This window comes from Plutella xylostella, chromosome 27 (genome assembly GCF_932276165.1).
Source record: "Plutella xylostella chromosome 27, ilPluXylo3.1, whole genome shotgun sequence".
In the NCBI taxonomy this organism is placed as follows: domain Eukaryota; kingdom Metazoa; phylum Arthropoda; class Insecta; order Lepidoptera; family Plutellidae; genus Plutella; species Plutella xylostella.
In genome coordinates this window covers 5,374,452-5,492,148 of record NC_064007.1, presented here as the reverse complement: position 1 = coordinate 5,492,148, position 117,697 = coordinate 5,374,452, and the positions used below count along the sequence as shown (strand labels likewise).

At 39.0% G+C, this 117,697-nt stretch overlaps 9 protein-coding genes and 1 long non-coding RNA gene across 15 annotated transcripts; 6 read left to right on the top strand and 4 right to left on the bottom strand.

Moving 5' to 3' along the window:
* Positions 1-13,128: 13,128 nt before the first annotated feature.
* On the bottom strand, positions 13,129-15,124 carry LOC105382644 (U3 small nucleolar ribonucleoprotein protein MPP10). The gene has a single exon (XM_011552563.3). It carries the CDS (start codon positions 14,996-14,998, stop codon positions 13,160-13,162), a length of 1,839 nt encoding a protein of 612 aa, XP_011550865.3. The 5' UTR covers positions 14,999-15,124; the 3' UTR covers positions 13,129-13,159.
* A 326-nt stretch (positions 15,125-15,450) lies between these two features.
* On the top strand, positions 15,451-28,889 carry LOC105382666 (orphan steroid hormone receptor 2). Of its 3 annotated transcripts, XM_048630899.1 has the most exons (13): positions 15,452-15,667; positions 16,669-16,794; positions 17,104-17,253; positions 17,970-18,097; positions 19,044-19,152; positions 24,386-24,496; positions 24,799-24,894; positions 25,123-25,223; positions 25,526-25,593; positions 26,203-26,278; positions 26,707-26,823; positions 27,273-27,420; positions 27,898-28,889. In XM_048630899.1, exons 2-13 carry the CDS (start codon positions 16,671-16,673, stop codon positions 28,131-28,133), a joined length of 1,464 nt encoding a protein of 487 aa, XP_048486856.1. In that variant the 5' UTR covers positions 15,452-15,667; positions 16,669-16,670; the 3' UTR covers positions 28,134-28,889. The 3 variants fall into 3 exon arrangements, with proteins under 3 accessions (XP_048486857.1, XP_048486856.1, XP_048486855.1); XM_048630900.1 differs by lacking the exon at positions 25,526-25,593 and having other exon boundaries at positions 15,451-15,667; positions 17,973-18,097; positions 25,123-25,291; XM_048630898.1 differs by lacking the exon at positions 25,526-25,593 and having other exon boundaries at positions 25,123-25,291.
* Positions 28,890-31,182: 2,293 nt separating this feature from the next.
* LOC105382647 (carbonyl reductase [NADPH] 3) lies at positions 31,183-32,693 on the top strand. The gene is made up of 2 exons (XM_011552567.3): positions 31,183-31,888; positions 32,229-32,693. The coding sequence occupies exons 1-2, from the start codon at positions 31,255-31,257 to the stop codon at positions 32,423-32,425; spliced, it is 831 nt and encodes a 276-aa protein (XP_011550869.2). The 5' UTR covers positions 31,183-31,254; the 3' UTR covers positions 32,426-32,693.
* Positions 32,694-32,839: 146 nt separating this feature from the next.
* On the top strand, positions 32,840-41,498 carry LOC105382667. Its single transcript, XM_038110288.2, has 6 exons — positions 32,840-33,057; positions 33,225-33,413; positions 33,770-33,886; positions 34,396-34,534; positions 40,754-40,865; positions 41,326-41,498. The coding sequence occupies exons 1-6, from the start codon at positions 33,040-33,042 to the stop codon at positions 41,360-41,362; spliced, it is 612 nt and encodes a 203-aa protein (XP_037966216.2). The 5' UTR covers positions 32,840-33,039; the 3' UTR covers positions 41,363-41,498.
* Positions 41,499-41,720: 222 nt separating this feature from the next.
* LOC105382646 (lysophospholipase-like protein 1) lies at positions 41,721-47,890 on the bottom strand. Of its 2 annotated transcripts, none has more exons than XM_048630909.1 (2): positions 47,847-47,890; positions 41,721-42,491 (listed from the first exon to the last, which is right to left on the bottom strand). In XM_048630909.1, the coding sequence occupies exon 2, from the start codon at positions 42,424-42,426 to the stop codon at positions 41,734-41,736; it is 693 nt and encodes a 230-aa protein (XP_048486866.1). In that variant the 5' UTR covers positions 42,427-42,491; positions 47,847-47,890; the 3' UTR covers positions 41,721-41,733. The 2 variants fall into 2 exon arrangements, with proteins under 2 accessions (XP_048486866.1, XP_048486867.1); XM_048630910.1 differs by having other exon boundaries at positions 41,721-42,483; positions 47,839-47,860.
* LOC125490723 lies at positions 43,803-45,544 on the top strand. Its single transcript, XR_007267866.1, has 3 exons — positions 43,803-44,074; positions 44,965-45,027; positions 45,168-45,544. It is a non-coding gene; the product is annotated as an uncharacterized LOC125490723 (long non-coding RNA).
* Positions 47,891-48,411: 521 nt separating the features above from the next.
* On the top strand, positions 48,412-51,785 carry LOC105382645 (zinc finger protein 91). Its single transcript, XM_011552565.3, has 3 exons — positions 48,412-48,542; positions 48,907-49,547; positions 49,945-51,785. Exons 2-3 carry the CDS (start codon positions 48,912-48,914, stop codon positions 51,763-51,765), a joined length of 2,457 nt encoding a protein of 818 aa, XP_011550867.3. The 5' UTR covers positions 48,412-48,542; positions 48,907-48,911; the 3' UTR covers positions 51,766-51,785.
* A 2,336-nt stretch (positions 51,786-54,121) lies between these two features.
* On the bottom strand, positions 54,122-78,642 carry LOC105382649 (dynein regulatory complex protein 8). Of its 3 annotated transcripts, none has more exons than XM_011552568.3 (7): positions 78,499-78,642; positions 74,722-74,835; positions 74,182-74,305; positions 73,692-73,818; positions 72,627-72,710; positions 56,703-56,893; positions 54,122-54,272 (listed from the first exon to the last, which is right to left on the bottom strand). In XM_011552568.3, exons 1-6 carry the CDS (start codon positions 78,524-78,526, stop codon positions 56,723-56,725), a joined length of 648 nt encoding a protein of 215 aa, XP_011550870.3. In that variant the 5' UTR covers positions 78,527-78,642; the 3' UTR covers positions 54,122-54,272; positions 56,703-56,722. The 3 variants fall into 3 exon arrangements, with proteins under 3 accessions (XP_011550870.3, XP_037965958.2, XP_011550871.1); XM_038110030.2 differs by having other exon boundaries at positions 56,720-56,893; XM_011552569.3 differs by lacking the exon at positions 56,703-56,893.
* On the top strand, positions 59,074-71,952 carry LOC119691814. The gene is made up of 9 exons (XM_038110029.2): positions 59,074-59,276; positions 59,860-59,949; positions 60,360-60,392; positions 60,974-61,727; positions 62,541-62,614; positions 62,757-63,035; positions 63,461-63,601; positions 70,626-70,794; positions 71,084-71,952. Exons 1-9 carry the CDS (start codon positions 59,232-59,234, stop codon positions 71,659-71,661), a joined length of 2,163 nt encoding a protein of 720 aa, XP_037965957.2. The 5' UTR covers positions 59,074-59,231; the 3' UTR covers positions 71,662-71,952.
* A 5,645-nt stretch (positions 78,643-84,287) lies between the features above and the next one.
* Positions 84,288-96,929, bottom strand: LOC105382668 (two pore potassium channel protein sup-9). Its single transcript, XM_048630908.1, has 9 exons — positions 96,087-96,929; positions 95,098-95,713; positions 94,682-94,837; positions 93,317-93,443; positions 91,941-92,131; positions 90,295-90,482; positions 89,241-89,352; positions 88,703-88,790; positions 84,288-86,521 (listed from the first exon to the last, which is right to left on the bottom strand). Exons 2-9 carry the CDS (start codon positions 95,222-95,224, stop codon positions 85,771-85,773), a joined length of 1,740 nt encoding a protein of 579 aa, XP_048486865.1. The 5' UTR covers positions 95,225-95,713; positions 96,087-96,929; the 3' UTR covers positions 84,288-85,770.
* Positions 96,930-117,697: the final 20,768 nt, after the last annotated feature.

The window sequence follows — 117,697 nt, the reverse complement described above, 5'->3', positions numbered from 1 at the left end:
ATTAAAAAGACTAACGGGTCATATCTGTGCCCAGAGGCGCGCCGCTACCGACTGGGCTGTTTTTAATGTTTTTTTTCTGTTATTGGTGATAATTAGACTGGTATGGGCACTTGTGACAGTTTCAAAAGATGGCGGTGTAAAGTTGCTGATAAAATTCTGATATAAATTTAATAAAATACAAGAAAACAATTAGTTAGCATTAACGATTGTCATAGGCAAATAGTTATTAATGCAAAAACGGTAGGTATTACGGTATTAGGTATAGTAAGCCAAAAGAATAATCTTCTTTTGTTCTACGACTTTTGAAAATTTGCGAAAATAAAAACTGTTTCTCGTGCAGTGACTATTAAAGTTTCAACAATCAAAATATTTCGGCTTACTACCCTCTTTTAAGACTTTTAACACACGTTCTACTCTATGGGCAAAATACCACAGTGTACAAAACGGTGTGCATAAAATAATAAAAAGTATAATTTTCAAAAATAGAATAGAGAAAATGTCTGTTCGCGCGCGCCACCCGCCGCGCCCTATAAAAGCGCAAACTAACGACGCAAGCATCAAAAGATAATCTCACGTGGAGGGAAAACTTCGGAACATTTAGACATGGCAACACCTTTAAAACCGTGACCCGACATTATCTTTTAACATTTTATATTATACTTGTAAGTGTATGTAAGTACTTATATTAAAAATATAGATAAAATAAAAAGTAATTCCTAATTAAACTGCAATCGGGGGCAATGAAAAGGTTCCACTTACGAAATCTCGACACCAATTTTTTTTTAAACATTTGATTATAATATTTACGTTTCCAGTTTATAATATTCTAATGCGCTGTTAAATGAACCTGGTCTACTTCATTATTGCAGAGGGTGTCATCACAGACTAATAATTAGTCTATGGTGCCATTAAGGCTAGCCTTTTCCATTTAGTCATTTAGTTGGTAATTTGGTTCTATGTCTCAGCAACTTTTTGATTTCTCGTGAGTGTATTAATACAAGTATATTTGCCACCTCTATTCCCCCAACAGCCCTGCAGCAACCTCGAGATACCCCGTTATATAAATTCCTAGCCAATATTCACAAATTTTCGAGCACATTTTTAATGCTTGAGAGCAAATTGCAATTTTCTTACAAGACCCTCCGTCGCCGCAATGCTCGGGCGACTATTTACCAGCCGTAATGCAATATGCTGCATGGAAACTTATTTTATTACCATCCCCGCCGAGACATAGGGCTGTTATACGTTTGTGTGCCTGTCTGTGGAATCGTACGTAGCCTTGATAGAAATGTAACAGCCAGTAATCATGCACTGCATAGGCCTCACCCAAGGAGTGCCTCAACATTCTGTCCTCGGCCTTCTTCATGCAGCCACTACCGACTACCTGTTTAAGGTTGTCAGTCCCAAATTTGCCGTGACTACGGCCACTTCAGCTTGCTTCAAGAGATACCATACTCATTTCCAGTGAAATCTTTCTGTAAACCTAGAAATTACAAAGTTATTCATTACGAGCGTTTCGCGCTAATCAAGTTAAAATTTCCATCTAATCCTTGGTTAACTTAATCTTCCTTAGCCCCTAGTTCTGAGTTCTCACTAGACCATTAGCCTGTCCTCAGCACTGCGGCATAACTCATTTGTGATTCCTAATGATAATCTAGATTTACGGCCTGCCTAGGTTTTATTCCATCTTACTTCCGAGATATGAGGAGTAACTATAGATGTTATAGGAAGTTGTAGGATCTAATCTATTAAAGTAAAGGAATAGATTAATTTTAATTAAGTGCTATGCGGTGGTAGCTCAGTCGGGTAAGCGCCTGCTTTTCACGACAGGCATCTCTGTTAATTACTCTATGCCCTCTATGGGGTTTATGTACTCCTAGTTATGCTGCAACAAAATCTGTTCACCCGTCTATAATAAATTGGATCAACCATAATAAAATTATCTGTAGTGTTAACTGTATTTGGAGTATACAACTCGTATAAGCCATTGCAACTTTTCAAATTCAGAGCTACATAAATATTCTGCAATTAAAACTTTATGAACAAGTCATGGCTATTTTTTTCCGCCCTAAGGTCACAAGCCCGAAGGTCAATAGCTCCAACAGCCCCCCAACGTTAGCGCAACGTTGTTGCAACGATGTAGGATTTTTTCATCGCCCCAGCCTGTGGCGGCGCCTGATTTATACGTCGCTTATCGCGGCCTGAATTTATTTGTCTGCCTCCGCTAACTCTGCGCTGCGGATGCGGCCCTGGTACTTGGGAGGCAGGAATGGATAGAACTGGCAACCGGATATAAATATTTAGCTTCACCACAAGTTTTCCCGTAGGTATATCTAAATAAAAAGTAGTAATGTGGTGTTTCAGCTTCCCACAAACAAAATTTCATGAACATCCCTCATCATCATGCGCACAATCCTGCGAGGATTATTGTAGTATCTTTAAGCTTGTTTTTATGTATTAATTCATACCTATAATTCAATAAATAAATAAAAAAAATAATCATTTCTGTAGTTTTCCCGTGAAAGAATAATAAGCACCCAAACTTCCACGTATATAATACACTCACGAGTAATGAAAAAGTTCCACTTGCAAAATGTCGACACCAAATTAAAGTTTAGAGCTTAATCAAAATATATGTTTATAAGTTTTTAGTTGGTAATATTCCGAAACGCTTTTAATTACTTATATTGGAGACGGCGTCATTAAGCTAGTATTTTTCGTTTAGTATTAATTTGGTGCTATAGTCACTGAAACTCTTTCATTGCTCGCCAGTGCATTAGTAGTATTTACGACCCTCCGTAGCGTTCGTAGCTCTACAGCCCCAGTGTCTCCAGGCCCGCGGTGTAATTGTACAAATTATAAATTTGTGACCGACTCCCGAGCTCTATTTGCCGAATTAAATCCCGAAACGCTTCTCCACAGAGAAGGCTTTACGATAGTTATAAAGTTGATAAATCAGCCATTTACATTTAATTGGGCCACTGCAGCTAGCTGCGACGGAGATTCGGTGCATCGGAGTATTAAGAACGATGTGGGTTTGTGTAAGCTTACAAGTTTGGTTGGGTGATGTAATGAAATGAAATGAAATCGTTTATTTTTTCGACGTAGAATATTAGAATTACTTGTCAAAAGTCATAATCTACCACCATTTCACAAAGGCCCCGTCATTAAGGAGGAAAGAAATGGCGAAAGAAACTCCTCGAGCATCTTTTCAACTTATTCCTTATATCTAATATTTTTTTTTACTTATTTCTAGTTCAATTTTACTTAAGTACGTATATCTATTTCATTTTTCCAACAGCCTTAGCTGAGGTGGACAAGCCCACGCATTTTTGTCATTCAAATAATCATTTATACTATAATAAGCTTTATTACATAATGTTGCTTTTACTTTAATGTTATTCCTTTTAAATAATACATAACCCTCCTTTTTGCTGCGCAGGTAAAACGTTTCTTCATCTTTAAAAAGGTTATATAAAGATATGACCATAAAAATGCCCATGGTATAAATAAATAAAGGTATGAAAAATATAAAAATTAAAAGTTTAATTAGGTACCATATGTTTATTAATTAATAGAATATAAAGAGATGTTTGACTTATTACTTCCGATAACGTGTAGGTATAACACGTTTCAAATTGTTCTAACTTAATTTACTATGAAATTATATCTATCACTTTTGTACTTTTAGGTTTCTTCTTAAGTATATCTTGTCATTATTATCGTTATTGAACAGAGAGTACAGCAGATATTCTGTCTAGAGTACCTAAGTATATCTAGGTATTCTAAGGGTGTAATTCCCACGACACTGGCGGCGATATCAACTGCTAGCTCTAATTTTAGGTTCTCACGAAAGGTCTGTGTTTATTAAAACTGGTTTGTGTTTTTTTTTCACAGCAAATTGAAGCGACCGGCTGGAACTAAAGATACGCTTTTACTTAATTTTAGAAAATTGGAAATACTTGCTTTTTTGGTTAAAAGTATAATTTAAGTTACTTATTTGTATACTAAGACTTAGGTACATGTTTGTTAGGTTTTGGGTAGCGGGGAAATACCTAAATATCTAATCTTCTTTGCACGTAACGTACAATTATACAAAAACTTTACTTGTCTGAAACATCGATAGTGTATTTAAGTAATTTAATATTAAATTAAATCCTTCCCATGTACGGTTTTAAAGGTACTACGTATAACAATTCGACATAATAGTATACCTAAGGGGGGAACTAAATGAATCCCGTAATATAGAAAAGGCAGTAAAAACTAAAAACTTGTCTAAACGTTTCACCCTGAGTTACGTAACTCCCTCCGGCTAACTGCTATAGTCGATACATGGAACTAGGAAATTCAGAAATCACAAATTTATATAACAAGAAAAGTGTACTTATGTAATTTTGTGAAAATACTTCATTAATAGCTTCTTCGCTTTTTTCTAGGCATTTTGCATTGAAAGCTTAATAAGTAATGATTGTAATTGTAAGTAAAGTTAGAAGTACTTAACTACAGCTGAACTATAAAGTTTTGTAAATAAATGAGGGCGCTGCTGTAAATAACGGTCGGGCTACGAAACTATTTCGTAGCAAGCGCCTACGCCGCCGCGTAGCCATTGGTCATTCGTAGCACCTATCGTAGCAGCATTACAGTAATTTTACACGAAATACCATAACCTAATAAAACTGAATGAGGAAAGCCGAGGATAGGGTATTGTAGTGTTGATGCTCCTTGGGAGAGGCCTATGTCCAGTAGTGGGAGATAACTGGCTGATGATGATCCCTATCTTCTGTTTTCCTCTATCTATACAGGGTGTCCCGTAATATTAGACCAACGGATGGGGGGTGGGGTGAGACAGGAGGTCAATCTTAACAACTTCTATTCTATCCTATAGGTATATTCTATCCTGTATGTACTACTACTTACTTTAATATTAATACAGTTTAAATTGTATGTACAATAAGCGGCACTATCGCATAAAGGGATCTCTTCCATAAACCTTTGGATGATTGGATTTCTTCTGGAATACACGAGCTATTGTATTTCGTAGCTAAAATCTAATCAGCCAGATTCGTAGCTCGGTGCCGCCGCGATTCGTCTCGCGCCATATCGCGCGCTTTTTCCAGCACTAATTACAAATATGGGCCGCGGCAGTAACGGCCCGCCCGTTAGGTTGGCCGCCCTGGGCACTGCCCGACCACTCCTGGGCCTCCTGTGGAGTGCTGAATAATCCTGGATCTGCCCCAGTACTCTTGAAACGCAATGTATTGCGTCTGTCTTGCGATCTCGACATTAAAAAATCATAACTTCTCGTCAGAGGCGTTTTTCCAAAGAGAAAAATCACAAATATGATCAGCTAGGTAATGCCTATTTTGAGAACCTAAGAACAATAATATAATGCCTAAAATTTTGAAGTTACTAAGAAGAAAGACCAAAAAAGGCTTTTTCGGCCAAAATCTAAAATAAATTCTCCATTCTGGGTACTTGGTTCTTAGTGCTAGGTTCTAAAAAAAGGCGTTATCTTGATGAACATTTATATATGTTTCCTTTTGTAAAATAAATTTTGAACAGAAGTTATGTTTTTTTTTAATGTTGACAACGCAAGACAGACGCAATACATTGCCTTTCAAGAGTAGGTGGACAGAAGGAAGATATTAAATTTTTTCAATTCGCTGCAGTATCGCTGCAGCCTCGCCATCTGAGCGGAGACAAAGTTCCTCCTACGGTACGTGGTCCTCTCGAGTGGAACCTTTGTGCATGTCCCTTATTTTCAGCTCAGCCAGCCTAGCTCCCATGTAAACTGGAGCAGCAAGCTGAAATAGGCGCTGTGTTGCAAATGTAATAGCAAACATAATGTCTAGACTGTCTTATCCCTTACCTTACGTATCCTACATAGGGAGTATTCGTTGACTTGCCTATGCTAGGTAAGTACCTATATAAGAAAGAAGGAAGGTATGTATTCGTCTAAATACTGTATCTGGATCTGGAATGACAAAAAACTGATCCATATAGTAAACAAAAAGTCACATGACCAAAAAAGACTATGAAGACGCTAACAAAAGTTGTTCATAATTATGATACCTTCGGCTTAACAATTTTGCATAGAAACTATGTTGGTCACGTGACTTTTTACTATGAAGAATTGAAGAATGACTTTTTTTCGCGATTTTTGAAATTCTGATTTTATTTTCGGGCTCAGATATAGGTACTATGCTGCCCTTGTAGGTTTCGGCTTAGTATACCCTTTTTGCAACAAACCTGTATAGCTTTTTTGCAATACCCAACATAAGGTACTAGTGCTATCAACAGGAAGCCCCCGCGGAGTCGTTTGTGGGATTTCAGACGAGATGATACTGAAGGGGTGAATTCGCTGCAGTATTATTGCAGTTTCGCTGCAGCCTCGCACTTCGTACGACACTTTCCAACTTCTGTAGGTTCAACTGGGTACCGTGTAGGCACTTAGACATTTTAGCTGGTGGTAAAAAAAGATTAGCAAAAGAGTTAGCAAAATTTGTCAAAAAATATAAGTATTGTTCCCAAAACGTTTTTCATTATTCTTTGTATGGGGTACATCAGTGTTTTTCAACCTGTGGGTCGCGACCCCCTGGGGGGTCGCGAAGCTTCTGTAGGGGGGTCGCCAGCTATCAGCTGTTATAACGTACCTAAGTAAATATAAATAACAACTGACACCAACAAGCCGAATACTTGGTCACCGGATCTGAACGCCTACAGGAGAGGATGACCGCTGGGGCTGTCGCCGCTTCAGAACAACGGAACATGGAAAGGAGGATGCACAATTTAACATCGCAAGGGCGTGTCCAAGGGTTCCTCCAGGCTTTTAAAGCAGCTGCCTCAAGCCTTATAGGAAAACCACAGAGGACACCCGAGAGGCGCCAAATCTCCAGAGAACCTAAAACTGGAAAAAGGCTTGTCCAGAGGAAAATTACTCGAGCGGATATGGGCCAGGTGGTCCCACCAAAGCTGAAAACAGCTACCACCTCAAACGACCATCTAGAGAATGCCGCCATCGAATTTATGGCAATTACAACCGCCACAAAGCAGGTAAATCTCTTGTCCTGCAAAACGATCATGCAGACCTACAGGCAAGAGAACGAAAGCCGGCTAAAAGTTTTGCTCGAGGAGGCCGAAGCCTGCATATACGATAACAGTAGTTGCCAAGTCCTCAGAGGCAAAATGACTGGAGCGTATATGGCGGCTTATAGCGAGGAATGCGGATTCGTGCCCTGGGAACGCAACATCCCGAAACTCACTCTCCCACACAACAACCAAATGGTGGTCGTAGCTCAGTGTACCAGGATTATGCTAGAGGACAAAATCCTAGCAAAAGCGGAAACCATTAACGCTACCTGGAATAGCTGGACGATGCCCACCATCGCTTGGGTGAACGGGGTACCTGGATGTGGGAAGACAACCTGGGTGGTAAATAACTTCGATGTGAGCAAAGACACCATTATCACCACGACAACTGAGGCGGCCGTCGATATACGAAACAGGCTAGCGCATAGGATCGGGGACATGGTTAGAACTAGGGTACGTACGATGGCATCAGTCCTAGTAAACGGCTTTAGAGAACATGTCGGATGCCAACGCCTGATAATTGACGAGGCCCTGATGAACCATTTCGGGGCAATCGTAATTGCCGCCCGCCTGTCCCGTGCCAGTGATATTGCTCTAATCGGAGACATCAACCAGCTACCGTACATAGACAGAGAGAACCTATTCGAACTAAGGTACAGTCGCCCAACACTGGTAGCAAACATCACCCAGGAGCTGTTGTGCTCATACAGAAACCCCATGGATGTTGCATACGCCCTAAGAGAAGTATACTTAGGCATATACGCAGCCACAACGCGTATCCAATCCCTGCAGCTGAAAAGGTTTACAGACGCAGCAATTCCAAAATCCCAAACCAACACTCTATTCCTGACGCATACACAGGAAGAAAAAGAGACCCTGACCAGCCAAGGGTTTGGAGAAGGAACGGGATCACGCGTCTTAACCATACACGAAGCACAGGGATTGACGTACGAATCCGTCATTATCATAAAAACAAAAGATAAAATAAAGTTGCACGATAGCATACCTCACGCAGTAGTGGCGCTGTCGAGGCACACCTCCGCCTGCACCTACTATGCGGATGACACCGAGGAAGCTATCGGCAACCTCGCTAAAACGGCAATAACAGCACCGAAGAAACGGATCCTCGAGTACAACCTAAAGATGGCAATAAAAAATCGGGACAAAGAGGTCGTTGCCCAGCAATCAAGGCTTTTGGCAACGCAAAATGGAGCGGAATAGGAGAATTTTGATTTTAATTTTATATTGACGGCCAAACCGTATTGCATGTAAGTATTTTATAGTTTTGTTATGTATAGTATATAGCATGTATTGTATAGTTTTGATATGTAGGTATTGTATAGTATATCATGAATTAATATTATCTGTATAAGAACTAACCAATAAAATTAAGATAGTTTTAAGAACACTGTCACACATTAACACCAGGCCATGGAAGTAATAATACAACAGGAATGCGCACTCACCAAAATGATGCAAACAAAAATAGACCTAACGAATTTACCTTAAGATTTATATTTGAAGTGAAAGAGGCCGCGAGCCGATAGAGAGGGTTACCACAGAGCCCTTCCTCTCTTTCTAACAATTGCCAGGATTTAGTTGTGTAAACTTTAGTAGATTTTGTACGAAGAGAGCTAGGCAAAAAAATTATTAAATTAACTCATAGACTACTGTATATCATATCATTTTCAAAAACAAATTTATAATAAATCATTATAAACATGTAATTTTAATGAAATATTTGGTATTTGTATGAATAATAATTTCATAAAAAATATTGGTAGTTGTGACGCACCCCTTCGATCTTCGACGTCACATTAAAATCGTTTGTAGAAATCGTTTGTGAAAATCGTTTGTGAAGCTGATCGAAGAGCAAGCAGGGATTCTTCTTTCTTCCTATTGTAGGGCAGGTGCTTGAAATGAGAAGGCTTTTTTCTTCTATTTTTAGGAGGCTTCTTTGCTTCTTGGAGGCTGCGAGCGGAATGATCGAGGCGGCCCGGACCGCCTATATTTATATGCGCTCTCCGCCGCGCGGGCGGTGGGAGGCGGGGCAAGAAATGCGTCGACCAATCAGAGCGCTTTGCACCATAAGCGCCCTCATTGGTACTATCTACTATCTATTATCGCGCCTAACAAGCCTCATAGTTTATTTATTAATAAACAACTTATACTAGGTATATTTACAAACTATTACCTAACATTATACTTAACTAAAAACAATAACTATAACTTTATTAGATCTCTACCTACCTATAGACATAACCAAATAAACTTTATTAAACTTAAACAAACAAATAATTATAAACAATTAAATCAATCATCTAATCTAAACAGTCTTGAACAGTAGTTTTTCTAAATACTTTACGACAAGACCGAAGTTGTCAAGATGACGGATGACGTTTATACTGTTGTGAGAGACGTTATGGTTAGGGTGACCATTAATTCGTACTTTTGAATCACTTTCCATTAATTAGGACCTGTTTCATTCAACTTTTTGTTTTATTTTATACCTAAGTAGGTATAATTAGGTATTATTGTGGCTGTTATCTTAGTTATAAGGCTGGTAAAGAGTTATGAGCTGTTGACGTTGAGCTGTTTTTTGGTGATAGATATGAGTATTATAAGATAATTTATCAAGCTTAAAACCGGCGGAAGCACTTAGGCTGAGATATTTTTTTTGAAATCTAATGATTTTCATCAACGTTTTAGGTACATAGTTGAGTTTAATGTTAACCTGTTTTGACACTTTCTTGTCAACACCACACCTAACTTAATTATATTTACTTAAAATTATATTTTCCCAAATTTCAGCTTTCCTTCCAATGAAGAAACATAGCAAAGGTGGTTCCAAGTAATTCCCACAAATTTTCATCATTTTAAACCCGATGATAAATCCCGATTCATCGCAAGTGTTTATTATCGTTACAGTCGAACTATAAAGTCCTGACAAGAAAGTCCTGACTATAAAGAGTGCGATTTTGCTAAGACTTTTTATCATTGTCAGTTATTTACTTACCTGTACATCGAATTGTTCGAATAATTAGTGACTTTGAGACCATCGACACCTATTCGCGACATGATAGATTAGAAGTGATGTCTCATGAATTACCTAAAATTATGGTCACCAAAAATAGAAAGAGATGGAGGGCTCCGTGCTGACTATCTCTGTCGGCTCGTTTTTTTGGTGCAGTGCGCATTCCTGTTGTATTATTACTTCCATGCACCAGGCAAAACAACAGCGATGACAAAAGGAGTGTGTGGCCACTGACAGGCGTCTGTTAAGTTCTCTGAAGACAGCTGACACTGGCCCTACCCTTCAAATGTTTGTTGCCATTATAATTGTAAGTGTGACTGTGTGAAACAAAGAAAAAAAAAAAAAAAAACAAGAAATGCACAACTGGGGGTTTTTAGTCGGTTAAAGGCCGACACTACCTGGGTCCCCTTCCCAGGTGTCTGTGTAGATTTTCCTCCAGGAGTGCAAAAAAAAAAAAAAATTATTAATAATATAACTATAGGTATATATATATAAAAGATAAAATATATATATTATAAGCTTCCACATTGAGTAGTGAGTAGTTAAAAGATGAAGACAAAAAACAACCAAACTCTCACAATATATTGATCTCTCAAAAAGGCACGGACATAAAGTCTGTGGAGTGATAATAAAATCTTTAAAAAAAAAAAAAAAAAAAGTAAATATAAATAAAATTACTTATAAACAATTTTATATCATCAATTGTTAAACAGTTTTGAAATGGCAATAACTTTTTTCTCAAATAAAACATAGGAACGGTTTATACATAGGATGTATTTACAAATCATACATTACATACGTAAGTAATTATATTTTTTAAAACTGCATTAAGTATAGGTATGTGTTGTTTTTTTTAAATATTGTGCTAGGATTGCTTTTAGAGTATGTAGAGTCAAGGTTGCTTATAAAAAAATATGAATACGTACTTTTTATGACTTAGAAAACCGTGTTTTTTTTAACATACTTACACCATTATTCTACTTTCTTGGACTGTGATTAGAGATGGACCGAAATTCGGTAGACATTAGGTTCAACAAACTTCGGTATTCGGCCGAAATTCGGTTCAAATGCCAAACATCCGGCCGCCACCTTTTTCTAAAATTTTCTATGAAATATAGTGTAGAATTTTGTCAGTGACGATTTTATTGGCGGCTGAGTCTACCCGTTATGCTGAGCAACTTTTGGAACCACTCTGTTATCTCGAAAAAAAACCACTGTTTCATAGTAGAGATAAACTTAAATGTATAAGTACTAGAACAGCTGTACTTATTAGTTTTTTTAGGATTTTTTCGGCAATTTTTGAAGTTGTTCAGTACTTCCGGTACATTTCCTTGCCTTCGGGAACTTCACTGAGGAAATTTCACCTGCGTATTAAAATTACAAAAGCAACAGATTTAACCGAATATTCGGCTGAACTTCGGTTCAAACCACATTCGGCCCATCACTAACTGTGATCAATAACTAGTAGGACTATAAAGGATGATGCAACATAAAAAAACCTAACAATATGGAATTTGTACCGGCGGCAAGCCAAAAACTGAACCGAGGTGTCGATTTTCAGCTTTATAAAAGTGTCAATATCTCGCAAAATTTGGATTTTTACTAAGGTCGTATTACAATATTCTGGCCACTCTTGAGCTGGCCTATCAGCCCTTCAAGGCATGACATTGACTTTTGGGACATGCCTAGATGTTTACCTCACAACCGACTTCTTCAGTAAAATATTATGTCGACGAAAAAGCAAAGTTATTTTGATTCAAAGACGACGACCACAACTATTTTTTTTCTGTAAAGCCATGTATTTTGTCTTTTGTAGTGATGACATTTTCATTTTGCCCTTGAAGACTTTTAATTGTAAAATAATTAGTTTTTTATATCCGATAAGTATGTACTTATATCCGAATCTTAATCATGGAGACCATAAATACGTCGTATGGAATGAATATTGATAATACTATGTAACATAGACATACATGATAAAAAACCGAAGGGTCAAGGGGGTCGCGAAATAGATTTTTGTACCAGGGGGGTCGCATCCTGAAAAAGGTTGAAAAACACTGGGGTACATGGTATTTTTGCAAATACCCAATTCCAATAGTGTTATAAAGAAAGCCTTTTCGACGTACCTACCTACCACTTTTTCATAACACTGTTGTACCTGCATGGATTTACAAGTACTTAGTAGAACATCTATCTGTATAATTAGGTTTCGGTGTTCATTTATATGCTCATTCATTCCATGAATTATTAAGTATAATAATTTTATTATAACTAGGTAGGTACCACCTGCTCTTACGAAACCCACCGATCCGCCGTAAAGCTTGGGAAGACCTATCAGTTAACTAGACCATGATAACTGAAGCTTATGGCCTTATAGGTACTTACTTATCTAAGAAGCTTACTCAGTCTAGTGTGGGTTTTTCTCATCATTCGTGTGTGTCGCTTCTTCAATGTCCTTTGAGTGTGTGTATTATCACATGGCATAACCATAAGGTTGCTAATAATTTCATTACTTCTATGGGCATAACTTATAATAATTATAGCTTAAAAACCAAGGCAAAGCTTCCCTAAAGAGTCGCCACCTAGTGGCGCCACACTGCACTACCTGAGGAACAAACTTTGCGTGTTCTTTTCACTTCTCAGGCGGTGACCAAAACTATTATATTTGTCATAATGATGTCGATTCTGAAGGCAGAAATTCTAAAGTTCGAGCTGTAAAAACTTTAAATTCTTAAATTTAAATTCGACTATGAGTGTTCCCGTAAATGTAATTTTTTGCTAGCAAAATTTATCTTTCCGAATAGCTATCAATATATAATTATAATTATTATCTGAAGCAAAATGTATGCCCAGTAGTCTTTGATGTAAGTATTGGATACAGTTTGCTCTTTGCATCGATCAGGTCAGATAAATAAATAGATAAGCTTTGTATCTACATAATATATTGAATTAATAATAATCTATGTTTCACATAAACCTAAAATTTACTTATTAAAAAAAACAAGTTTTTATGTATACAGGCAATAAGCACATAATTTATTGTCCTTTATTCTTAACATTCTTACGTTTAGCATTACTAGACTTGATTAAACTAGTTGTGTCATCGTTCAGCTGTTGGAAGAACGCCTTGGATGTCTTCAACGACTTGTCCGTATTAGCTTCAACACCCTTCTTCGTATTCCTCTGTTCTGTGACCTTTTCCACTTTTCCTTTCTTCTGCTGAAACTTCTTCTTCTTACGCCGTTCCCTCTTCTTGTCTGTGTCAGTTCTCTCATCCTTGCTCATTAGTTCTCCTGCTTTCTTCCTCTTAACTTCTTCTGGAGCCAATAATGCAGCATCACTGACAGCGACCGGTGCCACCTCTTCCATTGATATAGCTGGGGTGTTACTAACGATTTTAACCTCTGGCTGAGCAGCTTTTGGGGTGTAATGGTAGTGGCAAAGTGCATCAAGTTTACTGAACAAGCTGTTCATAGCTTCTCGGACTTCCTTGTGTGCTTCTGGCTCATTTTCATTCTCTGCATCATCAGTAGAAGAATGTTTCTGTTTGAGATACTCAGCTTCGTACACTTGTGCAAGACTCTGTTTGCTCTTTGAATGGTCAAGCACTTCAGGTTTTCTGAATGCCAATACATCTTCTGTTGGCTTTTCTTTCTTCACAACATCATCCCATGCTTTATCTTTGACTCTCTGTTTGATTAAATCTTCTAAAGTAATTGTAGTCTGCTCAGTTATTACTGGAGGCGGGCGTGAGGTCATATCAAAGTCGACAACTTCTTGTAGTAATGAATTTTGGGGGCGTTTTGTAGCATCTACTTCTCCTTTCAACTGCCACGGGGCTTCTGATAGAGATTTGTTTTCTAACCGAGTAATGGTCTGCTGAAGCCTCTCTTGGCGCATCTCAAATTCTGATTTCTTCTCAATTTTTTCAGGCTTTGCAGCATTTACCATTTTGTTAGTTGTAGTTTCACTGTCTTCACTCTCTCCACCATCATCTGACATATTTTTGTCCTCATCATCATCATCTTCATTCTCTGATCCATCAGAAGCATTTTCATCTTTGTCTGCAAAAGAAACTTTCTTGCCCTTTTTCTTTACAGGTGTTTGCTCATCTTCTTCACTCATCTGTTCATCATCTTGCTCATCATTTTCTTCAAAGTCAGCTTGGCTATCTTGCTCTTGACTCTCATTATTGAAGAAGTCATTGTACATCATATCCTTGCCTTCCTCTGCCTCCTCATCTGATCCTTCACTATCAATTTCATCAAACATATCTATGGACTCTTCATCACTGTCTGCTTGTTTTGGCACCTTTCCGTCTTTTCTCTCTTCAGTAACAAGAAACTTCTCCATATCTTGAAGCTTGAAAAATTTGTCATCCACAACTGATGGTTTTGACTTGATCTTTGGTTTCGATACTTTATGTTTTTGTTGAGGTTCATCATTTTCTGGCTCGGATTGTGAGCCTCCATCACTTTCTTCCAATTCTCCATCATTTCCACTAGCTCCATCTACTTCACTGGCATCATCATGCTCACTTTGTATTTCTGGGTCCTTAATAGGGAACAGCAAGTCTTTCTTTGCGGTCATAGAGTTGGCCACTTCCCATACAAGGCCATCCCAACATTCTGTGTTCTGTAGCTCAATTTCCTGCCAAATCTGCTCTTCATCAAAGTCTTTCACTATCAAATCAGGAAGAGCGGATGCCTTTGACTTACACTTATTATCTTCCTGTGATTTGGTAAAATCATACATAGATTTGACCAGATTTTTGATATCATCGTGAGCATCTTTTTGCACAGTCAAAAACTTCACTGGTTTCTGTGTAAAGAGACTGAATTTCTCAAGTATATTTTCTAGATCGGTAGTAGACATCTTGATTTACATAAATTACACGTTTACAGTAATATTTCAGCTACTTTTCATTACAAATTAACTATTTGTTTGTAGCCATGCGAAAAGAAAAACTACACGCACGCGGTGGCCAACACATGAGTTTGACGTCTGTCAAATTGACAATAATGTCAAGTGTCAATGCCACTTTTTTATGTTGCCATAATAAATAAATCGTTATTACATTCTAAAACTTCCCAAAAAAAATATACCCGTTTCCCTCACTCTCTATAACTATAATTGAACCAGGCAATCCCTGCACGGTTATATGAAATAGTCGAATATCAAGCATCAAGTCGGTGTTGATGTCGTACATAATGTACATAGACCATAGCTTATTTCTGTAACGTATATCGTTACTAATACCGACATCACTACCAAATCATTCATTCATAATGTCATAGACAAGATAAGATAGGTTTATTTTTACATTCATTCATTTCATTCGTTCTTCATTTGCTTTTGTGTAAAATTTACGATGCGTCGAATCAAATTTATAAATTTAATCTAAACAATGAAATTCCAGTCTAAATCATTAAAATTTTGCAACAGTAGAAAGCTGATAGTGTGACTTTACAACCAAGATACATTTTACATTAACTGAAGCAGCCTAATTACATCAAATCTGACTCGTAAATTACAAGTACTCTGGTAAGTAAGCTAACTGTATTTTTTATTATTTCCTCATCTTTGCTTCTCAGTTCAATGATTAGGAGCATAATTTAATTGTGGCGCTTCCTCATAGCGTAGGTTATCGATTTGAGTGGTAAAAATGTGGAAGCGAACCATCCTTGAACTTTTGAAGTGGCTTGTAAATACCACGCTCAGTATTGTAGTGAAAGGCTGAAATGGGATCAACAAGTGAACGAATTAACCACGGCGCAACTCAAACTCATGATGGCTTATTTTGATACGGTTAGCCACTAATACCGCAATTTAGATAGCCACATACTTAATCGTTTCCAGTTTCTGATTGTCTTGTTTTACTTTCTATCATGTAGGTAAGTAGAAGAAAGAAAATTCTGTAGTGTTTTTAGCGTTCCGTAGCCAAAATGGCAAAAACGGAACCCTTATAGTTTCGTCATGTCCGTCTGTCCGTCTGTCACAGCCGATTTACTCGGAAACTATAAGTACTACAGTGATGAAATTTGATGGGAATATGTGTTGTATGAACCGCTACAAAAATATGACACTAAATAGTAAAAAAAAGAATTGGGGGTGGGGCCCCCCATACATGTAACTGAGGGATGAAATTTTTTTTTTCGATGTACATACCCGTGTGGGGTATCAATGGAAAGGTCTTTTAAAATGATATAAAGTTTTCTAAAAAACATTTTTCTTAAAGTGAACGGTTTTTGAGATATCTCAAAGTCGTAAAAAGTATGTCCCCCCCCCTCTATTTTTATAACTACGGGGTATAAAATTCTAAAAAAAATAGAGGTGATGCATGCTAATTAACTCTTTCAACGATTTTTGGTTTGATCATAGTATCTCTTATAGTTTTTGAGATAGGTTGATTTAACTGTAATTTTGGTTAAGTTATTGTGCTTACTACGGAACCCTTTGTGCGCGAGCCCGACTCGCACTTGGCCGGTTTTTTACGCTAGTGTTTGTCACAGACTCGCTAAGAATATATCAATAAATTGTTGCAGCAATGGATCAGGACCAGCCCATGGAGATGAAGTTTGGAGGCAACAATGAGGTGGGCGGCCTGGAGCTGTGTATCGTGTGCGGGGACCGCGCCTCTGGACGACACTATGGGGCCATCAGCTGTGAAGGTATGCTTCTTGTTGTCTTTTATGTAGCAGGTAGAATGTACATTTACAAGCAATGAAAAAGTTCCAGTGGCTATAGCAACAGTGCTTCAGAATACTACCTACTAAAAATGTACTATGACATTTTGTAAGTGGAACTTTTTCATTCCATGTGAGTGTAATATGATTTACTCCCATATCCCATATGCAGAAGAATCTCTTGAAGGAATCCATAGGAAGTCACTTTGAGTTAGTAACAGCAATAAATTTACTTTTCATAACACACTCCTCCCATTTGCTTACCTTCATATTAAACCTCACCTTCCTTCGCAGGCTGCAAAGGCTTCTTCAAGCGGTCCATCCGCAAGAAGCTGGGCTACCAGTGCCGCGGGACCATGAACTGCGAGGTGACCAAGCACCACCGCAACCGCTGCCAGTACTGTCGCTTACAGAAGTGCCTGGCGTGCGGCATGCGCTCCGACTGTGAGTGTTACCATGCAATATTGTATTTTTTTTCTTTTTTAATTTTGTTTGCAGCATTGCAATCTATAGCAATAGGCTATAATAAGCAATCTCCTCTATTTTGTATCTCCTTGGGTTGTTGTAGTAAAGTGAGTGTTATCCATGGAGTCACTTCCTGCATTCAAAATTTTACTCCTGAAAACTGGAGTCTGACTTAAGGATTTTATGTTAACTATGCATTCGTTCATGAATTAATGATTAATGCCGTCATTGCCGAACTGTAGCAAGGAGTCTTTCATTTGCATAACAATAAAATGCCTTTGCAAGGATACAAGAACCTTCAATATAACAGTTTGATGTGCTATGGTTATATTTTACCATAATTTTCGTGCTTGCGTGTTTGTGATCTCAACTCGAGAAACGGTCTATCTATACCTATAATTTAAAACCCCTATATCTTCCAAATTGTATCAACCAACCTATGTCTATATTCTATATCTATAATCAACCCAACTTTTTGTGAATCTGAAACTATCCATCTCCAGTCGATTGATCCATTGACTGTTGTTTCGATCAATGGACGTTTCACGCTCAAACTACGCAAAATTTGTCTTCAAAACGTTCATTGGTCATTAGTCTATAGATAAAACATCACCCTTTCACATCTTGTTACATCTGCCTTGGCCTTCTCTCCATCTACATCCAACGTTCAGTAATTCTTGCACTATTGCCCACAGCGGTCCAGCACGAACGCAAGCCCATCGTGGACAAGGTGAAGTCTGAGGCGCGGGAGGGGGGCCTGCACGAGCGACAAGCCGCCTACTCCAAGCTGCTGGGGCTGGCGGGGCAGGCGCAAGTGGGACAGGTAATAAATTAATGACTATTTTAAAAAAAATAGCATGAGCCCTGTGCCCTATGACGTATGCTTATGTCTGGTAAATTAAGTTCATTTATCGATTTGATAGCTATCATAGGACTCAAGCTATGTTTTACATAGTAAACATACATAGGCTTTGCCCAGCTGTGGGAAACCAAACAGGCTATTAAAAAAAAAAGTATAAAGCAAAGTCGCTTCCCGCGTCAGTCTTTACTATGTGTTTATGGTTAGATATTTAAAACTACACAACTCTTTATCCCGGACCAATGGTGTCGCACGGTTTTGAGACCACGTCTCCAAGGGTGCAAGCACATTGATTAAGATATCGTGGACAAGGTGAAGTCGGAGGCGCGGGAGGGGGGCTTCCACGAGCGACAAGCCGCCTACTCCAAGCTGCTGGGGCTGGCGGGGCAGGCGCAGGTCGGACAGGTAATGGATAAGATTTATTTTGGAGTTGCGTTAAGAATTATGCCGGTAAATATTTTAAATGTGAAGTCAAGGGTATGAATGTTGCGATGAAATACTGTATTTTTTTTTTAATACTATGTATCGCGACATAACACTCGAACACTCCATGGATGTCATAACTGTTGGAAAGTTACCGCCGTGTTTCACGAGAAGTTAACATTATACACTGAAAGGTATTAATTGCTACCTCCTTATAAAATGGATGGCCTTTCCAAAACGAATTGTCATTTAAATTTTTTATCTACTTACCTATATTATTTGATTGAACTTCCATTTGGAGTATCCCTTTCTTTAAGTTCTGGGCATGCGGAAAGCGACGACACGAGATGATAGAGTGTCATTTACATACAGTCATGCAAAAGCTATCGCTCGATATTTTTGCTAATGCCTTAACAACCCTGCTAAAATCCCAATCCACTCGTTTTACCATAACCCAATAACCTCTAAAATTATATGTTATCAACAGATAAACCCGAAGGAGGAGCCGAGCGACGGCTACGGGCCGGTGTCGCCCGCCGCGCCCGCCATTAACTTCGCGCTGGCGGCAGCCGTCGCCTTCAATAAGGGTAACCCTGGTAATGCTTAGTTTATCCTGTTCTTTATGTTAAAGGTTTGCGCCTTACCACAAAAACTTAGACAGTGTTTAATATTTTTGAGCTGTCAAACGCCTGATCAATCTATCAAATTTCGTTTTAAACAGTTGTCAAACAATGTTTAAAGTTTTTTGTAGTGTTTAAAAATACATACTCGTAAATTATCTGCCTGTGCCTGTGGTATTCCGATCCGATGTCAATCAAAAATTGTAGATATTGGGATGAAGAAATCCGAGGAAAGAATGTTGTGGAGCTCTTTGAGAGTGGCAGCAGGGGATCACAGTAGATACCTAATAATTGTGGTATATTAGCGTAAGTAGGTAGATGTAATATACCCGATGTCGGGTAGTCTGTTAACAGCCAATACACGGTTTGAACATCGCTCTCGTATTTTATTCTAAAAACTATTCCTAAACACAATATTGGCGACGGGTTTCTTATCTACGCGTGTTGTAAAAAGTTTGTGCAACATAATTATAAAAAGGAATTAGTGAAATTACGGGATAATGGCGACAAATACAGTGTTGGGTAACAGCCTCGTGTTCGACCACCGCGCGCAGGAGTGGGACATTTTCAAAAGTCGTTTTATGCAGTACTGTCTGGCGAATGACCTCACGGAGGAGTCGGACAAGTCCGGCACGAGGCGGCGCGCCGTGCTGCTCACTGCCCTGGTGGAGGACACCTACCGCGTCGCGAGGGACCTGGCTTTCCCTTCGACATTGGAAGCGCTCAGTTACTCTGATTTGATTGGCAAATTGGACGCCCATTTCCAATCAAAGAAGTGCGTTTTCGCCGAGCGATACGCGTTCTACAGGGCTGAGCAACGTCCAGGCGAAGAGTTAGCGGAATGGGCGGCGCGAGTGCGCAGTCTAGCACAGTTCTGCGATTTCAAGACGGAGTTGGAAACTGCGCTCCGAGATCGGTTCGTGCTAGGATTGCTAAATAAAAGCGAAAAGGAGAAGCTGTTCTCGGAAAATATCGAGACACTGACCTTCAACAAGGCGTTGGAGATAGCTCAAGGAGTCCAGTGTGCGCGCCAGGCGCTGCAGGGCAGCGGCGGCGGCGGCTCCCGGGGCGCCCCGGACGTGTTCGCGATGCGTCCAGGGGCGCCCGCTCCGACAGCGGGAAGAAAAAAGTGCAGTGTTTGTGGCTATCATAATCATGTCAAAGAGCAGTGTCGCTATGCTCAGTTTACGTGTAAAAAGTGTAACAAGCAAGGTCACTTAAGTCGAATGTGCAAGTCAAAGTCAAAGTATAACAATTTTTTAGCTACGGAATCTGACGACATCTGTGAAGGTATTTATGATATTTACTCAATTCAATGTATCAACGGTAAACCCATGCAGTTACAAGTTGTCGTAAATAACAAACCGGTTCTATGCGAGATCGATAGCGGCAGCGCCGTGTCGGTGTTACCGGCTGATTTATATAATGAATTGTTCGCACCAATTACGACTCTAAACAAATGTAACGTACGGCTTAACTGCTATAATGGAACTCAAATAACTCCAGCTGGGTACGTGACGTTATCAGTTAAATCACAAGATCAAACACAAACTATTAAGTTTTTTGTCATAAACACACCTTTATCGCAGCTTCCGTTGCTAGGCAGGGATTTTATAACTAAATTTAACTTGCATTTATGCGGTTTAAATTGTAATAATATCAAGGAAACGAGCGATATCAGTGTAATTAGAAATCTACAAGATAAATTCTCCGACGTGTTTACGGACAAACTTGGTACATTTAAACACTATAAAGTTAGTTTAAAAATTAAAAAGGATGCCGAGTTAAAGTTTTTTAAACCGCGTACAGTGCCTTTAGCGTTAAAGTCTAAGGTAGAAAACGAGTTGCAAAGGTTACTTGATTTAGACATACTAGAAAAAATTGATCGAGCGGAAGTAGCCACGCCTATTGTTCCCGTGTTGCGGCCAGACGGCAATATTCGAATTTGTGGAGATTACTCAGTTACTCTGAATAAAATATTATTCACGGATAAATATCCACTACCACGGATAGAAGATTTATTTGCCAAGTTACACGGGGGAGTAGAATTTACGAAATTAGATTTATCGCGTGCGTATAATCAATTTTTACTCGATGAACCTTCTAGTAACCTTACTTGCATAAATACGCACAAAGGTCTGTTTAGGTATAAAAGATTAGTGTTTGGGTTATCGAATGCACCGTGCATTTTCCAAAAAAACATGGAAAATTTGCTCGCCGGCATCGAAGGAACCTGCTGTTTCATTGATGACGTATTAATTACCGCGCCGAATAGAGAACTTCATTTAAAAAGGTTAGAGGAAGTACTCACAAGATTTCAGGAAGCCGGACTATGTGTAAAACCTGACAAATGTGAATTGTTTAGGGAATCCGTCGAATACTTGGGGTTTGTTATAGACAAAAATGGTCTCCATAAATCTAAAAAGAAAGTGGAGGCAATTTTAAACTGTTGCCAGCCAAAAAATGTAACGGAATTGAAATCATTTTTAGGGATGCTCAACTACTATAGGACGTTCGTACCAAATGCTTCTAGTATTTTAGAGCCCCTTCATTCATTACTAAAAAAGGATTGTCCGTGGCAGTGGGGTGATGACCAAAATAACGCATTCGAACGCATAAAAAAGGAGTTGGCGTCTGACACGGTTCTGGCACATTACAACCCCTCGCTGCCCACGGTGCTGACGGTGGACGCGGGCCCGGCGGGGCTCGGCGCCGTGCTGGCGCAGCGGCAGCCCGACGGACAGGAACAGGCCATCGCATATGCTTCCCGGTCTCTGTCTAAAAGCGAAAAAAATTATGCACAAATACAAAAAGAAGCTGCAGCTATCATTTTTGGCATAAAAAAATTTCACCATTATTTATATGGTAGGGCTGAACCTTTCACACTTAGAACAGACCACAAGCCGTTAATCTCAATTTTTGGCAGTAAAAAAGGTGTCCCGGAATTAGCTGCAAACCGGTTGCAGCGGTATGCGTTGTTTTTGTCGGCTTACAACTTTAATATACAATATATTAAAAGTTGCGATAATGTGGCCGATTTTCTTTCACGCGCTATAGAAAGTTCACAAACAATGTGTCATGAAACGACGGTAAAGGAAGACGAATCATTGTTTATAAACTTTATGTATGACGAACTAAAACCAATTACGGTCGATGACATACGAAATGAAACTCTAAACGACCACATTTTAATTAAAGTTACAGAAAATATTTGTAAAGGTTGGCCAAGAAAGAACACTGACCCAGAACTAAAACCATTTTTCGATTGCCGACTGCAATTAACAGTTGAAAAAGGTTGCATAATGAGGGGTCACAAAGTAATTATTCCCTCTAAATTTCGCGAACAACTTTTGAACGAGTTACATCACTCCCATTTCGGGGTAGTTAAAACCAAAAATGAGGCACGGAAGCGAATGTGGTGGCCCAACATAGACCGCCACATAGAAGAGAAGATAGGGTCGTGCGACGCGTGCATCAGCCTGCGCAGCGCCCCGACGCGGGCGCCGCTCGCGCCCTGGCCGAGGCCGGCGCGCGCGTGGAGCCGCCTGCACCTCGACATGTGCGCGCTGCCCGGCAAGCAGCTGCTCGTGGCCGTGGACGCGCACTCCAAGTGGGTCGAGTGCTACGTCATGACGTCTACTACCTCGGATAGTATTATAGCTAGGCTATGTGACATGTTTGCGAGGTTTGGAGTGGTTCAAACTTTAGTAACCGACAATGCTTCTAATTTTACGTCAAGTTTGTTCGAAAATTTTTGCACAGCTAACGGTATTGAGCACATAACTAGTGCACCATACCACCCAGCGTCTAATGGACAGGCGGAAAATACCGTCAAAACTATTAAAAATGGTATAAAGTCTATTTTACAACAAAATAATGATAAAACAGATTTCAATAATAAATTAAATTCATTCCTATTTGAATACCGCAACTCAACACATTGTACGACAGGTTTGTCACCCGCCCAGCTGTTGTTGGGCCGGCCGCTGCGCTGCCGTCTCGATCTCCTGCGCGTTCATAGTAATAATAATGATAACATTGCGGATGCGTCAGAGTCATTAGCTAACAAAAATGTTATTCGAAAACAGATCTTACAGCGTAAACAATACGGCGGAAAAAGGCGTGTGGACTTTGAGATCGATGAACTAGTGCTCGTAAAATCTTATTCCCACAATGGTACAAAACATACGTGGATAAAAGGAATAATTAAAAGTAAAATAGGATCAAGAATGTATAATGTCTTCATTCCACATTTACAATCAACATTAAGAAAACACTGTGACCAGTTACTTAAATTTAAGGGCGGTCTTTTAGAGGACAGTGTGAATGACGATGTGACTCCAGTAGAAGGAATTTATCAGGGAGGGGATGAAGAGCAATTATTAGACAATAGCAGCGGGGAAGAAGAAGTATCAGACGACTCATTTGGGAGTTTCGACTCGCCCATGACCTCCCCTCGACCAGCCGAGAGCGAGAGGCCACCGCGACCTACGAGCCCGACGACCCCGCCGACCACGAGCACGGAGGCCTCCAGCCCGCCCGGCGGCGGCGGCACGCCCGGGGGCAGCCCGCCCGCCGGCGCCGCTCCGTCTGCAGCCAGCAGCGCGCCCGCTGGCGCCGCAGCGCCTGCAGAAGTCAATGAACAGACGACGGAGCCTTCTCCCCCCCGCCTTTTTGATAACCCATTGCGTCATCCGAAAAGAACCACACGCAATTGTAACCCTAATTATAAAATCTAGTATTTATTCATGTAAGACCTGCTTAGGTAGATTAAATCAGATAAGATTTAGTTTTAGATTTAAGATAAGTTATTGTAATTTACAACAGATAACCAGTGTAGGTCTCAGGGTAGGTTAAAGTTAATTATGTACTTACCTACTACGTACTTACCTATGATATGATTGTTAGCATAGTTGTATTCTATTGGTGGAGGGATTGTGGTATATTAGCGTAAGTAGGTAGATGTAATATACCCGATGTCGGGTAGTCTGTTAACAGCCAATACACGGTTTGAACATCGCTCTCGTATTTTATTCTAAAAACTATTCCTAAACACAATAATAATATAACGCTGGTAAAAGTCTAGTGCTGCAATGCACCTCTGCCCATCACGCAAAGTTCGTTGCTACTTTCTTTTGTATTCATGAATGCATCAATCAAAATTATATTAGTATGATTTACAATAAATACATGTTCTATGTCTCCACAGTCTCCCCCTACTTAAACGCGGGGGCGCCAGCCGACATGGAGGGCGCGCGGCGGCAACAGATCATGCTGCAGACACAACTGGCCAAGAATCTCTTCAAAATGGGACAGTTTGGTGAGTCATAAATGTGTCTTGTTAAATGTTATGTAGCAGATTGGTATGAAATCGTAGCAAACTTGGAGCATTTTAGTGCAGAATAGTATATTTTGCTATGGAGTACCCCAAGGTAGTATCTTTAGCCCACCACTGTTTCTAATTATCTGAAAATTTTATTAAAAGCATACAGCGAATAATTGAATGTGCTCGCATTTCTATTACAAACTATGACAGTTAAAAAGGTTTTTATTTATATATCGAAGACACATTATAAAAGTAATTCGATTTTTCATTTAAAAGTTTAACATGTTGTTCTACAGGAGCTATAAACGAGTATCTGCAGTCAGCCTACGCAGCTACACCGCCTGATGTGCCGCTCGCCTCGCACCACGCCGCCGCCGAGACTCAACATGAAGGTAAATAGAGAAAGATTATCATGTTAGTATAGGCTTACCTCAGTTTCGGATGCGCAAAAAAATGCATCGTTCTGATATACAATAGATGAGTCTTTAATCACACTGGATCATTGAGCTTTGACAAGTAGCCGGTAGTTAGTGGTTGGATAAACAAAGCAACCAAAAAACCCATGATGTTGATGCCTGAAATAAATGGATATTATTATTATTATTATTTTCTTCTTCCAGAAGCCCCCTCATCGATCTTCTGCGTGCCGCTGACTCTCCAGCTGAATCTGAACCAGGGCGCGATGGGAGCGGCGCCGCTCCGCCTCCACGCCCTGTGCGAGGGCGGCGCCCGCCTACTGGCCGCCCTGGCTTCTTGTGCTGCTAGGCTGTGCGCTCCTCATGACATGACGTAAGTGATGTTCACCCATCCAGGGTGGGGCCGCGGCAAGGGTTGCTTAACCGAGTGATCTCTCCATCATTGCTATAAAGACAACATAGATCTAAGCAGGTGTAAAAAGTATGTATCTACGACATAGATCGTAACTCCTACCGATTGCAAACTCAGAAGTACCAGGCGCTCATAGAATCAAAGCATTCTTCTTTATTTATCTTTGTCTCTCTACGTCTCCACGCCCTGTGCGAGGGCGGCGCCCGCCTACTGGCCGCCCTAGCTTCGTGTGCTGCTAGGCTGTGCGCCCCTCATGATATGACGTAAGTGATGTTCACCCATCCAGGGTGGGGCCGCGGCAAGTGTAGCTTAACTGAGTGATCTCTCCATCACTGCTATAAAGACAACATAGATCTAAGCAGGTGTACAAAGTTTCTACGACATAGATCGCGTAACTCCTACCGATTGCAAAACTCAGAAGTACCAGGCGCTCATAGAATCAAAGCGTTCTTCTTGATTTATCTTTGTCTCTCTACGTCTCCACACCCTGTGCGTGGGCGGCGCCCGCCCACTGGCCGCCCTGGCTTCGTGTGCCGCCAGGCTGTGCGCTCCTCACGATATGACGTAAGTTGCGATTACATGGTAGTCAACTCTGGGTGAGTTATAGGCTTTATGGGTTGCTTAACCGAGCGATCTCTCCATCATTGCTACCAGGCTATCATAGTTCCCAGCTGTTCTTTTTCTCTACGGCTCTATGTCGCATATATAATATCCTATCGATTTTAATCTCAGAGGTACCAGGCGCGCATAGAAGCAAGGCGTTCTTGTTAATTTCTGTTTGACTCTACGTCTTTACGAGATATGCAAGGAAAGCATACCTACAAGTACTTCTTTTCAGTTTATCAACATTTTAATATTTATTTATGTTTCAGGTTCGAAGTGCAAGTGACACTGCTGAAGAAGTGCTGGCCGGAACTGTTCGTACTAGGACTCGCTAAGTATTCACAGGTAGGGATTATAGTTTGCAAAAACTAAAATAAGCCTTTTCTTCTGTTATCTGCGTTCATTTTCTGTTGGTATAAAGTTTCCACTCGATGTGGCAGTTTGTATGCCATCAAACGTAAACTTAGTTTACGCAAATTTACAAAACCTGTACTAGACATACTTAAATTTTAATAATAGCTTCGGCTAAAGGCGCCACCTTATATGTAAGAACATGGCATCCTTAATATTTGTCGTATTAGAGAAACTATGCGATAAAAGTTACAGTATCCACAAGCAATGAAAAAGTTGCATTACAAATTGTGGCCACCAAATAATCCCAATTTTGTTGTAATATTCTGATACGCTATTTATTGTATGGATGGTATTATTAAACTTTCTCACTGCAACTTTTTCATTGCTCATGAGTGTATATTGTATAACATTGTTTCCAGGAGCTGTCCCTACAAACGATGATTCCTCTGCTGGTAAACCACCTGCAGACGATGCTGCGCGAGCGAGCCGTGAAGAAGGAGGATGATGAGGACTTGCTGGCCGCTTGCGATGTCGAGGTAACCAGTGGAATAATAATGCATAGAGCTAGACTAGGGCTGGTCAATGTCAATCGCTGATTGACCAGCTGCTACACGGATTCGTTGTCAGCGTGGATAAACGTCACTATGTCGCAATTCGCCATCAATAAGGCGCTGGGAATGGTAGAACGCACATTAAACGCGTTTATCGACGTCGATAACAAACCCGTGCAACGGCCGTACCAATTTGACTGATTCTTTAGAGGTGGTCTTGGTCGGAATATCGACGCTCATGTATCAATACCTACTATTTCAGAAGGGCTAGTCAAGAGTTTTGCATCGCACTCACTCACATCGCGCAGCTTCAAGAGCGAACGCGACGGAGAACTTTTGTCACGTCTTAAATAGCGCCCCGTGCTACAGGGCCTGAAGAAACAGCTACTTACACACCAGAAACCTTTACTAAACCTCACAATTTCTATCCCCAGGTGTCCCCATCAGACTACTCCGACGAGCGAGTCGCCGAGGTCTCGCTCGGGCTGTCCCGGCTCGCCCGGGTGACGTCGGCGCTGCACGACGCGAGACTCACGCGCGCCGAGACGTCGCATCTGCGCGCGCTGTGCCTGTTCTCACCCGGTGAGTCGTGCGGGAGTCACGTGGGGAGGCTGGTGGGTTGTGGTCGATGGGCGGAGGCCGAGTGTGTCCAATTACTAACGTGTAGTAACCGTGGGGATTAGTCAGTGAGATAAGATGTCAGTCATTGAATCTGAGCAGACTTGTGCGTCAGATGTTAAGGTACAGGTTAAGGTCACAGCACACAATTATTAGCGTAACGTAAATCGCCTTTCTTTTCGTCTGTCGCTAGCTCGCAAACGTCTGATTGACAGAAGAAAAGAAAGGCGATCCGTTTACGTTACGCTTATGTGTGCTGTGACCTTTATACGTCACATGAAGAGGCTCCTTTCATGCTCCCTGAGAGTGTCTAAAAGGCAGGGTTGAAAGAAAGTATTTTTCGCTTCAGGACGTGATAGATAAGACTTCTCGTGAAAGTGTACTTATGCAACCATGCCGTTCAATTTATATCAATATCTAAAACTTTCCTTCTTTCCACAGACGGTGCCCCGGAAGCGTTGACCAAGAAGTTGCAAGACATTCAGATGAAGGTGCTCCGTTCCTTCAAGGCGAGCTACCAGAACGACGAAGAAGACCGCATGGCCTCCTTGCTTTTAAAGCTGCCAGTACTGCGCAGTTTCACCGCAACCTTCTTGGAAGATGTCTTCTTCGTAGGATTCGTAGGCGACGTGTGCATAGACGAGGTTATACCGTATTTGCTGAACTCTGAACGCTGATTGGTCGGTGTGTTTTGTTTTTAATGTCTATGGAGGGTTTGGAAAGTATTTTTTTCGGTATTAGTTTACCGTTTTATTAACTGTGTTAAAAGCTGTTTTGATAGATAATGAGGCTGTTTGAAGGTGTTTTGAAGATTATAAAGGTGCACGACAGATATTTTTTAAATATTAAGTATTAATACGTAAATATTGGACTAATTTTGATGATTATTTATCGCATCGTTAAAGTTACACTTATAAATGATTAATTAACGTTTGACGGATCCGTAAATAATGCAAGAATATAATTATCAGAGTATAATATTCTCTGAAAAACATAAGTTTTATAATAATATGTTATTTGATGAAAATAAAACATATTTTTACTGTATTAGAAATTCAGAGGCTTTCTACATTGTGGTGCTTAAAAATATTGTGGTTATTAAAAAAAACAATGGTGTTTTAAGTAAATAAACTATTTTATTAAAATATAAATAAAATATAAATTATGAGTAGGTAGCATATTAAAAGAATAAATTGTGCAATTTCACTGATTTTGAGACAAAATTTCCATTTGGTTAATCAATTTTAGTTTCTTATTATAATAATTTAGATCTCTAACAATTAGGTTTAGGTACTTCTTAATTTCGTCCAGTGTAGTTATAGTTTAACTAAAATAAGCTTTAATTCTATTTTGAATAATTTAAGGACATTATTGTTCTCTTAACTTATGTGCCTTTCGCGAAACCTACATAATATACTGATAAGATCATGTAACGCCTGTTTTTTTTAATCATCATCAACCAACAACCTCCACTGCAGTCTCTAATGCACATCACCGTTATCGACGTATATAAACGTCACTTTATCGCGATTTGGGATAAGCATGATGACTGACATGCACAATGAAGTGTCCACAGGGTGGACTTAATGCTACAAGCGTTTCTGTAGGTTGACTGGTAGCATCAAGCAATGCAAGAAAATTTACATTAAAAATTGTTTATCTACGTCGATAAAAAAGTGCCGAAGATGCCCCTGACCATAGCCAAAAAAAAACAAAAAACACACACTCACGCCTTGTACTAATGTACTCCCTTGCGGGGTAGGCAGAGGTACATTGCTGCACCCACTTTTCACCAGAGTGTTAGTCCCAATGTAATAGGGGGCGGGCCTATTGCCATTTTACGGGCACATCCAAGACCCGAGAACAAATATATGTGTTTAAACAAATATCTGCCCCAGCCGGGAATCGAATCAGGGACCTTCGGCTCAGTAGTCAGGGTCACTAACCACTACGCCATTCGGCCGTCCATAGCCAAGGAGCAGCAAAACTCTACTACCCTCAGACTAACCACACTAGGTAGTTAGTCTCCGGTCTAGCTATGATATAAGAACTAGACACACTGCACCATTTAGTTTTTTTATACATATGTTACTGTAAAAGCCCGAACAACGGTAAATCCTAAGATTTACGCGTAAAACCTAAGATTTACCAACTCTTAATGGTAAAAGCCCGAAAGATTTTGCGATTCGCACTTTTACCACTATTCACTTGGTAAATCTTAGGATTTACATTAAGGCACGGTAAATGTTGAAAAAGCCAGGTTTTATAACTTATAACCTCCGTAGTCGAACAAAGCGTCCGTAGTCGAGCGGGCTTCAGTGATCGTAACTGATCACTGAGGTTTAGCAACAACCAGCATGGTCAGCCATTGGATGGGTGACCGATTTCAAGTGGTTCTGATGTCTGACAGTCGGGTTGCCCACTTACCCGACAACTCGCTCAGCACAAGCTTGCTTGTGTTGGGGTCCACCAACCCGCACTAGGCCAGCGTGGTGGACTAGATCGAAAGCCTTCCTTCATTGGAAGGAGACCCAGCAGTGGGGACGTAATGAGTCGTGATGATGATGATAACTTATAACTAACCGAACTTAAGAAATATTTATTATTGCAATCTACTTAACTCGACGTCAACAATAATAATACGTGAAAATTATTTTACTTCCGGTTTCCGTGTTTAAATTATCGTTCAGTGAATGAGTGAAAATAAAGTTATTTTCTAATAATCCAGCATTCAATGATAATTCGCATCTTCTTAAGTTACAAGCTAATTTGTTTTCAACAAGTATATTTCTGTACCTACTAATAAATGCCAATAATTAACAAAAAAAATATATAATATCGATTCTGTTTTGTTTTTGAGAAGACATTTTAATAGTTTTAATTTTAACTATTTAGGAAATAATTTAGAGGTGGATAATAATTAAAAAATGAAAAAATATATGATTTTTACACATTGTTAAAATAATTATGTTGATTTAAAGGTTTTAAAATGACTGTTCATAAAAAATAATATAAATTCTGAAAGAAAATAATTTAAGTTTTTGATTGCAATAAATGAATAGGTAATAATTAATCTTTGTTTTATTCCCAAAACCAACTTTTACTAGGTGTCAGTGGTAAAACCTAGCATTTACCAAATTCTAATGGTAAAAGCCCGAAAAAAATGACCCATTTTCACAAATCCTTACATTTACCAACTCATGTTGGTAAATCCTAAGATTTACTGGTAAATCGGGCTTTTACAGTAACACATATACTTCTATGCATAGTATAGTGCCACAAACTTATCTGTTCCGGTGAGAGCGAACTAAATTGGTCCATATAATCTATGTCAATATGAAATTCATTTAGTAAGTAATGAGGTATGGACCAATTTAGTTCGCTCTCACCGGAACAGATAAGTTTGTGGCACTATAGGCACTTGTAGCCTGTGTTCGATTGCGTTCTCTGCAATGCCCATGGTTATCAGAGAGCCCCAAATCCTCTTGGTTTCTTCACCGAATCAGTTGAGTGCAAGGACTTTGTATTATGTTGAGTGTGAGTCGGACTTCAGTCTGGGTCGGACTCATAATATCGTATCTTTTTGCACGTCCGCCATCGCCATCCGTCACCAAGTACATAGCAATGTCATGGCAACATTCAAAATATCAGTAACGTTATCAACCACAACACTATTTTAAATTATTTTATCTGTGGTCGGGTTGCTGTTTGTTTGTTTTTTCTGTTGTCAAGATAAAGTTGGAGGTATAAATTTCGCGAATTTCGTGTTATCTCTTATTCCACTGAATACTACTGAAAATGAGTGTTAAAGTAGCTGTCGTGACCGGGTCTAATAAGGGCATAGGTTTCGCGATCGTCCGCGGTCTTTGCAAGCGTTTCGACGGTGATGTTTACCTCACAGCGCGCGATGTCGGTCGCGGGAAGAAGGCTGTTGCCGATCTCGAAAAAGAGGGTCTAAAACCTCATTTCCACCAGCTGGACGTTACCCAACCGAAGAGTATCGAGACCTTCCGTGATTATTTGAAGGAAAAATACGGCGGGATCGATGTGTTGGTAAACAACGCTGCCATCGCTTTCAAAGCCGATGCGACAGAACCCGTAGCGGTCCAAGCGAAGGAAACGTTGTTCGTAAACTACTTCTCTCTGGTTTCCACGTGCGAGATCCTGTTTCCTCTGCTTCGCAAAGGCGCCCGAGTGGTGAATGTCTCAAGTTCCGCCGGCCACTTGTCTAGGATTCCCAGTGAAGCTTTGAGAAACCAGCTGAAAGACCCTAATCTGACTGTTGAGAAGCTATCGGCTCTGATGCAGCAGTTTGTGGACGCGACGGTGGCCGGTACCCATGCGGCTGAGTGGGGCAATTCCACTTATGTTGTCTCTAAAGTTGGTGTGTCGGCCTTGACCAGAGTCCAGCAGCGGCTTCTCAATGATAAGGGTGAGTGTGCAGAATAGTACTCATAGTTGCTATCTATTCTATTTCTAATTTGATTTACGTTTATCTTATCAAAGGTACATAGGTACACACTTGAAAATCTAATCTAACAATATTGTATAGTCTTAAACTGATTAAAATTCAACTTTACTGTATTATTTAATAAACTAAAGTAAATAACATGAAAACAGTTTACAGCTTAAATAGATAATAGGACAGTGTGATAATGCCTATACATTAATTTATTTCAAGCCTCTTACCAAGGCATCATCTATCAAAAAAAAATTTGAATCAAATAGTTTGATTTAATTAAAAACTAACATAATTCTTAATTGCTTTCCAGGCATAATAGTGAACAGTGTCCACCCGGGCTACGTTGACACAGACATGACCTCACACAAAGGCCCTCTGACCATAGATGAAGGCGCGTCTGCACCTCTGTACCTGGCCCTCGACGCTCCTGACTCTGTCAAGGGACAATACCTATGGAGAGACAGCAAAATTGTTGACTGGGAAGGGGAACTCCCTGGCCCATACTAAAAAGCTACTTTTCAATTAAAATGCCTCTTTATTTTATGAAGCATGTTGCTTTAAAAGCTTTAATATGCACTGTAGAGCATTTTTTGTATAACTTTTGCTTTTAAATACATGTTCATAGTTTAAGTAAAGGTTTCTGAATCGCTTCATACATTCTGTTATTTATTCATTATTAGGCTCAAAGAGCTACTTTTATTAAGTTACTTATAAGTTTGCATTGTGCCACTCTGTGTTATCTTATCAATAAACCTACAACATTTATATCAAAGTATTTTGTTGTTGTGGTCTCCTATCTTCCTGAGTCCAAAGTAGGCAGATTTTTACATGAGTAGGTACATTAAATTTCTGGTTTTACTGTGATGTATGATAAGATTAGTTAGTTAGTTCATATATCTGCTTTCCTTTTTGGCTTTATTAAAACTAAAGTATTCACATGATTTTAACATTACTTATATGAGGTCTTTAGCTGTACATCTAACTCCTGATAATTTATTCCTAAACAACAAGTAATCTGAGAATATTCAATGCAAGTTGTAAGTTAAAAGTTGCATTCTTTACTCTCATACTTATTTAAAGTTCCATCGGAAATAATGTGATAAAACAACTAGTATCACAAAATGGATGACACAGCAAGGGTATGTATCAACAAACAGGTATATTGTTCCCTTATTAATTTAAATCAGCATCTCAGAGCTAAAACTGACATACTTTAGTTGCTATTTTGGAAAGAATTATTTAAAATCTTTTCTACAAACATTGCACTTATCACCATTTTCATTTGAAATGTTTTCGTTTCAATCAGAAAACGAGACGCGTGTCTTCAGAGCAACGAGAAGCGATGCTAAAGTATCTGAAAGAGCATCCAAAACTGCTGAAAGGCCGGGGGACACCTCAAGCCTTCAGACAGAAGCACAATTCGTGGACAGAGCTCGCTAAAATACTCAATAATATGGGCTCTGGCGCTAAGAAAACTCCTGATCGCTGGGTTAAGGTAGGTACGAATTACCAAAGGGTTTCAGTCATCCATTGCTTAATGGCAATGGCCAATGACATCATGGCTGCAAAATCTACGCCAGTGGTTCCAGCTGAGAACTGGAGAATTGTTCCGTGCGGCAGCCTCCAAGACGGAAATCAGCAGGATGATTGCCAACCTTCGCTAGGAGACGGCACTAGAAGAAGAAGAATTACTTAAATAATACAAATAATCATATTATTATAAGGTTGCTGAACAGTGCAACGATTAGTACGAGTACCTACACTGTGTTTTCAGAAATCATTGAACTATTTTTTTTATAATTACCGCCTGATATCATTTCTTTTTCTAAGATATATTTCTCCTCTTTCCAGTCGTTCCAAGACTGGAAGTGTGACCTGAAGAGCAAGCAGCCGCGGCGGGCGCCCGGCGCCCTCGAGCGCGCGCTGCTGGCGCTCATCAGGAGTGAGGAGGGGGAGGACCCGCTTGAGGTAATGGTCATAGCTGATGATACCCTTCATCATCTATCATCTACAGGGTCTTGCAAAAAGGGTATACTAAACTGCAACCTACATGTACAGCGTGTTATATCTAAGCCCGAAATGAAATCGGAATATCAAAATTCGCATGCTGCACATGTAGGTTTCGGCTTAGTATACCAAAATTCGCATATAGCATTAACCCTTAAACTGTTAGCAAGGAATGCCCAAGGGCACAATACAATTTCAATCATGTCTGATTTTCTGGCAAACAACTGGATTCAAATCTTGCATGCCAGGCCGCAAAATGCACTCGTAACTACTTATTGTATAAAATAATTTAAGTATACAGTATTATAATGCCCTACCATATAGGTAGGTATATGTCAAATATTAAGTTCATATAAAATATATAGGAGCCAATTTTACGCTGCTGCCTGTCATAAAGTCAACCAATTAAACATATTTTTTTATTTACCTAAAACATAAATTTATTAAAATAAATCCCTAACTCCCCACAGTCCACACACGACGACTCGTCACCGGAAGCGGATCCCGTGGAATTGAAGGCGGAACCCGCCGAGCAGTCGGACTCGAGCAGCCAGCGCTCAACCCCCGAGCCACCGGCGCAGAGGTTGAAACGGAAGAAGAATAGTGACGGTACCCACCTGTTATTGCTTATTATGCTTTACTAGCTTTTAGCCAATAGCTTCAATAGGTTTAGTAAGTTTTCCGGGATAAAAAGCTTATAATCGCGAAAGTCATCAACTATAGTGGGTGAATTGATGTTTGTTACACTGAAAAAGTTACTTAGAACATTTTTCATGGAATTCACTATAAAGGAAGGTGACACCCTGCATTAAAAAAGGGAACTATATTTCTTGCCAGCAAAGTTTATTTTTGTCATCAACTTGTATCAGCAAATTAATAGATCAACCGCAACAATATATTTTTGTCCTCAAATAAATAAAAAGTGTCCTCTGGTATGAATCAGCAAATAATATCAATACAAAAATCTAAAATAATAGATGGATTGCCAAAAAATTTGAGTTCATTACATAAATAAAAACTTTGTATGCAGAATATTATTTTTGCTCCTCAAATAATAACTGCGCCCGCAGAATAGTAGATTTGCCAGCAAATATATTGACTCTAGGTCGCATGTCGCGATTTCTTTTTAATTCATATTTTATCAGCATTGCAGTAGTTACATTATGATTGGTCCAGTTATTAAAACATTATAATTCGTTAGCAATTTAATACATGAGTTTACAAATTAGCGGAGACGGTGCTATGGAGAGAGCTATGCTTGGAGTTTCTCTGATGGATCGTATCAGAAATGAGATTATCCGTCAGAGGACCAAGGTTACCGACATACTTAGCTGTCAAAATATGCAAGCTGAAGAGGCAGTGGGCTGGTCATTATTGGGTAGGCGTAAGTGAAAACAGCTAGATTGCTTTTTGTAATTTGGATTTTTATTTGGATGTACACGGTTAGACAGGTAAGACGATAAAGAGGAAGATGTCAGTTGTACATAGAGCACATTGCTTTTCATAAATAGAATACAATCACACAATAAGGTTGTACTAGTTTATAATCATTATTCCAACAGTGGCCCTTAAACTAGTATAATAATATGTACTGTGACCTTACTCCTTAAACTTGAAACTAATTCACAAACTTAAGTTACAAAAACAAAAGTACTTATAACAGAAACCAAAATCATTTCAAAATAAAATCAGTCTCCATAAAATAGTAACCCTTAATAAAACATTCAAATAACAACAAAACAGTAACACAACAATAGGGGCTTTTACCCTATAAAAATATAAGTAGGTACAACAATAGGAGCATTTACCCTATAAAACACATAAGTACCTATCAACTTATAAATCAAAGTACTTACATAATAACTATGATACCTACTTAGATCAAACCTAATATTTGAACAAAGTAATTATGTTTCTCTCTAGTTACTGGCTTTGTCATGAAATCAGCTGGCATATCATTCGTTGGCATAAAACACAAGTTTATAATATTTCTAGCTATTACATCTCTGATAAAGTGATGCCTTACATCGATATGTTTGGTCCTAGCATGAAACATCATGTTTTTACATAACTTTTGAGCTGATTGACTGTCATTATGGATCAATATCTTAGAAAATTTTCCTAACAATTCATATAGCAAAGTACGGATAAATAATGCCTCTTTGCATGAATCTGATATTGCCATATATTCAGCTTCGGTACTGGAGAGGGCAACTGTTCGTTGTTTACGGCTCTCCCATGAAATAACAGAGTTACCTAATTTAAATACGTACCCTGTATATGACCTACGGTCAATCTCGCAGCTGGCCCAATCTGCATCAACGTAACCTTTTACATCTAGGCCGCTCTTTGTGAACTTTAGTTTATAGTTTAACGTACCTTTAAGATATCGCAGCACACGCTTTGCCGCTTTCCAGTGAGACAAATTGTAACAGTCGTTGAATTGGCTCAAGACACTGACGGCATGCGTTATATCAGGCCTCGTACAAACTGAGAGATACATCAAACACCCTACCAAATTTCTATACTCTAAATTAGCATCAGAAATCGTAGCTTTTTCAAGCTTATGTTTGGTCTCCATAGGTGTTACCGCTGGCTTGCAGTCTTGCATGCCAAATCGCTCAAGTATCTTCTCTATGTACATTGTTTGATCTAAAAATATACCTTCACTATTTTTAGCAACTCTCATACCAAGAAATTGATGAACTTCACCCAAATCCTTCATTTCGAATTCGTTCATTAGCTGCTGCTTGATTTTTATTTTCTGTTTCGAATTTGGCACAGTAAATAACAGTATATCATCGACATACAGAGCTAAAATCATCAATTCATCATCATTCTTTTGAAAAAAGACACAAGGTTCGGATGATAGTCTGCAGAACTTCAGTTTGTTCAGTAATACATCTGTGATTTTTTCATACCACGACCTTGAGGCTTGTTTCAAACCGTATATGGCCTTATTGAGCTTGTAAACCTTACCTTCACTGCCCTTCACCTGGAATCCTTCAGGCTGTTCCATATACACATTTTCTTTGAGATCTCCATTTAGAAATGCAGTTTTAACGTCTAGATGGTTAATGTCCATTTCAAATTCAGCTGCTACAGCAAATAGTGATCTCAGAGTGGAATGCCTGATTACAGGTGAAAATGTTTCATCATAATCAAGGCCATATTTTTGTGTGTAGCCTTTCGCAACAAGGCGAGCTTTATATCTTAATAGTTTCCCATCTAATCCATACTTCTTCTTAAAGACCCATTTACAGCGCACAGGCTTCTGACCTTCAATAGGTTCAGCAAGATTCCAGCATTTATTATCTAAAAAGGACTGATACTCATCTTGCATCGCTGTAAGCCAGTGTTTGGCTTCTGGCCCGTTCAGTGCTTCAGACACCGTCATCGGCTCGTCGCAACCATGGCTCAGCATCACCGTATGAGCTGACTCGAGCGGTTCATCCTGAGTACTCACGCAAAAGTTGGAGTCCACGGAATCCAGCGTAGAGTCTCCTGGTACATAGGTGGGATCAGAACCTGACGTTTCATCGTCTGACAATGACAACTCAGAACTTGATGCCCTTGACACCACGCTTCGCCTCTCTGTAGGGACAACCTGCTGACTTGGAGAAGGACCTGCACTAGCAGCGGAACCATCAGATGGCATCCTTTCCTCGCTGCTATTTGCCGAACAGTCCAACTCCACCATGTAGAACATGTCACCATCATTACTAACTTTCTTGAAAAACTTATTTTCGAAGAATGTGACATTTCTAGCTTTTATGCACTTACTTGGATTACAAGGATCTAGCAGTCTGTAGCCCTTACTGTCCTCACAGTAACCGACGAATATGTACTCTTTGCATTTGGAATCTAGTTTTGTTCGATTCTCGGTAAGAGCATACACTACACAACCAAAAGTACGTAAATGGCTTAGATTTACCTTTTGATTGGTCCATCTCTGTTCAGGGGTAGCTCCAGGCACAGCACGGCTTGGGCTTCTGTTTTTTAAATATACAGCCGTATTAACAGCCTCTGCCCATACCCTCTGGTCTAGTCCAGCGTCCTGTAGCATACATCTGGCCTTCTCGACGATCGTGCGGTTTGCCCGCTCTGCCACTCCATTTTGCTGCGGCGAGTGCGGGATAGTAGTTTGATGTCGGATGCCATGCTTCTTGAGGAATTCCCGGAACTGAGAACTAACATACTCACCTCCATTGTCGCTACGAAGCTTCTTGATTTTCTTGTTTGTTTGATTCTCCACCATTGCCTTGAAATATTTGAAGTTTTCGAAAACTTCACTTTTATTTCTTAGGAAATAAACAAACGTCTTTCTACTGTAATCATCGATAAACGTCAATACATACTTAGCACCACTGAAAGATTGCACAGGCATCGGACCACACAGATCCGTATGTACAAGCCCTAACACATCTGTGGCTCTGCTCTTTGATGCCTTCGGAAACGGCAAATGACTCTGTTTACCTTTGACACAAGCAACACATGCTTCAAATTTACCTACGTCATAATCAACACCATCACACATACCATTTTTCAGAAGACGCATGCTTCTGGCATTCAGATGACCCAACCGGCGATGCCAAGTATCCTGGGTAGTTTTGTTCCCAGATTTAGCCGCCATGGATAACTCCTTCTCCTCAGGAACAGCAGACTCACTGCTTAAATCTGATTCAATCTGTGGACAAACAAAACAGTTGCCCTGCTCCCTACCTGATGTTCCATCATTCAACTGATACATACCATTTACATGACTGGCTGTGGCAATAACCTCACCATCATCATATATTTTACAACTTTTATCATCAAAAATAACCCTATAACCCTTTTTAGTTATAGCACTGACAGATAACAAGTTGGCTGTCAGTTTAGGTACATACAGAACATCGCTGATAGTCTTTACTTTTTCCAATTGAATCTTAACATTACCCTGTCCGGCTGTAAAGATCTGCTCACCATTGGCAACGCATACTGCAACAGGCTTGCTTTCACGGAAATCAGTCATCATTGATTTGTTTCCACACATATGACTCGTCGCCCCGGAGTCCAGGTACCATCGATCACGCCGCATCTCCGCTGACAGTGCATTCAACATCAGCGCTCCATTCGCCCCCTTTGCTTGACAGCTAGTAGATTTGTTGTCGTTGCTCGGAGTGCTTGACTTCTTTGGGCAGTTCTTGATACTGTGTCCTGGTTTCTTGCAGCGATAGCATTTGAAATTCTTCTTTGCTACAAGTGCTGTGGCCGATTCATCTTTACCTGCTCTTCTTTGGCATTCTTGTTGTAATTTCGCTTTGACAACTTGGCTCGACAGCTTGATATCCGAGTTCTCAAGTGCCATTATCAGTGGGTCGTAGTCAGGTGGCAACCCACTAAGCAATATTACCGCCAGGAAATCGTCGTCTAGAGGTGCTCCTATGTCTGTAAGTTGCTGTGAGACATCACTCACCCTGCCTATGTAGTCTTCCATGCTTTGACATTGATCGTACTTTGTCGCGAAGATTATCCTCAAAAGACTTAACCTTCTGCACAATCCTTTGTCTTCAAAAGCTTTCCGTAAGTTGTTCCAAGCTTCGTAAGCTGTGCTCGCGTTTCTTACGTATGTGAATATTGACGGCTGCACCGACAAACATATCTTCGCGAGAGCCTTTTGTACACGCTTTTCGTCTGAACAACTCTCACTTTCGCAGCAATCCCAAAGATCTTCGTGTATAAGTAACATTTTCATTTGAAATTTCCAATTAGTATAATTATCCATACCTCGTAGTTTTTCTAGAGGAAAAACAGTCGCCGCTGTGTTCGCCATACTCATGACAGTTCACTATTTTACGATAATTAGTTTAAATATTATCAAAATAATATGCTCAGTGTTTTATTTAAGCTCTGGGCCCATAACCTATTGGGTAGGCGTAAGTGAAAACAGCTAGATTGCTTTTTGTAATTTGGATTTTTATTTGGATGTACACGGTTAGACAGGTAAGACGATAAAGAGGAAGATGTCAGTTGTACATAGAGCACATTGCTTTTCATAAATAGAATACAATCACACAATAAGGTTGTACTAGTTTATAATCATTATTCCAACAGTCATATCTGCCGAAGAACCGATAACCGTTGGGGTAGACGAGTTCTCGAGTCGAGACCACGAACAGGCAAACGGAGCGTGGGACGCCCTCCTGCCCGCTGGACTGACGATCTTAGGCGGATAGCCGATAGTGGTTGGATGAGGAAGGCAGAGGACCGAATGTTGTGGCACTCCTTGGGAGCGGATCTATCTCCACCAGTGGATGATTATTGGCTGATGATGATGATGATGAAAAGAGGAAGTTTAAGTTTTAATTACAATAAGATTGCTTTTGATTAGAAGAAGATTAAGGTTTAAGTTATAATTAGAAGAAGGTTGTTTATGTTGTTTTTAATTAAGAATATTGATGATTTAAACTTAATTTTTTGTTTCATTTAAATATTAAACATAACATCGAGTTATGTGGACATACCTATTAAAATATATACATAAATGTTAACTTGCCACTTGATCATAAATCCCGGCAATTTTAAGTGATTAATTGTTGAATTGATTTAAAATTGTTTGGGGGCAAAAATTTGCTGGCAAATCTACTATTTTGCCTTCAAACCTATTATTTAGCAAATTCAAAACGGATTTAATTGGCGATCGTTTAAATGACACCCATTAAAAAATAGGCGTTTTATCCCGAAATTCCCTCGGGAAAACTTTTAAGGCGAAGCGCAGCTCTCGAACAACAGTTTTGTTATTTAAACAAGGGGGAAGTGACTGATGATAATATTACACATCCACAGATGATAAGGAAGACCGTGCTATCCTGGCGATGGAGCAGCAAGCCTCGAGCCTCCACCGCATGGCCACAGCTATCGAGAGAATAGCTGATGCCGTCACCTTGGCCATTGAAAGGTACTTTAATTATACTTAATAGCTTTGTATACAGGATTTTAATGTGCTGATTCATCAGAGATGCCTCTTTAATTAATTAATATATGCTGAAGCTAATTAAGCTATGCTGCGATGATATTAAATCCACACCATACCACAAATAATATATTATAGTGCTTTTATACATAATTATAATAAAGTGGACCAATGAACATAATTGGTGGATATTTAACGCATAGCTATGCAGTTTAGGTATAGCAGATCACTGATGGATAAGCCTGAGAAAAAAAAATCATGTGATCTGCTGGTTATAGTTATTGAATTTCTAAAAGAAACTTAGTATTGCAAATTAACTTTTCTTTTTGATCTCACATACAAAATGCCTCAGTTGCTGTAAACTTTTGAACAGGAGTTTACCTTTAAATTGTACCTAATACTTAAATATATAAGTTAATGCTAATAATGTTATTATTTGTTTCAGGCTTACAAATGGAAATAACAATAGACAATTTGTGTAAAAAGTGTACATAAGATTATTTTAATATTATAAGCTACTTTGTACTAAAGAAACTATGCTTACTACAGTGTTCATATAATTTGATCTTTGGATAGTCTAAGAAAAATGAAAAATAAATACTCCTTATATTGTTTAAAGTGTGTTTATTGTATCTTTTCACTTTTATTGTGATAAAAAACTACAATTTGTAACATTGAATACCTACCTACCTACTATACATACATACATTACCTACGCTCTTACTGAGATTTAAATTTGACTGAAAGGATTTTAATTTAGGAGGTTTTCTCCTGTATCATATCAATAATACAAATTGTGCCCCATTTTGATTTGTATGATTTATTAAGATTCCTAATTACTACACACTATCAATCATTCTGGAGGTAGCAACTTCTCTATAAATTCCTTTATATGATGCATCCCTCTAGTGTTGATAGAATGTCCTAATTTCTGCAACACTCTGAAGTCTCCCTGGACCCCGAGCTCCTTCAGCCGGTCGTGAGTACTTATACCCCACTCCACGGGCACCAGCTCATCACTATCTCCATGCAATTGCAGCAGTGGCGGCAGCTGACCTGAGGAACTCTTCAGTTCATCATAAACCAAAGACTTCTCATTCAGAAATGAACTAAACACAAATGCCCCTGCAATATTTCTGTCCCACCGGTATGCTGTGTGTAAAGTCAATGAACCACCCATAGAGAAGCCCCCCACGATGATTCTGTTACTGGGTATGCCAGCATCGTTTTCTTTTTGTAGCAAATCTTTGACTATAACCTCAATTCTGCTGAGTGATTCTGTTTTTTCTGGAACTTGTGGCGATATTCCGGCGCGGTCGAACCACACGTTGCTCATCTGCCCACCAGCGGGCGTGTAGGGCTGCAGCGGGGCCGTCGGGAACAGGACCTTTAAGTGAGGAAACGAGAATTTGTTCTTCAACATAATGTTAACCCATTCTTTCATGTTTTCACCGACATCGCCGGACCCGTGAAAGAATATGACGGTGCCGGTGTGCTTAGCGCCAGTGTGTTTTGTTAAGTGGACGGCGCCCAGTTTGAGAGACATCTTCCTGTGTACTTCCTTTTCAATATTATTTGAATTTGGTCTCGTAATGCACAATATTTCTTCACCATGCTATGTCAACTCAGTACAAACGATCGTAAATATTTCATTACCAGCAGCGCCGGCTGTGAATTAAACATGAAACTTTTTTGACAGTTTAGACATATGTCACATGTCGCAAACGTCAAATTTTGAGTTTGAATTTTGGCAGTTTAGACATATGTCACATGTCACAAACGTCAAGTTTTAAGTTTGAAATTTTTTCACAACCGTCTCTGTTGCGTTGTTTATTTCTGGTTTGCGATACTTTTGGACTTTTATTTGACTTTGCTGCTCTTACGGATTCTGTTTTGCCCACGATTGGACTTTCTTACGGATATCTTAATAAACGACAACTATTGCGCTTTCCCACGGACTCTGTTTTATGCTCAAGTTTTGGTGTGAACATGTCCAGGCTGAAATGCTGTGTACCTGGCTGTGATGTCGTTGTAGGAAGTGGTAAGTTAGTTTGTATACTTCATGATTGAAAAGGTTTCCAAGACAATCACATTTTAAGTTATGATAAGTTATCCAAGCAAACTTTTTTCCAGTGTTACTTATAGGTTATAGTATAGACTCCTACAAGTATTAACTGAACCTATAGGTAGCTGGAGGTCTTTCGGTTAAATTGTCCCTTCCAGTAGCTTAACGTGTCTGAGAGTATACAACAAATTTCTTCCAACCTAACAGTAGGGAAGGATTTCTTTATTAATTATTGTTTTTGTTCAAGTTCTATATTCATTTTATCATTGGCTTTAAGCTTTACTTGATAAGAACATTGAATATTTTCAGGTACTCTCCTTCACACGTTTCCAGATCCTAAGAAGAACAATAAGTTGTTTGAGATTTGGATAACGAGAATTGGTGGTGACCTCAATGAGTTAAATGTGGATTATGTTTACAAGAACAGAAGAGTTTGTCGAAAACATTTTGTGGAGACATACCTCTACCCCAAAAAATTATGTCCTATGGCAGTGCCTTCACGTATCGTACCAAGTATGTATTATTTCAGCATTATAGTGCCACAAACTTATCTGTTCCGGTGACAGTTCAAGTAAATGTCTAATACTTCTTCATTCTATAAGATTTTAAGTTTGCCCATAGTGGTAATTAGCCCTTGAGGTTTTAATAAACCCATCTAATCTATATCAATATACAATGAACTAGTAAGCAATTTAGTTCGCTCTCACCGGAACAGATAAGTTTGTGGCACATTAAATCCTAATCCTAACTAATATTATAAATGCGAAAGTAACTGTGTCTGTCTGTTACTCTTTCACGCCTAAACTACTGAACGGATTTGAATGAAATTTGGTATACATATGGTCTAGACCCTGAGAAAGAACATAGGATACTTTTTATCCCGAAATTCCCTCTGGAAAACTTTTAAGGCGAAGCGAAGCTCGCGGGAAAAGCTAGTTATCTATATTTGCTTTTGATTCTCAATTTATACTGCTGTCATCAAATGTTTTGTATAAATACTTATTATAATAATTATACCTTTTTTTCACAGGAGATGTTGAAGATGATAGAAGAAGAAGACCATTACTGATTGCTGAACCAATAAGTAATATGCCACTATTACATATGGATGTACCTAGCACATCACAAGGTAAGGTTAGGTTAGGTTATTTTTACATAAGGACATAAATTTATGCTTAGGAGGTAGCTGGTTTAGTCTCAAAGTTATATGTTACTATTTCTCATTAAATAATAAAAGGAAAATATTAAGTATGTTTGTAAAATCATAATGGAAGGCCAAGTAGTCCTTTCATGTTGGGATTTGATCCAACAACCTTGAGATAAAGATGTTATGCCCTTTGCAATATTCCACACCACATGTTAATATGTACATAATAATATGTAGGTACGGTCAGCTTCACAAGTCCCTATACACTTTTGTACCTTGCCAAATTTACTGGCACTAATGATGACTAACTTGACGGTTTATGACTTTTGGTTTTGACAAGGTACAAAAGTGTATAGCCACTTATGATGCTGACTGCACATATAATATTAATTCTCTTGTAATTTTTAGTTTTCCACACCCAAATGGTGCCAACGGGACCCTGTTACTAGGCCTCTGCTGTATGTCCTCAGCAGACTGTTTGTCTTTAACTTTAATATAGTTGGACTTTCAATAGGGATGTGATTAAGTTCACAGAAGATCTAATCATTCCAGAGCTAACTCATAATTTCATACTTCTTACGTTCTGATCGGTCGTTCTTAAAGAATGTCACGTCACTTCATACAAATGAATGTCAACCTGTTCTTGCCGGCCCCTGACCGGACCGTTAAGTGTGTGCCCACTCTTACTCAGTTACATCCCTATTTATTAGGAGGAAATAACCCACAAAACGTCATTTTACTGCATCTAATTAAAAGTCCAACTATATGTCATATAGGACAGTTGTCATTTTCTAAGAGTGTGTATGACTATGACTGTATAGAACCATGAAAAAAAAGATATCTAATATTTACCTTATAAATATGTTTTACAGGTTACAACATGGACACAACTGAAAGACCTGTAGCTGCTGGTGGAAGAATGAAGTCACAATCTCGTAAGTTTAAATATTAATTCATTATATTATACCGAACACAACTCCTAGACCCCATTATGTGCCCCCAATTAGAGCGGCTGATTGCGGGGTAGGTATATTGATTATGCAATAAATTGACAAAAAAAATATCGTTATTCCAGGTCGCCGATACAAGACTATGACTGAAAACGAAAAAGCTCTTCTTAAGTTGTCCTCAAAGCTCCAAGCAAGAGTAAGGTTGTTGCAGAAACAGAAAAATGCCACAAAACATGAAATTAAAATTGTGAAGCAAATGAAGAAACAAGATGAGTTCAAAACTGTATTCGCAGGATTAAGTGAAGGAGCACAAACATTTTTTGCAATGCAATTATCGCAAACGGGTAAGAAACTGAAAGGAAGACGTTTCACAACGAAAGAAAAAATATTCTGCCTAGCTCTTTATAAGCGCAGTCCTAAAGCGTACCGCTTTCTGAGCACTTTCTGCATATTGCCCAAACGAACAACCCTGCAGAATCTTTTGCGATCCGTACCGTTAACTACTGGAAAGAAATAGGGATGAAATCATAGGCTTTAATGATGATGGGAAAAAAAAAGAAGGAGTAATTTGTGACCATGCCTTGGTTTTTATGGTAAGAGGAATTATTAAAAAGTTTAAACAGCCAGTAAGCTACACTTTTTGTCGCAGCTCTACAAAAACAATGAGTTTAAAAGAGCAAATAAAAGAGGTCATTGGAGAAATTCAAAAAACTGGTTTGCGTGTTGTGGCCACTGTTTGTGATCAGGGAGCAACTAACAGAGCTGCCATAAACAGTCTTCTAGAAGACACAAGAACCACATGCATCAAAGAGGATAAAGAGTGGTCGGGTGGTTACTTCCAACTGGGTAACAGTAAAATATACCCAATTTACGATCCTCCACATTTATTAAAAGGGATCAGGAATAATTTACTCAATAAGGATCTCATATTTGAAATTGATGGAGAAAAAGGGGTGGCAAAATGGAGCCATATTGAAGAGCTCTATACCCGTAAACCTGGCTTCGATGGCCTACGATTGGTGCCAAAGTTGACTGCTGAGCACGTGAAACCAAAGTTTATTCCAAAAATGAGGGTGAAGCATTGTGCGCAAGTACCTATTTAGCAGAACGACATCAGTTGCATTGGGATTTTTGGCAGGTAACAATTTTTTTCATTCATACAGGGTGTAGGTAAATGACATTCTCCCGCAAAACTAAATCAATTGTTAGTTTGACCAGTACATAATATGGTAAAATTTACCGGGAGCATGTCATTTACACTTGTATTGTATATTACACTTATATTATAATATATCTCTGTGGCTTTGTTCGGCCATATAATATGAGATGATTATATGTAACTTTTCTTATATTTCAGAATGTGGAAAATTACCAGATGAATGTAAACACACTGCAAGGTTACTTCGTCTTTTTGACGACCTGTTCGATTCAGTTAATGGCAGTTATCACCAGGTAATGAATGGAAAAGTGTACAGGGCGGCAGTTACGCCAAAATCACCACACCACGCACTCTGGAGACGAAGCCTCAAAGTTTTAAAATCAATGAAGTTTTGTGACAAAGCCGGCCGTACTGTATCCGTACCTTCCGTACAGAGTTGGATTAAAACAATAGAAAGAATAGAAAAATTGTATCAGCTCTTAAAATCAATGGGCATAGACTCAATTTTACTGAGAAATGTAAACCAAGACCCATTGGAAAACTTTTTTGGAGCTATTCGGTCACATGGCCAAAGCAACACAATGCCCAATGCTTTCGCATTTGAAGCCGCCTATAAGTCTTTATTGATAAATAATTTAAGTTCTGCCCATTCTGTTGGGGCGAACTGTGAAAGCGACGGAGTGCAGTGCCTACAGTCATTAAAATATTTAATAGAAAAACAAAACAATAAAGATACCACAAGTAGTTTTGAAATCAATGCGGAGCATATTAGCATTGATGAACTGAATACAGATGAAATGACAGTAGGCACTAGTCGTACCGAGGTGGAAAGGACGGCAGCGATTGCTTATTGCAGTGGGTGGCTAGTGACCAGGGTCCAAAAATGTTGTTTTAAGAGCTGTCCAACATGTAAAAAAGATTTTGTAAGTGAAGAAAGACAAAATTTTCACAAAAACATTGAATGCAGGGAATATGAGAACAAAGGCTGGCTTTGTTACCCCACAAGAGAGGTGTTTGATTGTTTTTTACAGCTGGAAAACATTATTAACATCGTGCTGTCAGATAAATGTCACATAAAAAATATATCAAATTATATAAAAGTGATAATTGAAACCAATGTTGATTTTAATTTCATTTCTTGTGGGGAACACAAAACAATTAACATTGATTTTATAATAAATAAATCAATTAAATTTATCATTCATACCTGGTGTACCACCGTTAACCAGATTTTAACAGGCAAACTGTCCTGTTTTAACGAAAACGATAAAATTAAGAAAAGTGCTTTCGAGTATTATTTAAAAAATAAAAGACGTAAAAATTACATATTGTTTTATTTATTCATAAAAATCATTTTTTCAGTTTGTTATCTGAAATAAGACTGCATAATTAATGTCTGTTTTATGTTCAATCTGCTAGATTATATTATTTTCTCCTTCTGGTAAGGAAATCTGTCAGCAGATTGAATAAAAAACAGGCATTGATAGAACAGCTATACAATACAGGTTACCTACCTACCTATACGTATAGTATGGTATGATTAGTTCCATGTTTGATTTCTAGATGGCGCTCATCTGCGATACGGATTCTGACCTTGAGTCAACAGTCTTATTCCGATTATACTATAGTAGTCTTTGTTCTTCACAATCTTCACATATGCTTCTGACTTTCTGATTGAAGTCAGACGACATTGACATGTGCACTTGTGCAGATTCGTCTATGTATTGTCCGGTAGTGATGTGAAGACAACTGTAGATATAACGTTACTGATTCAGTTACATTATTTTCATTTAAACAAAGTGGTGTGTGCATGGCAGCGAGAGTTTGCTGGTTGCAATGGCAGTAAAGTTTATTGCTTGTTCAAGTTAAGCTGCATACAGACCGGCCCAACGAACGGCCAACGGTCGCCCAACGATGGATAATTATCATACATACAAATAATATAATACATAGTAATAAAGCGTAGATTGCAGCAACGAAGGTCAACGAAACACGTTCGTTGGGCCGGTCTGTACGCGGCTTTAACCTCACGCGTTCACATACGGAACGCACGTGCAGCCAAGGTGATCGCCCCCGCAAGGTTCAATGTGAACAGACATTTACTGCATACTCCAGCACTTAATATTAAAAGCGTTTTCTACCAGTCAACCTGCTGGAGAAAAAGGGAGCGGAATGTAAGGAAATTAAATAATACATTATTCTAAGCTTATAAATATTTGTCTGTGATCAAACCAATAAAAAGTAAAAGTGTCATCGCAACTTTTTTTTTATGTTATGGTTTAGATGGGCTCGCTGTAATTTCCAAATTTATTCAGAATTTTAATTAATGAAAAGAACACAGGTATGGTTTTAGATCTTTAAATGACAACCGATTGATTACTTTTCATGTGCCCCACTCTCAGGTCCAGCATTGCCTCGCAACAACTTGTGGGTACAATGTTCATTAGTTGCCGAGCCTTTACACTGGATTTCTGTCTACTAATTACTATTTCTAATTGCTGGAATTGGGTTCCTATTTCATTCTTGCCGGTGTAGAATTACGATACTCAAATGATTATTAGAATTGTGCAGTCTGTCTGCTTTTCAAATTAGATTTTCTCAGAGTACTATGGTAGGTAGTCTTATTGTTCTTATTTGTTAAAATCGCTTTTCAAAATAAGATAAATTCAGATAGCTACCTAATAAGACTATATTTTTATTTTCAGTGGAAATGTCTTCAGAAATCAACAAGATTTGTCCTCCTAATGATTGCATTGAAGAAAGTTTTGCTGATAATATAGGCATCAAACTTGAGGAGGGCCATGAACAGGATTTAGAAGTGCACTCGACATTCCACGTGAAATCCGAGGAGCCTGAGTATTCCTTGCAAAATGATCCATTCAATGAGAATATAATCTCGGAACCTTCAAACTCTTACATCAATGACATCGCAGCACAAAAAGACAATGTCTTAAAAACATTAGTTGAAAACATACAATTAGAGATTAAACAAGAATTTGAGGCAACACACGAAGATGAAGCGATCAGCCATGAGATCAATGACACAGTTAATGTAACAAATAAAGAAGATGAGTTAGAAATTAAAGAGGAATTTGTGCCTGAATTAGATTTAGAAGTATCTAACAAAAAGATAGACAATAAAAGTGCTCTCATTGAGAACTCTGATGATGCAAATAATGTGAATGCTGTTAAACTTGAACCATCAAATGATGGCAATTCTTTTGTGTCATATGATTTTCCCCAGTTTGACTCAGCTAGTGTAGACAGTAGTGATGGCAGTTTTCTTGGACACTTGGACAACTCATTGCTTGAAGAGATCAAAAGTGAAAATGTGGATTTTGAACAAGTGAGTATTCATAATAATATAAGATAGAAATAAAGGTGCAAACACTGAGATTGGAGTGTAAGAGTAGAACCCCTGAACAAATGGATACTGGAAAATTAATGAACTAATTCTATTTTTACTGTGTTCACTCCTTAAAATTGTCAGATAATCTTGAAAACTTTTAAGTTAAATCATTTGCATTATGCAATCATGGCACATAAGCCTGCAAGCAAATATAAAATAACACACATTCTGTACAAAGAATGAAGCACATGGCAGCTCATTACCATAATAGTCTACCTAGTGAAGGTCGTATTATAATTAACATTAGTTTAGCTGTAACTGAAGCATGAATCAAATTGTCTTATACAACTTCATTTTAAATATTTTCTATAACTTTATTATTGTTTCTCCACAGCTTCACCAAGACAAGGAGTATGAAAACTGCAATATTAAGACTGAAACAGATTTAACTGTAACTGAAACTCACTTGATATCCAACAAATTGATTAACACTACATCAACAATCACGCATCCACAGCATGGCATCATCGAGTCACAAACCACACGCACTCTAGTCATGGAAATCCTCCCAATGACCATGTATGATGGTAAAATAAGTGGTGGAAACCCAGAGGAAATACTGCCAACCACCAATGAACCATCATGTGCGGAAGACAGCTTTCAATTGAACTCTATAACAGGAGATGCCCCTCCGCTCACAGAGTATGGCCTGCTCAACTCCGCCAGCACTGCTAAACTCAAGGAAGAGAAGGTAGTGTACTGTCCCAAGTGTCCTAAAGTGTGCAAAAACATTGTAGCCCTCCGCAGACACTTGAAAATTCACGACAGCATAGACCGATACAAGGCGGGGCGCGAGCGCGGCAGGGCCAACCGCAGAGAGAAAAAAAATAAACCAACATGGGCCTGGGTGGATGAGACACAGGACACTCAGGACAGCGACGAAGATAAGGCCACTTATACATGTACTTGCGGCAACAAGTTTACCCGCCACAGCCGCATGAAGACCTGCTTTAACTCACACGATGAGGGCGAGGGCACCGTCACCTACCCCTGCACCACCTGCGCACAGAAATTCAAGACCAAAGACAGGCTAGACGCACATAGAAAGAGCGTGCATAGAAAAAGAAAGTTCCCGTGCAAATTCTGCCCCACAGACTACGACACGCGCAAGGAACTGTTCAAACATCTGCGGAAACATCAGAAGGTGCAACTTATGGAGTTCAAGATCATGTCCGAAATTGTGGAATCGAAACAGAAACTCAAGTGCATCATGTGCAACAAAAGTTTTGATGAACTTTCAGAACTGAAAAGCCACGTGATGGGCTATCATAAAGCCCCTTTCAAATGCACTCATTGTAAGGAGAGCTTTTCCAAAATAGACGATCTGGCGACACATTGCAAGACTGCTCATCCAGACGTGAAAGGGCAGTCTGTGTTGGACGCCCTCGAGGCTTTCTCCAAATTGGCGCAGGCGTGGAAGTGTGAAGAGTGTAATCTACAGTTCAATAAAGCTGAAGACCTCGGGCTGCATCAAGTAGAGAACCACAGAACCGAGGTGAAGGTGAAAACGGAAATAGAGCAATTCCAGTGTGTAGATTGCAGAAGAGTTTTCTGCAGCAACAAAAGTTTGAACTCTCACAGAAGAGTCCACCACAATGTAGAGTCTACTGAAGACGCGCCGGTAGAGCCTGAAGGCCCACTTTGCGTGCACTGTCGTAAAATATGTAAAGATGAAAACGCGTTGACATCGCACATGAGGTTTCACTCGTCCGAGCGAAAGTACCCGTGTAAATTCTGCGATTTTAGATTTGCAACTGTCGAAAAGAGGAAGACTCATGCAGAGATCCACACGGGCAGTATGCGGTATGTGTGCTTCATCTGTGAATACAGATGCAGTTCGGAAAACAGACTGAAGAATCATAAGGCGTCAGCGAAGCATTTAAGTATGAAAGATTACCTTTTAACGGGAAAGCCCTTAGAGAATTTAACTGCAAAAGAAGAGAAGATATCAGATGCGTTGAGAGCGAATGAGAGGGATGTTAAAAAGAGAAGGATGTCGGAAGAAGAGCCTAGTCATTCAAGTTCTGGTCAAACGACTTGCGATGTGTGTGGGGAAAAATTCTCGAGTGAAAAGAAGATGTTGGACCATAAACAAACACATCCGTTTATAGAGTTTCCGAACGAAGATCAGCCGTCTAGGATATTTTTTAAATAATACTTGCCTTTTTGTTTTAATTTCTTTGTTGCATTTTTTACAACCGTGTGAAAGTGTCACTTGGTGTTTGTTACCTTGCTGGCAAGGTTTCATCGAACGTTTTATTGTTGGAAAGTACCTACCTAATAGGGTACCTTTACCAATTACTTTTAATTTTATACTTTGTTAAGAAAACTACGGAAGTGTAACCACTTCTGTAATTACTCTTATTTTTAAACATTTTCATGAAACTAAATTCAGTATTGATTGTTAAATCTACCAACCTGCCTCTGTCTACATTTTTAGAAGTTGATTTACTAGATGATTATAATAATTATGTGAATAAGATCGGTACTTACGGTAGTGACTCCGGTTGTTATAAATATATGCGTAAAATATTCAAGGGAAGTAAATGTACAACGTAAAGTCAAGTGCAATTTATATTTTTACTAGAGGCTGCCATGACCCATTTTTACTGTCCACTTTTTGAGTGGTGATATTTTTTGTTCAGTAGGTACTCATGAATGAACATCCTATTCCATCTTACTAATGTAAAATATTATTTACGTATTAATCCAAATAAAAAAATACGGTATTCTCTCAGTGTACAAATAAATACTACTACTGAATTATATAAATAAATGTAATAATTATAATATTGAATTATATAAAACTAAACTTAAACAATTACCATTAATATTAATAATGCATGAATTGTGTTACTTTAAACATACTTAAATACTAATTTGAATGTTACATTATAGGAGGCTTATAATAAATAAATAAAAATTCTCTCAGTGTACAGTAAATATGGGATATAGGTCGCGCGTTGTTACTTTTAAGTCAGTGTAGTGCCTCTGAGTAAATCAATATATTATTATAAGTAAACTTTACATCTGTTTTTGTTCCACCCACATGTAGGTATAACGAACGTAATCTTTTGAATCGAAAGAATTATCTATTTGAACACTTTATTGTACCTACACAACAACATAGTATTGAAACAATAGTGCACCAATACAATAGTTTATTCTGCAGGTAATTTCTAAGGGCCGATTTTTCAATGCCAGGATAAAAGGTCAAATAACTATCTAACGAATAATTTTATTTCGCTGTTTATCGGCCTGGTAGTTGCTAAACCATTTTTCAATTGTGATTTATTCCATAGATAACTATCTTACCGATTTTTCTATTTGAACTCAGGAGAGATGAAACAAGTATATGCAGACACTATAGTGCTAAAGCAGGACAGAATACTATTTCAATTGTCAGTGTCAACTATCACTGTCAAGCAAAGAGCAATCAAGCCACAAGCCTCACTGACTGTTTGGTTTGGTTGTTTTGATTTTGGTATTTAAATTTGTTATTTTTGTATCACAATGGTTTCACAAAAAAGAGAGCGTTTAGCGAATTTTAATAATGCTGAAGTTACTGTGTAGTGAGTTTGGTAGATAAATTCAAACATGTCATAGAAAATAAAAAGACCGATGCTGCAACAAATAAAGATAAGGAGACTGCATGGAAGAAAATTGAGTTTTCTTTTAACTCCAGTGGTATAACCACAAGTGTCCGCTCATGGAAAACCCTTAAGTTAAAGTACGAGGGCATCAAAAAAAAAATGAAGAAGAAGTCTTCCCTGCAAAGGCAGGAGATGTACAAAACTGGAGGTGGGCCCTCAAATGCACCTCCATTTATCGATGTAGAAGAAAAAGTGTTAGGCATTTGTTCCAACATTACCATTCAACATATCCTTAATTTAGAATTAACAAATAAAAACTGAAAGAAATAATTATAACACCTATATATGTTTTATTATCAAGTACTGGATGGTTTCTCTCTTTTCTCCTCAGCCTATAGCAGTCCAATACTGGACATTGAAGATCATCCCGCCGTAGGTTACCTACCTATTAATGATTGAAAATAAATCAACATAATGTTTCTAGTCTGGTGCCTTTCGGCGATGAAATTCTTTTGCATCCCACATGCTGTAATGATCAGGCCTCGTTTTCACGACTCTGACTTTCCTTTCTACTGGATTAATATACTCGTTAATTACTGCCTCTTCTTCGATCGCCAAATCATCAATATCATCGAAAATAAACATTGAAAATGATGATTATTCTCACTTTCTTAATAACAATAATAACCTCAAATGTCAAACAATGTCAAATTATCAATCGAATAAGCACTATCTGGCGGCCCAAGCAGCAGATAGATTTATTCTCCAGGTAACTGAGTTATTGGACGAATAAGTTCTATCTGACGATTGAAAAATTGAATATTTCGCTATCTGTCGAATAAACGCTATCTGTCTGTCTATCTGAGCATTGAAAAATCGGCCCTAAATCTACCATGGAACGATTTTAAAATGCGAATACAAAGATAAAGTTATAATTTCATAAAAAGAGTAAAGCAAAATCTGCAACTAATATCTTTTCAAGTTTTTTAAATAACTACCAATTTTATAAATGAGTCCTTTATTTTATTTACTTCGGCGGCTCCACTGTATCGGCAAAATCATCTTCGAACTGAAACAAAATAGAGCATTTAATCATTAAAACTACCAAACAATGTATCACAGTCATACGTAAGTACCCAACCTACCTACATATGACGTGATATACTTACTCGGTAGCAGTGGCAGCTTCACGGGTTCGTTATCGTCGTCGATAAACTCATAAAATGCGCGTTCCACTACTCACAGCCTACTATTTACAATAATCGAGATAAGGTGAGTCGGGGCAAGCGCGCCATAGTTTTTTCATAGATGAATTCAACTCAATATATCTTCTCTATTTACTGACCTAAACATGTAAATTTATAAAATTTACAATCTTTGGTTATTTGAGATAATAATGTTACGTTGATTAAGTGAATATACTGATAAATTTAGGATATAATGCTAGTTTTTTAAAAACATGGAGATAGGCGCACTTGCCTCTGAAAATGGGGCAAGTGCGCCTACACAAAATAAACCGCCAAAAGTAATGCTTAGCAGAAAAACACCAAATTTACTTGAAAGAACGTCAACAAAAAAACACAATACTTTTGGGTTATTTTTGAAAATGGCAATACAAAATAAGTTACGGCCATCAAATGAAATTCGGGGCAAGTGCGCCATATCTTTCGAGTCAGGGGTTCTCAACAATCATAGGTGGGTAGCTTTTTGAATTTTGATAAAAACTTTAATGTATGTGTAGATGAAATTTTATACTGGCATAAATTATGACAAATCACAGTAATAGGAAAAAAAAACTTTAATTTCAGGCTATAATTATATTTATTAGCATAAAAACAAAACGTACAAAATTTTCATAAACAAATTTAACAAAACTTAAACATTTTTTCTTATTACCTAGTACTTAATAGATATTCAGTCGAATAGCAGTCTTCGCTTACTTAATTCAAATTATATATGTTTTAGAAAAGACAATATAAACACCTGTAATCAGTATTGTAACCCGTAATCAGTATTGTAACTCGTATTGTATTAATCATATATTGTACTAATTATTGTATTTTAATCAACAGGCATAAAATGGTATGAATTACTGTATATTTAACATACCAAAATTTACTTAAAACAAAACGTACAAAATTTTCACACACAAATTTCGATTCGGTAAGAACTCAGTACCTACCGAGGTCTTAGAGCAATAATCTGCAATACAATAACAAACATGTTCCCTACAAACGCAAGGACAGTCCCGAGTCAGTTATACTATGGCAGGTTACCAATTTATATTATAAAATTAGCATAAAGTGTTCTCGAGTTGTGATACTAGTCACTTACCAAGCCTCCAGTATGAATTTGGCTAAATAAATAAAAAAAGATATCAAAGGCAATTTTGGAAATGAGCCGTTTTCCTTGACAGCTGTCAGTTGAGCTTTTGGGTAAGCCGATAGATGGCGTGAAAACGCAGTGTACCAACTGTCAAAAATTACATAGAGAGCAAAGAGTACTAAACTCAGAATAAGAACTCACTAGTTGTGATTAAATGTCGGGTGGTAGCGCGAGCCATCCTTCCGAGGCTCAGACTGCATGTGGCGGGAGGGAGGAGGAGCAGATAGCTCAACTACAACTCAATTTATACAGGAGAAACACAAGGAAACTGAGAAAACTTGAAAAGAACGGCTGTACGCACAATCGCACTGAACGCTGAAGCAACAGTGACATCGACATCATAGAGAAAATAATACTACAATTCTACCTACCTACGTCACTTTCACATTTCGTTAGCCTCACAGAATAACATATTGTGATCTGAGTGTGTTCTGAGGGTTTGAAAGTTGGTACAACCCCAGACAACGCCATCTATTTCTCCAAAAAGGAACTTTTTTTTTTTTAACAAACTTCTCATAATCGGCCACCTTATGGTTGGTAACCCCTGCCTTGGGGCAAATGCGCCATATAAAAATGGCTGGTCCTAGTACTCAGGCGCACTTACCCCTCTCGAAAATTTTTAGGTTAAGATTTATAATTGGCTAGAAAATTATTAATTTCGCTACTAAAAAGAAAAATACAAGTAAGGATTTAAAGGAAATCTTTTAAATTATACACTCACCTTATTAGTTTCCCCAAACACTGATGATTTTCTGAGATTTTAATGGATTTGTAACACGTGCTCATCTCGTAATTGATGTTAAAATGACACTAAAAATAGAATGTCCATTATCTCAAATTAGAGCAAGCAGAGCCATCTGTGATTTAAACCCGGAACTTCATTTGATTTGTTCCATGGATGTAAGATGTCGTTAAGAGTCCCACATCAGTAGTTTTTGAGATAATAGGGGGGGCGCTCTTACCCCGTAGGCGCGCTTGCCCCGACTCACCTTATACTGACGTTTATTATCTACGATGACGAACCCGTGTAGCGGCAGCAGATAAATAATGAATAATTTTCATATTGTTTCTTTGTCTTTATCTTTTCGTTAAACTAAAGAACAATAAAACCTACTCTGTAGGTAATTCGACCATTTATTCTACAGTTTCCGCTGCGACAGCTTCCTCCAAAGCTTCCTCCTCTTGGGCTAGCTTTGCTTCGCGCAAAATGTCCGAAGTGCGTTTTTTCTTCGGCGCTTCAGCTTCTAGTTGCAATCTCTGCTTCTCTAGTTCATCAGCCGTCCCATAAACATCCTTTCGAGAAATCTGACGAAGGAAGGACAGGGAAGATGAGGATAAAGGTAAAAGGGTTAGGGGGGTGGGTGGCACTATAGGAAGAGCAAGTGCAGTGGAGTGGAGATGACAAAACGTAATCGAAGTTTTTCGATTCGAAAAGAAGTGCGTTAAGCCCCATCCATACGCTTGCTGTTTGTCAAGCCCCATCCATACGCTTGCTGTTTGTCACAAACACGGCAAACAGCAAACAAAGTCCCAAACACCAACCACAATCACCGAACACAAACAGCCATCCACATGCTCGGCGAACGCTCATAACATTCCGAACCGGCAAACACGGCGGACGACGAGTTATTACTTTCGGGTTGACATATTTTTATTATATAAATTAAAGCAAGAGAAAGAAAAAAGGAAAATAAGAAGAAAGCAAAGACTATGGTGGGATAATAATAATACTCGTAATTAAAAAAAAATAAAAACTGACTTCTTTTTAATTATTATTTTATTTTATAGTTTTTAGTTTATTTGCAATAATTTTTAATTAAAAGTAAGATGCAAATGATACCAAAAAGTCCTACTAATCAATACGAATCATTCAAGCCTAAACACGAGGTAGTTGCTATATACCGTTGAGGAGTTCCCTTGACTGCCTTCCGTTTCCATCATCAGATCAGCTCAAGGTCACCATCATATTTTTTTGTTACAAGAACTATATTTATGTTTTTAATTTCATTAGAATCGGTTAATATGTCTCCAAAATGGAAATTCATACCCTGTTTTTACCCCTTTACCCACCCGTAGGGGTGAGATAAAATTCTGAAAAAAAATGGGACCACCTGGGAGCTCAACCCCATACAAAAAAAAAGAATTTTCAAAATCGGTGCATAAACGGCGGAGTAATCGGTGAACATACATAAAAAAAAATGCGCGCCAACGAAAAAGTGTAGCAAGTTGATACGTCCGCCTCCCGCAATGCTAGCGCGCATACTGATCGCTGCCAGACGTGTGGATACGTAGCGAACTGTTTGCCGAACATCCTTTGATCTGGCAAGAAAAACCGACACCGATGCCGAACACTGGCGAACACAAACACAAACAGGCAAACAACGACAAACACCCATCCACACGTCAGTGTTTGCTGTTTGCTGTTTGCTGTTTGCCATTGTTCGCCGAGCGTGTGGATGGGGTATCACAAACACGGCAAACAGCAAACAAAGTCGCAAACACCAACCACAATCACCGAACACAAACAGCCATCCACATGCTCGGCGAACGCTCATAACATTCCGAACCGGCAAACACGGCGGACGACGAGCTATTACTTTCGGGTTGACATATTTTTATTATATAAATTAAAGCAAAAGAAAGAAAAAAGGAAAATAAGAAGAAAGCAAAGACGATGGTGGAATAATAATAATAAAAAAACTGACTTCTTCTTTTTAATTATTATTTTATTTTATAGTTTTTAGTTTATTTGCAATAATTTTTAATCAAAAGTAAGATGCAAATGATACCAAAAAGTCCTACTAATCAATACGAATCATTCAAGCCTAAACACGAGGTAGTTGCTATATACCGTTGAGGAGTTCCCTTGACTGCCTTCCGTTTCCATCATCAGATCAGCTCAAGGTCACCATCATATTTTTTTGTTACAAGAACTATATTTATGTTTTTAATTTCATTAGAATCGGTTAATATGTGTCCAAAATGGAAATTCATACCCTGTTTTTACCCCTTTACCCACCCGTACGGTGAGATAAAATTCTGAAAAAAAATGGGACCACCTGGGAGCTCAACCAAATACAAAAAAAAAGAATTTTCAAAATCGGTTCATAAACGGCGCAGTAATCGGTGAACATACATGTATAAAAAAAAATGCGCGCCAACGAAAAAGTGTAGCAAATTGATACGTCCGCCTCCCGCAATGCTAGCGCGCATACTGATCGCTGACAGACGTGTGGATACGTAGCGAACTGTTTGCCGAACATCCTTTGATCTGGCAAGAAAAACCGACACCGATGCCGAACACTGGCGAACACAAACACAAACAGGCAAACAACGACAAACACCCATCCACACGTCAGTGTTTGCTGTTTGCTGTTTGCCATTGTTCGCCGAGCGTGTGGATGGGGTATTACATTTTGATATATGGCAACATATTTGCCACAGACAAAAACAACACACTGACAGTTTATTTTTTTACTTTCATTTCATTTCATGTTTCATGGCGGCGTGCGGCGTCTGTCAAACTGCCGTTATTTTGTGACGAATCAATTCTTAATTATTTCACTAAGTAATTAAATAAGTTGCACATCTTGCATCTTGCAAACATAATAAATTCGTTTAATCAGTTGTGATTGTAATCAACATGAGGAGGCAAAACATGATGATGCAGCCAAGGGATCGGCTACAGGTAAGGCCAACCAAGCCACCATTTTATTTCGCCTTGGTACTGTAATCTAAAGCTAAATGTGATACATCTATGTATATTTCATATTAACTTTACATATTTGCTATTCTAAGACACTGCCGCGTATTTGGTGCCGTACCTAAGAATTCAGCCCCCTGGAATTAGCTAGAGATCCACTAGAGTTCTTAGGTCTCTCTTAATGTATAAAAAGCACGATTTGATTAAGTAGCACTATTGAGAACGCGTGGCCGTGGCGTCTTCTTATCTACACTCTGACCCTAGTTTTCATTAAGGTTTAGTCTTATGTAGCATGTTTTTTTTTTTGTAAAATTAACACATGGAAACTTGAATCCTTATGACAATATGAAAGCCATTGGTAGTGGATCATCTTGCCCGTCTAAATGTACATAAATCATATCAACAGGGCTGCTGAGGTAGTAGGCATGGACAATGGACATTATTGCAAGTTACTAGATACCATAACTAGCTTCATAGCATGTAGTGATCATTTTAACTGGCGATAATTTCAACTATTGTAATCGCACAGTTCAACTCACAACAATATTGACTATTGTAATTTCCACAGGACCTGGACCGTGAGCTGGAGCTGTTGAGGCGCAAGCGCCAGCTCATCGAGGACCAGGGCCAGTATGGACACGGCGGCAGACAAACTCAGGTATTTAGGCTATTGCCACTAAGTAGCCGTCTCCACAGGTGTTTTTAGATGATATCTGCATTCCTAACGTTTCTTTATTAGGCGTAGTTTACATAATAGATTTATTAAATAAAACAGAATAAAATGTCATCTACGACTAATAAACCTAAACTAAAATAGTACTTATAAATATTAAAATATTATAAAACTACCTTACCAATTTGGACGTTTTTAATCAGTGGTTCTTTTGGATGACTGCCCCGGCAGAGGGGAATGTCTGCCTATTTTGTCTCCAGCCCATTTATACTCAATGGTGCCTTGCAGCATAGGGTGACCAATCAAGCTTGAGAAGTTACTGACATGATAAGAAGTGATCAGTGTTAACAGTGTTGTTTGAGACTAGTATTCTAAGTTTAATTATTTCGTTTCAGCACACCATCAGTCCATGGGAGCAACCAATGGCTGTAAGTATTTAGATAATATGTGTTGGTGATAAAATACATACTGTACTGTTGTTTAATTTTTACATGAAATGTCATCATTATAGTTTTATCCAGATATAGAGAAACATTTCCCTATTTATTTTGGCAGATTTGTGCACCACAAGTTGAAGCAAAATTAATAACAATACATACTATTAACTTATTTATGAATAGACCTACTTATGATCTGATTATAATTGTCTTACACTTATTACTTTGAAACAGTAGAAACTTTACTTGAACCTGATAGTTCAGGCCTTTCTTTGCTGTAAATGTCTACTGAACATAAGCCTGTGTGTAATCATGAACTCACTACCAATTTCATTGGAAAGAGAACATGTACCATGCAAGCTATTCAATCAGTAGGTACGGCTCTACACAAGCATTGAGCATCTTATTGTTGCTGGCCATGATATTGCTAAGATGCGAAGTGCTAAATACTGTGGCATGAATTAGCTTTATCAAGCACATGTTCACACTCAGCAGCGGAGGTCAGTGGACCCATCCTGCGACACTCGTAGCGTCGCGCACGTCCCGTTTAATTACACCGTTTGTAATTTCAGCAAAACAATAGTTATAGTCAGCCGCGCGCCTCGTACAACCAGTTCGATTACGGTAACATGTACGAGAGCTCGGGCGCCGGCGGCGGGTACGAGGGGGGGTTCGGGGGGGCGCGGCGCCGCGGCAAGCGCCCCGCGCCCGCGCCCGCGCCGCGCTGGCAGGACGACGTGCCCAAGCGCTTCCGCGGCCAGCAGGACGCGTGGCCCGCGCAGCAGTACAAGCCGCAAGCGCCCAAGTTCGCCCCGCGCGCGCCCAAGCCGGCCTACCGGCCCGCGGCCCGCGCGTCCGCGCCGCAGCGCAAGCCCGCAGACAAGCCCGCGCCCAAGCCGGAGCCGAAGCCCGCCCCGAAGAAGGTGGTCGTGGCGGAGGCGCAGCTCGAAGAGTACGTCCTCACGGAGGCGGACCTGGAGGGCAAGCTGCCGCGCAAGGTGCAGGGCCGGCTGGAGTTCGCGCTCGGCGTGGTGTACAAGGCGCTGCGCACGCGCGCCGGGGACAAGCACCCCGCGCTGTTCGAGCACGCGGGCGCGCGGCTCGTGAAGAACGCGCTGCGGCGGCGGCTGCGCGAGGCGCTGCTGGGCCGCGCGGTGCCCGACGTGGCCGCCATCGTGGACGCGCACGCGGCGCGCTTCCCGCCCGCCCGGGACGAGGAGCTGCTGGGCGCCGCCGCCGCCGCGCTGGCGGAGCGGCAGCGCGCCGACCAAGAGCTGCTGGCCGCGCCGCCCGACACCCAGTACCTGGCGCAGGAGCTGCCCTCAGGTACACTCGGCGCCTGGTTGGTCCTTGCCTGTGATTGGCGAAGTCCGGTTACACTGACAGTCGGCCGTATATAGGTAGTTAGGATGATGATCGCAGTCGGTATTCATTTTACGGACTGGAAAGCGATAGTGTTGCCATCCCCAGTGGCGCTAGTAAAGCAAAATACAAGATATGGAATACCGAAAGGAAATTGGCAACTTATCGCCCGTTGTCATCATGCGTTTGGGTGAATTCCTTCCTTATAACATAGCTGTTTGCTTCAAGTTTGCCTCCAAATTTTACTCATATGGAGTGCTAGAGCATCGCTTGCTAAATCCACTCTTAAATGTATAGATATTGGAATGGAAATTAAATGGCCGACTGTGGGAATAATTCGGACGTGTCCTCATATGGTGGCTTTGTCCAAAATATGGCTATGTCATGGGTAAGGACTTAACACAGTGTAGTTGGTTTTATGTCTGTTCCCCTCATAACCAGCCCGTAAGTCTTCTGTTGGATTTGAGCTTGCTCTATGACTGAAGGGCTTTGCAATAATCTATTCTCTTGACACTACAGAGATTGATTTAATTTATTAAGGGCCTAATGTTTCTTTTGAATATCACATGTTATGGGATGGTGTAGTGATGTGTTCTCTACACAATTTTATTCATCCCAAGCATGTGTATTCATTTTATAATAATGTTATTAAATTATTCAACTATCTATAACTTTTTTAAAAGGTAAGTACCTCGTACAAATTAATCTCAAGTGTTAAAGTCAGCCATCATAAAAACTGTAAAGATTTGTCTGACAGGATTGTAATAACTTTTACAGATGACCCTGAGGACTTCTTCAGAAAGAATATTACCAAAGTGCTTGAAGCAAAATTGCAAGATGTCTTCAAAAAGGTGAGTTTCAAGCAAAAAAATATAAAAAAATGTTAAAATATACAAGCCATGCCATAATTACAAATAAAGTTAATATACAACCATTGGCAAGGCTGGCAAGATAGTAAGCTAAATATCTGTAACAAAATAAATACTTTAACAGGTTTCACAAATATGCGAAGAGCCATCAGACCTAGAGCAGTTGGTCAAAGATGCGGACGAAGCTACCAAGAGAACTCCCGACGCCGCTACAGATGAAGCCACTACCGATGACGCCACTACCAACACTACGGAGGAACCAGCCAAACCTGAAGAGAAGGCCGAGGGTGAACCTCAACCAACCGAGGGTGATAAAGTGGAAAATCGCATGGAGTACTTCAAGAAACTTATGGACGGGCTCATCAATGCTGAGTTGCCGAAACTGCTGCCGAACTTTGAAGATGTGAGTTACGCTTGAAATTATTCATATACCTACAGTAAAAAAAATGTGCATAATATCTTTTATCATCATCTTCATCAGTCAAACACTTTCTGCTACTGAACATATTTTTTTCATTTTAAACACTTGTTAATAAACAGTGTTTAATAGCCATGTTCTACTACTTACAACCAAAATTGAATTGACCAGTGTTTTGTTTGTTTTCAAGTTTTTTGTGACACACACAGTAGCACAGTAATTTTTTCGTTCGATTTTTCGCTCCTATCTTGCCTTACTTTAGATATAAGGACATACAGCATTGTCAGCAGTGCCCAATATGGGTAATCAAGTTTAAGGACATCCCTATATTATTAAGACCTTGATTGCAATAAATATTTCGATACTTTAAATCCATCCCAAACTCCCCCTAACCCCCCCTCTCCCCGCAGGACTTAAAGCGCGTATTCGACGCGGACGCGGAGTACTTGCGTGCGCGACAGCAGCTGGCGCGCAAGTCGGAGGTGCGCGCGCGCATGGCCGCCGACCAGGGGAAGCTGAACGCCAACAAACTGCCGCTCATGTATGTCATGGTGAGTGTCTGTACGTTCCTGAGTGTCTAGCAGCGATCGTAAGTAGGTGTCTACAATACAATACAATACAATCCTCTTACAATCCTCCTACAATCGAAACAATACAAAATAAAACTTAAAAATAAGAACAGTAGTTACAAAAAGGCGGCCTTATTGCTTATTGCAATCTCTACCAGACAACCTTTGGATGGAAGAGAGTTATATAAATAAAAAAAATAGAATTAGAGGTAGTTGTGGTGCAAGAGTATATAATACACTACTTAAGCACTAGGTACATATACTAAATAAACAAATAAAGCAACAAAATAAATAGGTATAATATCGCATATGTCAATCCAAACCATCATATCTTGAAAAACGTAGTATCTAGTTAATATTATGTCAAATAATCTTTGCCGGCCACAATTATATTTTTTGAAATCCGCCGACCAGCAGAATCCATGTTCACTTTAGCTGTTTGATGTGCGTTATAACTTTGTACGTTTTTCACTGATCCGCATTGATCGGAATAGATATTTTTAGAGACTAGCTAATTAATTGATTAAAAAAAAACAAATTTTATTAACCTAAAAACACATAACCTTTATTTGAATTTATTTACAAACGAAAATATCTTACATGGGAACAAAATCACTGTCATACACTTATTAACAATTGCAAATTACACAAGTACACAATAATAGAAGAAATAATAAACAAGAAAAGTACAACCTCACAAATCGCGTCGATCACCACTACCTAACTCCGATGTTCACGCCTTGAGAGCTGCCGCGGGAAAGAGGGCGGCGCCTCTCTGCGGCCTGCTTATATAGGCTCGGGTGGCGGTGGTGGCATGGATCCGTCACACCGTATGCCGGTTTTCCTTACACGGCCTCTCCTGATACGGCCTCGTCCTCGATGGCCGCTTCCTGACTCGCTTCCGTGGGCAGCATGGGACCAGCAGGGACTCCACTGGACGTTTCCACTGAAGCACCGCTCGTTGATGGTCCATGCTCTGCAGTCGCTCTGTCGGTAGATGCAACTGCATCTCTTGATGATGCACCTCCCTGAGACTCGTTGCAGCCGTCATCTGTGTATATGAGAAAACCACATGTTAGGCTTCAACAAATCCGTATTAGCCAAACACTCATCTCTTGCATTCCATCCAGTAATCACGTTCATTTCACGCACTGCATAAAACTTATAACGAAGACATGTGAGACTTCGTTCTTTCTTACATCCATACGTACTTCATTTTCATTCATCATTACTCCTATGAGACGTCTCAACAAATATTGCGCAAAAACTAAGACGAGAGCTATCCAACAATTTCATAACTCTGTCTTCTGCAGGGGCCCCCTCACATGCTGCCATAAACAGACACGTGCTGCAACAGATAATCACATGACATGGTCATCTGTAATAACACTCAACCATAGGCCTCGTGTTCTGCTGGTCTATGTCGCCCAAATATGAGTAACATCTGCAAGCCAGTACCCACAGTATTTAACCTTCGCAACTCACTTTGCCACAGTTTTCAATACTTAGTTATGTGAAATGCTAAATAAGAAATTTATAGAGGTTAGAAGTAAATGGGGAGTTTTTTTTTTTTTACTGAAATAAACTGATGACAAAGTAAATTACGATTATGCGGCATGATACTAAGGATAACTGACCAAAATGACCATCTTACCCTCAAAGAAGGCAGCACAGCTCTCGGGACACCACTCTCCCTTCCACGGCACCATATACTCGGCCGCGGCTTGAGATGTCTTCCCGTAAGCACCGGAGAGGAGCTTCAATTCATAGCGTCCACTCGGTAAGGCCTTGAGAACCTTGTAGGGCCCTCTCATGCCAGGATCCAGCTTCCCTGTGGACTGGGAGAATTTGATGACGAACACCAAGTCATTCACATTAAAAACACGGGCTGGTGTCCGGTTCCGATTCACATATGAATCCTGCTGGGTTTGATTCTTCTTAAGAAGCTCACTAGCTCTGCTTCTGACAATCTCCCGCCAAGCTTGATAGTTTGGCCGAGACCCTTCTGCTGCCACATCCTTCACCAATGCTTGAATCACAGGGGTGGTTCCATCGGTCCCGATTAGCAAATTTAAAGCGGAAGCTTGCGTAGATTTTTGCTTAGTGATATTAAGTATAAGCTGTAGCTTACCAAGCACCTCAGACCACGCAGAACCCTTATGATTTACCTCAATCCTTATCATGTTTAAGACAGTACGAATGTATCGTTCCGCCTGACCATTGGAGTGGTGCATCTCTGGGGTGATGTAGTGTATGTCGCTGCCATGTTCCTTGACCCAGTTCACGAAGCTCGAAGATTCGAACATGCGCCCGCGATCGGCAACGATGAGTTTTGGAACCCCAAAAAGAGACACAGCATTTGCCATCACGCGTTTAAGTTCTACCGCGTCTTGTCTGAAGATCGGATATAAGAGGCAGTATTTGGTGAAAGCGTCCACCACGACCAGGACGAATTTGTAACCGTTGGATGCTGGCAAAGGACCCAAAGCATCAGTGTGCACGGTTTGAAATGGAGCGTCGGGCTTTTCCCAGGAGGTTATGTGTTGGTGAGGGGCTCTGGGTACTCGTTTATTAGAGATGCAAACGAGGCAGTGAGCGATGTACTTTTTTACAAAGTGTATTAACGCAGGAAACCAAAAGTGTCTCAATATAAGATCTATTGTTTTATCAGCACAGATGTGGTCATGCTCATCGTGAAACAACCTAAGCAAACTTAACCTATGGCCCTTCGGAATATAGGCTAATAGCCGAGACTCTTCTCCTACAGGACTGTATTTGTAATAGAGAACGTCATTTTGATAAACGTAACGTCGGCTATCTAACTTGCCCTCTTGGAGCTGTTGAACAAGGTCCTGAGTTTCACCATCGGCAGATTGCGCTATTTGTGCCCAATTGCGAGGTTTGGTTACTTGGTGAACATAGATTGGGGGGTTACGACTGAGGTAGTCGGCATGAGCCATCATAGAACCCTTGCGATATTCAATATCGAAAGTGAAGTCTTGCAAGTACACCCACCAACGGGCAACTCTAGGGAGGAGATCTTTCTTTCGCTCGGTGGACTTTAAGGCATTGCAGTCGGTAACGACTTTGAATTGGAGGCCAATTAAATAATGGCGAAAGTGTTGTAGGGCTTTCACGACTGCCAATGTCTCGAGCTCATATGAGTGGTAGCGACTTTCAGCTCCTTGGGTGACCTTACTGAAATAAGCCACAACTTTTTTCTTGCCGTCCTTATGGGTCTGCATTAAAACCGCCCCGTACCCCGCACTACTCGCGTCTGTATGGACTTCTGTAGGTAACGCGGGATCGAATATGGAAAGGATCGGTGCGCTGGTAAGTATCCCAATTATCTCCTGCCTAACCTTCTCCTGTTCCGGTCCCCAATAGAATTTAACATTCTTTTTAGTCAAATGCGCTATACATGCCGTTTTTGTGGAGTACCCTTCGATGTACCGTCTAAAGTATCCAGCTAAGCCTAAGAATTGTCTCACTTGCTTTACATTTCCTGGCACTGGTGAATTGACTAATGCTTCTACCTTACGGGGACTCGGCTGTACCTGACCCTGACTAATTACGCGTCCTAAATACTCTACTTGCGTTGTAAGGAACGAACATTTGCTAAGATTTATCGAGAATCCCGACTCCGAAAGTGTTTTTAGAACATTACGCAACAACTCAATGCCCTCTTCTACTTCAGAGCTCATCAGAAGCACGTCATCGATGTAAATAAGAGTGTTGCCAGCCTCAATAAAGCTACGTAGAGTGTTGTTTATGATTCTTTGGTAAACTATAGGAGCATTGGCGAGTCCAAAGGGCATTTTGACATATTCATAATGCCCTTCGGGCGTGACAAATCCGGTTTTACTTATTGACGACTCACTTATCGGTATCTGATGAAAGCCGGTAGCCATATCTAAACTTGAGAAGTACTTGAAACTTCCTAGCCGATCGATATGATCATCTATCAACGGAAGTGGGTATCGATCTTTAATGGTTAGTCGATTTAGCGCCCTAAAATCAACGCATAACCGATCCGACCCGTCCTTTTTCTTGACCAAAAGAATGGGGCTAGAATAGTCCGATTGTGACTCTCTTATGATGCCCTTAGACAAAAGATCATTAATAATTTCCCTAACCTTGACCTTCTCCTGGTGTGAAAGTCTGTATGGTCGATATGCAACAGGAGTCTCGTCCTTTAACCGAATATCCATACTACCGGTAGTGACGGTAGTAGCGGCTGTTCCCGTAATAAGGAATTCCGAAAACATGGTAAGTACTTGCATAAGAGACTCCAGTTGCTCGCCTTGAAGAGGCGTATTAACTGTGAATCCATCGATTTGTTCGACCGCACACACTTCCCGCACTTTAGGTTCAGATCGTGTCAAAACTTGTCTATCTTTTGTTCTCACGTACGTAATCCCGTCCCTATTAAGAACATCTGTCCCAATTATAATAGGCGTAGTCATACATTTGGATGGTACAACAACTAAATCAACCTCGACGGAAATCTCACTAAACTCAATAGTTAAGGTTACGTACGATGTTGCTTCTAATTCCCGATCACTAATCCCTTTTATAGCGCATTTAATTGGCTTTGGCTGACAAGTAAAATGCTTTAAAACACTGTCAGAGATCAAGGACACGTTAAGGGCCCCACTATCTATCAACACATCTATAGGAACCCCTTGTACAACCGCTGATGTTATATCGCTACTACGTGTGCTCTCAAGACGTTCTGAACAAAGGTTAACGTTTCGTTCATTGCGAGACTGCGCCCTATCTTTCGCGAAACAGTTTGCCTCCATATGACCGGGTTTTTTACAAAATTCGCATAACCTACTGTGAGGTTTAGCAACTGGCTTTGGATCGGGGGTAGAATCAAGTTTCTTTCTCTTAGGACACTGAAAGTTCTTATGACCCGCCTGTCCACAGTGGAAACATTTTGATTCATTACGCTGATTAAAAGCTCTTTTCCTAACTAAGTGATTGCTGGAACCACGTGTATCCTGCTTTTGTTGTACGGGTTTCGTATAGATGGCCAAAAACGACACTAAGTTATCAGGAGATAAATCTGCATTAGCAACGGCAGCTCGCACATGTGGTTCCGTTATTCCCCGGATGACTATCTGCGTTATAAGTTCACTACTTAAGCCCTTGACTATCCTAAGACGTAATAATGTACGGCGAGCGTACTCGGCATATGTCGGAAACTTATCCGATGTTACACACATTGTGTCAAACAATATATTCGCGTAATCTAATTTTCGTGGACATAATGGCCTAAATTCTAATTTAAAGTTTGACCAGGTTCTATCACTCGTAACCCATTCGTTAAGCCACAGCCTCGCGTCTCCCTTAAGATATCCAGCAACACGCGACAAACATTCGCCATCAGTCCAACCATTCGCAACCCTAGCACGATCTACCTCATTGCACCACGTATCTATATCATGGATTGTTGGGTCGAAATTGGAAACAAAGTAGTTTTGATTACGAGATGGGCAAAACGACTTAAACACATCCATCAATGTTTGCGCAGCAGTGGAAGTACTATCCTCACCGGTATTAACGTTACTACTTTTCGCAAAAACATCACTATCCCTAGCGGGGGTACTAAGTATGCGATTGGAACAATTTACACTATCTGTTTGCTCTGATTCATTAACCAACAACACAGGATTATGACAATTAATTTCCGGGTTCGTTGTAGGTAATCGCACAGGAACGGCACATTCGACGATGCTACTCGCAACATTGTTTGAAACTGTTTTCACTATACCCGCACTACGATCTGCACTATCTTTTTTCTCTAGCACATTTAATCGATTCAAAATTGCATTCAACGTAACATTTAACGAATTATCTACACTCTGTATACGTTCGGGAGACATTCTGGATTGCACTGGTGATTTAGATCGCGGTACAGAACGAGACGGTGATGAAGCATGCGATCGAGAATGTGTCCGAGAACGAACGTTCGTACGTGATCGCGGAGGAGTGTCAGAACGCGGAGGAGTACGTTTGCGCGTCCTATGTCGCTTCCGATGGTGATGACGCGACCTGTCACGTGATCGAGAACGCGAATCGCCTCCCATGATGAACAGTTAAAACAACACCAAAAATTTAAAATTTCAGACCGTTATTTTGTTCCCAACGAATAAAATGTAGGATAGCGAAGCTGGATAGGCTTGGAGGCCTATCCCACTTCTGATTTTAGAGACTAGCTAATTAATTGATTAAAAAAAAACAAATTTTATTAACCTAAAAACACATAACCTTTATTTGAATTTATTTACAAACGAAAATATCTTACATGGGAACAAAATCACTGTCATACACTTATTAACAATTGCAAATTACACAAGTACACAATAATAGAAGAAATAATAAACAAGAAAAGTACAACCTCACAAATCGCGTCGATCACCACTACCTAACTCCGATGTTCACGCCTTGAGAGCTGCCGCGGGAAAGAGGGCGGCGCCTCTCTGCGGCCTGCTTATATAGGCTCGGGTGGCGGTGGTGGCATGGATCCGTCACACCGTATGCCGGTTTTCCTTACAATATTATTTAATTTCACGTGAAAATTCTTCTTGAAGTCACTGTTTACTAACATATTTAACACGATTTCTTTGTTTTAATCATCATCAAATACCTGTATCCAACGCCATTATTGTTGTTATGTCAAGCAACGTCACGAGTGTTAAAAAAAGGAAATTAAAATCTTTTGATGCGCCGGCTAATCTCTCGCCGTATTACATAACGGCCAGCCATATTGAATGACGTATGATGTCGAATACAATCCGGCGCATTATCATTCAGCCATATTCAATACGGCTAAACGTTGAACCGCCGCATTACAAAGAGGCCCTGTCTTGTAATGCGGCTAGCCATAATGTAATACGGCGGATTATACGATCCGGCTGCGACAGATAGATACATACTAAATATAAATATCAACACCCAAGACCCGATTACAAATATCTGTCTAAACAAATATCCACAGGTGATGGGCACCCCCAAGCTGCCCAAGAAGGTGAAGCTGCAGGCGTTCCTGCGCTCGTTCCACCCGGGCACCATCAAGAAGCACCGCAATGTGCACAATGTGCTGTACGTGGGCTTCTCCGACAAGACCGACCTGAAGAATATATTGGCCGCCAATGATACTCTTATGGGTATGTTCACAGTTTGTGTTAGCTGTTTTTTATCCCCGAAGGTAAAAAATAAGTGGTAGTGTAGCTTCCAAACGGCTGAACTGATCTTCCCGAGCTCCATCACTCCTTCGGCCTTCTTCATCTAAACTCTGCCTGGAAGGTGACTGACAGACTGACTGACAGGTGTGGCAGATATTATGTGGCTCCCATGCCTTTGTGTCGACTGTCGGCTCAATACCTTTAACTTTTAATGTAAACTTAAACTGGAATATATGACTGATTCATAACTCTTACCGCATTTCTTTCACAGACAACGTGAAGCTAACCATAAAAGAAAGCGGCAAATTCCAAAACCCGAAGACTGTTCTAAAACAATCCGAGACCAAATCGGCCAACACCAGCATCGACAACGCTATAGATTCCGACTTGGATGGACAAATCAACGACTTACTCACATCTATACGGAGCTCTGAAGAAGCAGGGCAGACCGAAGAAAATGGCGGCAAGAATGAACCTACTGGTGATGCTGCTACAGAAAATGCGACTGAAGGCCAGACTGATGACGGTGGTGATTTCACAGAGAATTGGGATGAAGAGGCAACCGGCAACGGTAACGACACTACTACAGATTTTACTGAGAACTGGGACGAAGAATTGGCTAAAGAAGCTGAGGCTAACGGAAGCGTCGTTGGGAATGCCGAGAATGGCAACGGAGGTGACGCCGGGAATGCCGAGAATGCCAATGAAACACCAGCGGAGACAGCCGTGGCTAAGAACCCACAGGTGGCTAAAGTACAACAGACCACGCCCACTAAGCAGCCAGCCAAAGCGCCTGCCACGCCAACTGGTATAAACACTAGGCGGTCCAGTCGCATTAATAATGCTTAGAGTTGTAATGAAGGTTTTGGGAAGGCTATTGAAAGGTTACTAAGTTCTTAAGCTTTGATAATAGAAGAAGTAATAACGTAATAATGAGATTGTAATAGTTAGGCTGGCTGTATTGCCTACCGGCAATGCATCTCTGATTATTCCGCAATGGAATACATGAGGACAAGCGTTGTATAGAATAATTATTTGTGAATTCAGTTTAAATTTGGCATACTTATTTATGAACTTAGAACAAGTTAACTTTGAATAGCCGCTCCGACACCGGTTTAGAGTGAAATAAGATAGGTATTTGATTGAATGGAATATTACTGACGCAAAAATAATAGTAAATTTTTTTCGCAACATAGTAATTATGTTAAATGATTGTCTTGCACATGCACTTTAAACTTATTCACTCGAGTCCAATGAGGTTTTTCACTGCAAAGGCAGTATGTATATTTTCTGACAACCATTAATTTAAGATTTTAGTATGTCTTATTACGTACACATAATATTATTTTTAAGAACTATTCCGGATAGAGACGTTTATGTTAATTTTAGTTATTTACGATTTATTGGTTAATACACTGTCTTGTAAAGTACCTAAAAAAGGTGTTTGATTTTAAAGGGTTATGAAGGGATATAGCTACCTATTGAAATTAGGATAGGATAGGATACGACAGATTTCTCGTTTAGATGTTGTAAAACTAGATTTTCCCCACCAAGAGCCGAATTTTTCGTAATTTCGAGGTTGTGTTGTAAAACACTTTATAGTAAAATATACTATAAATACTACACATTACACTTCTATCATATTCAGATTCGCAATATTGATTATCGTTATCACTGGCGGTAGTCAAATATGCTATATTAAAGATCCGCTGCGAGAATGGAATCTTAAATACCTAGGTACCTACTGCCATAGCAGTAAAAAATATTTTCGTATATTTCAGGCCTCTTTGTATAAATCTTTGCCAGATACATACCATGAGCTGGTTGAGGTAATACTCGTACATGATGGTGTCAGTCACTGGATCCAGAGCCGTCTGTATCATCTCGTCAAACTCTTCCTGAAATTGTTAAATCATAACTACACATTTCACATTAGTTACTTCCGGAAATAACATAATACTTATCTCTTTGGTACCACTAGATAGGTGTTGTAAATTATAATGTTATTTCACTCATTCACGAGCAATAAAAATGGTCCATGTTCGATACCGGTGAAATACCGGTCGAACACTTTTAATATTTGTTTGTGGGTTGGGTGGTAGTTAGCTTAATTTTACTTTGACAAAAAGTCAGTCTTGTTAAGCTCTTGTGATTCGGCGCGGTCGCAATTATCGGATTAATTGTGAATTTGAGAAATATCGGCAAAATATCATCATCTGCCATTAGGCATTATATTTTTTTATACCGACAAGTGAATTTTGTGTGTGCATCTCAAGATTTATTTGGATTTCTCAAGCATCGAGGGCTGCCGCTTCGCCGAGGCTTGGACCTTAGACGTACTCACGTGAGCAAAACCTATCATATTTTTTGTTATATATATATATATAGTAACAGTCCACTTACAAAATGTCGACACCAAATAACCCCGATCTTTTAACACATTAAATTAAAAATGAGAGTAAATGTTTTACGTTTTTTTCTGATGCGCAGTTATTTACTTTACTTTACTGTAGTCTTTCCCTAGGAGTAATTAGGTGCTATTCGTATTGAAATGAAACTTTTTTATTGCTCGTGAGTGTATTATTTAAGTCAAACTTGCTTCGAAAGCTATCTAATTCTAAATATATGGGGACATCTCACACACGGCCATCCGACCGACCCCAGACTAAGCAGAACCTGTGATATGGGTGTCGGACAGCTGATATATCTACACAAATACATAGATTTACATTTACATTAAATAGATAAACGACAACCAGACACAAGGCAAACACAAATGCTCATCACACAGATGTTTGCCCTGGGCGGGATTCGAACCCGCGGCCCCAAGCTTCAGAAGCAGCTCCACTACTGTCTTAGCTACGATGCCGTCATTCTACCTGAGTAAATGGCTCTCCCTCCTCCATCATGAGCTGAGTGAATCTTTCCTTGGTCAGGAAGCCACGGCCTTCTTTGTCGAAGTATCTGAACGCAGCCAGAAGCATCTCCGCACTGGCTGGGTAGAACCTGAGGGAAATAGAAGAATTTAGAAATAAACCAGGGAAAGCGCGGCAAATAAACAAAAAAACTTTATGAAACTTGACTAAATAAACTATGGCATCCCGTATTGAAAGTATAAGTCATTTTTTTTAACAAACGAGTACTGATTGTGTCTCGCAAATTTTCCGGTATTGACAGAGTGAGATGGGTCATTGTAGAACCAATATCAAAGCAGTAAAGAAGTTTTGGTACTCGTTTGTTATAAAATATACAATAGTTGTAGTGCGAATAATTATTTTGATACTTGAGTTCTTATTTGAGGAATTTTGGGTGTTTTATCACTACTACTTCTTACACTAACTTCAAGACGGCTCTGATGTCTTGACTTACCTATGTTCGATCATAACTTTGCACATGTAGGGCAGAAAGTTCGTTAGGGGAACATTCCCGGTGGCCTCCTTATTTTCAGTGGCGAGGATCACTTCCTGAATTTCAGCTTCCGTTGGACAGCACCCTGTATTCAACAGTAATGCGTTATAGGTTCAGTTCAGCCACCTTTATGGAGGTTTATGAGTTAGTTATAGTGTGGGAAATGAAACTGACCTCCCTATTACGTAGTGTTCTTTTCTCTATGTCCCTACTCACTGCATCAGCTATGCTATGGTCTTGTGGTTAGAGGTTCCGCGCTGCTGCCGGTTCGATTCCCGACTATGACCATTAGTATTTATATAGGCAAGTAATTTATGTTTATAATTTTTGGTAGGTCAGCAGTTTTAACTAAGTACCAACTTTACTGCTACTCTGCTGGTGAGCCATACCTACCTACTGCCACAATATTATTTCAGCCACATTAATCAAAAAGTACTTAAGTATACTTACCTTCTAACTTACATATAATTTAAATAAATCATGAACTTATCCCGGACTTACCCAAAGATCGCAATATGGTGCCGATCTCTCGCACGTCGACCACTTGTTTGCCGGAATGGTCGAAAACTTCGAATGCTTCGATTATTTTCTTTTCCAAGTCATTGTTTGGCTGGACTGGAAAATAGGATTTTAGGTAACTATGTACAGTACCTATGTATAGTTCTATGTACAGTTCTTATTTAGTTAAGTACTTCGGTGTTACATCATAGTTACGTCTATAAGAAGGTAAGTACCTACAACAATATAAACTCAAATCTTCCGCCACATCTACGGTTCAATTCTTGCCTAGCATCTACATCCAAGTGTAGAGAGCCAATCTATCAATAAATCGTCGCAGTCGTAGAACAATGACGGATCTGCAAAACAGCAACTTTACAGGAGAGCCAGTTAAAGTTTTTAAACAACGTTTTGTTCGATAAAATGAAAACGGCTGAAGCAATTCATTTGAAATTCGGTCACATTATTATACGAATGGACTTTTGCAATATAGCCTGTATAATTAGTCTGTAATAAGTCTAGGTTTCCTGAAAAATCAGATAGGTCATTGTTCTATGTATCCTACTATATCGCATTATATGATACGTCGTTTTTTTACGGACTTTTATTGCGTATCTAATGGCGTATTATACTTTTCATCGTTGTTTTAGGGAATATATGGAAAAATTCAAAGACGGATCTTTAAATAACCTATTTAGGAGGGTGCTGATTGCGCTATATTATTTTTTGTTTAGGTCCTAATTTTTTTACAAAATACAATTATTTTATAAAATGTTTTTTGAAGACCCCATTGTGTCCAAGCATCAGTCAATAATCATCCAATGCTAAAAATAGGCACCTCCCAAGGAGCTCCACAACACTCGGTCCTCGGGCTTCCTCATCCAGCCACTACTGGCTACCAGCCTACGGTTGTCCTTATTTGTGACTCGAGAATTAGTCGACCCCAACGGTTATCGGTTCTTCGGCAGATATAGCCAGCCCACTGCCACATTAGCTTGCACATTTTGACAGCTATGTCGGTAACCTTAGTCCTCTGTCGGATACCCTCATTTCTGATACGATCCAGCAGAGAAACCCCAAGCATAGCACGCTGAGCGACTTTAAATCGGTGGACCAGTACTACCGTCAGTGCCCACCTATCTATCGCCCCATACGTCATCACTAGCAAGATGCACTGGTTTAAGAAGACTTTTGTCTTCAGGCTCTAATGATAAAAGTCTTCTTCTCTGATCAGGGATGGCCGAGGAGAATATGTGACGGAGTTTCCCAACTCAATTGTGACATTTGTGACCCTTTGCTGGGCAAAGGTCTCTTCCTGGGTCTTCCAGCTATCCCTGTTCATGGCCTCTTCATTCCAGTTCCTACTAAACACGTCTAGGTCATCCCGTTATCTTCTTCTGGGTCTGCCCCTGTGCCGGCGGCCGTTATCGGCTTCCCATTTGGTAGCATTTTTACCCTACCTATCCGGCTGCATACGACATACTACTCACTTCAGTTTGGCGGTCTTAGTTGGTCATGTCTGTTGTCTTCGAACGGTTCACCTTTAGTCCAACTTCAAGGCTTGCCATGGATAGCTCTCGCAACATTTGTTTGAGCTCGGGAGAATAGGGCAATATCGTCCACAAAACCGAGGTTTGACTATTTTTTACTTCCAAAATTGATGTCCTTGTCCTCCCAGGACTGTATCAACTTCTTGAAGACTTCTTTGAGGAAAATTGTAAAGCGTGTACAGCGAGGGTCGCCTTGTATGACACCCTTTTCAATCGGAAACGTTGGACCAGTACCAGGTTTTTCCAATTTCACGTTGGCTGAGCTGTTTATGTAGATAGTACCAACGAGTTCGATGTAGGTTGGATGAATTTTGTGGTGTTAAGGGCGGAAAGTATTGCTTGATGGTAGATACTGTCGAAACCTTTTGTATAGTCAATAAATACATGGTAAAGTGGTGTGTCAAGCTCTATGAACTTTTCAATAATCTGATTGAGCGTGTATAGAGGGTTCGCGGTAGAAAAACTAGGTCGGAAACCGGCTTGTTCTGGTGGTTGATGTTAGTTCAGCAGAGGACGGATGCGATTGTGAATTATTTATACATATGTGATGTCAAGCTAACGGGCCTATAGTTTCCGAGGTCGGATTTCTCACCCTTTTTATGGAGAAGTAAGTATAATGTGAGAATTACAGAATTTACGGGGAATTTTTCCTGAAATTAATACGTGAATAAAGTGGGCTCACCTATTTTTAAGAGGAAAAGCCCCAGTATGAATCGAGTGCTGGTGATTGTGAAACAGCTGAGGAAAATTATCATCCCCAAGCAGTTCAAGATGATCCTTACATAGCTACGGATAAGATGATACCAATTTCCTTAATTATTTACTGCCCGCAAACAGTAAATTCACTGCTGTCCGATCACGTTGACTCCCCCGCGATGCCATTCACCCCTAGAACTAGAGAATTTACTGATTGTGGTCAGTCAATAAAGGAAATTGCTGTCATCTTATCCGTAGCCATGTAAGGATCCTCTCAAACTGCTTCGCGATGGTCATTATCCTCAGCTGTTTGACAATCACCAGCATTCGGTTGATGCTAGGACTTTCCCTTTGCAATTGATGTAACTGTTAACTGTTGAGGTAGCTGTTAATACAGAAATTTAATGTTTGATGTGGATTCTGCGGCTGACTTCGTTTGTATGTTTGGTAACTCATGCTAATGGCTAGAAAAACATAATTCCAAACCTACCCGCATTGTACCGTGCTCCCATCGTCACCTGCCTCTGGCAGTAGAGTTGATGAACAAAAAAGTACTTAAGTACATAATTTTACATTGTTTTTTAGCACATAGTTTTAAAAACATAATAAATTAGCAAAAATATACTGAAAAATCATAAATTTATTTATTTTCCATTGAAAATACGTAATATTAGGAAAGAACAACGACGTATCCTAAAATAATTCCAAAGAATAACGACGGTTATCTACACGCGTCTACCACTTATCCATAAAACAATGACGGTATATACAAAACACCAATAGTTAGGACAAAGAACATAGCCGCATTTGAAATACCGTCACTAAATTTAACAAACAAACAATATTGTTTTTTAATACACCGTACCTAATTATAACTAACTTTTCAATGATTTTAGCGAAAACTAGGGCTTTTATTTTTTTTAAACAAAGTTCCAAGAATAACGACGGATTTAAGAGACCGTCTTTGTTCTATGGGAGAAGTATTAAAAAAATATTTACATGGAAAACAGAACTTTTTAAATAATAATTATAGCAAAAAAACATTTTAAGTACTCATTACGTGTTCCATGTGCTCCTACAGAGAACACTGACAGAACAAACAAACCGTCGCGCGGGAGCGGGTCGCGGGGGGCGAGGGTCACCGCGGAACATCGACGGGACGGCACAAGCGCCCATGTTCTACGCGAAAAAATCAAAACCGTCAGTGTTCGCCTCTGTATTTCGCTTATTATAAAAGATTTAAAAAAAAACTTTTGTTGTATAGGTAAATAATGAAATTTTAAAGAAGAATCTGCAATAATCCGAAAATCGAAAAAAATCAGATCCGTCACTGTTCTACGACTGCGACGAAATAATTATGTCCCGACTGGGAATCGAACCCTTTTTACTTGAATGATGTTTGAGTTAAAACCTATAAATAAGCTATATAGTAATTACTTATGTACAGTCAGATTCACAAGTTGTTAGCACATGTCGGTAGGTTTATCATTTAAAAGTCTCAAACATAATGAATGAAGATAAAATAAAGACTTACTTTTTGGATCTTCCTTCCGTAAAGCCATTATATCTGTTGCAGCGAATGAGATTCACAAGAATATCACAAATATTTTTTTATGTAGAGATTCCCAAAGTTATTAAATTTTAAAATTGAAAATAGTTAAAAAGCTTGTTTAAATAATCGAAAACAATGTTTTACTGTAGCTAGGCAACGGCTATGTCATGTCAAAGTTCACGGTCTCGGCCCAATGAGTCTAGACTTTCGTGACCTAACGCTAATATCGTATATTCCTTAACTTTTAAATCGTAAAGCTAAAGTTTCAGACATAATTAGTTGTAGATTGTAGATTTATGGAGGTAACTAACTATTCACAAAATGATTTAAATAAAAGAGGAAATAATTAAAAACTAAAAGGGATTTATTATTCACTGATAAACTAATGAGAATTGTGCTCAAATACAATCAATTAAATTAAAGTACTTATACTTAAACCTAGTTATTAATTACCTACCTACTCAATAAATAACAATATCCTAGTTTGTTTTCACTAGAAAGTCATCAAGTAATCATGGCTGGTAACTTCACGGAATATCACCCCTTTGGTGTTCTTGTTCACTGTTAACTTTAACCGTGATGTGGTTCTCATTGCTGGACTGAAAACTCGTAGTTGTCCCGTCATCGTGGTTTTGTTTGTAGGAGAAGTTGACTGCAGGAGCTTTCGTCACATCTGATACAATAATCGGATTATTTTGGAGAGAATCTTCGAGTTTTACCTTCTGGGAAGTAGTGGTGGTGGTGGATGCTGGCGAATTCGTCTGGACATACTTGAAGTTCCCGCTGGCACTGTGCGTGCCAATACTGTCTTCGCCAACTATAACCTTAACTTGGTCCTTCGATCCTGATTGGGTGACTCGTGATGTCAAAGGTTTGCTATTGGCTACCGGCTTGGCAGTAGCGACGTGCTTGACTGAAGCTGCGTTGATGTTAGTCACTTGTTTGTATGAGTAAATGCCTTGTGTCCCAAATCTGCTGTCAATTGATGGCGCCTGCACCGGGCTTGGGTTTTCCACTTTGACGACCGTGAAGTTGGGATTGTTGTGCACTATTTGCTTGTACACGTAGTTGCCTAAAATTGGCTTTACAAACGCACCTTGAGTTTCTTTCTGAGCTGCGGAGTTCACGTGTAGATTTTGCGAGCCTTCCACTTTTCCTGATGACGTCTGGGTAGTGACAGATCCATCCTTCTGCAGCTGCCTGTAGACGAAGCCGCCGGTTGAGTCGACGTGGTGGTGGATTGGCCTGACGAAGTTTGCGATCTTGTGGACTGAGACATCAGAGGCGAACTGCTGGCCGTTTGAAGGCAGCGGCTGGTGAGGGTATTGTATGTGGACGTGGCTGGGCGGCGCGTGGACGTGGACTGGGTACTGGTGGAGGCGTGGGCTGCCACTGGGGATCGGGTACACGTTGACTGGTTGCTGTCCGCGAGGGTCGGTCGCCACCACCCCTGGAGCGTCGTACAGGGTGACAACTGGCGCGGGGCCGAGCGGCGCGCCCACCACCACGGTATGCTCCAGCTCCACCTCAGGCACCGCTGGAGGAGGAAGCCGCACTGGCTTCGGCCTCACCACTTGCTGCGGAGCTGCAGCTGAAGAAACTTGGCTGCTATGGAATGAAGACACTGAACCATCACTGTTGATCTGCTGGTAGGAGTAGCCGTTACTTGCTTGGTTTCCAGCTGAGTTGTTGACTTGGGTGGAGATCTTGGGCGGCGCGGGCGCTGGCTGGCTGGGGGCGGCGGCGATGGCCTCGATGCGGTCGTGCACGATCGGGTGCATCACTGGCGGTTTGCTCTGGAAGTGGCTGAGGGGAACTGGCACGCGGCCTTCTGAGTCCAGGCACCGCGTGACTGATCCATCTGCGTTGACGCGTTCGTAGTAGTAGCCTCCTTTGCCGTCATACTTCTTGACGAGTCGTGAGGTCTTCGGAGGCAGTTCCAGCAGCACGGGCCGCAATGGGGTCTCGTTGTTGTAGTACGTGGAGACTGAGCCGTCGTTGTGGACTTGCTTGTAGGAGAAGCCACCTTGCTGCGGAATATTCAGAACAGATGGGTGGTAGTGGTCTTGCACCACCACTTCTGGCAAGCGATGGATGCTGGTGGAGAACCTTGGTGGATGACTGTGGATGTGTGGCCTCACGAGATTGGGCAAGCGGTTGGTGATCTCGGTGATTCTCTCCAGGACTAGGGGCCGCACTTGGGCGACCTCTGCAGGGATCTGAGCCCCGTATGTGGAGGCAGCGCCATTCCGATGGAGCTGAGTGTAAGAGTAGCTCGAGGCTGGCTTCGCAATCTTCTGCACATTAACTTTCTGATCTTCGAAGAATGGGTTGAAAGCTCCATAGACGACAGCCGGGACCCGAGTCTCAGGTCTTACACCCGTGAGGATAGTATGATGGTGCACCGCTGGTGGTCTCAGCGGCTTGGGTTCCTTAAAGAGAATTGGCTGTTGCAGTATCGGGACTCCATAGGAATTGTGGATCGGTCCGCCGACTGGTGCATCGAAGTAGGAGATACCGGAGGTTAAGATAGGTAACGGCTTGGGCACAGCTGGTAAGGGAGCTTGAAGTGGCCCAGGGTACAAGTAGTTGTCTTGGGCAATGTAGGAGGGGACCTGGCCGGGGTAACGACTGTGGACGAGCAGTTTATCCAGGGCAGCCTGGTCCGTCAGTATTCCTGATTGTATCAGAGTTTGGGCTCGCTGTAAGGCTTTCAAGGTGTCATCCGGAGTGCTGGTTTCCAGGTACGACTCCAGTAAAGCCAAAGTAGGATTCTGGGGTGACGCCGGCACATTTATCAGCTCTGCTCCTTGAGTGACCTTGAGACCTATGGGCACGGCTTTAATCAGAATATTCTCATGTCCGGGGATCCTGTAGAAGGTAGCATTTTGCTTTTCAGTGTTGGAGCAGTTGGTTCCGAAGATCTTAGACGCGATGGCGTCTTTGATCTTCAATATGGTTTGTAGATCTCTTCTTGGCCGATCAGTATCGGCGGAGACGGCTATGCAGAGTAAGATGGCCACCTGAGAATAAATACGCATAATGAGTATGATATAAGTAGGTACACTGTACAATTGTCGTCATTGAGATTTGTTTTCAAACAGAGCTGAGTAGTAAAGGAACAATGAATTTACGTTGCCACACATTACAAAATCAGTCATAAGTATAGTGATGATGTGACTTTCTGAAACTTGCATATTCATCATGTACCTAAAGGGAAAAAATTCAAATAGGTACCTACACTTTTTAAGTACTTAACTAAATTTATAGGAATAGGTACTTACAAATGAGCTAGGCCACCGCATTTTCCCGATTACAACTGGATGTTCGATGTACTTATAGATTGTTTTCACAACTGACTCCTTCCCGTTTGGCACTCAATGGACAACTGATAATGGTACAAAGGAACTATTGTCTTTTATACAACATTCGTAAGGACTTAGGTAATTAGAAAAGAAAGTTATGAGCGCAATTAGATTAGGGTATGTTCTTAGCTCGTTAGGGTTCGTAGTAATACATGTAACTAATTCATCAATGAATGAGGAATTCTCATTGTTTTATTTTGCTGCAACTAACACTGAATATGATTAGCGCATGATATAAAATTAGTAATTGTTCATTGAGTAAGCTTTGATAAAAGGACATGTTCCAGGTGTTCTAGGGTGGCTGTCTGTTAAATAAGAGCCTGTTTCACAATTCTTTATAAACGTCATACAACCACGATTTTTATATCCCGGTGACGAGAAGGATTTTTATCATAAATATATATTTTATCGAAACATAGTGAAACAGACACTGTCAGTAAATGATCCCGACATAAGACCTACTTATGTTTATTTTTTATGTCGGATCAAAAAATAAGGAGGTAAGTATAGGTATATCGGTCTCAGGATCCATCATTCATGCTATTTCACCCTCCCGAAAAGTTACCGGTATCTACATAATTAAAACATAAACTTATTTTCATTTAATATTTTTTAATGAAATGCATTTTATGGTACATTTTTCATAATTATTATTAACTTATCGTTCAATTTGACTAGATATAATCAGTAAATCGTTCACACAATGTTTTGTACATATCTCCATACAACAGACACGGTTTTTAACCAATTTACATTAGGTATTAACGTCAAAAGTAAACGACAAAAATCTTATAATTTAATATTTGGTATCGGTTACTATCTCACTTTGCTAAATGGTAGGTATCATTTTAACGTAAGTACTTATTTATAATATCTAATTACAGTCTTTGTAAAGTAAAATCATTAAAAATTTCTTAAATAAAATTTCACATTAATGATATTTTAATATGGTAGCTGTTTTTGGAAGTAGTTGCATACATTTTTATTTATTCCTATCTCTGAATAAAAGGATGTTGACAGGGTATACATTACATTCTTCGAGGTACCGCACTATACAATACAGGGCGTTGCAAGTGTTATACAAAGCCGAAAGGCGGTGACTCTAGGGTCATTCTATATTTAAAAATCTCAAAAAAAAAATGCTTCTCCATAGAAACTTTGTTGGTTGCGTGACCTTTTACTATAGGAACTTGATTGTTTTTTCAAGAATATCCTAATGTCGAAGGACAAAGGTTGTTCAGAATGATTCCCAGAGTCACCCCCTGTCAGTTTAGTAGAGGTACTAATTTTGCAACACTCTATACCGATTCTGATGGCATTGAATGTCCCCTGTCTGATCAGATTTTATATCTTTGGCACTAACTCAACCTTGTATACCTAACCTATATTGCAAACAAAGTATTTTTCAGTTAATAAAATGGTATATAAGCTAACTTATTTCTAAGTAGAGATAAAAGTATAAAAAACAATTTGGCACTACACAAGCAGAGATATTTTAAGTCCTACATATTTTAAGATTTTAGATAAAATTAATCAAAAATATGAGGCAGTTTATTCTTGATATTTAGAAACGAAGTACTGTAAGTAAATATGAATGTGTTTGGCACAATACATACAAGTATATAAGTGTACTTAATAACAGGAAGGTGTCTTAGAAATCAATTAAAATTTAACTTACAAATTAAATTATCACAGATTAAATTAAATGATTATAAAACGGAAAATACTCAAAAATCAAAGTATTATTGTAAAAACAACGTAAATCACAAAAGTATCTTCTCAGATTTTACACTGATAGATTGGAGTAAATATAGATATATATTTTTAACAGTGCTTGTGTGTTGGCTATTCATGATGATGCCTCTGATCTTCAATACAATATCACAAAAATGAAGTAAATAAAATACTTAAAAGTTAACTTTAAAGGTAACAATTGGCCGCCGAAAGTTATTTGTAAGTCAGTAATTTAAATTACTCGTCTGTTGTGGCGCTAGTGTTGAAAAATTTATTCGTTTTTTCCTTCGTCTAGGGAGCAATTTATAATAAAACACGCTACAGAAGTAGCCACTTTTCGCTTGCCGTAACCTTATGTAGTCCGCGCCCAATTGATACCTTTAGTGCCAATTTCTCCATAGTCGGTTATCTAACCGACAGGGATTGATTTATAAATTAAACGTCATCTCCATATAAAATTCATGACAGATGTGTCAAAAGTCAACCACTACTCCCGGGTTATGCTCTAACCGACTATGGAGAAATTGGCACCAAGGCAAACTATTTACAAAGACTAGACTGTGCTACGCGATCACAAGCCTTGAAATCAAGTCAAGATTCAATAACTTATCTATGCTTAAGCGTTTAACAACGATATAATACCAAGTATTTACATAATCACAAATCTTTAATACTGAATTTGAATAAAACAAATATTAAGTCCAAGAACCGCAACAATACTACAGTTTTACTGTAAATTAATATAATAATAATATATTTCAAAGAGTTCCAGAGATGTTCTCAATTAAATTTAGAAGTATACCTACTAAAGTACTATTTTATAGATAAAATTTGCATTCGTAAATTGCATAAAACAAACGACTACGCTTTTAGCTGAAAATATTTTTAAGTTTTAAACTTATAAAATCGTATGTTGCGCATTGTTTTTTTAAAACATACATTTGGAAGGTTTTTATACTTGTGAAGTAAAATTTATAGATATTTCAAATATTCAAGCGTATAATCTAACCGAAAGGTATATTTTAACAAGAAACCTAGCTATAACTAACTAATGATTTGCTAGATTTTTGAGTGAGAGCTTTAAAAATATGTTTATTATTGAACATTTGAAATAACCATAAGCTAACAATATAGTGTAATTAATAACAAAAATGAATCGAAAACAGCGTATATCTACTCTTATAATATCCTAACAAATTATGGAACCAATTTAGAGTACATTTTACTCGGCTTTTACTCAAAAAGTACAAAACCAAGTAAAATGTCTGATCTGAATCGTCCACTAAAAGATTTCTCTCTTATTTTCTTATTTAAATATTAATTAAACGCAACTCAAAAAAAGTTCGCTTTATACAGTATCTACAAGATAAGCCAAGCTCAATAATTTATTTGTAGTATTGATAATGTACGCCGACGTAACAATCTAATGAACTTAAAGTATACTTTCCATAGTATGCCATGATAGTAACTAGAACAAAATTTCTAGAAGTAAAAATAGGGATGTAAGTGTAAAATGTGTAAGCATAATAAGTGCCTGTGGTAGCCTAACTTAAAAACGGATGAATCGGTTTATATTTTTTAATTTACCTAACCTTATTGGATGAGCACAAATTGTAAAAATAAAAGTGTATGAGTAATCTGTTGTGAGTTTTTGTAATGGATTTGACTATAGAATGGCATAGAAAAAGTCTTATAAACCCACATAGAAATGATTTAAAATTCATAGTAAATTTCTTTTTGTCCACTAATTCATGGCATACCACGTCGAACAAATTATAGGAAGACCCGGCACTGTACACTAACATAAACAATTATCAATTATATTACAACGAACACTACAAATATTTAATACTTAGCAGTTACTCTCACTTATTCACGACAGTGTCAAAGTCTTGTATCAGTGTTAAAAGTGTAATCACAAATTCAGTGCCGAGTCCCCATCCGCTGACTAGAAATCACGTTTGATAAAAAATATTGACTAAAAAATCCGCGTCAACTATCCACTACTAAAATGTAAAAGCTAAACCGTAGCTTTTCGAATTGCAAAACTACCGACCGAGAAAATTGTAAAGTCTATGGTAACGTTTTTGTTTTAAATTAATTGGCCCTTTTTATGTTTAGACTATTTATTAGCGTCCTTGGCACACTGTTGGCACTAGATGCTCGCGCGATGCGGCGGTGGAACAAACGTCAGTGTGTCATTCACGAAATACTGACTTTCCTCTTCCTCTGGATTGAGGTAATACCCGTAACTACCATCATTAGACACTTGGTCCGTGGAGCAATGAGGTCTATTCTCATTCGGCATCTCACAAGTGTAGTCATCCCAGTTGGTTAGTGATTTTCTCCGTTTAGCGAACAGAATCGACCCGTCGAAGGCGTATTCATCGTCGAAATGCAGGACGGCGTCGTCGTAGAAATAGTTCTCCTTTCTCGTATTCCTATCTATGTTTTTGCGGATCTTCTTTCGCGCGTAACTAGACTTTTCCGACTCGAAGTCGTCCATCAACGGATCTATCGATCTCTTCTCATTTTCACACCTCAAATTCATAGAATAAAACGACGAATGCGGGCTTTCCTGCCGCGTACTAACGCTATTCCTACAGGAGTACCTATCATGACTCTGCATCTCATACATCATTATCCCTTTGCGCAGTTGCTCGCGGCGTTTATTTATAATCTCTCTAAAGTCTGCCGGATTGAGTTGGAAATCATTTGTCTTCGCGTTCATATAGAGATAGCCGGAAGCGGAGTTGAGGCGCAGGGTCTGGGATCGGTTCTTGGCGGAGGACTTCTCGATGTAGCGTGGGAGGCCCCCCAGCTCGCGAGTAGTGGAGTTGCGGGCGCGGATGGCGCGGATGTTGGTGGGCGGGACGGGCGACAGCGGGTCGCGGTATGGGATGGACCTGCAAGCAATGTTTGCGGTTATGGATTTACGTTGGTGTTGGATTGGACTTTATGAAATTACTTTGTTGTAATTATTATTTTGTGTGCTATGTAGGTATACTATTTAATAACTTGAACTATTTCCACATTGGTGAGGTATTCGTAGTAGGCTTCATTGGTAGGTGTAGTTACAACCAAATAATATCTTGGAAATATGTTTTTTTTTAAAATAAGTATTATACTAATTATTAAAGACACTTTCAAAGTGATTAACTAAATAAAGATTTACAAATGATAGATACTATGACGTATTCATTGTACAATTTAAACTATGGAATGTGTATTGAGAGCAAGGTGCAGTGATTAGTAATAAGTAGATAATTAACTTTCTAGGAAATGTATCGATTAATTTGTGTGCAAACAATACTAATGCGCGGGGTTTTTGAGAATGACATTAGGAAGTACCTACACAAATTACACATCTCAGATCAACTACAAATAGATTCGCAATCGCCGTGTGCACTATTCTCTTTCTCACTCAAACCATAGATGTTGCCGACAAAAAAATAAAACCTAAATATGGGGAAATTTAACTTATCATAATAACAAAAACAAAACTTGAGTATATCGTCGGTTGATAGGAAAAAGTCACTAAAGGCTAATTTTTCAATAGCCAGACAAAAGTTTTGCTGGGAAATAATTTTGATGCTGTTGCGTCTCAATGTTTCTCAATGTTTGTATTACCCAGATAACATTTATCTGAATATTGAAAAATCAGCCTTAGTGAGTTTTTCCTGTCAACCGACGATATAAGAAAAAAAACTTTACTCATACTCATTTGATTTCAATATAATTATTTAATATACACAAACTGAGTGGATTGTATAATTCATTGTCTTCGTCCAATCGAAACAATCCTCTTCAAAATGTGCCGAACACAATTTTTGTATGTTTCCTTGGTTCCCAATTTGTGCGACCGGTAATGTCTATCCATTTTCTTGATATATTTTTTTCTGTCGGAAACCTATGAAAGAGATAAATGGATGAGCATGAGCATTATAATCGTGGGCCAAATATGTGATGGGGTTTTTTTTAAAGGAAACACGTATTTCGTATCAATACAATAAACTTTATATTATACAGAAGAAATCACACATGGAAGAAAAAAAAAAGAAACGAACGTTTCCTCACAATGAGAGGCACCTCATTTGAAAGAGGAGAATGACTTCTACAAAATACAATCTTCACAAAAACCGAATTCGTGCGCCCCATTTGTAAACCCAACCCGAGTCCGTTACAATTTCTAGTATTTTCTTTGCATACTATAATATTTGTGGGTAAAATAAATTTTCAATAACTTGCAACACCATGTGATTTGTTATGATATGGTACCTCGTAATTTTTACTTAAAACTGATACTAAAAGACCTTACAGTATTAAAATTAGTATCGTTTTATATTAAAATCGAGCCAATAGATAGTACTATGATGAATGTAAGCTTGTTAAACTTGATAGTATCTACTTACATGTGAAAATATATCTCATCCATCATTCCATCGTGTTTTCGTTCATTATGCTCTATACAACCGAACAAAATCCACCCACCCATGTCACACACTCGTTAAGTGATGATAATAGTCTAATAAACTTAATAAACACCCACAAATCACTAGCAAATCAAAAATAAATAGCATTTAGAAAATTTTGTTGTAACTGTCAGCCTTTGTTTGGCACAGATTTTTCATTTGTTTCATTGTTTGGCACAGAGAACTGACGTAAACAGGCGCCACAGCAAAAAGGACAAAAAACATTTACAGCTTAACGTTTCTTTCTCACGCTTAATGTAGCTAAGCGTCTCTTTTTCGCAATGTCAGAACTGTCACGATTATACCCCTGTGTTACACATAAACGCGTAAAAAATGTTGTATGTTAAAATTTAACTTTCCATACGTGTACATAAAAGACAACGGATTGCAGCGGTTAAAAGTATTCGCAAAAACGTCCACTCGTTATCCGTCTAAGGATGTATGTATGCACCCAACAATTATATGCTCGTCCAGTCTTGGAGGAGGCCTATGGTCTGCAGTGGACAATTACGAGCTGTGTGTAAGTGTTTGTATAACTAAACCCTAGATGCGCACTGAGACTCGCGCTCTAAGAAGAAGTGTCATGTGTGTGTGTGTGGTGTATCTATCTGTCACCTGTTGGGTCCGAAGCAGCTGCAGGAGCAGGAGCACACGCTCGGCGGGTACTCGTCGTCCATGTACAGGGGGATCATCGATGTGTCTCCTGGAAATAAACGTTTACATACATTGACAAAATATACAGTTACAGAAGCAATAACTATATAGTTATTGATATACCTAAAAGGACAATTAGATTTCGATTGTCATATTTATTATTTTATTTATTCTTTTATTGCACAATATACAAAAGTAATTATGTACAATCAGTTGGACTTAATGCTCAAAGAATTTTACCAGTTATACTGGGACAAAGCTGATTTGTCTCAAGTAGCATGGTAAATTTGAAAGAGATCAGGTGGATTTGTCCCAAACTACACGCAAATATGAATGAGATCTAAATTTAAACTTTGTGGGGCGACCTACAGCCCGCTGAAACGATTACTTTAGACTCTAGCGGGCTGTAAAGTTTAGAGATATAAGCCAGCATTCGTTGTATGAGGGTGGCTGATTATGTCCAGCAGTGACGACTGCGGGCTGATGATAATGACATTACCTTGTGCATGACACGGCGGCGCGGGCAGCCGCGTGCCGCGCGACACGCCGCGCAGCACGGCGCCGTCCGCCGTGATCACGTCGCCCTCCAGTCGCACCGCCACTTGCTGCGCCTGCGGGGTTAAGAATATGTGTTAGTAGGTTAACATGCGGCGCTTGAAGGGTTAAGTGTTAGTAGGTGATAATATTGGAAAATGTAAGAACTTGGACAGAAGAAGATGATTTGCCGGGAATCGTATATTCTGGCCTATTCGCACTTTCTGGAAAATGTATAAGGGAAGTAACAGTGTAAGGTATACTGGAGTCAATCTGTAATTATTTGGTTGGCCGCGCCGTAAAAATTACGAACATTGCCTGATGACGACGCTCTCGAGGTGGACATTCTTTTGCTGCGGTTAAGGGCAACCCGTAGCTCGGTCTTAGTAGTAACTAGGTAGATCAAATTTAAAACAAAAGTTTTCCAGAATGATGCGTTATTTAACCCTATTCCTGGTAAATGCAAAAGTCATAGGACTGTACACAACAGTCCAAACTAAATAATAAAAAGATCTCTGACGGCTGTGGGTTGAAATGAAATTGCAAACCCAATATGTAAGGTACAGAATAATCTAAATATTCAACAAGGCCTGAATTGAATTTATTTAAAATTAAATATTAAAAGCAGCTGTCCAAGACGCTACGGTCACAGCAGAATATCTACAGATGTGATTGTTTATTTAAAAATTCAATCTATTCGTGAATAAAACACCACAGGGTGTCGCCAAATTTGACCCCGTTGACAATCGTAAATGACACTTGTATTGAAAAACTTTTGTTGTTCAATTTTTTGGACTGTGTCATCCGTATCCCTAAACTAGACATTATTTCGTGTTAAAAAACTGCTTCATAGATTGGATTGCCCTTATTATAAAACGTAAACTAAAGATAGTTCTGGTTTAGAACCGGTAATAGGCCAGAGTTTTCATATACTTAGGTAAATCAGTAGCCTAAAGCATGGTTTAAATTAGAACTATCCCGTCTTCGTTTTATAATAGCGGTTGTAGGGTCTAAAATACCTGTTCCTGCATCCTCTGGTCCCTCTTCTCATCCTCAGTGTTCATGGTCACGAAGCGGAGCACCAGCAAGTTGAGACAGGCCGCCACTATGGCCAGGCCGAAGAGTATGAAGATGAGAGCGAACATCACGTATGAGGGCTTTCTGTTGAGCGCGTTGTCCTTTTGTAGGGCTACCATGTCGCCGAAACCTGTGGTAGAAAAAGGGAGGTTAAATTTGGCATTGGTATCGGAGATGTTTGGTTGTTGGAAGCGGCTTGAATTCGTTGGTAGGAACTAGAGTGTAGAAGTTTGACCAGTCCCTGAATGTAGACCACTTAGATTAAAATGATGTCATAAAATAGTTATGACTAATCCTAGAATATACAAAATATACACCCTCCATTGGCAGTAGACATTTCCAACACACCTATCTAACGTGAAGATTATAACAGAGCTCCCAAGATATGGAAGTCACTCATGTCAGTGGAACGCTAAGAGTACTAAAGGCTGTTGATGATAAGAAAGAAACGGCTCAGCCCGAATGTACAGTTCACGTACATCCAGAGCACCCTGTGCAGTCAGCAACACTAGTCTAACTAACAATAGTTCTTGTCACCGACGAGGTAAAAAAAAAATTTAGGACCTAGCCCAATTGCCGTTTAGACTGGACTGTTAACTGTCCCTATAACTCACCGATAGTAGTCAAGGTGATGAAACAGTAGTACACGCTGTCGAAGTACGACCAGCCCTCGAACTTGGAGAAGGCGGCGGCGCCCCCCGCGATGGTCAGCGACGAGAGCGTCGTCACCACGCAGATCAGGTCCACCTCTCATGCCCACGTTTATGTACAGTCTTATATAGAGCTACAAGGGCTTTAGACACTTGTAACCCACCTGATTGCCATTTAGACAGTAGATTTTAGATAAAAGATAAAAATTCATTTATTGTAAACATGGGTAGATAAAAATGGTGTTACATAAATATTAGTTCTCCATGCTTTGGGGCCGTCCATTAATCACGTGAGGTCGTTTTTCTCATTTTTTGACCCCCCCTCCCCCCTGGTGATATTTGGTGAGGTTTGGGACCAACCCCCCCTCCCCCCCCTTGGATCACGTGTATTTTTTTGGAGTCTATGTAAAGGCTATTTTTGACTAGAAAAAATATAACGAAAATTGCGTTTTGAATTGAAACGCAACGGCAGGCGAGTTAATCAAGGTAATACTACAAATCGTTCAAATTTTTGCGCCGTTCAAAATTTCGGTTTAGAAATACCTAGCGCTTTTTGGCAAAAACTTAATACACGTGATATCTAACGAGACCCCCCCTCCCCCCTCGTGATGTTTCGTGAGGTTTTCCGTACCCCCTCCCCCCCTTTTGAGCCTCACGTGATTAATGGACGGCCCCTTTGCACTATACAGTACGTACAATAGTTCAGCTGATGTTTCTTTACACTCGTGCACTCTCATCAAGATACAAAGGATTTTAGACACCTCTAAACCCAGCCGGATTGCAATATAGACGGTAGATTGTAGCCATGGTCTAGCAAGTTTCTTTCGACGCGCTAAGAAGAAACTTCTGTTCTGGTAGCCGAATCTAGACGGTTAATTTTAGGCGTGCGATGAAATTCGTGTGGTTTTAGACACCTGTTTAAACAGTCCTTAACTCACCGATAGTAGTCAAGGTGATGAAGCAGTAGTACACGCTGTCGAAGTACGACCAGCCCTCGAACTTGGAGAAGGCGGCGGCGCCCCCCGCGATGGTCAGCGACGAGAGCGTCGTCACCACGCAGATCAGGTCCACCTCGGAGGCCGACGTTTGTTTGCAGTTCAGCGCTCGCTTTATTGACTTGATTATCACGCTGGAAGAGACATTTGGGGTTAGATTTTTATAATAAACCCTGATTACACCTATCGAGTATAGTGGCCGAGACAGTATTCTCGGCCGAGCACTCAGTTGATTGCTAGCCGTTCATTGGATGAAGATCGGTCGACAATACTGTCTCGGCCACTCTACTCAGTAGGTGTAACAAGGGTAATAGCATTATAATGTAGCCCATTTTAAAATGTAGTTTTTATACAACGGTTGTCTGGAAGAGATTGATTACGATATGCCGTAATAAGATTGATTGATCTTAGGATGCAACATCGTGCCTATTATTTAGCGGAGCGAAATGTCACAGTCGCATACAACACGAATTAAATTCCTAGATAACTACTGATTACAGCTGAAACTTGGTAGGTAGGTAGGTATTATTCAATATTATACAAAATTACAAAACAATTTGAACACAGTGCAATGAATTTTAACCCACTCTTGATTCTAAAAAGATATTAACAATATTTAATAAAGTAGTTATCGCAAAATACACGTACCCTCGAAGCACCGGCAAGTTATTTATAAAGCCTCTATTTACTCAAACACACATTGAGGTGGCCAAGCAAAGGTAATATACTACCCGTCCATAGTCCTGCGGGAATCGTGAGATATTTTCCGACACAAAGAGAGCGGGTCGCGCGCCATTTCGTTTATTTATAGGTGATATAAGTTTAGGTAAGTAGGTAATAACTTGGCGGTATGGTTGTGTAAAATCAGGAAAGGTGTTGGAAAAAGGGGTGTGATGAAGTTTTACGCCTGAAATCTAAGGTTCTTCTACCGTTGTAATAAGCAACGTTTATGCAATAGTTAAACACCACTAGAACTGCCGGTTTGTAACATACTTATCTGTTAGATCAGTAAAGGTTTTAAAGCCATGTCAGATGGCAGCGGTAGCTTATGGATTTTCGAAGAATGAATCGATTACTATGGTACAGTCCAACTATTAAGGCATGTCAATAAAGAGTGCGATTTTGCTAAGACTTTTTATGATTATCAGTTATTTACTTACATTTACATACATTTTAAAAATAAATAAAATACCGATAAATATAATAAATTGATAAAATACGGTGTGTAACAATTAGTTAGAATCCACTTCCGTTTTCAGGACTTTATAGTTTTACTGTAAGGTTGTTGATTACTGTAATAAGGTATCTGTAACCCTCACCTGCTAAGCCTGTTGACCCGCTCTCCGATGCTCTGGAACATGATGAGGCCGAGCGGGATGCCCACGATCGCGTAGAACATCGTGAACAGCTTCCCGCCGATGGTAGACGGCGTGGAGTGCCCGTAACCTGCAGAGAAGAAATGAGGTTAAGAAATGCCGAAGGTCCCGGGTTCGATTCCCGGCTGGGGCAGACATTTGTACATGTATTATTGTTGTCCCAAAAAACCCAAATCTATCTATGTATTTGTGTATCTAGAATTCTAGATATTATCATTTGACAGAATGTGCTGTACTTTCAGTATGATTATTATATGTCTCAATGATTTTCACTGATTTTTGTAAACCAGCTTATTGTGACCACATTCTTTGCAATAAATGATTTTGATTTGATTTGATTTTGATATCAGCAGCAGGCTTTGTCTACATAGATTGGGGTCGGATGGCCGTGTGTTATAATATCGTGAACAGCCTCCCGCCGATCTTGGACGGCGTGGAGTGCCCGTACCCTGTGGGGGAAAGATGGGTTAGGGTTACGGAACTCGTGATTGGAAGCCAGTCAACGGATTCCCAGAGAGGAATGCCTTTTATGACCAAAAAAAGGGTTCTAGGCTTAACAAGAGATATTGATATGAATACCAATGATATCCATGTCGATATTTAGTTTTATGGACGGCTCTTACACAGAATATTGTGATGTTCTTCTGAGCATGTTGTTGTCAAACACTAGAAGAGCTCAACTAGGTTGGTAACCATAGTGGTGAAAGGATTTAGTTACCTAGTGGTAAGGTAAGAAAAGCTAATGTGTGTACCTAACTAGGCATAAATATAGTCTGTCAGGTCTTTAGCTGTTTAAAAATGGCTGGACCAATTTAGGCAGTATGCAATGGGGAGGAACACGCAAAGCTAATTCCAGATGTCACCACTGTTGTGTAGGCCTTTTTTCCCCAGTTCTAATTGGTTGGTTCAGTCGCCATCTCTCCAATAATTATAACCAAAGCCAACTCGATTGTGCTGCCAAAGTTTTACATGGGTTTCTTCTCCATTGGAGTTGCTTTATCCTTCTTACCAATAGTAGTGAGAATGGTGGTAACATAATAGAAGGCTCTGTTGAACTCGTGTAGATGTGTTTAATCTGTCAGGTCTTTACAAATGGCTGGACCAATTTAGACAGTAATAGGAGCTGTTTGAACCTGGCTACTTACCAGTAACGCCCTCCGGCTAGATGGGATGCTGACTAGCGCTAGGTTGCTGGTTATAATTACAAGCGGAAAGCTATATAAATCGCATCCAGTGGCAAGCTTTGGTAGAGGCCTACGTCCAGCAGTGGACTGCTATAGGCTGATGATGATGATGATGATGACTTACCAATAGTGGTGAGCACGGTGGTGGCGTAGTAGAAGGCTCCGGTGAACTTCCACTGCTGCCCCGCCTTGTGCGGCTCTGACTTGAGCACCACCGTCTCCATCACACGGAAGTCCTCTTCGGTGATGTTGTATTTGCGTATGATCATGCCCTCGATTGCTGTAACATTCATTATATTATAAGTTTGTTATGACTGACATAGATGTCGCTACTTATAGAGGTCAGGTAACAGGACTCATTGCACACAGGACTGAAATCTTCTGAATACAAAAGTCATTATGTATATGTATTGGAGCTAAATTATGAATAAATATATATCATCATCATACTCAGACAATAATCACCCACTGCTGGACATAGGCCTCTCTCATGGTGCAAGCTCCATAAATAACTCTAAAACACTACAATACGAAAGTTACCTTGTAGCACTTCAAATCGGTTCCTCTCAGTGGTAGACTCCAGGGCATCAAACACAGCGGCTCCGACCAGCAGGTATGTGAACGTGCACACAATTAATGATAGAGTGCGGACATTTTGTTTCTTCATTACTGCCACAGTGCGTAACCAGCCTTAGGGCAGAAGGACCGTCCGTGGGTAAACTATCTTTATTGCAATGGCTATCTCAGTCAAGTAATACCATATTGTCTTCCGCTCTTTCTATTTGGCAAACGCAGGAGATTCACGGTACTAAGTTACCATTTTAAGCTTACAATTTAAAAGTTACGAGTAATCATGACTTTTGGAAGATATGCGTATAATTATTATGAGTTTAGAGATTTGAGGTTCGGTAGCAGTCTGGGGTTTGAAATTCCATGTCTTTGCGACAACAATTTTAAATTCTTAGTACTTAACAATTGACTACTGGGTAAATGCCATTGTGTATACAATTTGTTATGATAATCTATGATTAAATTGATCCCTTTTGCTAAGGAAGTATTATCTAGATTGTGTAGACTGGATTAGTGTTTGGCTTTGTCATACTTTGTGTTTTTTATCTCTTGTGGTTTTTGTGGGACCATCCATTCCAGGGTTTGCCTGAAACAAAATGAGTAGCAGTGAAACATGTGTGTTAGTTTGCTAGACCAATGTGGTTAGTGTATGTAAAGTCTACACTATGAATAAATGGATTGATTACAGTGTTAGGTGTATGTAATCTGATATAATTTTCAGAAATATATTATGAATTTGCTATAAATTTTCAGATTATAAGTAACAAAATGTTGTATGTAAGTCTTACTTAACTATGAAAGTTATATTTGAAGTAAATAGATACAATTTGAAGCAGTAAGACTAGTCATCTTGTAAAGTACCATCCAGATGAACAACAGGACCTAGGTTTTAAAAATTACTATTCACTATGATGCAGCATGCAGGTACTTAAAAAGTAAAACCAAGACAAAGAACTTACCTCTTGCAAGTGGACCAGTTTCGATGATTCGTCATTTATAATTTGTTTAACAACTGATTATAGCGAACGGCATTAATACATATTTAATTATCTGCAAAGCTGTATCCTAAAAATAACATGTAGTGAAGTCCGCATTCAGTGGCCGCAGGTCAGAGCACACGCTATCTGGGTCAAATATTATTATGACAATTTACCGTGCACATCGGGTAAAGCTTCAATGAAATCGACTTCCCCGTACTCTGCCATATTTACGGAAGGTTTTAAGCACGGGAAAAGTGAGAATCTACGGACTTATAATTAAAATTTTGGTCAAAATCCCAATGCGGTATTCGCGGACTGTCCATGGCAACTGTCGCGCTCTTTACGGAGTTTCCCTCGATTTTGGCACCATTCAGCACTTTCCACACACTAATTGTAAAAAATATCGATGCACTCGGTCACATTATAATGTAATAATCATCTCTTTCAGTCTATTTTCACATTTTAGCGAAATTTTCCGCAAATTTTCTTGCACTTCCTCCTTTGACCTATTTAAGGGTTGCAAGACTAAAATAATGTAATACTTACAGAAGAAAACTCAAAGTGCTTTTTATGTTTTTATATTTTTATAGATTTATTGTTATTATTTAATATTTATATTTAAACTTGAAAAAATCATTTAATTGTGCACTATGTTAAATTTCACTTTCAGTAAATGTGATGAAGGAAATAAAATAAAATGTTGCCAGCGGTAGATAGGGGAAATAAGTTAGTGAAAGCCTTTTCAATCTAAGCCACCCCTAAGCTTTAGCGATTCTTTAGCTACCCGCTAGATGGTGTTAAACCTTAAAACAGTACAACGCATCTCTATCATAATGGTAGGGGTGTAGCTTATGATCTTCATACGCTCTTTGCTTTACACTACAATTAAGTCCACGCTGTTCTATGGGTGGCTTTTCCGGACATAAGGAGAGTGTATTAATTATCACAGTAACTAAAAAAAATATAGGATATTTATGTACCTATATTTTCGCTATGTATCTCGTACGCTATGTATGGTAGATGTAAATAAAGTAGAGGCTGAGGCCGGGCCGATACTTCTCTCCTTTACATATTGCTGACAAGTGTTACAGCTGGAGCCTGTGTCTGTGTTGGCTAGCACCCTTCTAGCAACCCTAAAATATCTAAGATTTGTCTATGTTTTATAAGTTTTATATTATAATTAATATCTTTGTCTATGGGAAACTTCCTCTTCCGTTTCTGCTATGTGTGAAAAAATATACGGATATAGTACTAGGTAGGTACTTCCAAGAGCTACGAGGTACCCCAAGGGCCTATCAATAACATTATACAGTCTGCTACGCTCGCGCTCCAGCTTCGACTAAGATTTGTCACCGTGGTTGTGAAAATAGAAATCAGTATGATAAGGTTGTCAGTAGCTGTTGTTCATAACTACACGGCGGTCAGGATGCTGATAATAGGAATGTACAGTAGGTACCTATACCCTATACCAAGGTGTACCATAGGTGTACCAACGTTTCAGACATCTCATCTCAACTCATCCCATCAATATGCCTGCATGCATTTTAACCATGTAGAGAAATACAGTCCAACTATAAAGTCCTGACAATACCTAAACAGTGCGATTTTGCCAAGATTTTGCTAGTATTTTTTATCATTGTCACTTTTTTAATTACATATAAATTCATTTTAAAAATAAAATGCCGATTCATAATATTCATAATATGGCTTTTTAACGGATTTGCTTAGACAAATCACTCTGCGGATTTGTCATTAAATAAATATAATATAATAGAGCGGTGGTAGCTCAGTCGGGTAAGCGCCCGCTTCTCACGCCAGAGATGCAGGTTCGAATGCCGGCGCTGACATGTACCAATGAGTTCTTTGAATTTAACTAGTTACAATGTATACCATCGCTCTTACGGTGAAGGAAAACATCGTGAGGAAACCTGCATATCTAGATTTAGCACGTCCAGATAATATGTGAACCCACCAACCCGCAGTGGACCAGCGTGGTGGGAAATGGTCCAAGCTTAGGAAGGCAGTTTAGATCTTGGGGATATGCACAAAGGTTTCATTCGAGAGAGCCAGGTGCAGGTACCTACCTACACCCCCACAGAGAATAGAATATAATAGAATAGAATACAATACGGTCTTTGACAATTAGGATCCACTTCCGTTTTCAGGATTTTATAGTTATACTGTAGGTATTATGTTCCTTGATTTCATAGACCTACTACCAGATACACCTTAATTATTAATAAAATATCGATGCTTCTACCTCATTATCTAATTTGTAAAAACTCCTTAGTGTGCTGAGAATAATAACGGCGTCGTTTTCTTCTTAAACAGTGCGGTTTACCTCCTTTAACAAACAGCTACCACAAAGGTTGCACTCAAGCAAGTAATGTTACCTCATTTGAGTGCGCTTTTCCGTTTTCCCTGCAGAGTAGCTTGAGGTAGCACGCGGCTGGCGCATGCTGTGGGCTTAGCGAAAGCAGCGAAGGGCCGCTTTCTACAGGGATTCTGGGCCACGGTGTGACTGCTATCAGAATAGTGTGACTGGCACTAGATAAGTTATTCTTTTGGTCAGGTTCACTCCTCAAAGAGAGCCAAGGATGAAGAGTACCAAGCATTAAGGTCATAAAAGATATAGGTCAGTACCTTTCTCAGTAGAAAGACTGAAAGGACAGCCTACAAAGTGGTTTCTGTTATTAGATAAATGTTTAGTTAAGAAATGCATTTTAGGGGCGGACGCAAGCCTCCCTTAATTTTAATGATTTGTACTTTCACCTGGTATTGTTGACTGTGCATCTTATTTAGCTTCAACAAAATATGCAGTTTGATTCAAAAGGTGGTCTTACCAACTCCAATCAGATCTAACAGACGCCGTGCGGCGCAGTGTCATAAAATTGAGATGCAAAACTACTTGTCTATTCTGCAGCAGGGTAGTGGGGGGGGGGCTCTAGACCTTTCTCTCAAGTTCTGGGTCAGGGTACGGTAGTATTGTTAGCAATGTTTACATAGTACTGCGGCTGTGTGCGTGAGTTAGACAGAGATGGGGAAGTGAAGTTGTGTGAGTGGGAGTGGGAATGACTGCTTTGGAGCCAGATGAAATTGTAGGGCATCTGATTGTCGAAGCCTTGTTTGTTGATCTTGAGAATTCTGGTGGATTAAAGGTATGTTATGAATTATGGGTTGTGATTGTTTGTGGAGCTCAGTCTCCAGTTTAGCGAAGGTACAAGTCCCGGTTTGAGCGTGCGTGTTTTTCCGACACAAGTTAAGTTAGAACTCCTAACTAATAATATACGTGCTACATAATAATAATAATAATATTTTTTACAAATCGGAATATCTATTTTGCGCCGGCTAGAAATCGACCCTAGCACTGGAGAGGTACTCTTGGATTTGGGGTAGAGTAAGGGTTTTGGTTACCAAAGGCTTATTTATGTGGAGGTGAACCAGTCATAGACGTCGATGACCTGACGACCGATGGGGTAAAGAATATCTCGAATATAGACCACGACCGACTATTAGCTTACGATTGGAGGGTTACTCTATCTATACTCATGAAAAAATAATGACAAGAGGGTTATCGTGCAGCACGTTTAATACCACGAGATAGAGTCGTAGCAGGCAGCGGTGCTGCGAAATTTCGTTTTCCGTCATATAGAGTGACCCCCAGGTACTTAGACGCTAGGGGTTGGATGAGGAAGGCTGAGGACAGAATGTTATGGAGCTCTTCAGGAGAGGCTTGTGTCCAGCATGCAAGTACATGATGACAATTCGTAAATACGTATGCACCATAATAATTATTACGTGTGGATTAACATTGATATACAAAACTTTAAAATAAAGAAGTGTTTTTTTCTTAGCCATAGGTTTCCAAAATAATTTATATACCTACCTACCTACATAATAATTTTCATTTATCAGTAGTTAGGTACCTACTTACACATAAATAACTTTTTAGCGCACACCCCGAAATACAATTAAAGACAATAAATTAGAGACATCATAAAAACTTCAATTAAAAACGAAAAAATCAATTAAAATTATTTAATTTACGACCAGTATATTAATTATTATATTCAATTCAAACTGTTGATTGACCATACCACCTACATACAACTAGTTTTAAAAGTATTACGGATACTAAATTAATTGCAGCAAGTGTAGCTTTGCTCAATTTATCAAATTGTTTGTACGTCTGTTGTACCCATTTCTCCTAAGTAACACACCTTTCTTTACCCACACATTGACAGTGTGTACGGATACAGACTATCTGTACACAAAGTCTGTACAGCAAAGGTTTTGTGTGTGTGAGTGTTGCATTTTTATAAGGTTTTATAAGTTTGACCGCTGTAAATGCGAAGAAATTGGTAATAAATCATTGACGTACTTTTTTTTAAGAAATACTAATCAACTAATTAATTTTGTGTACTTACTTACTTCATAAAATGTTTATTAAAAATATAATAATTATTAAAAAAGTAGGTAGGTACTTACCCAATAAATATTTATAATTTATTTATTTATTTATTTGATACTTTATTGCACAAATATGAAATATAAGTGTACAAAAGGTGGACTTAATGCTAAAAGCATTTTCTACCAGCCAACCTACAGGAGGTACAGAAAAACTAGTAGAAAGGTGCAACAAAAAAAAAAAGTTGTTACTAAATTAATCATACTATTTTCATTTTTCTTTCAGTAAAAGTTTACAAATACTAAAATAAAAAATATTTTCTTAAAGTACTATTTACCAGACAACAATCAATCCCCTCCAACACTCACACACCCACAGCACCCCCAAACGCGATTACTCGCGGCACTTTCTTACTATCACAGCCACACTGCGTACGCGCATGTTACACTAGTGTGCGTGACACTCGCGTATACACACAGCGACCTGCGCGTGTGTGCGTGTTGCGTAGTGTCACACGCAATGCCAATGCCAGAGTTACGCTGTGGCGGAAAACTCACAGGAAAGCCTGCTAGGAAATGCCTGTTGATGAGAGTCGTGAATTTTTTATGTTTAAAGCATGTTTTCAGTCGTTTGTGAACATACTGCTTAGGGTACAATAATTATAGCAGTTTTTAATGTTGTTTTCTTAAGGTGTAGGTACTTATACTTATTTTGTGTTGTTTTGTAGCTTAATTGTAGTGTTCTATGGGTTTTAGATTTACAGGTTCTTTAATATTTTTTGTATATAACACTACATACACTAGTGTATTACACTTACGGTATGCTAAAGTACAGGAGTAGTTTTGCAAAATGTTATAGGTACCTAAGCGTATTCTTATTAATTTCTGAATCTATTTTATTGAAGCCATTTACGGCTCTAATCTAATTTTACTACGTGTAATCAAAAATGTGTGACTTTATTGATATAAAGTAAATAACATAATAAATTGCGGTGATTTTGCATACGCCGAGTGCAGAGAAAGCAAAGTCTGCAGTTAGTGCAATGTAGTAAGATGCCACGAGTTTGATACTTGAAAATTATGTACTTATTATGCGTATCCTCCTTTTTTTAAGACATCAAATCTTTTTATACCTGTACTAGCTAAAGATATAGTGGATAGATAGAATATTCTTTATTTGTGCAGATTGTTGTTTAGAAAAGTTAAAATCTGAAATGTTACTTAGAAAATTTTGCTACTGTGATACCACCACCGGACATCAACAATTAAAAATCAATCGCGATCAGCTTCGCTTGCTTATAAAATCTGACGTATGCATGGATCTGACAGATGTTTGGACAATCGAGCGAAGCTTCTTATGGATTATTTTTTTATGTTGCCTGTGTAGTGTCCCACTGCTGCGCAAAGGCCTCCTTATAAATTTACCACCGCCCCCGATCCTGTGCCTCCGTCGGCCATTGAGGTAAATCGGTATGGATTGTTAATTGAATTAATTGTTAATGGTGGTATGGTAGCTGTTCTTTGTTAAGCCTTTGGATAATGCGTAAAAGTATCAAGACAGCTTGTGGGATACCTCTCATAACACTCAACCGCAGGGGCTCGGTGCAATAATCTCAAAACAGGGGAAAGTTGACACAGACCTGCGATATTGATGGTTAAACTACAGTTAACTATAACCATTAGACGGTTAGATGTCGAGTCGGATACTCATTAAGGAAGCATTAGACGTTTGTATGACAAGTGGTTAAAATATGTCTGAACACAGCACTATAATTAACTAAATCAGGTCCATATGTGTCGTGTGTAGGATAAATATATTATGTTAAACTCATTTAAATTTCCTAATAGTAACATACAACATAATGCATGTGAGTAGTAAAAAAAATGCTGTTAGTACATTGAAATAAAATTATACTAAGTACCTACATTCATCATTTCAACAATAGATATTGTTGTAATGTAACACGATACAACGGTAACAATTTTATACCACAACAAAAAAACTAAACTAGTCCAGTAAAGTACAGGCCAGAAGGCAAAGAACAATGGCACTGGCAGCCAGATAAAAGCCGTGTCACAATCGAAAAAAAAGTGCGTTCCAAATTTGAACAAGTAATTTCTTTCCCACACGTAACGTTACGCGCGCGAGTATCGGGCGCAGTCCGTTATACGCGCGGCAGTGACCTACAAACGATCACATTTTCGCTGCGCTGCTGTAACCAGTTTTATTACTAACCTTGTTGAGAGTTCTACAACACAACACTTACATTACTCGCTTTACAGTACCAATCAACACAGCGGTTGGGAAAAAGCAGCGTTGGATAGTGCGAGGAAATGTTTGCAGTTTCCTTTCACTCGGGAAGCGGGTTGCGTGGTACGGGGCGCTCGGTGCAAGTTTGCCGCGCTTTCTGATTTTGTGCGGAGAAATTATAAATTATTGTATCTTACGTTCATCCCGGTTGACGACTTGATTAATGATTATGTCGGATGTTGTAATTATTACTTATTGGGTTTTGTCATTTATTGATTTAGTGTGTTTCCTGCATGTTAATAGTAATATGCCTGTGGTACTCAATATTTTATAAGTACTACTTTACTTACTTTATTATTTATAAACTAGATTAATGCTTAAAGAAGTATTCTACATATATTAATGATTGATGTCTTTAGGTCAGACTGCTAGACTTTATCTACCACTATGCCGAAATAATAATTATTTTGAGACACTGAAAGTAATAATATTCACAATAACAACTAGCTACCTAGATACAACTGCATTTTCCAGATATAAAAAGTTCCATAAGCCAAAAATAGGTGAGCAAACAATAAAAACTAACGTGAATTACCTATTATAACAGCTCATCTCTCTACATTACAGCACCGAAATTGATGATAACTGTTATAACAACAGTTAACCGAATTGAGTTAGGTACAGTAAAAGTAGGTAGTTACTTACCTGTGTTTGGTAGTGCTTGTTTTTTTCATTCGATTTTGACATTTAAGAGTAACGTGTTAAAGTGTGTCCCGAATAATCTGACTTTAACTGTAGTGCGTAAAGATATTGTATGAAATTGGCACATTGTTTGACCTATGAGTCAACGGGGTAGGCAGTAGGAATAGTAGCTTTGTTGAGTGCTTAGTTAGTAAGTATAAGTAAAAGAACGTGTAACCAATTATAATTCAGATTTTAGATCCATAGATCGTATAAAAACCGTTATCGAATGATTGAATTGTTAATTAATATGTCTATGACTCAATGATTATAATCTTATTAATTATTTATTATCATAATTTTGCTTCCGCTGATTCAACGATAGTAAAACTGTCAACTTTCTTTTGTCATTATGATTTCATTAGCGTCGGATCCTTGGATGATGCCAATTTCCAGCAGAAGGTAACTAAGGGCTGATGATGATGATGATTTTTTTTATATATTTTATTTTTAATGTAAAACTTACAGCTATTTTGACCAAAACACTTAGGTATAAATAATATACATCAGAGAGCCAATTACAAGTTTTCACTAGTACACAATAAAATACAATGTAAATTATTTCTATTTTTGATTAATTAATATTGTTACGGGAACATGTTGTTGTTCTTGGAAATAGGGGGACTTTTTAAGGGAAATCGGCAGACGCTTGAGAAGTCATGGACTGGGATATCGTTCCGGGGCACGCCTGATGCAGAAGCTATCCCTGGCTGTGTAGCGTGGTAATGCTGCCAGTGTCATGGGTAAAGGGTTGATTACACCTAACGAGTACAGTGGCGAGTCAGTGTCCTCGGCCGCGCACTCGGTCACTTGCTAGTTCATTGGTCGAGGATACTGTCTCGCCACTGTACTCGTTAGGTGTAATCGACCCATAACCTTGGGGTGGTATTTTATTTTTAACTACACTCATGAGCAATGAAAAAGTTTCAGTGACATCAGCACCAAATTACTCCTAACCGGAAAAGACTAGGTTAATGTCGCCGTGTCTAGTATTCTTATTTTTCTGTTTTAGGGTATGAGTTTCACCTACGTGTGTTTCGAGGCCCGGGTCGGGATTCGAACCTGCGACCTCGCGGTGTGGAGTCCACTATTGGATAATATAATATCGGCCAGACGGTAACTGCTTTCTTCTTGATTAAGGTGCTGTAACTGTTGCGAGTAGAACTTTCTTTCTTGGTTTAGGATGTTGTGGAGACGGCTTTTTGTACCTTGTTGTATTGAAGTAGTTTTTTTTAAACTAGAACCCATACGCTTTAACAGTAGTGAATAAGTAAATTGCTTTGTTTGTGCTTAAAGTTGCTGTGAAATACCTGAATAGTGAAAATTTATTCTTTTTTTTATTCGGCGAAATAAATCTTTATACCTTCTTACTTATATTATAATACATAAGTAGGTAGGTATATAATTATTTCACCTTTTCCCTTATATTTTATTTAAGTAGGTACAATGATAAATGAAACTTATATTAAATAAAAATATCTAAATCCATAGCATGAAACCTGCAGGCGCCAGCCGGGCATAACACGGAGTATCTGGAGCACGGGGTCGCGCCACACTTTACCCGTAACGGTAGAAACTTTCTGTTTTGATCCAGTTTCGCGCATGCCCCGCGACATGGCAGCGCCAGCTGCTTAGTGATTGGTGAAGGAAGAGGTGCAATGTGTAGGGGTCTGACTAAAGCGCGGATGGTCCAGGTTTGATGCACGCACAAATTGATGAATTTCTGTATCCTCTCTATTCATATGATTTACTGAATAGAATAGAATATCATTGCTGATTGTCAAGAGTATGAGTCACCATTTTACAAAGGCGTTTTGTATGAGGACACTTCCAACAAGTTAAATGAAATTATCATTATAATTTGTATCTCCTTGCTACGTAATGGTATTTCGTAGCCATATCGTAGCGTAGATCTCGTAGCAAATATTCTGATACCGTCAATTAATTAAAGGTACTTGGGCAGTTCTTCTTTTTAACCTACATAACTTAGTCTCCATCAGTTGTGAAGAAAAAATCATGAGTTTTACAAATATTTATTTATTTATTTATATTTCAGCGTGCATTGTACAAAAAACACAACGGCTGTGCAAGTTTACAAAAATATAATTTTATATTTTTGTATTTAAAATTACGTTACAGAGTGGTAAATCCGCGTGACAGAGGAGTATTTCATACGAATCTTGGCTGTCTCCCGCCACTTCATCCTGCGCATATTCGATAATGTTACAAAAAATATATATGACAACATAAAATATAAAAAATTATTTAAACTCCAGAAGATATTACCTAATTAGTAAAACAAAATATATATTTTTAAATTATTTCTGAAATATTTAAAAAAATTGTTGAAAATTTGTCTCTTACTACCTAATGTTTTAGTAGTAACATTCTGTCACGTAGGTTGCCATTTAAAATATTTGTTTGAGCCACTCGTCCTTATTGCCATCGATCTGAGTTTAAGGTCTCGTTTTCCCCTTGGTAAGATTTCCCCTTTGAGATCCAGACACCGCGTATCGGCCACCCGCAAAGTGTGACAGGAGGTGCGTGTGTTTATTCGGCGACAGCTTCGTCACGTAGGTAATTGTTAAAATAAAATACAATGAAATTATTATTTTGTTATTTACTCATTGGTAATAACAATTACTTTGAAATGAACATGTGAATATTACACTTTATGTTACTGTTTAAATGCTAATCGACTTTGCAACACATTTAACCCCTCTGTCACACGACAAATCTGTCACATTCTTACCAAACACTCCAACCTGAGAATATTCATCAAAGAAAAATTGAAGAGAAACTACACGTTTTGGTTAAAGTACGAAACGAAAGAAACGTCCAATACACTTGCGCTTCATTAATAAAAAGTTTCGTTAGTGAAAAAGCTAATTTCGTGCTATTGTTCTCAAGAACAGACGATGAATGTGGTAGACTGTTTAATATGGTGGAGAATGATTTATCGGATGTTTGATGATAACATTAAAGTCCTTCCAGCTTCTAAGGTAATTAAAATAGGAAAGAGTATTTTTTTCAAGTTCTAAGAGCCACTGCTGTATTTTCGAAATATGGCTGATTAAAACTTTAATAAATTACGTAATTTTCATTATGTTACTTAAATTTTAGGTTGCCGAAAATATTAATTGTGCAGATAAACATTATTTTATGTAGTTGGAACAAAGGACAAAGGCAGGGTTCTAAGGACGTTTTGTACCACTATGGAAATGACGGGTTCCGTAATGAAAGTACCATGATTAGAGAGACACTGTACAGGTACACAAGTCAATTAATTACTAGATTTTTAGAAGCTGGGAGAAAAGAGAAAAACGGAAAAAAAGAATGTTTAAAATGTAGTCGCAATGGAACGTAAACATTCATACAGGAAGAATGGAACGTCAAGTGAAGTAATGTTTATGCCAAGTACTCTGTGATTTACGTCATAAATGTCTAGGTTGGATCTCAGTAATAACCAGAGCAGAAAAATTGAAATGATAAAAAAATGAGTCATGTCAACAACTAAACGTCAACACCATGTCAACACTTGAACAACACAAGACGAACAACGTGAATAATAATTTGATAATAATATTATTATGTTAGGTATATCAAGTTATATGTTTACGTTTAAATAAATACGGGACGTGCAACGTACATAATAAATAAAATGATTTCATTAATATTATCGACTAGATCAGGCTACTACTTTCATCATGGAATAATGTTATACTTATCCAACTTCTGAAGTTTTAAAAGGTTTTAAATTGCCATTCCGCAACAGGGATCTGCTATGCCATTTCGAAATGCTATATGTAAAGGTTCTACTATATGGGTATGCATTTGGCGAGTAATGTAATGAAATAAAATATACTGATTAAAAGATCATTGTTTTATTTACATAACATAATTTGCCTGGAATCAACTTTAGGAATTTTATGTTCCTATTACCTACTCTATTCTATTCTCTGTTGGGGTGTAAGTACCTGTACCTGGCTCTCTAGATGTGCTAAATCTAGATAGGTATGCAGGTTTCCTTCACTGTAAGTGTGATGGAATACATTTTAATTAAATTCAATTTCTCAGTATAAATAATGTACTCTGTGATTAAATTCAAAGAACACATTGGTACATGTCAGCGCCGGGATTCGAACTGCAGAACGCAGTTGCTCTTCTCATATTTGACTTAGGTATTTATCATCCTATGGTTCATAGAAAATATTGTCAGGATTTTGCGTGTTCTTGTTCTGCTGCTTCTGCAGGTTCCTGATGAAGAAGTGGGACGGGAGCCTGCCGGGGAGGTGGAACAGGAACCGGGTCTGGTTCTCCCCTTTGTCACATTTGTTCTATATCTTCAGCAGTTTCAGCGGTATTCAAAATATTAAATAATTAGGTTAGGTAATGGAAAATGAAATAACAACTACTATGACATGATTGACAAGCAAGATTCAGTGTTATTAGATTTAAATATTCAAAAAATATCGATTATAGTGAATCGAATAAAGAGAAAAAGAAAATGGTTTACTATGGATAAAAGTCTTCAAGACTTAAATATAATGATATTTTATAAACCAAATGTGCTAGTTTTGGCACAAATAGTACCAGAACATGTAATTTATTGATAAATAAAATATCTTTTGTATTTAAGAATGTATCGATATTTCTATTCGATTACTTTTTTGCTCGGATTTGCTGGTAATATTCCGAGGTCTGGCACCACTGTTGTTACGTTCCGTTCTCTATATGTTTGTTTTTACGTTCCATTATCCTTAGATTTAAATATTCTTAATTTATCATTTTTTCTTTTCCCCCGACTTCTAAAAATATTGTAATTACTGAAAATACCTTATCTACACTGTATTAATAAATGGTGAAAACATGGTCCTGAAACGCTCTAAAAAAAAGGCGGTACGCCCACTGCCGTTCTCCTTTGTCCTTTAAGTTCCTGAAATACGGATATTTCACTCTCCAGAGGTTCTCAAGTGTGATTTCATTAGTTATACTAATAATAAAGATATCTCCAGTAAATTTTTTGACTAACTTGAAACCATAATGATTTATATGTAAGTTACTAAATTATTATTTTTAAATAAAACTGTTTTATTCCAAAACGCTGCCGCATATTTAATAGAATAACAACTATGTCACATCGTTTACCACTCTGTAAAGATTGGTGTCTCCTGGTAGTCAACTTATTTTTGGTCGTTTATATGTTATGTTATAAATAGTGCAACTTTGGAAAAATCATATTAAATTTAGTCATTGATGTTAACGTCTATGCTGTTAATTTTTTACTGTAATTAGTAGCGAAAAAATATTTATAGCAAAAACAAGCTTCATTTTAGCTGATATTGTGACAGAGTGGTAATAACTACTTAATAAATATTTTGTTATAACTAAAAATCCATTCTTTCATATGTTTTCTAAAATGGTATTTTGTTTATTAACGTATCAAAAAAGTTTCATTTTAATCGACGAAGACTATTTCGATAAAATAAAATAAAAGATTCTGTGACGAAGGTGTAATTTTCTTTGCCTTATCCACGTATTATGTTCTGAAAATCTTGAAAAAATACTTAAACTTCGCGGCCAACCACCTTTTTCGATAGAATAGAAATGTAGCTATCATAAAAATTATAAGAGTTCACCAAAAAGCCAAAGTTATTTTTTTCAAATTCGGGATAATTTTTTATCCATTATGTAGGTTAAAAAGAAGAACTGCCCACTTACATAATTATTATAAATTACTCTCGGTTTGAAGCGTCCGTAGTCGAGCTGGCTTCAATGATCGTAACTGATCTCTGAGGTTAAGCAACAACTGACACGGTCTGCCATTGGATGGGTGACCGATTTCAAGTGGTTCTTTTCTAGACGCTTCCGTGCTTCGGACGGCACGTTAAGCCGTGGGTCCTGGTTGCTGCTTCAGCAGCAGTCGTTAAGTCTTCAGAGGCCTTCAGGCGGCTTGAAAACATCTGACAGTCGGGTTGCCCACTTGCCCGATAACTCCCTCAGCACAAGCTTGCTTGTGTTGGGGTCCACCAACCCGCACTAGGCCAGCGTGGTGGACTAGGCCTAACCCCTTCCTTCATTGGAAGGAGACCCGTGCCAGCAGTGGGAGGTGATGGGTCGATGATGATGATGATTCTCTATTTGTGAAGTTTGTTTAAGATAAGGTCTATACTGTACATATTTATCGAATCAACTGTAAAGTATATAATGATACTGCCTTATTGTATTCTCATAAATAATACAGTTAAATATAGATATTGATGTAAGTTGTGTAGCTTTAAATATGTTAAAATTTAAAATATCAGTAGGTAGGTTCCTAAACAAATGATTGTTACACACTAAACAGTACGCTATATAAAATAAAATAAAATATAAAGATTTCAAGGTTTCTAGTTCTAGGGTGGCTTGCACCAAACATTTAAACGCAATTAAATCTATGACTGTCTTGCTCTGACATTATACTATCAAAGCTATTTCAAAGTTCAAGTTTAAGTTATTTATTTAATTTTGATTAAGTACTCGTACTTAACCTTTTCGTGCTTACCCCTTAGTGTTTCTTGGTGCACTGGTCAGAAGCAGCTACTTTTGCTGCAGTACGACAGAGCTCAGAGACTGCGAAGTCCGAGAACCGGTGTTTTTTTCAAACTTTCTATTGCGTGTCATTTTTTCAAGTGTAAGTAAAGTAATGTTGGCAATTTCTATCTTGTCGCATGTTACAAAGGAAAAGCCAGGGAAATGCATTTTCTTATGCAACGCCAGCGTCAGTCTAATGTAATGTAACCAGTGTATAAGAGCGACTTGGCTGTATGCATCAGCTTTCTTCGACACACTCTCGAGTATACGGTAAAAAATCTAATGCTTTCTTTTTCAATGTCGGCTGAGAGACAGAGACAGCACCACTGAAGCCTAGCCAAAGAGCGAGACGGCTGTACATTATGTTATTGCGTGCGAATGTCACAGCGTGCGCAAAATGGCGGAAACGTCAGTTTTCCCGCCGAAAGATTTTGTTTTCTTTGGCTGCGCAAACACAGCGTGTTTTCGAACGGTTGCCAGCCGATTGCACTGGCTTGTGGAAGTGGCATCACCACTGTCTCGCGTGCTCACAGAAGTGGGACAATCGAAAGCCTTTCTCTGTGCCGCTGTTAGGTATTTTATTCCGTTAGTTTTTTTTTGTAGCCGGCATTACACTAATATGGCGGGTGGCATCATTTTTTCGCTTTGTCACGTTAGATCATTCTTGAATGTTGTTAGCTGGTTGGAAAGCTGTGTTTCGGTTGGCGGAATCTGAGTCGCATAACTGTACTCCGTCTAGAGCAGACTAGTGACGTAATTTTAATGGTCGATTTTTGTGTTTCTTTTTTACGGTTGGCCATGAAATTGTCATTCACGGTCAAGTGGCAAAAGTCGGAGATTTTACACTTTGTGAATATTAAGTAAATTTATAATAATAATAATCACGACTATAATGATAATAATAGATCGACATACACCCTTAGTATTTGCCACCCTTAAGAGACACAACTTCATTTCCCACTCCCTTACCAATCCTAAAAACCTCCACCATAAAACCGTTGTACCGTTTAGGCGCATAACCTCAAAAATAGATCCGCCATCACCCACACTGCAACGGAGGAGTATAATTGCATCATTTGCATAGAGCAACATGCATCCACTTTCCCCGGCTAACGGCGCGGCAACGGGGCCGTGACATCTGGTGTGGCCAGCGGCAGCGGTGGTCTGGTGTTGCCAGGCCAATAAAATACCTGTTATAGAGGAATAAAACGGGCCCAATTATGCCACTTAATTATTATTATTCAATGTGGGTGATTTTTTGGAGTGAAACTTTACAGCTTTACAGCTTTGGGTGGAAACCTAATTACTTAGGTATACTTATGAGTTGTGATGACTTATGAGTTTGTATAAAGTAGGGATATTAAGTAGGTAGTATTTAGTAAGTAAAAATTTCTAAAAGCCGTCCTTCTTTTGTTGGCCAGCATGTTAACATCGATGGAACTTACGAGTACTATTATTCTATCATAAAAATATATATAAAAACAAATCAAAATTCAAAAATACCATACAAAAAAAAATATTGATCAAAAAAAATTAAGTACATTAACATCGGAGAGGCTGGCGGTAGGTGTGTATAGTTAGCCTGTAGGGTCTCCCAGCCTATAAATGCACCTTTAGGGGACTTATTTCTCTTCTTTACATTATACTGTCAAATATTTGGAGCAAGCCACCCTTAAAGTTGGGATTAAATGACCCCAAATCCAAAGATTTAATTTTACTTAAAACGATTAAAATAAATCTAATCTTTTACTTGCAATTAGCATCTGACATTGTTTCGTTCAAGTAGAAGCGGTTATTAGCAATTTGCAACGGTTTAGTTATAACCAGGTTAATAGTGCGTCTTGTATTATTTCATATACAAAGATAATAATAATATATTATAATAATATATATTTTTTCTGCACTAAATAAGTGTAAAGTTTATTTTATTTTAAACCCTGTTGTGTTTTTGTACACATATCGTAAAATTTATATGTATCAATTTATGTTCCTTAGTATAAGTCAGTAAAAGGGTCCAGAATGTCTCCCTGAGTCACCCCTTTTCGGCTTACCCTTTTTAACACCCTGTACAGTGTACATTATCGGATACATATTTATTGTTTGTCTACACAGCGAAATTTCATCAGTGAATGACCTAAACGCAGGTCATTGTCTCCGACATTGAAAAAGCACACTTGTATTTGTTAAAAAGAAATTGGAAATTCGTTGAATTCTTTTGTATGAGACATTTTCAGTAGGTATTGGGTTGGGTTGGGTTCATTCACCTGACTTCAGGTTGTGGCCTAAAAAAATACTTCTCACTAAGTAGTTCTGTAAAAAACATCCAGAAGTAACTGCTGGACCGATAAAAACATGCATTTTGAAGAATACTTTACTGTTTATGCCAGAATTCTGGAAACCTTAAGTCTCACGCCACACGCCTCGCGGAGAATTGCTTGTGCGATTGTATTTTAATATTTATCTGATATTTCAAATATCAATGTGTAATAAATCGCGAATGTATCCAGGACAGTGTGACGCATTGAGACCATAACTGTCAAACTGTGTGGTATATGTTCACGATCTGGAACAGGGGATAAATGGTAGATGTGATATCCTAAAGTCTGTTTTTTACTATATACTAAATTGAGAAATTCTGAACGGTTTATAATAGTCGATTATCCTGCCAATTGAACGATACTTCACTTAATCGCGGAACAATCGACTGTTGGTGCACCGTTCAGAATCTGTTAATTTAGAATCTGAGAAAATCAGACTTTAGGTACCTACAGTTAAAATGTAATTCAGAATAGAATCTTGCCTGTCAAATCTGACTTAACTTGTATGGATCCGACAAATCATTGACAGGCGAGCGCGTACGGTAGCTGTTACAGTGCGACAAACTTATCTGTTCCGGTGAGAGCGAACTAAAATGATCCATATCTCATTACTTACTAATGAATTGTATGTTGTAAAAGATAAGATGGGTTTATTAACACCGCAAGAGCGAATTAAAAATACGAGCAAACTTAAAATCTTATGGAATTAAGAAATATTATACATTTACGTGAGCTGTCACCGGAACAGATAAGTTTGTCGCACTATAGTTTGTTTCAGTACACTTCTCTCCGACTCCGTATTCCGAGGCTTGCGGGGAAGTGTGTCAGTGTTGGCTGTGCTGGAGAAAGTCCGGGGAAAGGTGGCCGATGTGGGTCGCAGTTAACTCACCGATTCACGGCCATTTTGAGATTTTGTAACACAATTCGATAATCGCCCCGCCATCTTTCTTTTTTGGTACAGTTTGTTTACTGTTGTTGTAGGCGGGTACTTAGTTTTTCTTTTATATTGATTGTAAAACATACAATTTATGCATTAAAAGATGGATAAGTAGATGGGGCAATCAATAAAAGTTAAGCTTTAATAAGGCATGGCAAGAAATAAAATCATTGGTTTTCTGGTTTTCGCCTGTAACTCAAGGTAATAAGTACAAGAGTTTAAAATAAGGTAAGAACTATTTTCCCCTTGCCTTATTAAAGGTTAGCATGCTCACTACACACATAGTAAATGAAAGACAAGTAGAGACTTTTCACAACATTAGATCTTTTTAAGGTAATAACTTCGATTTTTATGGTCATGAAAAAACACCCTAAAGGCTTTAGAACGAAACTTCATGTTTAAGTCAAAGTCAAATGTTTTTATTCATCGTATAAATATATTTTTTTCTGATGAATGTCAATTTTTACAAACTACTCGCCGTTCGTATAAGGGACTCTGTCTTCTGTCTTAGGAGAAGAACGGAGGCAAGAAACTCCTGAGCCATCTTTTCAAAAAATGACTTAAAATTAGTTAGTATACAATACGTATAAGCTTAATAATATAGGTACTTAATTATAATGTGTACATTAGCAGAGCTACCTACTTATCACAACCATGCATTAACGTCCTCTAAGTTTACATCATACACAAGCAATGCAAAAATAACGATGTTCGTACATACCTACACGACAAAGTGATAAGCAGGTATGTATACTAACTTATGCCTAAATATTACGTTGTCAGTTATGTTTGTATGACGCAGGCGGTATTGTCATACTTTCTTTATTGTAAGTAGGTGAGTGCGTATAATCCTTCTTACGCATAATAACGGTAATATCTACAACACAGACATAGATTTTTAAAACAGACATATTTTTTACGTTTTAAAATATATTATTTTTTTAGGGAAAGTCATATAAACTATTTCTGTGACCGCAGAATAAGCAAATGGCGTGGGACGCCCTTCCCGCTGGAATAAGATAGTCCTTATATAAGTAGACAAGTACGAAGTAGGCTGAACGAAGAAGGTCGAGGGACTCAAGGGCAGGGTGTAGTGGCGCTCCTTGAGCGACGCCTAAGTCCATCAGGTGACAATGTTGACATAGCTAGCTAAAATATTTGGATATATAGACGAAGTTTTACTTATGCAGCATCCGAAATATAGAATGACTTGCCCCCCTCCTCAAGAAGTAAAAACCCTTAGCTCTTTTAAAACTGAATTATGATATTTTACTAATGAAGCCGAATATGCTAATTGTTGAATGACTACGTACCAAAATTTACGTTAATAAGTGCACTTATTTTTATTGCATGCAGGGCCTACATAATACATTCAGGCTAGACAGATAATTGTATCGTCAATAAAACATCAATAAATACAATTAATTAGTCATTCCAAAACTAGAATTTAAAAACACTAATCGATTTTTTAGGGTTCCGTAGCCAAAATGGCAAAAACGGAACCCTTATAGTTTCGTCATGTCCGTCTGTCCGTCTGTCCGTCTGTCCGTCTGTCACAGCCGATTTACTCGGAAACTATAAGTACTACAGTGATGAAATTTGATGGGAATATGTGTTGTATGAACCGCTACAAAAATATGACACTAAATAGTAAAAAAAAGAATTGGGGGTGGGGCCCCCCATACATGTAACTGAGGGATGAAATTTTTTTTTTCAATGTACATACCCGTGTGGGGTATCAATGGAAAGGTCTTTTAAAATGATATAAAGTTTTCTAAAAAACATTTTTCTTAAAGTGAACGGTTTTTGAGATATCAGCTCTCAAAGTCGTAAAAAGTATGTCCCCCCCCCCCTATTTTTATAACTACGGGGTATAAAATTCTAAAAAAAATAGAGGTGATGCATGCTAATTAACTCTTTCAACGATTTTTGGTTTGATCAAAGTATCTCTTATAGTTTTTGAGATAGGTTGATTTAACTGTAATTTTGCTGCTACGGAACCCTTTGTGCGCGAGCCCGACTCGCACTTGGCCGGTTTTTTTTTATAGTTCCTATCGTGAAAACTGTCCAACATAGCTGGTGAATGAGAGAGCCAAGACTAATTATCTCCATATTTTTTTAACTGTGCCTTAGTTTGATAAGTTATTTATTACTAAGGAATATTAAATATAAACTGACTGTTAAATCTTAACTAGTAGTACTAGTACCCGATCGATCCAAATAAAAACACCCTGTATACTAAATAAATTCTAAATACTACCGCAGTAGTCCGTAGTAAATTACAAACTATGTTAGTAAGTTATGAAGACGACAGTTAACTGTACTAACATCTGATTAACATAACGACAAATAAAACAACTCTATCACTTGCAGATATGCTGTTATTTTTATAGCTCCTATCCCAATCTTGGAAAAAGCTGGTTCTACTGTACGGATAACGAAAAATAATAAGATCAGCAGATAAGATAGCAAAGGACGACCAGCCAAAATAAAAACTTCGCTAATAAATAAAATAAAATAAAATAAATCTTATATTTGGCTTCTCCTGATTTTGCTCTTCTTACTATGGAGTAGGTTTTCGAATTTACCAAAGTCGTAGAACAAAAGTTGTTCAGAATGACTCTCTAAGTGACGAAAGGGGGTGCTTTCGTCATATTATATCAGACTCAGATTCATCATTTTCGTCTCGAATCAAATCTTGGTCCTCTGTGAATCATGATCATGAAGTGACTGTTTGTTCATATGACGGCCGAATGGTGTAGTGGTTAGTGACCCTGACTGCTGAGCCGAAGGTCCCTGGTTCGATTCCCGGCTGGGGCAGATATTTGTTTAAACCATACAAATATCTGGTCTACTCGGGTCTTGGGTGCTGATATTTATATTTAATATGTATCTATCTATATATTTGTGTAGATAAATCAGCTGTCCGATACCCATAACACAGGCTCTTCCTAGCTTGGGGTCGGATGGCCGTGTGTGAGATGTGCCCACATATTTATATTTATGAGAATCAGGGCTCTGTATATTATTTCCAATATTACATCTGCCAGTGTGCTTCAGTCCTGCCGAGGTCGTCGTGAGAAGCTCACGCGATGACGCGGGAAGCATTTCATACTTTTCACTATTTTCCCGCGAATTACAGCGGCGGCCATTTTAGTTTTACTTCACTGTTCATTGTTATTGTGCTATTTAGAACTATATGTCAGTGGGTTTAGCGACTTTTGCGTGAATATAACATATCGACAAGAATATTAAATAATTGTTGAATAATAAAGCTTTTATAAAACTGATATTTTGTGTTCTGTTAAGTCGATAAAGTAGTATTCTATTCTAAAAAAAGCAATACCATGGTATTGTCAGTAAGTTTATAGGGCAGTCAGTAACTATCAACTTATTGTTAATGGGAACAGGAGAAAGGCGGTTAAAACAGGAACGGCCAGGTTCGAAGATGCCCGACTCAAGGAACTCGAAGCTAAACGCCACGCTCGGAAAACTCGTCCCAAGGTGACCGACAACTACACCTACAACACGAGCGGACAGTTACAGTGCAACATCTGTAGCCGCACGTTTAAGACCAAGTTCGGCTTCGCAAGCCACGTACGAGCACATGCCAGGAACTGACAAGGTGTCGCCGTCGACGGACACGTCGTGGAGGACATCATTGTTAATGTATTATCAACTAACTAACTATTAAGAAATTAGCGGATTTTCATCACCCAGAAACTTATTCCTGTAAATTCTATGAAACAGAATTAAAGTATGTTTTGAATAGAAAAAAAGTTTAAAATAACTTTTTTTTTCTGTCTCTTGTAACAAAGACCAATAGTTGATGCGAATCAATGATGGGAGTAAAATTCAAATTCCGAATCCATAGACAAAACAAAATCGTGTTGCTGACGTCTAAACATTTTTGACCTCAAATCGCGTGACCTCGTTGCGGAGAAATGGCGAAAGCGACCCACACCCGTGCTGCCATCTACTACCAAATATGTTACTTAGCGGAGGAAAAAGTAAACTTGTCTACAAAGTGATGTTATAATATCAGATTTTATAACATCAGGGCTCTTAGTCACGAATTCTAGATTCTAGGAACGTTTAGTTACACGTGATTCAGCCGAAAAATTGCGATTCTTTTTGTGACCTGGATTTAATATTAAAGCATAAATTCACCATCTAAATTTACATAAACCTTGGTATCGATTTGACAGTAATGCCATTGCGAACTCAATTTAAAGCTTAAATACAATATTATGTACTTTTAAATAAAGATTATTAAACAGCACGATAGGAGTTATCAATAATAAATCTATTCTATTCATCCGTAGAAAGTGGCGCCCTCCCATATAACTTTAACTAAGTTGTT

Excerpts from the sequence above, each read along its gene's own strand:
- LOC105382647 (XM_011552567.3), top strand. The coding sequence starts at position 31,255 with ATGAGTGTTAAAGTAGCTGTCGTGACCGGGTCTAATAAGGGCATAGGT. Across the intron at positions 31,889-32,228 it reads GCGGCTTCTCAATGATAAGG|GCATAATAGTGAACAGTGTC; the intron begins GTGAGTGTGCAG and ends ATTGCTTTCCAG.
- LOC105382667 (XM_038110288.2), top strand. Across the intron at positions 34,535-40,753 it reads ACGGAAGAAGAATAGTGACG|ATGATAAGGAAGACCGTGCT; the intron begins GTACCCACCTGT and ends ACACATCCACAG. Across the intron at positions 40,866-41,325 it reads GTCACCTTGGCCATTGAAAG|GCTTACAAATGGAAATAACA; the intron begins GTACTTTAATTA and ends TATTTGTTTCAG.
- LOC105382649 (XM_011552568.3), bottom strand. The coding sequence starts at position 78,526 with ATGGCTTTACGGAAGGAAGATCCAAAAA. Across the intron at positions 74,836-78,498 it reads ACGGAAGGAAGATCCAAAAA|TCCAGCCAAACAATGACTTG; the intron begins GTAAGTCTTTAT and ends CCTATTTTCCAG. Across the intron at positions 56,894-72,626 it reads ATTACCTCAACCAGCTCATG|ATTTCTCGAAAGGATGTTTA; the intron begins GTATGTATCTGG and ends TTCCTTCGTCAG.
- LOC105382666 (XM_048630899.1), top strand. The coding sequence starts at position 16,671 with ATGGATCAGGACCAGCCCATGGAGATGAAGTTTGGAGGCAACAATGAG. Across the intron at positions 17,254-17,969 it reads GTGCGGCATGCGCTCCGACT|CGGTCCAGCACGAACGCAAG; the intron begins GTGAGTGTTACC and ends TATTGCCCACAG. Across the intron at positions 25,224-25,525 it reads GCCTCCACGCCCTGTGCGAG|GGCGGCGCCCGCCTACTGGC; the intron begins GGCGGCGCCCGC and ends GCCCTGTGCGAG.
- LOC105382645 (XM_011552565.3), top strand. The coding sequence starts at position 48,912 with ATGTCTTCAGAAATCAACAAGATTTGTCCTCCTAATGATTGCATTGAA. Across the intron at positions 49,548-49,944 it reads AAAATGTGGATTTTGAACAA|CTTCACCAAGACAAGGAGTA; the intron begins GTGAGTATTCAT and ends GTTTCTCCACAG.
- LOC119691814 (XM_038110029.2), top strand. The coding sequence starts at position 59,232 with ATGAGGAGGCAAAACATGATGATGCAGCCAAGGGATCGGCTACAG. Across the intron at positions 61,728-62,540 it reads GGCGCAGGAGCTGCCCTCAG|ATGACCCTGAGGACTTCTTC; the intron begins GTACACTCGGCG and ends TAACTTTTACAG. Across the intron at positions 63,602-70,625 it reads TGCCGCTCATGTATGTCATG|GTGATGGGCACCCCCAAGCT; the intron begins GTGAGTGTCTGT and ends AAATATCCACAG.
- LOC105382644 (XM_011552563.3), bottom strand. The coding sequence starts at position 14,998 with ATGTCTACTACCGATCTAGAAAATATACTTGAGAAATTCAGTCTCTTT.
- LOC105382668 (XM_048630908.1), bottom strand. The coding sequence starts at position 95,224 with ATGAAGAAACAAAATGTCCGCACTCTATCATTAATTGTGTGCACGTTC. Across the intron at positions 93,444-94,681 it reads CACCGTGCTCACCACTATTG|GTTACGGGCACTCCACGCCG; the intron begins GTAAGTCATCAT and ends TCTTCTCTGCAG. Across the intron at positions 92,132-93,316 it reads CGGGTCAACAGGCTTAGCAG|CGTGATAATCAAGTCAATAA; the intron begins GTGAGGGTTACA and ends TGTCTCTTCCAG.
- LOC105382646 (XM_048630909.1), bottom strand. The coding sequence starts at position 42,426 with ATGTCTCTCAAACTGGGCGCCGTCCACTTAACAAAACACACTGGCGCT.